The sequence below is a fragment of the Carica papaya genome, chromosome 1 (genome assembly GCF_054855325.1).
Source record: "Carica papaya isolate Zhongbai chromosome 1, ASM5485532v1, whole genome shotgun sequence".
Lineage (NCBI taxonomy): Eukaryota > Viridiplantae > Streptophyta > Magnoliopsida > Brassicales > Caricaceae > Carica > Carica papaya.
This window is the reverse complement of record NC_142309.1, coordinates 21,992,550-22,128,171: the sequence shown is the minus strand read 5'-3', so window position 1 is coordinate 22,128,171 and position 135,622 is coordinate 21,992,550. Positions and strand designations below refer to the sequence as shown.

At 35.3% G+C, this 135,622-nt stretch overlaps 14 protein-coding genes, 1 long non-coding RNA gene and 1 pseudogene across 21 annotated transcripts in view; 8 read left to right on the top strand and 8 right to left on the bottom strand.

Annotated features, from left to right (window-relative positions):
• Positions 1-11,168: 11,168 nt before the first annotated feature.
• LOC110818754 (putative receptor protein kinase ZmPK1) lies at positions 11,169-14,526 on the bottom strand. The gene is made up of 2 exons (XM_022047727.2): positions 14,322-14,526; positions 11,169-14,192 (listed from the first exon to the last, which is right to left on the bottom strand). Exon 2 carries the CDS (start codon positions 13,788-13,790, stop codon positions 11,361-11,363), a length of 2,430 nt encoding a protein of 809 aa, XP_021903419.1. The 5' UTR covers positions 13,791-14,192; positions 14,322-14,526; the 3' UTR covers positions 11,169-11,360.
• Positions 14,527-15,962: 1,436 nt separating this feature from the next.
• LOC110818856 (transcription factor MYB44 pseudogene) lies at positions 15,963-17,499 on the bottom strand (annotated as a pseudogene).
• Positions 17,500-24,804: 7,305 nt separating this feature from the next.
• On the top strand, positions 24,805-26,162 carry LOC110818786 (putative carbohydrate esterase At4g34215). The gene is made up of 2 exons (XM_022047778.2): positions 24,805-25,742; positions 25,810-26,162. The coding sequence occupies exons 1-2, from the start codon at positions 25,089-25,091 to the stop codon at positions 26,131-26,133; spliced, it is 978 nt and encodes a 325-aa protein (XP_021903470.1). The 5' UTR covers positions 24,805-25,088; the 3' UTR covers positions 26,134-26,162.
• Positions 26,163-31,680: 5,518 nt separating this feature from the next.
• Positions 31,681-34,837, top strand: LOC110818796 (D-3-phosphoglycerate dehydrogenase 3, chloroplastic-like). Its single transcript, XM_022047790.2, has 5 exons — positions 31,681-32,306; positions 32,812-33,188; positions 33,281-33,391; positions 33,475-33,570; positions 33,961-34,837. Exons 1-5 carry the CDS (start codon positions 31,778-31,780, stop codon positions 34,630-34,632), a joined length of 1,785 nt encoding a protein of 594 aa, XP_021903482.2. The 5' UTR covers positions 31,681-31,777; the 3' UTR covers positions 34,633-34,837.
• A 9-nt stretch (positions 34,838-34,846) lies between these two features.
• On the top strand, positions 34,847-35,459 carry LOC148270446 (uncharacterized). Its single transcript, XR_015820281.1, has 2 exons — positions 34,847-34,986; positions 35,065-35,459. It is a non-coding gene; the product is annotated as an uncharacterized LOC148270446 (long non-coding RNA).
• A 321-nt stretch (positions 35,460-35,780) lies between these two features.
• Positions 35,781-37,836, bottom strand: ASPGB1 (N-terminal nucleophile aminohydrolases (Ntn hydrolases) superfamily protein). The gene is made up of 4 exons (XM_022047928.2): positions 37,475-37,836; positions 36,923-37,156; positions 36,558-36,644; positions 35,781-36,464 (listed from the first exon to the last, which is right to left on the bottom strand). The coding sequence occupies exons 1-4, from the start codon at positions 37,634-37,636 to the stop codon at positions 35,958-35,960; spliced, it is 990 nt and encodes a 329-aa protein (XP_021903620.1). The 5' UTR covers positions 37,637-37,836; the 3' UTR covers positions 35,781-35,957.
• A 10,653-nt stretch (positions 37,837-48,489) lies between these two features.
• On the bottom strand, positions 48,490-50,220 carry LOC110818871 (cyclin-D3-3-like). The gene is made up of 4 exons (XM_022047889.2): positions 49,542-50,220; positions 49,243-49,444; positions 48,972-49,102; positions 48,490-48,886 (listed from the first exon to the last, which is right to left on the bottom strand). The coding sequence occupies exons 1-4, from the start codon at positions 50,073-50,075 to the stop codon at positions 48,605-48,607; spliced, it is 1,149 nt and encodes a 382-aa protein (XP_021903581.1). The 5' UTR covers positions 50,076-50,220; the 3' UTR covers positions 48,490-48,604.
• A 6,762-nt stretch (positions 50,221-56,982) lies between these two features.
• LOC110818890 (DCL-like protein) lies at positions 56,983-71,824 on the bottom strand. Of its 6 annotated transcripts, none has more exons than XM_022047916.2 (3): positions 71,435-71,822; positions 67,841-67,955; positions 56,983-57,135 (listed from the first exon to the last, which is right to left on the bottom strand). In XM_022047916.2, the coding sequence occupies exons 1-3, from the start codon at positions 71,749-71,751 to the stop codon at positions 57,115-57,117; spliced, it is 453 nt and encodes a 150-aa protein (XP_021903608.2). In that variant the 5' UTR covers positions 71,752-71,822; the 3' UTR covers positions 56,983-57,114. The 6 variants fall into 6 exon arrangements, with proteins under 6 accessions (XP_021903608.2, XP_021903605.2, XP_088077626.1 ...); XM_022047913.2 differs by lacking the exon at positions 56,983-57,135 and adding an exon at positions 59,179-59,470 and having other exon boundaries at positions 71,435-71,821; XM_088221500.1 differs by lacking the exon at positions 56,983-57,135 and adding an exon at positions 59,355-59,488.
• Positions 71,825-72,469: 645 nt separating this feature from the next.
• On the top strand, positions 72,470-74,463 carry LOC110818768 (F-box protein At1g47056-like). The gene has a single exon (XM_022047749.2). The coding sequence runs from the start codon at positions 72,676-72,678 to the stop codon at positions 74,269-74,271; it is 1,596 nt and encodes a 531-aa protein (XP_021903441.1). The 5' UTR covers positions 72,470-72,675; the 3' UTR covers positions 74,272-74,463.
• Positions 74,464-78,416: 3,953 nt separating this feature from the next.
• LOC110818776 (Mannose-P-dolichol utilization defect 1 protein) lies at positions 78,417-86,666 on the bottom strand. The gene is made up of 8 exons (XM_022047764.1): positions 86,417-86,666; positions 85,675-85,828; positions 80,668-80,740; positions 80,499-80,565; positions 80,283-80,342; positions 79,634-79,694; positions 79,464-79,505; positions 78,417-78,774 (listed from the first exon to the last, which is right to left on the bottom strand). Exons 1-8 carry the CDS (start codon positions 86,561-86,563, stop codon positions 78,671-78,673), a joined length of 708 nt encoding a protein of 235 aa, XP_021903456.1. The 5' UTR covers positions 86,564-86,666; the 3' UTR covers positions 78,417-78,670.
• Positions 86,667-88,305: 1,639 nt separating this feature from the next.
• Positions 88,306-90,106, bottom strand: LOC110818830 (elicitor-responsive protein 3-like). The gene is made up of 7 exons (XM_022047824.2): positions 90,019-90,106; positions 89,796-89,900; positions 89,543-89,669; positions 89,262-89,333; positions 89,103-89,148; positions 88,727-88,982; positions 88,306-88,582 (listed from the first exon to the last, which is right to left on the bottom strand). Exons 1-7 carry the CDS (start codon positions 90,059-90,061, stop codon positions 88,521-88,523), a joined length of 711 nt encoding a protein of 236 aa, XP_021903516.2. The 5' UTR covers positions 90,062-90,106; the 3' UTR covers positions 88,306-88,520.
• A 3,954-nt stretch (positions 90,107-94,060) lies between these two features.
• LOC110818695 (uncharacterized) lies at positions 94,061-96,503 on the top strand. Of its 2 annotated transcripts, none has more exons than XM_022047645.2 (7): positions 94,061-94,445; positions 94,539-94,707; positions 94,773-94,826; positions 94,910-95,041; positions 95,122-95,230; positions 95,361-95,459; positions 95,559-96,503. In XM_022047645.2, the coding sequence occupies exons 1-7, from the start codon at positions 94,415-94,417 to the stop codon at positions 96,213-96,215; spliced, it is 1,251 nt and encodes a 416-aa protein (XP_021903337.2). In that variant the 5' UTR covers positions 94,061-94,414; the 3' UTR covers positions 96,216-96,503. The 2 variants fall into 2 exon arrangements, with proteins under 2 accessions (XP_021903337.2, XP_021903338.2); XM_022047646.2 differs by having other exon boundaries at positions 94,061-94,449.
• Positions 96,504-97,929: 1,426 nt separating this feature from the next.
• LOC110818694 (cysteine proteinase mucunain) lies at positions 97,930-101,631 on the bottom strand. Its single transcript, XM_022047643.2, has 5 exons — positions 101,019-101,631; positions 99,539-99,774; positions 99,318-99,458; positions 98,571-99,023; positions 97,930-98,429 (listed from the first exon to the last, which is right to left on the bottom strand). Exons 1-5 carry the CDS (start codon positions 101,494-101,496, stop codon positions 98,334-98,336), a joined length of 1,404 nt encoding a protein of 467 aa, XP_021903335.2. The 5' UTR covers positions 101,497-101,631; the 3' UTR covers positions 97,930-98,333.
• A 22,922-nt stretch (positions 101,632-124,553) lies between these two features.
• Positions 124,554-127,090, top strand: WRKY7 (WRKY DNA-binding protein 7). Its single transcript, XM_022047906.2, has 3 exons — positions 124,554-125,875; positions 126,001-126,126; positions 126,549-127,090. Exons 1-3 carry the CDS (start codon positions 125,034-125,036, stop codon positions 126,709-126,711), a joined length of 1,131 nt encoding a protein of 376 aa, XP_021903598.1. The 5' UTR covers positions 124,554-125,033; the 3' UTR covers positions 126,712-127,090.
• A 1,798-nt stretch (positions 127,091-128,888) lies between these two features.
• Positions 128,889-130,429, top strand: LOC110818846 (uncharacterized protein At4g06744-like). Its single transcript, XM_022047841.2, has one exon. It carries the CDS (start codon positions 129,018-129,020, stop codon positions 130,350-130,352), a length of 1,335 nt encoding a protein of 444 aa, XP_021903533.2. The 5' UTR covers positions 128,889-129,017; the 3' UTR covers positions 130,353-130,429.
• Positions 130,430-132,816: 2,387 nt separating this feature from the next.
• The window catches only part of LOC110818777 (Leucine-rich repeat protein kinase family protein), a 2,890-nt gene continuing 84 nt past the window's right edge, over positions 132,817-135,622 (top strand). Inside the window, exons 1-2 of the mRNA XM_022047765.2 lie at positions 132,817-134,513; positions 135,059-135,622. The exon at positions 135,059-135,622 is cut by the window's right edge and continues 84 nt beyond it. Coding sequence (XP_021903457.2) covers positions 133,070-134,513; positions 135,059-135,622 — 2,008 coding nt within the window. The 5' untranslated portion in view covers positions 132,817-133,069. The remainder of the gene's footprint in view (positions 134,514-135,058) is intronic.

Genomic DNA, 135,622 nt, shown 5'->3' with positions numbered 1-135,622 from the left:
TTTTGAATTTTTTAAGCTTCAACTTTTATATGGATTCAAGAAAAAGAAAGGTGTTCTATTATTTCCTTTTTAAGAAATTAAAATAATATTTTTTTTGCAATTATTTTATTATTCTTTTTTTGGATTTATTGATTTGTCTCTATTCTACCTTTCTTTTTCTTGTCAAAAAAAGTATATTAAAAATACTTTTCTGATCAATTTACAATTCGACCTACCATGTTGTGTGAGCAACTTCCTCTTGCTTGTCATCAAGCAAAATAGGTGTAAAAGCTTAGCAGCCAACGGATGAAAAGAGGACATTGATAATTGTTGGTTGACACAGCCCGAGCAAGTCTTTGTTGCTACAGGACTTTCTCAAAATTTTGGTGGTAGACAAATTGGTCTTGATAACCTATAAAGGCTAGATTTTATGCAACTATGTCAAAACTGCTATCTTATTTTTGGGAGATTTATAGAGATGTCTATAGATATATTATCTTGTGAGAACTTCTTCATTTGGCTATAACAAGGCCAGAAGTTGCTTTCTCTATTTGAGAAATTGGCATATGTATGCAAGCACCAAGAAAGTCTGACATGAAGACAGCCAAAGAATTCTTAAATATGTTAATTCTAAAAAGATAAATATCTGTAGGATTTTGGATTCCCTCTCATAAGAAAAAATTCAAATACTTTTACGCCCACTTATTTTTTTGGCCTAATAGGGTTATTAGGATTTTTTTTGGGTATACCACTTTAACTCTAATGAATAGTATAAAAATAAGTTTTTAGCTACCAAAATAAAAAAGTAAATAAAAAAGAAATTTTTTGTTAAAAAATTACATCCAACGTGTTTTGCTTCTTTTCACGATCAGACATCAAGCTTTTTTCGAATCAAGTTCAAATTTAGTGGATATTTAGAAAACTCATTGTTCTTCATTCTGTACGGTGGAGATCGATTTTTGAATATTGAATTTTCGGTACTTTCAGTTCGAAGTTACCGTTCACGTTTTTCTTCCTTACACCGACTAGTTTGACTTTCTCCAACGATCGGACGACCATTTGTAGTCTGATGAGGCTAAAATTTGGTGAGCATGTTCGAGATAAGTTGTTCTTTAATTTGAACGGTGGATCAGATTTGAACAATCAGAACACATCCGTTTTGCATGAACAGTAGTTACTTTGGTGATATTTTTTTATTCCCTTATTTATTTCTTATTGTTTGGTTGATTTGTTGTTGAATATTTATTTGAAGATTATAATGGTTGCTTATTGTTGTTATAAATACTAATTTTTATGTGATTTTTATCCTTCATATTGAAGGAGTTTTTCGCGTTAAAAATTTTGGTATCTTTGTGTGATTGTTTTTTAACATCTTGAAGCAAATTTTATCATATTTATTTTGACTGAATTTTTACTTAGTTTTCACTTCTCATATATTCATTCAAGTGCTTCCCTATAAGTGGTATCAGAGTCTGGTTTACTAATTCATTGGTTGATTGTGGATTTTCGTTTTCTTATTTGAATGATGGAGGTGAATGTAAGTAAAATGGTTTGTTTGGATAACACAAATTATTACAAGTAGAAAGGAAAAATGAGGGATCTTCTTGTTGTGAAAAGATTGCATTTATCTGTGTTTGCTTCTCAAAAGCCTGAGTCTAAATCTGATGAAGATTGAGAATTTGAGAATTTACAAGTATGTGGTTTCATTCAACAGTGAGTAGAAGACAATGTGTTGAATCACATTGCTAATGAAACAAATGCCAAAACTTTGTGAAAAAAGCTTGAAACGTTATATGCTTCAAAGATGGGAAATAATAACTTATTCTTGCTTAAATAAGCTATACGCTTACAATATAGAGAAGGTAGTTCTATACTTGATCATGTGAATGAATTTTAAAGTATCTTTGATCAACTGTTTGGCATGGGTGTCAAATTTGATGAAGATGTTATTGGACTTTAATTGTTGAGTACACTTCCTGACTCATGGAAAAACTTTCGTGTATCTTTAACTAATTTTGCTCCTAATGATGTTGTAACCATGCAGTATACAAAGACTGTCGTTTTGAATGAAGAGATGAGAAGAACTCAGGGGACATCTAGTTCACAGTCAAAAATCTTGGTTACTGAAAACAGGGGGAGAAGTAAAATCAAAATCAAGGTACAAGAACCTTGAATGTCATTATTGTGGTAAAACAGAGCATATCAAGAAATATTGTTACAAGTGGATGAAAGAAAATAAAGCAGACAAAGGAAAGCAAGAAAATAAGGGATATGACAACAATACTGATCGTGTTGCCACTTCAGATGATGATTTGGCTATAGTTTATCAAGAGAATATGATCAATGTAGCCTATGATGATACTGTTTAAGTTCTTGACAGTGGTGCATGCTTTCATATTACATCAAAGAAGGAATTCTTCACATCTTATACTTCAGGTGATTTTGGGATTTTGAAGATGGGTAATGATAGAGTGTCGAATGTGATAGGCACTGGGACTATTTGTTTAGAGACTCAAAATGGAACAAAATTAGAGCTCAAGAATGTTAGACATGCTTTAGACATTAGGTTGCATTTGATTTCCACTAATAAGCCTGATGATGATGGTCAGTACAGCACTTTTAATGATGAGCAATGTAAACTCAGTAAGGATTCCTTAGTTGTAGGTAGAGGAAAGAAGGCTTCGAACTTATATTGGTTGCAAGCTTCAATCTCTACAGATCTTGTTAATGCAGTTGAAGGTGACAGCTCCTCAGAATTATGGCACAAGAGACTGAGTCATATTAGTGAGAATGGACTTGATTGTCTAGTTTAAAATAATTTACTTTCAGGATTAAAAGGTGTAAGGTTAGACAAGTGTACTCATTGTTTGGCTGGGAAACAAAAGAGGGCTCATTTCAAATATCATTCTTCGTCCAGGAAAGATGATTTGCTTGAGCTAGTGCATTCAGATGTTTGTGGTCCTTTGAAGGATAAGTCATTTGGTAGTGCACTTTACTTTGTAACCTTTATTGATGATCATTCAATGAGACTTTGGGTTTGTACCTTAAAGTCAAAAGATTAGGTGTTTGGTATATTTAAAGAATTTTAAGTTTCTGCTGAGAGAGAAACTGGAAAGAAGTTGAAATGTATTCGCACTGATAATGGTGGTGAGTATTGTGGGCCTTTTAATGTATATTACAGAGAACAGGGTATCAGACATCAGAAGACACCTCCTAAACTCCTCAGTTGAATGGTCTGGTAGAAAGGATGAATAGAACATTGATGGAGAGAGTCAGATGCATGCTTTCAGAGGTTAAATTGTCTAGCTCTCCTGAAGCTTTGTATACTGTCATAAATGTGATCAATTTAACTTACTGTTGCATTGGGAAATGATATTCCTAATAGGTTTTGGTATGGTAGAGATGTTTCCTATGAACACCTACGAGTGTTTGTTTGCAAATATTTTATGCATTTTCCCAAAGATGAGAGGTCTAAGTTAGATCCCAAGACTATGCAGTATATTTTTATTGGTTATGAGCAAGATGAGTTTGATTACAGTTGCTATGACACAATTCAAAAGAAAGTTGTCAGAAGTCGTGATATAATTTTTTTAGAAGATCAGACTATTGAAGATATTAACAAGGTGGAGAAATCTAAGTCTCAGATTGGTGGTTTGATTGACTTAAACCCATCTCCTACAACTCATATGCCTAATGTAGTTGAGGTTTAGAATCATGATGTGCAAAATGACAATCACAATACAGATGAGATTGGTGCTCCTGAATATGAAGCAGTTGATGTTCAACAAGAGGCACATGTTGAAGAACTTGAAGTTTCACTTAGAAGGTCTACTAGAGATCGAACACATTCTATTAGGTATTCAGCTAATGAGTACATACTCTTGACAGATGAAGAAGAATCTGAATGTTATGAAGAGGCAATTGAGAGTGAGCAAAAGATAAAATGGATTGCAGCTATGGAAGATGAAATGCAGTCTTTAACTAATAATCACACCTTTGAATTAATGAAGCTTCTTAAAGATAGAAAAGTCTTGAAAAATAGGTGGGTCTATAGAGTGAAGCAAGAAGAGAATTCCAAGTCTCTACGATACAAAGCCAGATTAGTTGTCAAGGGCTTCGGTCAGAAAAAGGAAGTTGATTTTGAAGAGATTTTCTCACCAGTAGTCAAGATGTCATCAATTCGTATCATTTTAGGGTTAGCTACTAATCTTAATTTAGAGGTTGAGCAAATGGATGTTAAAATAATCTTCCTTCATAGTGACTTAGAGGAGAAAATCTATATGAAACAAACTGAAAGTTTTGTGGTGAAAGGAAAAGAAAATTATGTCTGCAAATTGAGAAAGAGTTTATATGAGTTGAAACAAGCACCTAGACAATAGTATAAGAAGTTTGAGTCAGTTATGGTTTAACAAGGCTACAAGAAGACTACTTCTGATCATTATGTTTTTATATAGAGATTTTTTTATAGTGATTTTATCATCCTATTGCTATATGTTGATGATATGCTCACAGTGGATTTTAATTCTTCTAGAATTGATAGCTTGAAGAAAGAGTTTAACAATTTTTTTACAATGAAAGATTTAGGGCTAGCAAAACACATTCTTGATATGAGAATCACTCGCGATAGAAAATATAAGAAGTTGTGGCTATCTCAAAAAAAGTACATTGAGAAGGTACTGCAATGATTTAATATAGCCAGAGCTAAGCGTATAAGTACATCTCTTGCTATGTCTTTCAGATTGAGTGTCAAACAATCTCCTTTTAGTGAGTAAAAGAAAGAAAACATGCAGAAAATTCTTTATGCATCTGCAGTAGGTAGCTTGATGTACGCTATGGTTTGTACTAGACCAGATATAACTCATGCAGTTGGTACTGTTAGTAGATTTCTATTTAATTTAGGAAAAGAGCAGTGGAATGCCGTGAAGTGGATTTTGAGATATCTTCGTGGTACTGCTAGTTTGAAGTTGTGTTTTGGGATTGAGAAGCTTATTCTCAGTGGTTTTACAGATTCTGATTTGGTAGGAGATACAAATTCAAGAATGTCTACTTCTTAGTATCTGAATACTTTTGCAGGGGGAGCTGTGACATAACAATCTAGGTTGCAGAAATGCATTGCATTGTCTACTACAGAAGCTGAGTTTATTCCGGCAATTGAAGCATGTAAAGGATTGCTCTGGATGAAGAAGTTTGTGAATGAACTGGGCTTTACACAAAAGAGATATGTCTTATTTTGTGGCATTTAGAGTGTAATTCATCTTGGTAAGAATCCTACTTTTTATGGTAGATCCAAACATATTGATGTGAGGTATCATTACATTCGTGATGTTTTAGATTTTAAGCAGCTTGAACTTGAGAATATACACACTGATGATAGTGGTTCTAATATGTACACAAAGGCTTTACCAATAGTGAAATTTGAAGCATATCGAGGGGTTGCTGGTTTGGCGAACTCCTCCACATAATCGGGAGGGGGAGAATTGTTGGGTTTTGGGCTCCATCCTATGTGAAAAAACCTAAATACTTTTGACCCCACTTATTTTTTGGCCCATTAGGGTTATTAGAGTTTTTTTTTTGGTATATCACTTTAACCCTAAGAAATAGTATAAAAATAAGTTTTTAGCTACCACAATAAAAAAGTGAATAAAAAAGAAAGTTTTTGCTGGAAAATTACATCTAACGTGTTTTGCTTCTTTCCACGATCAGACAATGATCTTTGTTCAGATCAAGCTCAAATTTGGTGAGTATTTAGAAGACTTATTGTTCTTCATTTAGAATGGTGGAGATCAATTTTCGACGGTTAAATTTTTTGTACTTTCAGTTCGAAATTATTGTTCACGTTTTTCTTCCCTACACCGACAAGTTTGACTTTCTCTGACGATCAGACGGTCATTTGTGAAATTTAGTGAGCATGTTCGGGATAAGTTCTGCTGTTCATTCGAGATAAGGGGCGCGACGAGTATTTCACTAGCAAACTCATACCTCCTCCCATGACTAACCTGAATGCTCGTACATGGAAGATCGAAAACAACATGGTCATGTTGTGGCTCATAACTTCAATGACTACAAAAATCGAAGAGAATTTCCTTCTCTATGAGACCATGCATGAGATTTGGGAAGTGACTCAAGAATTCTACTCCAGTAAGGAGAACACCTCTGCCATCTTTGAGATAGAATCGACTCGTCACGATCTTCGACAATGTGAGTTAAGTGTAACCCAATATTATAATGCTTTGACCCGCAACTGGCAGCAATTGGATATCTTCAAAGAGTATCGATGGAGCTGTCCCAAATATACGAAAATTTTTAAATTAATTATTGAACAGAAGTAAGTCTTTAAATTTCTACTAGGATTGAACAAAAATCTTGATGAGGTTCGGGGACGCGTGCTGAGTATCAAGCCACTACCGAGTCTTTGTGAGGCCTTCTGTGAGATTCGACAAGAAGAAAGCCGAAGGAAGGTCATGCTGGGAGACACCAAACTCACCCACCAGGCTGAAAATTCCTCTACGCTCACAACCCGAGCACTGAATGCTCGTACGAAGAAGACAAGACTCTGGTGTGACCACCGTAGGAAGCTCGGGCACACATGCCAAAAGTGTTGGAAGCTTCACGGCAAGCCGAGTGATTGGAAGCCCTCCAAGCCAGAAAACTTAAACAAGCACTAGGGAAATCACGTGACTACTAAAGAAATTTCACCTGCTGTTGTGGAGAGCAGTCCCTTTAGTTCTGAATAGTTGGAAGCTCTCCAGCACATGCTATCCCAGAAAATTTACCCGGTCAGTGTTTCAGTGGCACACAAAGATAATATTTTTGGTTTGTCTGCTTACTCAGAAGAAAGGCAGGTTTGGGTTGTAGACTCAAGAGCATCTGATCATATGACTGGAGATGCCTCAATATTTCAAAAATACAACAAGTGTAAAGAAGATTATTCAATCAGAATTGCTGATGGGTCCCTCTCAAAAGTGGCAAGAATGGTCTATAAATTTGTCTCCTAATTTGACTCTTTGCTCAGTCCTTCATATTCCAAATCTGAATTGTAATTTGTTATCAGTAAGCAAGCTATGTGAAGATTTAAATTATGCTGCTAAGTTTGTCTCTAATATGTGTGAATTTTAGGACTTGGATTCGGAAAGGATGATTGGCAATGTTAGGATGAGCTCAGGACAATATATGTTTCACATCAATGCTTCTAGAAGACAAACTCACAATGCGGTTTGTGCAAACTCTATTTCTATTTCTGCAAATAATGACCATGATATTACGTTGTGACACTATAAAGTAGAATATCCAAATTTCGTGTATCTGAAAAAGTTGTTCCCTTTACTATTCAAAGAAAAAGATCCCATTTTATTTCAGTGTGAAGTATGTCAATTTTCTAAGCATGTTCGAAGTTCATTTCCTAGTCTGTCATACAAACCCTCAAAGCCATTTGCATTAATTCATAGCGATGTATGAAGACCTTTCAAGATCACCAACATCACCGGAATTAGGTGGTTTGTATCCTTTATTGATGATCATACAAGAACTACCTAGGTGTTTCTTAAGAAAGAAAAATCTGAAGTTAGATATCTCTTTAAAAAATTTCATACAATGATCTAAACACAATTTCATGTGACCATCCAAGTATTGAAATCTGACAATGCTTGTGAATACTTTAAAGCTACCATTGAGAAATATTTTACTGAACATGGTATTATTCACCAAAACTTTTGTGTACATATCCCACAACAAAACGGCATAGCCAAGAGGAAAAATAGACACATTCTTGAGGTAGTTAAATCAATCATATTCACCACGCATGTACCAAAATTTATCTGGGGAGAGGTTGTTCTGACTACTACTTACTTGATAAATCGGATGCCCTCTCGTGTCCTAAAGTTCTAATCACCTTACACCATTCTTTCACAAACTTTTTCTGAATCTCATATTTTAAACACATTACTACTCAAAGTCTTTGGTTGTTCAACATATGTTCATACTCACACTCATCTCCGTAGAAAACTTGACCTAAGGGACCTTAAATGCATCTTTGTTGGGTACTCTGCTAATCAGAAAGAATACAAGTGTCTAGTTCCTAAAATTCGTCGATTTTATAACACAATGGATGTCACATTTTTTGAAAACCAACTATTTTACCCCACAATTAATATTCAGGGGGAGACATTTACTCAGGAATATCAGTTGTGGGATGTAAGCATACCTCATCTATATCCACAGAGTCACCTTCCATCAAATAAACCCTCTCTGGAGCCTAAACCTATAACCTGACATAAAGAACCTGAACCAAAGCCAGTTACAAAGAACACAATACCTGTAATGAGTGAGTTACTTGTCTATATTAGAAGAAACAAAAAGAAGGCACCTGAATCATCCAAGCCTTGCCATGAATCCACCCTTGATCCTTGTGCCCAGAAATTAACAGGTAATGAGACTTCTATTCCAACTACATATACTGACATTGACATGCCTATTGATTTGAGAAAAGAGACTCGGACATGCACCAAATATCCTATACAGGACTATATTTCATCAAATAAGTTGTCTTTGGAACATCATGTTTTTGTGTGCAGATTAGACAGTAGCTCACCGGAGCCTAAAACAATCCATGAAGCTCTAAAAATACTCGAATGGAGGATGGTTGTTCAAGAGAAAATCAAGGCACTTGAAAAGAACAAAACATGATAATTAATTGATCTACCTCTAGGGAAACACCAAGTGGGGTGCAAGTGGGTTTTCAGAACTAAATACAATCCAGATGGAAGTGTGAATCAGTGTAATTCCCGACTAGTAGCCAAAGGCTACACTCGGTTTCTCTCACTCGTCTCTAATCTTGATTGACCACTCTGTCAGCTATATGTGAAGAATGCATTTTTTTAATGGTGATTTAGAGGAAAAAGTGCATATAGACATACCACCAGGATTTGAACTAATAGACAGTCCTCAGAAAATATACAAGCTGAAAAAGTCACTCTATGGTCTAAAGCAATCTCTAAGGGTATAGTTTGATAGATTCAAAAGGGCAATAAAACGGGAAGGATATGAGCAGTGTCAGTCTGATCATATGCTATTTGTCAAGCATTGTACCTCACGTAAGAAAGTTATCTTGATTGTATATGTAGATGATATCATCCTTACAGGAGATCATATTGAGGAGATTCAGAAGCTCAGAAAATTCTTAGCCAAAGAGTTTGAAATTAAAGATCTCGGAGTACTAAAGTACTTTCTCGAAATAGAGGTGGCTAGATCCAAGAATAGAATTTCGGTATTTCAATGAAAGTATGTTCTAGATCTTCTGAAGGAGACTAGGATGCTAGGAAGTAAGTCTGCTGACACTCCTATGGATCCAACAATCAAACTTGAATCCGAAATCAGTGATAAAACAGTTGATAAATAAATGTATCAAAGACTAGTTGGGAAGCTCATCTACCTAGCACATATAAAACCCGATATCAGTTTGGCAGTAAGTACAGTGAGTCAATTCATGAATCAGCCAATTGAGAAATACATGAAAGCTGTATATTGAATTCTAAGATACCTAAAGATGACTCCAGGACAAAGATTGTTCTTTCAAAAAACGGTGAAAAGAGATGTTAAAATCTACACTGATACAGATTGAGCAGGCTCAATAAACGACAGACGGTCTACATTAGAGTATTGTACTTATGTCTGGGGAAACCTGGTCACCTAACACAATAAAAAACAATTAGTTGTATCTCGTAGCAGTGCAGAATATGAGTTTAGGGCACTTGCTCATGGTATATATGAATGTATGTGGCTAAGAAGGATGACTGTCGAACTAAAGCTTCCTAACAACATTCCTATGAAAGTTTGATGTGATAATCAATCAATCATCAGTATGGCCAAGAATCCTGTACGCCATGATAGAACCAAGCATGTAGAGATTGATCGTCACTTTATCAAAGAGAAGTTAGAAGATGGTACTATACCACTCATGCACATTTCAACCAGTCAATAGATTGCAGACATCCTAACAAAGGCTCTACCAAAAAGGATATTTGATGATATAACATTCAATTTAGGTTTACTCAATATATACGTAAACTGAATTAAGGGGGAGTGTAAAAAATAAAAGAATCAATTCAGTTTTTATTTTTGTTATTATTAGACTAGTGTTTAGCCTAGTGGAGGCAATCACAAAGCTGGTGAGGTATTCCTCATTCCCATAAAGTTGTTAGAATTTTGTTAGGTTTTTGTTAGAATTTAGTTGTATTTTTCCTATAAATTAACATCTTATGGTGATGGAAATGATAAGCAGAAGTAGAATTTTCATTCTCTAAAACTTCAGTAATTTTCGCCAATAGCTGCACTGCTTGATGAATTCAAAAATTAGATTTTTGTTAATCTACACTAGAGCAGGAAAGATTAACCAAACTGTGTACCTCTTGTTCTTGCTGGCTGGCTTGCTTCCTCTGTCTCATAGCTAGACATCTGATCTGTCTAGTGTCTTGGCCATAGTTGAATTTTATCAGAGCAACAATTAGGCAGTATAGATGTATAAGAATACAGAACATCAACATTTTTACACCTGAAAGAAATACTGACACTGTATTTGGAACAAATGAATTCCACCCAAAAAAATGTAGAATATCTCTGCAATTTTTTTGTTTGTATGCTTCAAATGTAAATTGCAACGAATCCCACTTATTGTAAAATTCTTTTGTCCAAACCATATAGCCCAACGACAATCATATTAAGATGAACAATTAGAAATATATTATCATGGCCAAAGCCTGATGCACCTTCTAAAGTCTTCTATATTCTAAGCTTATCTTGCATATTCAATAAATGTAGCAGCAGAAAAATCCCAGCTCTAGCCTAGACATCTATTTTCACCCATGCTTCCTCTGTTACAATCATAGATAAGGACTAAATGGTAAATTGCTCATACCTTGGAGTTGCTTGAGCAAAGTTTTCTGCCTCTTGTGACCTTAATATGATCATTTGATACTGCACGTCTAATCATCATTTATTTGTTTTGCTCTGGCACTGAGGAGTTGAAATGGCAGAATTAATCTAGCTAACAGGGTATTCAGATTTTATTTCACACCTTCATAGTCATACGTGACACAGAAGGAAGATGGTATGGGTAGAGACTGGAGGGTGAAGTTGGTGCTCAACATGGTTAATGTAAACATTATCGAAATGTCTATTTGGAGCCTAGGCAAAGATGATAAAAAGGACAGCTTTTGATCTATATATAGTCGTATGAAAATTTACACGTGACTCCAAGTGTCATGAAGCATATATTGAGCTAGCTAATACAATTTTACGAACATATAAAGAAAAAGCAGAAGCTACTCTCCGCAGCAAACATGACAAGCAGTCCTGGCATCACCATGGTTAAAATCAAGCACAAGGTACTATGGCTTCTTTACAGCTCCAAGTGGATCGTGTAAAAATTTGCCCTCATTCTGCAGAAGCATCTGTACAACTTGACTCATGGTAGGTCTTGAATCCTTATCTTCTTCCACACATTTCAATGCTACTCTCACCAGACATTCCATCCTATCAACATTATAATCATCAGCCAGCAAAGGGTCTACTGTTTCTTCCATCCAGGATTCTCTTGTAGCAGCTCCATTCACCTTCTCCCTCACCCAAGGTACCAATCTTCCATGTTCTGTCACCCCTCCACCATCAAGAGAGTGGAAGCCAATTGGGCTCTTACCAGTTACCATCTCCAATACCACAATCCCATAGCTATATACATCCACTTTGGAATTGATTGGTAGATTGTACACCCATTCAGGGGCCATGTAACCTCTGGTTCCTCTTATCCTCGAGAAGCTTGAGCCATTCATGCTAGTGCCACCTCTGTTCAGCAGCTTAGACAAACCAAAATCCGCTACCTTTGGTTGGTAATCAGAGTCCAACAGGATGTTTTGAGGCTTTATATCACAATGCAGAACCCACTCCAGGCATTCTTCGTGTAAATAAGCCAATCCTTTTGCCGTTCCCACGGCTATACTGAACCTCTTCTCCCAGTTCAATGAATTGGAAGCAAGTCTATCTGCTACAGATCCATGCTCCATGAACTCATAAACCAAAAGCCTGTGCTTTCCTTCCGCACAGTACCCCCACATTTCTATAAGGTTCATGTGATTAAGCCTACCAATAGTGCCCACTTCTGCGAGGAATTCCCCTTCTCCTTGATTGGCATCATTGAGCCGCTTGATTGCCACTATTTGATTATCAGGCAATACTCCCTTGTATACAACCCCACCTCCTCCTCTACCAATTTCTTCACTAAAACCCCTCGTTGCCTTTTTTAGTTGATCATAGGTGTACCTTCTAAACCCTGTTGCAGCATAAGCATAACCTTGTTTCACTGCTTCAGATTCAGAGGCTCTCTCCGTTCTAAACAAGAAACACCGTACCAGAAGTACACAGGTAATCTCAAAGACTGCCACTGAAGAAGCAAACCATAGCAAAAACCTCAGGGACCAATTTACACGAGCCGGCAAATACGTTCTATCTAGCACAACCAATTCTCCCGAACATTTTAGCCGTGTGTCTATGTTGATCTCTTTGACAGAATTCAGTTCAGATTTTGGCATTTTTACATACAAGTCCCCTGAGAAACTGGGTGAAATGTATCCATTAAATAAACGTGTCTTGGGGTAGCATTGATGACCACTGGACATGCCAAACTTAAATGCAAAACCTCTGCAAGAAGACATATTCAAGCATGTCTTTTTACATTCTTCCAAAGTGGCTTTAGAAAAACCACCTTTGTCAAAGCCAAAAGATTCAACATGTGGAAGTCGCTTGAAATCAAATGTGTCTAATTCGCTGTTAACGTTGAAATCCGGCTCACATCCGCGAGTCCAGTCAGCAACATTCCTGAACCTGTAACCAGGCAAGCAAGAGCATCTCCTTCCTTTAACATGGTCATAACTGCACATACTGTGACCTCCACAAATGCCATGAATTTTACATGGTTGAGAAATGGCCTGCCACGAAATAACCCAAGTCTTATTAGTACCTACCAGGCTGTAAATTCGAAGATTACCATCAGGATCAAGCATCAGTCGTCTTAGAATTTTCACTCCAAAATCTGCCGAAAAGCACTTGAAATCATCAGATGATGCGAAGCAGCCAAGAGCGTTGAGTACTGCAACTCTGCTGTTGTTGTATGTAGACCTGCCAGCTTCCCAAGGCATTAACCATGGGTCAGGCCAGTAGACACTGGTCGTTGCAGGAATGTTATAGAGAAGACGGAGGACATTATCGTTGTCAAAATAAAGCCTGTAATAACCAGAAGAATAGTTGGTCGAGCTTCTTGACGAGATGAGGAATCTATCCTTGGTTAAAACCTGTTCAGGAAGAAGGGTGTTTGTTGGAGAATCAAAGCTTTGCCATAGGTCCTTTTTCTCTGAGCCTGAAGTAACCAAAACAAGATTTCCATTATTGCGCAGGAGTAGATCAACTCCAGAATGTGAGGCAGTACCCGTGGTCCATTGGGTTCTTCGAACTCCATCCGTCAAGATTAGCTCACCTGTTTTAAGTAGCGAAAGCTTAGAGCCTATTCCATTGACGGGTTCATCGCGATTTGCCATCCACACCACCGTGCGATCCTTGGATTCATTAATCCACACGGCAAAGCAGAAAGCGTTAATTCCGACGGAGAAAAAACCAGCGGAGAAAACACCATTTGGGGAAATCAACACATCGTCTGGTTTCTCGACAGACAGAAACGAGCCTTTTCGCAGAGAAGACAGCTCCGCGGATGAACATAAAGAAAGGACCAACAGGAAGGAGAGAACCCAAGAGAGCAGCCACAGATCCATCGGAGAAAACGATGTTACATGGGACGACTCCTCCAGTTCAATAATAGAAGACAGCAATTGCTTGTTTCAAGAACTACACAAGTACATATGCATGTATCTCATTCATACACGACAAAAGCAAGTAGCTGACTTTCCAGCCACTGTTCATCGAAGTAAAGAAAAATCAAGGCTCTCCCAGAATCTGAGTCGCGTAAACTACTGGTCAAAATTGGCAACAGAGCGGGATAGAGCGAAGTTGCTTCCACCTTCTGGCATAACAGTACCCGACTATACACCCGCGGCTAACTCGGGGTTCCGCTATTTATCCTTTTTTAAAATTTGACAATCCCGTTAGAGATTCAGAATCTACCTTCAGATCTCCATCAATCTGCTGGTTCCCGGTTTTTTTTCCTAGTGGATGAACTTGACAGCAGGAAAGAAAGATTTTCAACGAGAAAATATGCATAAAGCAATTTCCAACATAGCTTGTCAAGCAATAAGAAGACAAAACTCAATCACGTTTTTGATATGTGCATTAGACTTGAATATTACCAGATGGGATCCCAGTTGCAGAGACACTGATTCTTCTGGTTTTGTTCTTGAAGAAAATCGAGCATGGAAAGAGGCCAAAAGGTATGGCGCCAGACATTTTCCATGAGAAAATCACGTGTTGAGGGTTTTAATGGGAAAAACCACCCGGTGCATAATTTGACCCGTAACCCGTATTCGCATCCGTAACCGCCAAGCTCACTAGTCTTATCTCGATTACCCACTTTCATAATACCAGTGGCGATAGCCGACAAGAACATTCAATCCTTACTGACGTAGCCGTGCAAGTATTAAATTAATTTTAATTATGAGATAACAAACCTCGAAACTAAACTTGAATTTTCATTAAAAAAATTAATACTTAATTTAATTTAATTTAAACGGATTAGATTTAAGTAAAATATTATCCTTTTTTATGAACAACTAAATCGAACATAAATACTTTTTAGAATCAAATTATAAACACAATCGCATTCAATTCTTCTTTTAGCGTTAGCGCGGACGATATCTACAATAAGTTTCATACATGTTCACACCTGTATATGTATAGAAATATTTGGTGAGAATAATAATTTTCATATATTGTTCGTACTAGTCTCTTAATACTGCCAATTGACTTGCCAGGTCAATGTCCTTTTATTTTATGAGATAAAATAAATTGGACCGCGTATAGTATAGTTATTAAACTATATATATATATATATATACATTCTTCTATTTATGAGTTAATCTTAAATCAGTTTTTTTATATTAAGATTCAAGTTAAATAAAACATCATAATTAGTTATTTTCGGTAAGTTATACAGTAAAAAGTAAGTAAAGATGAGAAAACTGAAAATAATAGACTTTGTTATAGAAATAAAAAATAAAAATAAAAAACTCAATTAAAATAATGAACAAAGTTAATCTTTTAATAGAAAATTAATGACTTATTAATCAAAAGATTTAATGGTTTGTGCACATCACATCAGGTAAGCCCAGTGAGAGAATGGATTTAGAGCCCTTTAGGTATAAGATCCACGGCCCAAAAATAGTCGTAGTTTTCTCACAGTCTATTCTCAGCACAGTAACTGTTGACTAAGCTTTAATCATTTCAATGTTTAGATTCAAAACAAAACAACATTTAACCAAACATTTCGTTTCCTCACAATCAATTTCAACACAAACTAAAACATTCTCTCAACAACAAATGTCTTCTTCCAGTCTTATTATAATGTTTTGTTCAACTCAGAAGCGACACCATCTTGCACAGACCTCAGTATACCAATATCCATTTTAATTAAAACCCCATTCTGTCAAAAACCAAAAATGATTGATGCAAAGTGATAAATCGACGATCCGACCCGATTGTTAATTGGGTTACTTGTGCAGAAGAAATTTCTCACATGCCTTTAAATATATAGATTGCTGGACAGCTAGTGTGCATATGATCAAATCAAAACTCTTTTCATCTTTTGTGCAAGAAGAAAACTCAACTACCAAACAAAATCATCATCAGCATTTCTTGTTCCATTCCTACCTCCCTAACCGAAACCATTACTTCATTTTTCCCTCATAAAACGGTTGCCTTTCTCCATCCTGTTGAATTTGATTTCAGTTTTCCTTTATTTAAAATATCAGAGAACGAATAGAGCAAAAAAGGGGTTTACCAAAGTTTGAATTCATCTTTTTCTTGTTTGCGACCTTTTTTTTAAATATATTAATGGAAACTGTTCCTCAGATTTTCTTTTCCGGGCTACCTCGAAAACCCTTGTGAATTACACCTTCTTTCCCATTCTATTCCTCTGTACACTACCAAAATTATTATTTGTATGGAAGATAAACGAAGCACAAAAAAAAAAAAAAAAAAAAAACCAAAGAGAAAGAACATAAGTTTCTTTCTATCATTATGGCGTAGCAGCTCTTGTGTTTTACTCTCTTCTTCTATCTGACTTTCATCATGGGTCATCGTCATCAAACTGATTCCGATCATCTTCTCTAATTACTACTCTGATAAATCACTACTCAATCTTGCTAATTCCAATTCGCTTCACCACTGCATTCCTAATAGCCTCTGTCTGCAAGCAAAGCCCGTTCTGCTCGATCCCAGCCATGTAGTTCCTCACTTCTTTTCTGATCATTTCTTGCATCACCGCCAAAAACTCAGCACTAAAAAACTGCTTCTCGTATCCAAACTCACCCTGACTCGTTGTCTGCACCTGTACAGGAGGTGGGGGTTGTGGAGGCCCAACTGATGGCGTCACCTGGTGTGGAAGGACACGGGTCGGGTTCACGGCCCGGTTCGATCCGGACACTTGGTTGGAGACCTCACAGGTGTCGGATCCGGGCAGCGAGAGGCTGAGTGATGTGGGTGGATCTGTGACCGTTGACGACGCCGTTTCGATATGCTGAGTTGGAGGTAGAAGCGAACCGGTTCTAGCTAACGGTCTATAAACCGGGGACATGGAAACACCGGGTAAGCTGGAGTCACTCAAATCGGAGCCTGATGGACTACTCGGGTTCAAGTATAGACCAGATGCATTGGTGCCCGTACCCAGACTAGCAGATCTTTTCAAGGGCTGCTGCTGGACATGAGCGTCGTCATACAAGCCGTCGGACATGGAAGAACATTTTCTTTTGAGGGTGGAATTCCAATGATTCTTGATGGCGTTATCTGTGCGGCCATTGAGGAGACGAGCGATGGTCGCCCACTTGTTCCCGAATCGGGCGTGGGCTCTGATGATCGTCTCGTCCTCTTCCGACGTGAATGGCCGGTGCTCAACCTCAGGAGAAAGCTGGTTGCACCACCGTAACCGGCACGACTTCCCCGATCGACCAGGGATTGACTTACTGATCAGTGACCAGTTTCTCGGGCCGTAGTTCTGAACCAGCCTCTGCAAAGCTTCATCTTCCTCAGGGCTCCATGGACCCTTGATTCGATCGACAACATCTTTCCTCGTTGAAGCCATGGATTGATCGTGAGATTTCTTTGAAGAACCCTAAGCTGTCTACCTCTAATTTATACAAAAAAAAAAAAAAGAAACGTCTGTTTGTTCAACGAAATCTAAACTAGAAAAGGGAAAGTTTAAGAGAGGAGGTTTTTTCTGGTTTTATTTGCTTATTTTGAGTTGGGGGTTTGTTCAGAGATAAAAGGTTAGGGGTGAAGGCTGCAGCCTCTCACCTTTAGCAGAGAGTGAAGAGAAGTGAAAGGTGTATATATATGGAAGGGGATAAGGATGACCGGCTGAGCCGGTATCAGAAACCGGTCATAGCCGTTGAGATTGTGGGATCCTTCCAGGCAAGGCAGTTACTAGCATACAGCTGTCAAAGTGACACGCGTCACTTCGTAGCCTCTCCAGCTTCCACGTATAAATAATCACTACCCTCCATAATAAAAAGCCCGGATTACGTGCGGTTGCCACATTACCCACCCGTCAAGTTCACAACCCCCATGAGTCACGCCACATCAAACCCCTCCATCTCCCTCCGGTAGTGGGGCCCACAATGCCGATAAACCTCCTCCAGGGAGTCCATCTAGCCTCATAAAAAAATCTAGGTTAAAAAAATAAAAAACCACGCTAAGCAATAATAATTAATTATTTAATAGAATCATTATTGCTTAAAAATAAACCGACTGTTTTGGAAGTTAAAATTCAAAAACGTTTCCGTGTTGAAGGAAGAGAGAGCAGTTATTTTATCGGTAATTTAAAAATATCAAATTCAGTTTAACTAAAATTTAATTATACTTTTTTAATAGATTTTAATTTTTTAGAGAGAGAGAGAAATGAAGTGTACGGTTGGAGAAGGAGATGAGGACTTTGACCGAGCCAGGCTGGAGAGCATATAAGGATATTTTTTAAAAAAATTTTTGAATGATGAGAGAAAAGGACGCACGGAATTGATGAGCTGGCACATAAAACGACAAAAGTTAAGTAGCAGAATCGGGGGACGAACGGTACTACAATTTCTGTCAGTCCAGGCTGTCAACCCCAATCCCTAACGGCCTAACGCCAAGCGCCACGTGCCGGTAACGCTCCCCGAAACCAATTCACCCTCATGAAAGAAACGACACTATCATTACTGTTTTGTTTGCATTTGATTATTTTTAATAAATGACTGCATGATATAATTTTTTCATATATTTTTTGTGAAATATGAAAATAAAAATATATCTTTTTTGAAACTTAAAATTAAGTTTCATCGGATTTTGTATTGCTCCGGAATAATTATATTTCAATAATTTTGAATTGAAAATGTGATATATAATTTTATAATAGCAAAAAGACTTTAATTATATCAAATTTCTTTTACAGCCTTTTTCTAATATTATTTGGGGAAAAATATATTTACCAATCATCCTTACATATACGGTTGATTAATTAAATTTAAACAGCGTGATAATTTATTTGAAATATATATACATAATAGAGTTTCAAGTAAAGTGGGCATGAAGCCAAAGCTCCCCACGTCACATCAAATGATTTATCCAAATTCTATAGCTATGTACATTGACTCGTGTAGATGTTATGATAATTATAGAATTTTTAAGTATTCAACAGTGTCTCTCAATAATTTAAAGTATTAATCAAAGTTTTGACCCTAATAATTTTATTTTGATTATAATTAAAACTAAAAATTTTAAATTTTAGTTGTTATCTAACCCACGATTAATATACAGCGTGTTATATTAAAAAATTATTTTAAACAATTACCACCCAACAAATCCAAAATCGAAAGATTGATAAATTGAAATATTTAATTTAACTAAATATCTGGGAGCGGATTTTGGCGTACGCATAGAACCCAGTTATTTAACAGCCAACGACAATGATTACCTTAATATGGGGGACCCTATATATATATATATATATGATATTCGAAGGAAAATTTCAACTACCGAAAGCCCAAAAGATCTCATTTATTTTCTTTCTTTTTTCTTTTTATGCCTTCAATTTTCATGCATTTATTAAAATATCACCCCAAAATTCATTCCTCAAATATTTCCTAACTCCCCCACTCTATTCTCCATTATTTATGATTTATCCGCTGTGGTAATTTTGGATATTTAATTTCTCAACATGATCTGAAGAATTTACCCTATTATTTATTTACTTTCGGTAAAACGACGTCATATCATATGACTCTTGTCGCCCCACAACGCGGAAAAAGGGAAACATCTCTTTTCAAAACTGAAAGTCTTTCCTCGGGACAGCTGTGCAAACGGAAAGCTATTAAGAAAACCCACTCTCATTCTCTACGCGCCCTCTCTCCGGTTTCCAAACTCTGTCCTTCACCCGTACAACGACGATTATTCGGAGCTCCTGCACGTGACTGTCTCGAGGTGGTTCATGATCCACCCTCCCAGACACCTCTTCGCTCTGCCAAACCAGACCAGAAACTGCAAATCTGAAACCCATGTCTTCTTATATATTATTTTTAGTGTTTTGTAATTCTTAACCTTAATGTATATCGGTATTATTCGATGGAATCGCACAGGCAAAACGGTGCGTTTCTGTCTGCAAATGGGCATTGTTTAAGCTTTTTTTTTTTTTTTTTTTTTTTTTTTTTTTCTCTCTTTAATCAACAATTCTGCAGGTTTTCTTTTGTAAATTAGATTGTTGCATTTGTCCATACATGAAACGGGGAAAAAGAAGGGAGCGAAAGAGTGGTCTCAAACTTGGGCACGCCTTCTGGGTGGCTTGCCTTTTTGCAACAAAAAATCTCCTTTTATATTATTACGTATCTGTATGTATTATAATAAAATATATATTTTTTATTTTATATTATATATTTGTTGAATAAATAGCAATTTAATTAATGAATAATTGATCCAATTAAGTAATTTTTTGCATTATTTCATTATTATGTCTCTTATAATATTTTATATGAGATTATAAATAAATATTATAAGAAGCGATTATTATTATTATTATTTTGAAGTACAAGCCAAAATACGATTTAATTATTAAAAGAATCAGTAAAAAAATAACAAGTTTGTAATTAACAAATACCATCAACTTGGATCAGTCACATGGTGCAGAAAGAGGGAGGATGTTGTTTCCTAAGACTCCCTTTTTGGTTAATTTGCACTAATATAATATTTAATTTTAAAAATTAAAAATTATATGAATATGTATTAATTAATTTATCCTAACTTGGTGCATATATACGTGTACAAGACCTATTTTTGTTAATGCAAATTGGGCATCAGCTGGCAGCACGAAATCTGCTTTATTAATTATGAAATTAATTAGCTAGATTGAATGAACAATATAAATAAAACCCCAAAAAAAAAATGTTTGTTTTTATTTTAATACAAACAAACTTTATCGGATTCAAGAGTCACACGACTCCCCACAATATTTTAAATACATATTTATACATATTTTTTGGCAATCTTACGAGCGAAGTTTTATGGGTATTATTTAGTTTTCCTATAAATAAAAAAAAAAAAGCAAAGTAATTTAATTATTTAATTCCTAATTACGGCTTGAAATTGATTAGGTAGATAATCATGTTTTTTTCTTAGAAGAAATTATAAGGGCTTCCTGAATATTAGGAGTAATTACAAATAAATATATTAGTTTTAAATAATTAAATGATTAACCATTATGCTTTGAACAAACACTACAATTTAATTTAATAAATTAAATACGCACGTTAAAAGTATTGTCAGCGCACAAATAAAAATTCACATTTTCTATCAATTGTTTAGATCGTTTTTGACCCTAATAAAAAATTGGAGTCGTCAATATTTGCGGTAAATTTGATGTTAACAAATCTGTAAAACAATAACGTAAAAGACGTAAAAAGACTACAGTAAAAATCACGTGATTAGCGAGTGTTAATAAGAAGATAAACGAATCATAACTAAATCAAATAAATAATAAACGTGGGTTTTTGACCAAAGCTAGCTGATTATTAAACATGTTTTGACTATTTTAACCTCACACCGGTGCCGTATCTCCCGAATTATTGGTCCCGAAAAATTGCCCCTCGAATAGGACCCCGCGGGTGCCACGTGGGACATCAATGGTGACAAACGCACTGAAGACAGCTTATGGGTTAATCATCTACTCTGTTCCGCCACGTATGATCTGTTACGAGTGGGTCCCAGAGGATGGAGTAAGGTTTTGTCCGTTAGCGAGTGACGTGGAAACGTGACTCTTTATTTATATATTTTAAAATGGGAGGGAGGGACTTTAACGGACCTAACCGCAGCGGATGCAAGAAATCTGTTGCTACGTCGAACCAAAAATAAATAAATAAATAAAAAGTTGAAATGTAGTTGCCAGCTATAACCCACTTGCCGCGAGTTCCAAAGAGAGAATCATAACATCGGGATTCGGGAGTTAGAGAGAGAGAGAGAGGGATGTGGGACCCATACTAGCGATGATTTTCCGCTGCATGCATCCATCCATCCATCCCTCCCTCCCTCTCCCTCCCTCGTACGACGTGATCCACTGACGTTTTGTTAAGGCCCCGTGTCGTAATACCGTACGGTGAGTTTGAACTGCATTTCCTTTTTTTTTGTTTTTTTAATATTTCGTTGCATAGCTCGCAGACTCAACTGGTTTCTTGCCCGGTTGTGGGGCGACCCGAGGCTGCCGACATGAACCCGATTTGGTTAACTTTTAATGGATGGCAAATTGAGAACGGGGTACGATTTATGTCATCCATCATGGGGGGAGCTAAAAAGAGCACTGCTAATTTCACCCACCCAAAAGAAAAAGTCGGTCCATTTACCATTAAAATTCTATTATTATTATTATTATTGTCTAGATAAATTACTTACGGAGTAAGTATTGTTAATTTAAATTATTTTTATTATTAAATTTAAGAATCGGTAATTAGTCAACATAAAGATTTTATAATTTTCCGCAAAATATAATTAGCGGCTAATCATTAAATCAAGTCATGAATAATTACAGAAAAATCCTAGTCCCTTCATTGAGGGAAATCGGGGTCTATCATTTTAATCTGGATGTGGGCCAACCCGCAAATTCAGGTTCCAGTAATCCATCATCTTTAATTTGTCAGATACAGATAATCAACTACTGGCCATCCAAATGATGACTATATCACTTTCAATTTTATTTATTTATCATATTTTAAAAACCACCAAAATATATTTCGCTTTTTTCAATTATTTTCTTCTTATTATTATTTTATATAATTGAATTTCAAGATTTGAGGAAAGAAAAATGAAAAAACAAAAATTCAAAAAGTTGAATGATTGAGAATAATTTGGTAGCGACAAGAGGGTAGTTAGTGAATATCATGTAAAAGATGATACAAGAAAAGAAACAAACTACTACAACGTCTAATATTAAATGTAAGTTTTCTTTTTTTTTTTTATTTATTATTTTTCAACCCCAAAATAATATATATATATATATACGTGTTGGCCGATTTATCATCTTAGCATTTCATGAAACATTACATCACACTCTTTCTCTATATATATATATATATATAACACTGTACATATAATCTTTTAAACTAAAACAGGTGACACCCTTATAGATAATTGTTTGATGGATTCAATATTTCAACATACATAAATTCTTATAGTCAATATATATCTTATGGGTTTTTCTCAAACATAAATATTCCCTTCAAAAGTGTATAAATATAATTTCAATTCTTCCTTCGCCAAATAAAATTCCCATCTTACTTTAAACGGCATAAAATGAAGAAAAGAAAGAATATTCCAACACGATAACATTGATTTCCTCCTCCAAAAATTGTTGAACATGTTGACACAATTGACTAACTATTTTCTTTTCCTCTCCCATAACACTAAACTTTTCTTATCCCCTACCGACTCTTCTCTAACTATAAATCAAATATGACTTGTGTCTTCCACCATTTTCACTCAATTTGTCAATTTCAATTTCAATTCCAATCAAATCACTACATTCTAGTTATAAAAACAAACCATTTAAAAAACAGAATATTAAAATTTAATTAGTATGTCAGTCACTTCATAATATAACCTAAATAAACTAAGAAATATAGAATAAAAATTTGATCAGCATATGTTAACTAAAACAAAAACAATCGATATTAAAAATATATATAAAAAAAAAGGAAAAGAAAAAGAAAAGCAATACAGAAACTAATATTTATATATTTCTACTTAATTAGAATTAGTTATTTGGTGACACATAATAAAATACGTCAATAGCCAAAATAATTAGAGTGGTTAAAAATGAAACAACTTGCGGATACAAACAATCAAACTTCACTAAAAAAATAAAATTTTAAAGATTAAGCCAAATGGGTTGTTATATATATATATATATATAAATAATCAATACTAAAAAAATAATATATATACCGCGATAAGAATATATATTCTTATATATCAATAAATAAATAAATAAATAAGGAGAGTATCGTAGGCAAAGTTAATCTCCCTGTTGCTCGTTTAATAGAAAAAAAATATAAAATAAAATTAAAAAAAAAAAAGAAAAATAGAAACATATTTTAAGAATTGATTAGGCAAGAAAGTCAAAGTTGGCCCAGATTGGGATAGAAAAAGCGGTCCTAATTTTGTTTCGTTTATTATTAAAAATAACAGCAAGAAACAAATATAATTACAATAAAATTAATAATAATCAAAGTGGAATACAACTAGCAGTGCCTTCGTGTTACATTTAGTAATATATCGCCATCATCATCATATACTTGTGCGTTTTTTAATTATAAATGATAAAAATTAAATTAATCATTCATCTTCTAATTTTCATTTACAAATTATGTTTTAATTTTTGTTTTGATTTTCCTGAAGTCGTAATTTGTTACGTATAGGCTTCTGAAAGCCCAACCAAAAAGAATAAGTAATCGCTTAGGTCAATGGGTTAGGAGGGGGAGGAGGTATTTGATAAGTTGACTCTTCTAACTTGCAGGGAGCTTTTGTTGAAAAATATAAAGTTCTACAATTTTAGCCAACCACCGAATTTTGATTTTTGTTTAACGCAGAAACAATATATATATATATATTTGCTAATTTTCAATACTGGTTTTAGGTAAACCTAAAATGTCAAATAATATACCTCCAATTCTAAACTTTTATTTTTCGAAATGGTGAAAAGATATGTGAGATTTTAACCGGTTGTGTCTATGATAACTCAAAAAGATTTCTCTCTGTACATATATTTTCCTTCAAATTATAAACTAATATTATTTTGAAGATCCCAATTTAGGATTGTTAATGGGCTTATGGTTCCGTACTAAATCAAGAACTGGCTCAAGATTACATTTTGGGCTTTGTTGGGCTATTAACCCTAATATTTTTAAGGAGATATTCATTTTTTTAAAATGATAAAATGGATCTGGGCTTTATGAAAATATACACGGACGGGCTGGGCCAGCAAAACTGGGACTGGACCGATATGTTCAACCTCGATTGGACTTGACCGGTTCCATAAGGTCCAATTTATGTTTCGAAAATTTGTTGCAACTTCTATTTTAATCCGGTTGGTCTGATCCGGTTATGTACAGTTGCCGACCTCTACTCTTCCACATTCCTTTTTCTGTAAAGATTATAAATCTAAAAAGTTCTAGGAGGCGGGTTTTGTTGAATTTTATACATCCAATTGAAGAAATATTCTGATGCCAGGTATGTTTCCGCCATTGAAAATAACTAGAGTTAGTTACCATCTGAAAATGGCAAAATACCCATTACAAGTTCCATGGTTGACCCACCTAGCAAGCAACATACTCAACCTTGGTTCCAACCATGAGCTCAGAAAGCCATAGATTACCTTCCACCCTCCTCCATTGATGCCACCCTTCGCCGCAAAGTTGCAGATCTCCACCTCCTCCACAGTCATGATTCTCTCCTTTCTCCTCCTCCTCTTTTTTCAACCTTCTCCGATCACTTCCCAAGATCTGGTCCCGAAGAATACAATCAACGTTTTCCTCCTCGCCGGGCAGAGCAACATGGCAGGCCGCGGAGGAGTGACAGGAGACAACACCGTCACCAACAACGCCACATGGGACGGCGTCGTTCCTCCTCAGTGCCAACCGAACCCATCTATACTCCGGCTGAGCTCGGACCTGGTCTGGGTTCAAGCCCACGAGCCGCTCCACGCGGACATTGATGTGAGAAAGACGAACGGGATCGGACCCGGAATGTCCTTCGCCAATGCGGTTTTGACCAGGGATCCCGGTTTCGGATTGGTGGGTCTGGTGCCTTGCGCGATCGGTGGGACTAATATTAGCGAGTGGGAGAAAGGTGGGTTCCTTTACGAGCAGCTGGTGCGGAGGGCTCAGGCGGCTCAACGGAGCGGCGGAGTGTACAGGGCAGTGCTCTGGTATCAAGGTGAATCCGATACGGAGATTAATGAGGATGCCGAGTTGTATGGGAGCAGATTGATTAGGTTCTTCACCGATCTAAGATCTGATCTCCAGGATCCTATTCTTCCCATAATCCAGGTAGATTTGTTCTTAAAATTATTAAGTAAATTTAAATTAGTTGATTGATCCTTTTTCATTTTGGTAGGTGGCGTTGGCATCAGGAGGAGGGCCTTACGTAGACATAGTGAGAAGAGCTCAGTTGGGAGCAAAGTTGGTAAACATGCAATGCGTGGATGCGAAAGGGCTGCCGCTCGAGCCAGACGGTCTGCACCTCACAACTCCAGCGCAGGTTCGAATAGGGGAGACTATGGCTGCTGCTTTTCGTCAAACCCAGTCTTCCCTCCCCACCACCACCACCACTCCTATTCACACTATCAGTTCTTCTCCTACTTTTAATTTCAAATTTTCCTCTAATTATTATTATTTCTTAATTATATCTCTATCGAACGTGTTTCATGGTTTCATATAACATATTTTATCATTGTAGAATTATTTATAGCCTCTTTGTTTTTCTTAATTTTATAAAATATTATTTCCCTTAATTGAATTCATCAACACATGGGACCAAGTCCAACCAAGAATTAAGCGATCTACTATTTCGAGAAATGATAATTCCACTCCAGCTAGATCTAGATTCTTCATGTTTTGATAAAAATTAATTAATTAATTTAAAAAAAAAAAAGAAGATTGGAAGGGAAAAAAGTGAAAGAAAATAGAAGTTTCCAGCCTTAATTTCAAGGAAAAATTAATTAACAATGTTTTTTCTTTTTGTTCGTATGATATTTTTTATTCAAGTATTTAAAGAAATATTAGTCCATAAGAAGTAAACAATAAATATAACAATATTGTTTTAATGTGAGATATTTACTCAAATTTTATTGTTATATAAATATAAAAAGAATATTTAGGTACATATATTAACGGACTATCTTTTACTTATTATTTACTCAATTAACCAAGCTTGAGGTTGAGTTCTTATAGTTATTATATATATTTCCTCTTACTTTTAATTTTTATTTTATTTTTATAATTCTATTGAATTACGTAATCTTAGTTTTTTTTTTTATACAATTAAAGCTACATAACAATTTATTCGAATATTTTTTCTTTTAAAAGTTATAACAACTATATTGAATATTAGTTAAGACTTATTTTTAGTTGGACTTTTTTAACTACATAATATGTCTCATACCATGTGAAATGTTTAGAAAAGTTGCTCTAATTTTTTTCATGTTCAAACTAGTTTTTTTACTTTTAAAAAGTATTCACATGAGTATTCGTTGTTAAAATAATTATTATCTTTAAATGTGTGTACATGTTGAAGCTAACTAGGTAGGATCTTTTAATTTTTTGTCACATGGCATCCATGTTGATGTCTAGCCTAACTCATATTGCACATCTCAAGGCCGCAATTGAGAGAAAAAAATAACCTTCTAACTAGCAACACCGTGCATGCCACTTTTATCATGCATGTTCTAATTTATCTAATTTGCCAAAAAGAAGAGAAAAAAATATTAGAAATTTATCATGCAGCCTAACTCATATTTATTTTGACGAATGACAGTCATGGACCACATGGATGATGATCTCACTACCCATGTGGCACCTTGGGCAATAATCATCTTGAGTCATGTGACTCATCTTTCGTTCGATATTCATTAAGAAAGTTTAAAATATGAGAAGTTACATAAATTATCTAACATGCTTAGGAATAAAGAAGGTCTTTATTTTTTTTCCAAGGATCACCAACATCAAAGACCAGAAGTGTGGGTAATGAGGGCATATGTGGGTTTGACCATAAACTTCTCTTTATTAGTAAAATGTCAAGTAGGTCTATCAAAGATAAAGTCATTCTTAATGACCTTAACATGAGAGATTTCAAGGTAAATAGTAGAAGGAAGGAGATTCCCAAACTTGCTCCATTTCCATGACTTGTCCATGTTAACATACAACTCAATTATGCAATCAAAATCTTCAAGTCATATGTTATATTGGTTGATGAATTGAATTATTTCATTATTTTTAACAAATTAAATATTAGACTTGAAAAACTAAATGTGTTTTACCAAGTTTTTCCAGGTAGGAGAATTATCCGAGGATGACTTTCAACGTCAATGACACTTTTTTTATAAAAGTATTTTATTTTAATTATTTAAGCTCACAAGCTATCTCTCTATCTGAGTAATCCCCTCCCCAGCTTCATAAAGAGAGCCTTATTCAAAAAGGGCATATCGTGAGTACCAAAACCACTTTTATTTTTAGGTTTACAAATCTTATCTTAGTTAATAGTACGGGTTTTGTGATTCTTGTACATACACCACAAATGAAATCCTTTATGACCCGATTTAGTTATTTTCATATCAAAAAAGAAAAAATGATCATCTGCATAAAGTATGACAGAATAATATATCACAAAATTGAAAAGCTTGGTCATATTTTCACAATAAAGAGAAGGTATTTTCGACAATCAAATATCCTTCTTACCCTATTAATAATATCTTAAATAATATTGATGGAGTTTTTTTAATGTGAAGTAATGGAAACCTTAAATATTTATCTAAATCATTGATAAAAGGAATCATGTTAATTTTATTCAACTGTCCGCAAACCCTTCTGTCCACATTTTTTGAAAATAAAATTTGAGATTTTGTGAGGTTAATGTTTTGTCTAAAGCTAGCAAAAAGTAAGTCAAGACAAGTCTTAGTGGTTTATATTTGATCGTAGGATGCCTCAACAAAAAGAATGAGGTCATCGACAAAAAAGAAATGGGACAACATCAGACTTTGTCTCCTATCTTCAAGAGTCTATGTAACGGCCCCAGAAATTTAAATGAAGATGTATGTATTAAAAATTTTAAATGCGGAAGCGAAATAAAAATTCTGATTAATATCCCTTACACAATAACTATAAATGTGTTCAACGTATGAAAGAATAAGCTAATTAAAAGAAATACTCGAAATAAAAACTATGCGTCTAATTCACCGTCTTCCCGCGGAACGGGCTCGGGAACCACGTCTTCTTGATCTGAAATGGTTAAGTAAGGAATGAGCTACACTATCCTAGTAAAAACATCACACTATCTCACTGCCACATAAGTAAATGTTGGTAGAAAAAAAAACGACAAATTGAGCATAATTTGTAACAAACTCATTTATTAATGATAAAAACTTTTATTGTCCACTTATCTCGGTGAGATTCGTGAAAATAACATATGGAAACAATAACATTATAACCATCATAAAATCATATACACTTTGTAACATAACACATGTTATACTTTTGTACTATAATAATCAGACAACAAATTTTCTCTTTTACCAGCCTACTAGTATCCATGGAGATCCATATAGGGTCCTCGCTACACGTGAACCATTAACATTAATAACCTGATTCTAAGGCCGTCCCCATACCTCGTTCGGTATGGGTGCCAAATCATAAAGTCTCCATACCCTGTCCGGTATGAGAGACCACGTTCCCGGTAGGGTTCTCTACGGATCCGGTCTGTCCACCATCTCCTAGGATATTTAGTCAGGCTGTCCACGTTATCTATTTATCAATTTACATACATTTTTTATTTTTTTATTGGTTTTCTATTTCTCACATAATCATGAATATTTAAAGCAGTAACGAGCATCCAACAAAACAGACATATCATCGGATTCACAAAATCAAGCCATAATGAAGTAAACAGTGATTCATGCATTCAAAATCATAAAATAAATAGATAAGATACCATAATGCATTTAAAACTGTAAAATAACTAAAACAACAACTGACTGAAAATATATCAGACTCGTGCTCCATTAGCAACCTTAATTAATTATACATATCTATTAATTCATGAAATGTCGTTTTATCATTTATTAAGCTTTAATACAATGATAGAAAATAGAGTGAGAGATCTTTACTTGTTTCGGGGTCTGAAATCAGCTCTACAATGCGCCTACGGGCTGTCCCTAAATTCCCTAAATTTTCTCCGGAAAACTGAAACGCACTACCAATACTTGTACGTGTCCCAAAAAACCCCAAATCAGACCCAGGGCCCCTTTTTGGCCAATATCAAAATTCCGACACGGCGGCTCCGCCGTGCTCCGGCGATGGCGCCGCCGCCTACGGCGGCGATTTGCCTCGGGTTGGCCGTTTTCGGTCAAACTTGCATTGGTTCCTGCGATAAAACAACCCTAGGGCCCTCGGTGGGCAAAAAAATCACGAAAAATCGAGACTTACCGACGGCGGAGCTTTCGGGTGCGGCGGCTTCTCCGACACGAGTCGCGATTTGATGTTTTGCTCCGGTCAACCTGTAGAGAAAAGGAGGGTGATCACAGTGGTGTAAAAATTGCATCGAACGGGAACCGAAAATGGCCTCATCGGAGCAAAAATCGAGGTAAGCCGCAGCGGTGCTGCTGGACTTTGGCGGTGTTTTTCGACCGATTAGCCGGCGGTTTGGCTTCGATTTGGCCATAGGCAGATTCAGCATCGAAAAACGAGCCAATGGGAGAAAATTTACCTTGTTTGGCGGTTGAAAAACCCTTCGGTGCGGCGGCGGGTGGCAGCAGCCGGCTCCTCTGGTGACTGGTTCTTCTTCTCCGGCGAGGGTACTGGCGGCTAGGGTTTGGGGTCGGGTATGGGTGAGATTATTTATAACCTTCTCCTTTTAATCTCAGCCATCAATCACGATTTAATCTGAGCCGTTTGATCGTGATTAAAATAGAAATAAATCTGAACCGTCCATCGCAATGCGATCTGGGCTGTCCGTGCGTGATTTAATCTAGACCGTCCGCACGCGTGAGATCTAGACCGTTCGATCGCATGCACGCGGATCACCCACGTGGCTTCGTCCTGTGTCAGCTTCATTGCCACGCGGCGTGTTCTGGTTGGCTGGAGTTGCTGACTGGGCTGCTGACGTGGCACAACTTTCCTAAATTGCGTTTTGACCTCCGGTTTCTGATTTTCCTTTCAAAAACGCCCACAGAATCCAAATTTTCACCCATTTTTCTCAAAATCAATTTCAATTAAATCCCAAAAATAATTTAACCCTATTTTATCATTATTATTATTATTATTTTATTAAATTAAATTAAATTAAATTAAAATTTTATAAATTAAATATTAAAAAATTAAACTAAAATTCTAATATAAATTAAAATAAAAATAATAAAATTTGGGTGTTACAGTTTATATTATTTCTTTTATTCCTTATCATGAGTGAGGTGGCCTAGCTTTTCCCAACAAAAAAAACTGGAGATAAAGATATAAGAAGTCACTTTGTCGAAGGTCCTTATATGCGAGAGACTTGTTCGTGACATTTTTCTTTACAATAAGATAAAAGAATAAGAGGGCACCTTATCGAAGGCCTTTGGATGCGGCAAACTTATTCACAACATTATCAATTTAGAAAACAAGCCTCTCTGAGAATTCATTCCATAAAATCTCAGTTCAATCTATCGTAAGTTTTTGAAGGTTAATTATATCGTTGTTGCTCAAGAAGGAATACACACATACGAAAGAGAAGAAGGGCAAGAAAAGGTACATGGACACCAAAGCTAACACAAGCTCTGAAATGAAAAAATATGTACCCAATTAACTATATTGTGATTGGTGTATTCAAAAAATTTTAAATGCACCAAACGAATTTGAAATATTTAAGTTTTACTTTCTAAATATATTATAAAATTAATGATATAGGCCCAATTATTCTAAATAATTTTTTAAGAATAATAAATAATATTTAATCTATAAATAGCGCTCTAATTTTAATAAGAATTAATGTAAAATAATTAAATTGTTTAACGAAATAAAATATTCGTTCCGGAATCTGCTAAAAGCACCGATCTAAGAATATTCATTCCAAATCCCCGCAGCCAATGGAGCGGCAGATTATTTTAATTTTTTTTTTAATTTTTACTCTTTTTTTTTTTTAACCTTAAAGTCTAATAATTTTTTATTATTAAAATTAATGAAGTCAATTATTATTGGTTGTTATGAATATAACAGCCATTAAAATGGAAGATAAATGTCTTCACTGTGCAAATTAGTCACAGTTAGCCAGATGCACTCTTGCCACTTCCTGATTCTAACCCAAAGAGGAGGAGACAGAGAGAGGACAGCCAGTGATGGTGGCTATGTCTTCTTGGAGCCTCATATTGGCTCCTCCTAGAACGAAAACTCCACTCTGTACTCTCTCATGGCGCTTCTCTACTCTTCTGCCTCCTCAGCGCCGCAAATCGACCAAACCCTTCATCGTTTTCGCCACAATGATGGACGCCAAGCCCACCGTCCTCGTCGCCGAGAAGCTTGGAGAAGCTGGACTCGACCTGCTGAAGAGCTTCGCTAATGTTGATTGTTCATACAACCTGAGCCCCGAGGAACTCTGCACCAAGATCTCTCTCTGCGACGCGTTGATTGTGAGGAGCGGCACCAAGGTGACCCGTGAGGTCTTTGAGTCCTCCGGGGGCCGGCTTAAGGTTGTCGGCCGGGCTGGTGTCGGGATTGACAATGTTGACTTGTCGGCTGCTACTGAACATGGTTGTCTGGTCGTGAATGCCCCAACAGCTAACACGATCGCGGCTGCTGAACATGGAATTGCCTTGCTGACAGCTATGGCGAGAAACATTGCTCAGGCTGATGCTTCTGTTAAAGCTGGTTTGTTTTGGTTCTCTCCACTTTTTTCCTTGTTTCAACTTTGTGCAATCAGTCTTCATTGTGTTAATTTGGTTCTTTGAGTTGTGTTTAATTGTCAATCACACAATTAAGTAAAACCCTCTTCAAATTTGGTTCTTTGAGTTGTGTAAATTTAGTTCTTTGAGTTTATATGTTATTGAATTTCCGGACATAATGTTCATTTCAAATTGCAAGAGTAGCAGCATAAGCAAAACCCTCTTCAAACATTTCACAGAATGAGAGAGACTGTTAGAACTGTAAAAATTTGGTAAATTGAGAGTTCAGTCAGTTATTATTCTATACTGATATTGCTATATTATAATCTGGGTAGCTCCCTGATCTCATGAAATTCTGTTGTTAAGAACTGTAGCGTTTTAGTAAATTGAGTTCAGTAAGTTATTTTTCTATATTGATAGTGATATATCATAATCTAGGTAGCCCCTTGATCTCCTGAAATTCTGTTGTTCTATATGATGTGGTATGCCAGGGAAGTGGCAAAGGAATAAATATGTTGGAGTCTCACTTGTGGGAAAAACCCTGGCTGTAATGGGGTTTGGCAAGGTTGGTTCTGAAGTTGCTCGGCGTGCCAAGGGACTTGGTATGCATGTCATTGCGCACGATCCATATGCTGTTGCGGATCGTGCCCGTGCCATTGGTGTGGACCTGGTAACCTTTGAGGAAGCCATATCAACTGCTGATTTTATCTCCCTACACATGCCCCTTACCCCTGCCACATTGAAAATGTTTAATGACGAGGCTTTTTCGAAGATGAGGAAGGGTGTTCGGGTTGTTAATGTTGCTCGTGGTGGTGTGATTGATGAAGAAGCTCTCCTAAGAGCTTTGAATTCTGGAATTGTTGCTCAGGTTTTATTCTTAATAATTAACTCCTCATAAGAATTACCTTCTTTGTGTCCCAGGAGGGAAAATTTTTAACGAATACTGTTCTATCTGTTCAGGCAGCCCTTGATGTCTTCACAGAAGAGCCTCCGGCAAAAGCCAACCCACTGGTGCTGCATGAAAATGTAACTGTGACTCCTCATCTCGGTGCCAGCACTACCGAGGCACAGGTATGACAGACTTTCTTCATCCTGCTGCTTCATTTTTACTTCTTATCAACCTTAAGCTGTTTAATCTGGTATGTTGTGATCAGGAAGGTGTTGCCATTGAAATAGCAGAAGCTGTTATTGGGGCTTTGAAAGGAGAACTTGCGGCTACTGCTGTAAATGCACCAATGGTTCCTGCTGAGGTATCATCTCGCATTTTATTACTAGTTTCTTTTAATGTGGTGAAAGGTTTGATTAACATATTTTATTTCCTAAAGGTCATTGATGTTTTCTCTTAAGCAGCTTCATCATTTAACTGACATCTTAGATTTGTCATTTTCTTGTGAAACATGAGAGATGATTTAATATTAACTACAAGAGCAGAACAATCCTGCCTTGATTGATAGATACTTGTGCCATTTTTGCATTGCAAGTCATATAATGATTAAAGACTTCCAAGAACAGAATGAACGAATGTTCCTGTTGGATCTACAATGCGTGTGGGCAGAACCCAACATCGATAATTTCTTTTTGTTCATTTATATTTCCGTCACTCAACAGAAGGATTTAACTTCATGCCTTAATGATATCAGGTTTTATCAGAACTTGCCCCATACGTATCTCTGGCCGAGAAACTTGGCAGACTTGCTGTGCAACTGATTGCTGGTGGAAGTGGCGTACAATCAGTAAAGGTGACTTATGCTTCTGCACGAGGTCCTGACGATCTTGACACACGACTTCTCCGAGCTATGGTCACCAAGGGTATAATTGAGCCGATTTCCAGTGTTTTCGTGAACTTGGTAAATGCTGACTTTATAGCTAAACAGAGGGGACTGAGAATAACAGAAGAGCGGTATGTGTTGGATGGTTCACCGGAGAATCCGCTCGAATTTATCCAGGTTCAAATTGCCAATGTAGAATCTAAATTTGCCAGTGCCATTTCAGACTCAGGAAATATCACAGTGGAGGGAAAAGTGAAAGAGGGAAAACCCCATCTTACGCGGGTAGGATCATTCGAGGTTGATGTGAGCCTGGAAGGCAGTCTCATACTTTGCAGGCAGGTTGATCAACCTGGTATGATCGGAAAAGTGGGAACCATTTTGGGAGATGAGAATGTAAATGTCAACTTCATGAGTGTGGGAAGGATTGCTCCAAGAAAGCAGGCTGTAATGACCATTGGTGTAGATGAAGAACCCAGCAGGGAAGCACTGAGGAAAATTGGAGAGATACCCGCCATTGAAGAGTTCGTTTTCCTCAAGTTGTAACACAAGCATGCCATATTCCCAATTTTTGGAATACCATTATGACAGATTTAACTTATGGTGCTTTTACTGTAAGTTTATATAATAACTAGGTTGTTTTAATACTGTAAGTTTATTTATTTGGGTAAATGTTCAATATGCAACGTATGATGACTGAGAAACATCATTAGATTACCCCAATCAATATGAAACATAAAGAATTTCAGAATTTGCGTGTGAGCAAGCATGAGTAGCCACCGCATAGCGAACGTGTCAGCAGTTGAAGCTCCGAGACAGAGAACCTGAAATATATAAATATTACAGAATAGGGTAGGGGTTAAAATTACAGGGAAGTCCAGAAACATGTACAAATCAAAGGTACGGAAAAATGTAGTGTTTTATTTTTTTAAGGTGGATTAATTTGTTGGTATTTTGTTACTGTGTTTGCTATAGCAGGGAACCGAAGAGGAAAATGACCAAGGAGCCATAGAAACGAAGTTGGAGACTGTAGATTACAGGTCACCGGCAGGAACAGAGGACAAAGAAGCAGAGAAAGAGAAAGTTGCGGTTGTTCATCTGATGCGTGATGACGGTAGATCAGGCGGTGGAGGAGGTTTTTTGCGGGGGGCAGCCGATGCTGTGGCGAAATCCCTTAAAGCCACAAAGGAGGCCGTGTGGAACAGGGACAAAGATTGCAAGAAATGAAACCCGTAGATGCATAAAAACCAGTCCATGAAAATGGAAGCAATGAAGATAAAAATGACTGGATTGGGGTAGAATATGTAAAAGTTCATCAAAATTTTACTTCAAAAATACATCTATAATGAAGAATACACCTTTCCCCAGCTGCATTTTTCCTGTTATTTTTTGTGGAGCCGTACTGAACCAGTTTGGTCAGATGTGGACCAACTCTCAGTAGAAGAGAAAAGGTCGGCAGCCGGCAGCCACAGGTAGCTAGCCAACAACAAAGGGAAGCTGTTTCTGAATCATCGGCCAAAATTTCTTCTGACTCCTCCTGACATAAACGCACTCACATGCTTAGTCTCCCTCAGCTGATTCATTGCCAACACTCGCAAGTACGCATTTTGAACGCATATCATTGTGTTAATTGGTACAAATTTCATTTATAAAAAATCTCAACTTCAAAAAAATTCATTCATAAAATTCTCAACTTTAAAAAGATTCATTTATTGATAACCGTTCTCGACAAGAGGCTGCAACCAATTTTGAGCGCACAGTACAGAGAAACCTTCAAAGTTACCAACCCTACTGCAAATAACGATCTGCTTAACCTTACTACAAATTAATTATAAAAGAAATCTATCTGAAACTTTTACTGACTACATCTACTACTCCCAAATGGCGACCTCCATGAACCCATCTTCGGTGGCGCAGCCCCGAAACATGCCGGTGCAGTTAAACCCACAAGCCACTTCTCCCTTCGACGACACCGCGATTAGCCCGGCTTTCCCTTCGTCCAGTCTCTCCTTTATCACGTAGTCCACGGCTTCCTGCAGTCCCAGCCCTTTGTATTCCATCACCGCCGCCACTTCACGTGCCAGAGTCGAGCGTATGATAGCCTCGCCTTCTCCCGTGCACGACACCCCGCAACCTCCGCACGCGTAAGTCCCGGCACCGATCAGCGGCGAGTCACCGATGCGACCGGTCATCTTGTTCATCAGTCCACCTGTCGAAGTGCCAGCTGCACACCTGCCCTCCCGGTCAACCACCACGCACCCAACCGTTTCTGGGGCGTAAACGCTGATTGGTAGACCGTTCATTTGTAATGGGCTATCTGTGGCTGCAGCCCCGGCTCCGCATGTTCCCAATCCGACTGTGGGAATGCGATAATCAAACTGGTCAAAAAGAAATCGAAGGTGGTGTGTTAGTCGAGGTGAGCACCGAAAGCTTAAAGAAATCAGATGGACGGTGATGATTCAACGACGTACCAGGATGGAGTTGGCCTCCTTTGCCAACTTAAGCATCCCCACGTTATCTTCTGTGATGAAGTATTCATTATCAACCAGCTCAACACCCTGAAACCAAAGAGTTCAAAAATTTAACTGAAAAGTTGAGGTAAATACTGGTGGTAAATAGTAATTTCCAGTTTCCTTATTTGATTATAATAACGGTGCCATCGTGTCCATGGAACCAAGTCTTGTTTACACGTGTGGCCATTTTTGACCATTTGTCATTACTGAAATTTAAAGCCGTGAGGATTTTCAGGAACCGTTCGTTTCTTATTTTCCATGGTGGAAGGCGAAAAACTGTCGTGACTGTAAACTTATCGAATGAAGAAGAAGAAGAAGTAAACCTGCCGTCTGGCGAACTCCTCGGCGCCGGAGAACGCGAGGTAGGAGTGGGGAGACTTTTCCATCACGAGCCGGGCGAGAGAAATAGGGTTCTTCACGGTGGTGATACCCGAAACGGCGCCGCATCTCCTCCCTGGTCCGTCCATAATGCTTGCCTCCATCTCTACTGTTCCTTTCTCCGTCAGAGCGGATCCACGGCCAGAGTTGAAAATAGGATCGGTTTCCAGTTCACTTACCTGTGTATAAACCATCAATCCGTATAAAAAAAAACAGCACTAATCCCATTAACAAAGACGAAAATGACGATGGAAATAACATTAAGAAAGAAAAGATAGACGATGAACATAATTTTCCAAAAATCAAAAACCAGAAAAAGCCAAGGATGCACCGCTGATCATCAATAAATGTGGCAGCATTTTGTGTCTTTTCAAAAACTTAAACGGACGAAACTTCCATCAAAAACATTTGGGCAAAACGTGAAGTAAGAATTACAAAACGGAGAAATTCAACACGGAAAAACAGAGGTCAATGAAGGGTAAAACAGAGAGACGTACAACGAGTTCGACAACGTCAATAGCAGGGAGGTTAGATTGAAGAGCGGAGATGCCAAGATTTAGGCAGCGAGTGAGGAGTTGTTTAGCCTCCTCTTGTCGCTCCTTTGGGAGATTTGGGTCCACACCAGCACCGCCATGCACTGCTATAGCCCAGCCTCCCATGGTCTCTCCGCCTCTTTCACTCGGGACTTTGTGGGCACTCTCTTTTTCTCTCTGGCTCGCTTCCACGGCGAACACCGATACCCTATGAGCCTCTATATATAGCGGATCTCCGGGACCCCAGAGGAACACAGAGTATCTATGAGTTGGAATAATTAATTAAATTCAACTTCTCTGTAAATTTTTTTCCCCTTCCTCTGTTTCCCTTTTTTTAACTTTCTCTTGTTCGTGTCTAATCTCACAAGTCCACTTGTTGCGGGCTGGAAATTCTGTAGGTCTTGGATGCCAAATGACACCTCAATATACCCCTTAAAAGGCGTCGTTTCGTGTTTCAAGTTTTGAATCTTTGACATCAAGTGAAATTACTACTTTACCCTTCCTTAGCAAATTTTTATTCTCCTAGGGTATTTTCGTAAATACATAAATGAGCCGGACACCCACTGATGGATGACCTAGTTTGGTTGGTCTCTAGATTGAGCAAATGAATATTATAATTTATTATCACAACGTGGAATCTAACTGAAGATGACAAAAGTATTGTTCGTCGAGCTTCTCAATGTATTAATTTAATTACTTGGGAACGTGGGGCTAAATTTTTTTCTTACTACTATATTAATAGAGTAATTAATTAATTAATTGTTATTCTAAATTTTAATTATATTTATGATATTTATAATGTCTTTAAATTCGAAATAATATGAGTAACAGGGCAAATATTTTCTGATACGCTATGTATAATAAAGATTGATTTTGTTTTAAGGAATTTCCTTAAATAGTTGGACCATGTACATTATGTCTTGCATCATTCAACGTTGGAACTTAATATGACAGAAAACGCCTTGATGTTTGACCAATTTCGAAAGAATCTTGAAAGACCGTGAGTGATTTGGTTTTGGATTCTTCTATTTTTAATTAAATTAATTAATGCGTCATTAAATTACAATTTATTTCGATTTCCCAAAACAAATTTATTTAATTCCGAGCTAGTTGGCTTCGATTTTTGTACATTAAAATATATAAATCTTTATTTATTTATTTATTTATTTTTCTATAAATTTATTTATAATGTTTGATTATTTAACAAATCCACATATTTTATTGTCAAACTGTTTTCTTCATTCCGAAATTAATTCCCACTCGTGTCTATCATATATTGAAAGAGTCATCATTAAGCTAATACTCTGTGAAGAGGAAAAGAAAAGATAAAATAAAAAAAGAGGAACCAAATCTTCCACCACTATTTCAACCACCCACCTTAATTCAACTTCCACATTTACCATATTCATGATTCACGATTGAATCTTTTGAGCAATAATGCAATTTTAATTTATTATTAAAAATAGGAAAACTTTTATAATTGGGTCCTACTAGTTGTTACCCATACGAAAAAAAAAAAAAAAGGTTGAAGGTAATAGAAATAATAACTTCTGTACTGTTCTAAATTAGTATTATACCAACCTTAATGTCTCCAATCCCATTCGAACTTGTACCACAAACATATATATATGTGCGCGCGCGCTCGTGTGTGTATACACACACATATATATATATATATATATAGAGAGAGAGAGAGAGAGAGAGAGAGAGAGGAAAAAGTAAAACAACCCACGAAACAAAACATAAAAACCGCCATGATTTAGTACGTGGTTTCATGTTTTTATGTTTGGTAATTAATTGTTCATATTTTTTTATTAATTAATTTTGGAAAATGGAGATTTATTCCCTACTCTGGCTTTATTTATAGTCGGCAACGGGGCGAGGGTAGGCGGCGGTCCAAGGGGAAAGGAAATTTAGGAAATAGAGAAGAGGGTCCCACGTACCTGGTTTCTTGGAAGGACAATGAGTAGTGGACAACTTTACATGCATGAACATTACGACGATAATGATCTGATGATGATGATGATGATGTGGATTAGAGTTAAGATCATCATCATCATCATCATCATGTATGATGAAAATTGAGAGATAAGATCGCTGATTGGTTTAGTTTGCTAAAGATCGATGACTAAGCTTCAGACATACAACTGGATTTGCATAAACCTAATTCGACGATCCATCACGTGGTCAACGACGATTACAACAAGAGTGTATACAACCCATAAAACACTGCTGTATCATCAAAATGTTACTATTCTTATTATTATGTTGGTGATGTCATCATAACCATTACTTTTTTTTTTTTTTTTTTTTTAATGAAAAAATTTATATTAATATCTTCTTATAAAAACTCCTGATAGTTTTTATATAATTAAGCTTGATTTTGAATCTTATTTTCCTACTTATGTTGTTTTATTTCGTATATATTTATTAATTATGTGATATTATTACATTTTATAAATTTATAACCAAAGTTTTTATTAACATAAGAAATTAAATTATTTTTTTAATAAATAAATTAAATAAGAATATTATAATAATAAAACTTTGACAGAAAAAAAAAAAAAAAAAATTGACACGATGGTTAGTGTAAGTTCGTTCCCATACAAGCTCTTCCATAAGTCCCATGTTGGATTGGTTAACATTTTTTAATTTCTTTTTTCTTTTCGTATGTATATATAAAACACAAATTTTTAATTATTATTTTTTTTTTTTTGTAATAGTTTAATCAATTGTTATAGTGAAATGTGCAGTTTTAATTAATTTATTAAGCCTAGCTAAATCTATACTTTTTATTTTTATTTTTTTTAATTAAAAAAAAAAAAAATCATTCTTAGTTACTAGTTAATTAACAAATAACAAAGCAATCAAAATAATTGGGGAAAAGACTCAAAATATAAAATAGTTAGTTGTAGTAGTCTAACGGATATTTGATGGCAAACAAAGTTATAGTCGTTTATAATAATTACATTTCGATCTCCCTACAAATCCAGACAATTTCATTTTTTCTTTCAAAGCCGCCAGTATTTTCTTCTATTTTATAAGTTTTAAAAATATACCAACAGTAATAATTTTAATTAATCATTATGATATATTATTTTTATTAAATTAATCATTACAATTCTATAAATATATTACTAAATTAAGTAACTAATTTCATTCCATCAAACATCATAAAAAGAAAAAACCATAAAATTGTAGGTAAAAGTTAAATGCATGTACCAAAACATAAACCAAAGTGTATGATTATTTGGTGGCCCTAAATTAAAGATTCGCACTTTAATTTAATCAAAGATTTGGCCAGCATTTTTTTTTTTTTCTAAAAGTTGGAGCCTACATTATGACTAATTAAAAAGAAATAATTAAATATGAGGATCGCGTGTTTTAAAATATAAATTACCCATTATGTATTTTATTATTAAGAGTCCTTTGCGTGCTTATTAATTAAGAATGTATGTTCCTATTGATAAATATATGACACTTAATTAATAAGATTATACGAATTTTTATTTAATAAATTAAAAAAAAAAGAATTAAGTTATTAATTTTTGAACACAAAGTTAGTGATATCTAAACTCTTTGAAATTATTTTATATTCTATAGCACCAGTGTGTTACAAAAGGCAAGCAAAATTTATAGAAGAAATACGAAGCTCAGAGATCTAAACTATTATCAACTTGAGTTAAAAGTTTATTTTTATGAAAATTTAAATTAATAATAACTTTAATTACAATTAATAATAGTAATAATGAATTATAACATTATTCTATTGTAGATGTTTCGTACTAATTTAATTGTAAAAAAATCAAAATCAAAATCAAAATTTTCTTAAAGAACTTGCAAAGTAATATTTTTTAGTACAAATTATAAATTTTAATAATTAAATGAAATATATAAATATATATATATATATATATACATACATAATTCATTTTATTGCGCATGAGTAAAGTGATAAGGATAAAATATCATTTATTTTAATGGCATATTAAATTAAAACCCAACACATAAAATCAACTACTACTAAATATGAATCACTACAAATCTATATATCGAATTATTATGAGATCAAATATCATTTAGTATTTCAAATAAGAGTTTTGCCATCATATTATGAAACAAATATGTAAAATGCACCGATTAAAATGCACTAGATAAATTTTAAGCAAATTTATATTTAACGTAATATATAATATAATATAGTATTTTTATTTGTTATTATGCTTAAATAAATAATTGAAAATATTAAAAAATATATATATATATAGCGGAGGCGTCGTTTCAAGCGGCCAAGTGACTTTTTGAAAAGGGATATGGGGAAGCCAAACAGGCAGCCAGAAGGGATCGACCAATCACCTCTTTAGAATCTTGAAGATTCTCCATGTCGTACTTGTATTACAAAACAATAAAAAAAAGACACGCACACTTGTCTGCTCCGAAAGATTCGGATCACGTGTTGTTTGACAGACGGTATCTGTAACATCTTCTCAAAATGTCAAACTGGTCATTTCATGCTTTAAATCTGGACCACTCCTCTCGCATTTTGGACCCAAGAACCATGTCGTTTTACCCTATTCTGTCATTGTAATTATTGATTCCCAGTCTATGCTCTCCACACTCCTTGCCTAATTTTCTCACCAATCTTTTCTTCCATTTCTACCCTTGCATGAAGATATTTACTGTTTTCCCTGAGACGACTTTTTCCAAGTAAGAGTCAGAATCGGAATGGAAGGTCGAAATAAATGAGTTAAAAAATTGATTGACTGATCCAAGCCCTCTTCTTTACAGTCTTCAGAGCCCAATAAGGCTGCCCTTGGGGTGGCTCAGTGGGCCGTGTCCATTTGAACAAACAACACCACAGAAACCTGACTTATAATTTAAAACAATTAATTTATTTTTTTAAAAAAATTATTATTGTAACAATTTGTTCTTACTTTTGTTGATCTTGATCTAATATGTGGGTAAAATCTTAACTAAATAAATTAAAATTAAGAACAGAAAATTAAAAACCACGAATCTTAAATGTTGATAAGAAAAGATTACAGGTATTAAATGTGAAATAAAAATTAAAAAAAAAAACTAAACTAAACTGTAAATTCGTGTCAATAATCCTTCTTGCCAGAAATTTGGAAAGTGGCCAAACATATCCATTGGGCTAGATTCTGAATAAGCCCACGTTGATTCCTCTCAATACCTAGTCATGGACCCAGAAAGTATACCATTCTCTAAATCCTATATGTACATGAGGGTGTGTGAGTGTGTGTGTGTGTGTGTGTATGTGCGTGCCCAATGGCACAGCGCATGTATATATATGTGCAATGGCTGACAAGTGAAATCCAAGATTGAATTGAAAGTGGTCTGAGAATGGGATAGGATCCGGACAATCTAGAGTTTGGCAAGAACAGACCCAGATATTTAATTTTGGTTTGGCTCCCCAGACGAAACAGCTTTGTAGCCGAATATTAAATGAATGCTTTTAGAAAAAACTTACCACAAAATTTTTACGCGTAATTTCTCGGCAATTACTGCGAAAAAAGAAAAAAAAAAAAAAAAAAAAAAAAGAGATCAGGAATTTGGACCACGTCGGCTGTAAGCATGTCCACAATTGGACCACGTGTACGGAGGCTTCTGGAAAGATGGGCTTGGAACAGTTATGGAAAATAATGGACCTTGTCTCACCTTATACTTATTCCCTCCATATATATATATATATATATATATATATGGGTGAATTTTTCATTTATATATTTGATTATATTTTAAAAGAGTGGCTGTGTTTATTTAATAAAAAAAGAAAAAGAAGAAATGAGGGTAGAGATAGTATTCTTGGCATTTATCTGAGAAAGTGACGGAAAGCAAGAGCCCAGCCCACTAGCCCATTGGATACCTTATCAACTCTTCTGCAACACCAAACCAGAAAAATCCCTTACCAAGTTCATTTTGTACTTCGTACGGTAATTTTCCTTTTGTCGCTGAAGTTAAAAATAATTACCACGCTGTAACTCGTATAGAAATACATATAAAGACTTTTGGGGTTTTTTTTTTATTTTAATTTTAATTTTTTTATAAAAAAAAACATTATACCAAAAATATATGTATGTATATATATATATATATATATATATATATATGAATATGAATATAGTCCATAATTTACGCGGGTAATGTGCAATTTCTACTGGCAAGTATAGAAACGAATGAAAGAATCTCTGGGCCTCACTCCCCTACCAAGATGCTTCCAATTCTATCCTCCTTCCCTAATCAATTATTTCCAATTTATACATTTTTCTTTTTGTCTCAGTCATTGAATTCTTCTCCATTCTTATTTCCTTATCCCACACGATCACTTCTCTCTCTGGTCTCTAGCTATATATATTTATTTATTTATATACATATATGTATATAAGTAGGTGCATTGGATACGTTTGAGAAAATTTGGTCAGTTTCATGGTTATAGAGAAAAAAAAAAAAAAAAGGACAAATACGTTACGTTACGTTGTGTTTGGTCAGATTTATTTTGGAAATGTAAGAAATGAACGTTGGCTCATATTGATTATTTATATTTATGAGGAATAATATTATTATAAAATTATAACATGTGGATAAATATATACTCGCCCACGACCCTGATCTGATCGTACCCAGTTTGGATTTTATTGATTGAATAATAATGAATTAATAGTAGTTGAGATCCCGGAATTTGCCATAATAAATTATGTGCATGTTAAATTTAACGGGTGCAAAATCAAGTTGTGTCGTGCTAGAGAGACGGACATGGTTAAAATATATATATATATATATATATATATACATTGTTGTTATTAAATTATGATTGAGTATATATATATATATATATGTATGTATATTTTATTTGGAAAAAAAAAATTAAAAAGACAAAATTAATTTAACGTTAAAAATGATATGCTGATAACGGTATCCTATTTTAGATCTGAGCCGACCATATGGTTTTTGCGCGGGAAAAAAAAAAAAAAAAAAAAAAAAAAAAAGGGTTATTAATCTCACGTGCTAACTTTTGGATCAGCTGCTTCTGTTTGTTTGGTATTAAAAGTGAAACTGGATAAAATTTAGTGATGATCTATTTTTATTTAATTTAATTAAAAATATAATTCTTAACAGTATTATAATAACTAAATTAAGTTAAGTTCTAATAAATAATTTATGTTTTTAAATAAAAATAAAATTCAATAAATGATTACTAAAAACCCAATTTAAATTTTGATTAATCAATAAAATAAAAAATGAGATTGCTGGTAGAGATGATGATAATAAAATTGGATAGAGTCGGCCCTGGCCAGCCTTAAAATAATATTACATGCCGCACCACTTGATAAAGTTTTGATATGATTATATATATACTGTTTTTCATATGATTAATCATATATTAATTAATACGTATTTCATCATCGTTTTCCTTTTTCGTTAATTTAAAAGAAAAAAGTTTTGAAATTCTGTACAGTCTCCGCTGCATAACTACGGGGGGAGGGGAGGGGAAAGGAGCACCTTCAAACAAAATTCAAAAGATTTCGTCCCCCATTTTCAACATTCTCCTCACCTTTTATGTGTGTTTCTTATGGGATGTTAATCTTCTTTTCTTTTCGTTTTTTGGGTTTCCTCATCATCATCCTCTAAACCATAATGCTACTCACTCCTCGCAACAATCACATGTAACATCAAAAATTTTAACCTCAAAAGTTTGGAATGCTGTTACACATTAATCATTATGTATAAATATATAATATGTTTCATTTTTCCTCAATGGGACTACAAGAGCTTCTTTTTGGTATCTTTTTCTTTAAATATAAAATAAAGATAAAGAAAATCATATATTACGAACTATTAACCTTACTCAAATAATATCACATAAATTCAAATAAATATATTTACTGAATATGATGGTGTTGATCTAGTATATCTTAATAAGCATATATATTATATTATCTAAAAAACGTGAAAGATATAAATCTCTCGATCATGATGAAAGAGATTCATAATCTATGAATTAATCATCTTGCGTGTTGATAAAATCCGTTAACTTGCTGAATGTGTTAGTAAAGAAAGAGAAAATCTACCTTAATGGCCAGTTTCTTAATCTGTTTATCTCAAACCAACTTAAGACTCTCAAATAATTTAATACTTTCGATCGTTATTACCAATATAATACATAAAATACACTACATATTCACCACGACTATCATGAATGAAGCCCAGCACATGTGGCCATAAATCGCCACACATAAAATTATCAATATTGAGCTTAACTCGTCCCTTTAAATGAGCAAATAATCATGCCTCATACATCTTGTCGTCCCTTATAACTCTAGGCTCTTGCTTGTTGAAGATTAGAAAATGCATATTCACCGTCACGTAGAAACTCATTTTTTCTTCTCTAAAACAACTAGATAATACTAGTGAATATTTATCTTCGACTCATAATGTCATGAGCACAAGTTTTTTACAAAAGTTCAAGCGAATTCATTAGTTAAATCATTAAATTAATCATAACTTGAAACTGATTCGCTAAGACGTCAGCTCTTTAATTTAATTATACGAAACTTGTTTTTAATTGAAAAAATGAGAGATTTAGTTTTAAATATATCTTAAAAATACATAAATAAAATATCATTGTTAAATTATTAAAACGGAAATAAAACATGTTGGAGATATATTTATTTAACAATTACAAATAATTTTAAGCATGATGCTTTAGTTGTTGCATTTGATGAAGTAAAAAAAATTAAGAGTTTATTTAAAAAATATTAAAAATAATTTTAAAAATGTATAAAGTAGACATCATATTGTAAATTCTTTTTAAGTTTTTAAATTTTTTAAATATAGAACTTAAATCGATCAACTATCTTAAATATATTTATTTCAATGATCTTAAAAAACTCTTTTGAGATTAAATATAATTTATGACACATATTTATTTGTCTAAGAATGGAGACAGGCGGGGGAGAATAAAGCCAAGACGTGATTCTCTTTGTTAGCTTGAAGTTGTAGAGAGCACATGCAACCATTCTTTTCTTCCTACGTGCCAATAAGTTCAACAAAAATATCCACTCCTCCTTAATTTGTTTTTGCCTAATACTTACATTATTAAAAATATTTTATAATCATGGTAATTAATAAAAACAAAGAGAAAATTACGGCTTTACATGTTATTATCTGACTAAACAACTATTTATCTTTTTTTTTGTGTGTGTGTGTGTGTGTGTGGGTATTAAAACTATTAAGTATTTTTTAATTTGAAATTTTGTGTATTTTGAAACCAAGTCTTTACTGGGTTGGATCAAAATATGATAATTCATTCACAACCTTCGCATATATGGAATTGTATTTTTCTTTTTGAACATTCACAAGGCTATGCAGTGCACATGGACTAATTGATTAATTTCTCTCAAAATCAAAAGAGGCAGCTCTCATTGACTTTTTTCCCCCTTCAACCTTGCATATTTGGATCTTTCACATCCACCCTTCAATGTTGTCGTTCTCAACCTCCATTTCTTGGTCACTTGTTTCTCCTTTTCTTTTTTTGTTTTTGTTTGTGTGTATATAATATAATAAAATTTTTAATATTTACAAAAAAAAAAAAAAAATTGATTAAATTAACTTTGTGAATTATTATTAACATCCCGATTAAAGGTGTAAAGTGATGGGTTTTTTTACACAAACCAAAAATGTAGACTTAATTAAGAGTATGACATTTAAGAGCACGTGGTGGATGTAAGGCGAGCACATTTGTTTTTTCCACATAAACTTAATTACCCATTTTGATCAACCCAACAAATTAAGAAACTTTATTTACTCATTCCACCTCATGATTTTTTATAAAAAAAAAAAAAAAAAAATAGTAATTAAAAGTATTTTTGTGTTAAGCTTTTTATTTATTGGGCTTGCTTGCTGTCTTTTTCTTAATCTCGTCAAAGACAAAACTATTTATATTTTACCTAATAAATCTAGAAAGAAAAAGGAAAACAGAACCCCTCATCTCGACGTTCAATTAAAACTTTTACATTATATAACACATTGTTTAATTAAATTTGATATCGGGGTTGAAAATTAAATCAATAGGACCACTTGTATAATGTTGGTGATCGAAAAAAATGTACACAGAATATAAATATTGGACGGTGTTACAGCTGGTTTGAAAGCATATTTTTTAAATTCAAAACTTCCTCTCTCTCTCTCTCTCTCTCTCTCTATATATATATATATATATATGCGTGTGTGTGTGTGTGTGTGTGTACAAATAAAAAGCTCTTGCTACGAGGTCAAACTCCTAAATCTCAGCTAGCAAAAATAAGCCCACAAGAATTGCCAATGGCCGACACTATGTTTCTCCCTTCACATCCAAGCAAAAACCCTTTTTCTCCCTGTCACTATTTCTACCTCTCTGTCTCTCCTCTCTTCGTGATTTTTCAAGAAAACGAGGAGAAATAGTTCCCCCCCACAACCAAATTTTTTCCCAATAATTTCAACTTACTCTTTCCATTAAAGAATTTTAGCTTGGACAATCCAACTGAATAATCTTTAGTGTACATTAAATTGACTTGCATCCCCATGGAAATGTAGCTTTATATGGTGTTATTGAGTTCATTAAAGATCAAGATGCAGAGAAAGTAAATTTGCAGACAAGAACAGAAAGAAGAATTTTTTTTTTAAAGAAAAAAATTTATAGTGAGCTTTGATGAAATTAACATTTATTATGTTTATGGAACAAAAGAACCCGACCCAAGTACAGATAGAGAGGTACGTCGTGGTTGGATGGATAAAGGTTTGAACTTTAATGCAAGACCTCTTAATTGTATGTTTCAAAAGTTGTTTGCTTTCCTCTGGATAAAATCCCAATTGCCAACAATCTCTGCTATTATCCCAAATCTCCATACACGCCCCATTTTAGCTCGGAGAAGGAATGTGTCCTTGATAAGTTGTTCTTGTGAGAGTAGTCTCTGTCAGTCCTAAAAAATTGCAGAGATGGTTGGCAATTTACTTGTAACATGGAAAGACACAGGTGCTTGGTGGGTATAAAAATTATTGAAGACTTGAGGAAATTAAAGAAAAGGGAATGGGGAACTAGTGAGGAATGCTGAGAAAATTATCAGCAGTTGCATCGTTTATGCGGCTCTTCTGAAGCTCGTCTTGAGTTTTGGTTTTCTTGGAAACAGGTTCTGGGGAAGAAGACACAGATGATGCAGCGAAAGCCCATGAATCGTTTGAGCTATCAGAGCTAAATGACATATCCATTACGCCGTTTGGACTGCCTGGGATTGAACCAAACTTGCGTTTATTGGATTGGGCGCCGCCGACTCTTGATGCTAATTCGATTATCAGCTTGCAGCAATCATCTACTTTGTCCTGTTTGCGCATCAAGGTTTTTAAGGAATCCAGCGAAGTTTGAAGGTTCGGTAAGACAATAAGGAAGAAAAAAAAGAGTAGCTACCTTCTTAATTCCCAGGATGCCGAGTAGCTGGTCTTGGTATTCCAATCCAAGAGATGGCGCTACGCCATTGATGACGTGCAGCATAGTAGCAGTAGCCATGACAGAAGGAAGATACATCATGAATCTAGAATCTGCAAATGGGATAAAACGTATAAGGATTTGTAAACTGTGTAGATCAGAAACCAGAATACCAAAACTTGATGTAAATTTCTTGATCAAGGGAGCATTTTTTTTTTTTTTTGTAAAATAATATTTTTGGAGGATTGCTTACCCGAAATGACAGAGAGAATGATTCGCTCGCATCGGCTGAGGAATTCCCAGCAGAGATGATCCTTTAATCCAAGTCTCCTTGTCATGTAATCGAGAAATGAGAGTGGGATTACAGGGTTCATCTTCCATTGAAGCGTGGACAGCACTAGAATCTCCATTCTCTGGATTTGTTTAGCTTCGAACACATAAGCACAATCCCCAACCTGAAACAAATAAAGAAAGAAAACTTTTCACATTTGGTAAAAACCCCAATAGACAAAATCATTATTTTCACTCGCAAGCTTTAACAAAGGAACGTACTTGAAGGTCTAGTAAGAGTGGGACTTGGGTCTCCTCCACTTTGGCAGCAAGAGAGAGACAAGCCACAGAAGCTAGCTGAATCATCCATGGCTTCTCTCTCTGATAATGGAAACTGAACAAAAACCTATCGAGGTAGTTAACGGCAAGAACCGCCGTGACAGCGGAGAAAGAGTAGTGAGAAATGACCTTCAGCATCCACTCCACCGCCTTCCTCCGCGCAACGGACAAAGAAGGGTCGGTTTCAATCACTTTGCAGAGATGATTTTCCTCTTGTTTTGACAGTAGAGACGAAAGCTCCTCATCGTCCCAAGAGAGATCTTGTTTCAGCAAGACAGGAAGAGGGTTTAGCTTGTTGGTAGAAACCAGACTACTCCAGCGGGTATCTTCTTGTTCCTGATATTTCTCCTCACAAGAATAGTCCTCTGTAAGCTCTTCCTCCCAATTTTCCTCCGAACAGTAGAGAGCATCAAACAAGACGGTGGAGTCTAGAACCAGGTGCTGTTCCTCCTGGCTTTGATACTGATGATCAGCCATCTTCTTCTTGGAAGAAGAGATAGAGACCTTGGTTCATTACAGAGGGAAGGAGCGCATGACTGGGTCTGGTTGTGGAGGAGAGGGTTTTAGAGGGGAGAAGACGAGAGAGAGAGAGAAGAAGATGGCGGTTTTATTTATGTGACTGGGTAAGTGGGGGAAGTGGGGATTTTTAATTGGGTGATCTGGTGTATATCGTCCCAGACCTGAATCATGGGCCATGCAGCACAATTACTCGACACGTGACACCTTGTACCTGCTCGGATTTGTGGGGGGCCAATGGCTGCTTGGGCCCCACTTCATCACAGATCAGATTCAAATTTAACAACCGTTATGATGCCTAATTCTTGTTTACTTTAATTGATCTTAATGCGGACAGGAGGAAAAAGTTTAGGAGACACCAAAGCTTAAAAATATTTTAATATGTGTTTTTTATTTTTTTTGAACTTAAAATAGAAAGGGTATTTTAAATCTGATGGTAATTTAAATTATGTTAAAATGTTTTATTATTATATATTTTTAAATTAAAAAAAAAAAAAAAAAAAGGAGAGAAGAATGAGAAATGGTAGGGTGGGGGCAGATGGGATTTAATTATTTAAAGAAAAAGAAAAAGAAAATAGTAAATAAGAGTATAGAATTTTTGTTTGGGTGTAAGAATTTTTTAAAAAAGAGATTTTTGGGATTTTGTAAAAACAGCTTTGACATTTAGTTTTCAAGGAAAGAGAGAGAATTGGCGCGGGCGGGAGGACACAGACCCCAACATCTGATTCAGATTTTGATGGACACAAAGCGAAGGACCAATTTTAAAGAATTCTGCTTTCCATCCGCCACCCCCACCCTCCCCTTTTTTTTAAAAAATTTTTTATTTTAAAAAATAAATATTCTTGTTGGGTTTGTAAATATATGTTAAAATTCCATTATTTTACGTTTTAATTTTTTTTTTTTTACTTTTTTATTAATATTTTCAATTAATTAATGAATTTTAACTATTAGTAAAACGTTATTCATTAATCTTTAATTAAATCAAATAGATTGAATTGAATTAGACCAAAAATCGACTAAAAATGAAATTTTAATTCTAAATCAAACCAAAATAGTTGAAATTTTTTAAATTTTGATAAAACGAATCATCTATCTGGATCCAAATTGGAATTAAACTAAAATAAGTTAATTTTTTTTTAATCCCTTAATGTATAGATTGGGATTGTGCTAAATACTATTTTACCCCCCTCCAAATTTACTTGCACTAAATAATAATTTATCTACATCTTATAAAACAATTTCATCTCTCTCTCTCTCCTCAAAATTTATGTGCATTTGTGTGGAAAATACACTTTCGGGTGCGTATATTTTATGAATTTATGACGCGGTTAATAATTGTTTTTATTGGACTTCAATAAACTTCTCACTGTTTATAAGGAAAGCATTAATGGCTGTCCTTTAAACAGGGCAGTCTGTCTCCAGTGCATAAAAAAATTCCATCTGATTAACATCAAAATCCAATGTATTGATTTTATTTCTTATATATAAATAAATCACGTATATTTTTTGGGATAATTTACCAGAAAAATAATATTTGAATTTAAATATAGTTACTTCAATATTTTTTTTTAAATTGAGTTATTATAATTTTAGTAAAAGAAAATTCCTATAAGACTAAATTTCTTTAATTGAAAACGCAAAACAATTTTGGTAATTACCTAACATAATGTTTCTACATTGGAAAATATAATTATTTTATTTTATTACAAAAATAGTACTTTTGTTAACACATTAATTTCATTTGATAATTATTTGACTGTGAAATAGTGTATAATGATTTAACGTGGTTATAAAGTTATTAGATTTTTTTTAATAATCAAATAAAATATAAGGGGTATTTTTAATAATTATGGCTAAGTTAATAAGATATTTTTGTAAATTGTCTATATTTTTAATACCCATAAACAAACAAAATTTAATTTCTACTGACTTAAATGATAAAATTTCAAATAATTTGTTAACAAATTTAATTTATTTTGTCCCGTCGTAATCCAAAAACTACAAATTATACCGACTGTAAGCGAACGCGTTTGAATAAAAATTATGTTACTTTCGATCAATAATTTTACAATTATAGGAAAATAAATTATAATAATTTTACATGTTTATTGAGCGAGTGAAGAAAAGTGTCATGCACATAATTGAGTGCATGATGAAAATAATGTATCTTATTAGTTGAAATAGTGTTATATATACATATATATATATATATATGCATACTTATTTATTCATGATTTTCTTCTTCCCCACCATCAGGGGTAAGTACATTGGCTCGGACAGGGTAGACCACGTTGCTATTCTTGGGCAGTCCATGTTGCTATTCTTGGATCTCATGGAAAATAATGTTCGCTGGAACAATTTCATATATGTTTTACCACATTTTCAAGGGTTAAACACATATTTTTTACAGTGTGGTAAAATCTTTATACTTAAAAATCTTAATTCAAATAATTATTTATTCGGTACATTTCAGATATTAGGAACGACCATTCTAATATTTATTGGGAGATTCCATCAATAAATACAAAAAAAGTCTATTGCTAATTGATATTTTTTTCTATTACATACGATGTATAAAATTAATTTTAGAAATTGAGATTTGTGATTATTTACCGTAACATCTGTTTAGAGTTTTCAAAGAAATGAGGATTGCTATAGAAACAGTTTGGTGAGATTCAAATCATGCACGCGTATGTATGAATGTCTATGTATACGTGTGTGTATGGTGCGGTGTTCGAATAAAACGTGGGTATGCAGGCGCTAATAAGAAGAAAATCATGGCAACCGAACCAAATTGTCAGCCAGCTGTTGGTTCAGTGTATAAATATATTGATATTAATCCATGGCAGCATTCAAAAGGTTCCATTATGACAACATAATTAACGTATTAATAAGAGAATAATATAATTAATTTCTTACCAAGAAAACAATATAATAAATATTGGAGTCAAGTTTACATTAATGTAAAAAAAATATATATATATATTATATTAACTATCTAACTAAAGCCGTGATTGCTACTATTTATTTATCTTTTGAACTTGCTATATAGATAGTGTGTATATAAAAGCAGAAAGCAACAAAAGGCAGTGGAGCTGGTAGTGGTTTTTACAGCGGAGATTAAACTGTCTTAAGTCACGCTTATACCTTTGAATAAATTTTAGTAATAATTAATTAATATATGATAATAATAATAATTAAATGATAATAATATAAAATAAAGATAATAATTTTTTTTATATTTAAATATTTATATATTAATAATATATTTTTATTTAAACGACAAAATAATATGATTATATTTTCAGTTAAATTACTAATTTATCATTATCTAATTATGTAATAATAAATGTTATATAAAAAATATATAATAAAAAAATAAATTATTTAACAATATAATTATATTTATATTTAAATAAATAATTATTACAAATTATATTTTTATATTTAATAAAATAAATAATAAATTATGAAGATAAAAATAAAATTAAGTATATCATATGAAAGTATAAAAGGATAACTTATCATTCACGTAACACTGATTCAGTGGTTTTAAAATTAATCTTAAATTTGTCAGTTAGATACTGATTATTACAATTGAAAGTTAAAACAAACATGATTTTTTCACATCCGTAAAATACCATACATTAAAATCTTATAATTTATTACGATTCAAATAGAATTTTAGTTTCAAAGAGAGACATTAAGACAATCACATTCTTTTCATATTCTCCTTAATTTCATTCTTCTATCTTGTCAACTACCCAAAATTTAAAAAGAAGAACACGCTTTTTTTCATCTCCTCTACTTTGGTTTAATGATGGTAGTTTTTAACAGTTTGGTCTTGTTGGTTTTGACTTTTGCTGTTATGTATAATTTATTTTTAGAAGAAAAAAAAAAAAAAAAAAACTATAACAAAAGCAAAGTGAAAAAGGCAGTAGACAATTTCTTAAAAACTAATGATTTCAGGTAAGATCAAAATATGTGCAAATAATCAAATTAGTTAATGTTTTCACCACTACTTCGACCCACAATGGTTAACGGGTGAAAAAAATTGCTATAAACAAAATGGGATGTGGGTGTAAAGTATTTCGGAGATGAGTGTAAGATTTTTATTTTTTTTATTTTTTTTTAAATAAATAATATTTTAGGTCAAATTTTAATTAAAAATTATTTACCCGTTCTAAATTTATGTTTTGCCCAAGAATATAACATATGCTTGCAACAATTCAGTAGTGGATAAGTTGCTTTCTTTCTTTCCTTTTCTTTTTTTTTTTTTTTTTTTTTTTTTTTAAAAAAAAATTATTATTATTGTGAATTTTGGTTTAATTTTCTAGTAATTCATTCGGTCATTCTGTGTCGAGACACGACCTCCGAGAAATGAAAAAGGCTGAATGTATAGGTGTAACGAGAGGGACATTCAAAAAGAAAAGGGTGAACTTGTGAGTTTTAGGAGGTGAGACAGAAATCAATGGAGGAAGAGAAAGATATATGTTGGTGGTTGTGTTGGTTTCCAGCCCACCCTACACCACCAACCTACTACACAAACTCCCCCATTTTTACTCACACTAAATTAGATTATAAAATTTAAAACAAATAATTATAAAATGATAATTTCCTGAGGCTTTAGCTGCTTGGGCAAAAATCATGATCGGCCATGCTTATATTGAGGGTGTTACACTTTTGGGTACGGGTCAGACTTAATTAGTTTCCATCTAGTCCACTTTTAGATTTGGAAACCATTTTTTTTAATATATATATATATATATATATATTTTCAGTATTTGTTTAATGAATTCTTAAAATCTTATAAGTCTAAAATCATATTGAAAATAGGCCGAACCAACCTAATTCTATCATCTTTCATTTTAATCCGGTCTGCAATTTACAAAACTTAAATTTCAGTCCAACTTCATCCTATTTACTTAACAAGCCAGGCCCTGAGGAATTGATTGAGGCTTCAATTCTCAATTTAAACAGTGACTTACCCACTAATTTAAAAAATAGTACATTGATATTTTTGTTATTTTCTACGTATAATTTTCAAGTCAATAATTAGTAAGTTGCATATTCCTCAACAAATCAACGGCCGGTCAACCAATGAACTATACGCCCTAAAAAATTAGATGGTCAATATAATTTCACTCAAATTGAGTATTGGTCAACAGGTATATAATATAAAAATATACCAAGGTTCCTATGACTTTCCACTGTTTATTTTATCATCAAACCCTTTTTGTTAAATGCATACGAAATTTAAAACGTGATATTCCCACATTTCAAACGACAACGAATGCCCTGGTTCACAGCGACCCTTCAGCTTTTCTTTTTTATCCTCTTTAAACAGGACCATCTCAATTATTTCTTATAATGAATGGCAAAGTCTTCAAAGACAAAACAGAACAATACAATCTCAACCCAACCCAATGAAAGAAAGAAAACAGTGTTTCAGAGGATCATGATGGTGGTCAAAGTCAAATCACCACCCATGCCTTTTCTTTCTTTTTTTTTCTTCAGAAACAGAAAGGGTGTGTGTTTAGAAATCCGCTTCAAATCCAAGTTACGGAAAGCAAAAACCTGCTTTATTGGAACTCATCGACCTCTATACTGCGCGGACCTACCTGCCGAGCTGCAACGTTTTAGCTTATTAGGACCTTGATGCTTCAAAATTGAAGATGTTTTTGGTTCTACCCTTTTACGAATTATAATCTAATTTTATTACCCAATGTTAAGGTTAGTTCAGTTTTTCATCCAATTAATTGATAGTCAATGCAATAACAAGTAATAATAAAAAATGACCGAAAAGATTGTGAGTTATTAATATATCAATTTGCAAGACATATTCACATTTCAGTAATGTTAAAATAAACTCAAGTTCCATTTATTACCTGTTTATCGTGATTCCTAATAAATTTTTTGAAAAAAATTACAGTCAAGATGGATTTTCTTTTTAAACTAAGAGACCAGATCAACTTTACTATTATTGTGAATTATAGAAACCTAACCATTTCAAAATATATATTTTTTAGTATAACTGTAATAATTTGTTGAAATGAAAACTCAATTAGATTTCACTAATATATTTGTGAATTAAATTTTATGTTTGCTAATCAAGTATTATAGGTTTATTGTCGGTCACAGTACACAAAAAAAAAATAGTGAACTATATATTCTTAATAAAATTGTAACTGTAACCTTCAAGTGGAAGGGTAAAATCTTAACCAAAACAGTCATATGGATATCCTATCATCTAATTGAACAATGGAAAAATTACATTAACCACCCTCAACCTATTTCTTGATTTGTTTTTGAATTTCATAAAAATTATGGAAGATCGTTAAAAATGAATAACACAAACAGTGAAATCATTTTTTTAAAATAAGTATTGGTTTATAATAAATAATATTTAAAAATAAATTTAATGGAAAGAGAAAAGCCATCCCCCACTTTCTATATTATATTAATGAGTATAACTTTTTGAAAATAGTAACTATATGTTTTACGACATATTTTGTATATATTGCATCGCATTAAAAATTATAATATATTTTATTTTATTAAAATAGTTCAATATAAATTAGTACGAGTAATTAAACTGAAAATATCTAATTCTAAATTTGTAAATATTTACGACATAGAATCTAAAATAACTAAGAAATAAAACATGTTTGTAGTTTTAAATATATATATAATAAAAAGAACTATTATTAGTAGAGAATGTTAATAAAAAAGGATCAATAATGATTTTCTTCAACAATTATAGGGATATTTTATTAATGTTATTATAATTAAATGAGTTAGCAAATAGTTTATTAACTGTAAGTTCCTTGCAAGATGAGAGAATAGATACAGATAAATAAATATAGGATTTGGAATTTATACTGATAAAATTTTGTACGAACAGGGAACCGAGCATAGTATTTGCACCGTGGGAGACTTGGGGGCCATGATAGATTTCTTCATCCAGCTGGACGGAGGACCAGACAGCTTTAGGGTGACCCTACCTGCAAGTAGTCTGACTCTGAACCTAATCATCACGTTTGCTCCCGGTAATTATAGCATAGCCCAAACCTAGGTTGTGTTATTTTTTTACAGTATTCATTTACAGACACCTTTGCCGTATATTTTAACAGGTAATATAATGTCTCAATCTATCACTTATTTGTTCCTATCAAGATGCAGTAATACGCCCCACTTCTATCCATAGCAAGTAAATAAGTCGTATAACCACCCTCAAGAAAATGCTGATTTAACCCGTTTTTTCTACCAAAGGAAAAGGTTAATATGATGATTAAGAGTTGACCTTTCATTGCTTAACCTGGCATCTCTCGTCATCATTTACACAAATGTACTATACTGTTTTCATAACCCTGGATTAGATTTCACCATCAAGGGTAACAACTATGGTTAATCATAATGCACTAAGAAAATCATTAGATTATTAAAAGGTTACTAAGAAATTATGATGCCCCTAAAGCAACCATAGCAGCACCGAACCTTTAAGAAAAAACAAAACATAGTTGCACCAGCGAGCATAACATACTATTTTCTCAACATGAATCAGTTTTCCCCACCAAGTAGTAGGATAACGGCTTTACTTAACCATAGGACATAGTTTATCTCCAAGTCCTGTTCTATTCGCTAATTCAGGTTCAAATCCAAATAATGAGAGTTCAAGGGTCACAGAGTTTTACTAGTCTCAATGAGTTGCAATTGTAATGGTATGAAATCTTTGATTATCTCAAGATTTTGCCACTAAAATATTAATTAAAAGCTCTGAAAGACAAGGTACGAAATGGGTAGAAACTAAAAAGTCAGTATAACTCAGTGACTCTATTAGAAAACTGGATTCATCCAAAAAATATAACAGACATCAAACCCGTGAAGAAGGATCTTTCCTGATGCAACGGTGCGTGCTTTTGACCACTCAAATACCAACGTATACAAAAACAAGAACAAGACAGTTGTCTTTAAAAAAAACCTACCTTTATCTAGACATTTCAGGGTAGGCCATGATGGTTTCCTACTATTTTGACCAAATAAGACTCTCCCTATTGGACAAAATATCCTACTGCGCTTGACTCCTTTGACTCTCACAAACTCCAGTTCAAACCACGACCTTAAATTTCATCCCGGAAGAGTAATTTTTCAACAAGGCTACTCAAGCCTACCGATCAGAAACCAAGTGTTGTTGCAATATCAAGAAGTTCTTCTCTTTTCGTACCTACTCACGCACGCAATTGGTTAGCAGCATTTACCATTTGAAGGTAAATGGCACCACCACCATGGTGGGGTGCATGTGGGTTATTTTTTGGCGTCCCTTCTACGTAAATGGAGATTGATAAGATAAATCTGATGCGATTAATACCAATTAACATGTCAAGCAATCCAATTTTTGGCGCGCATAAAAAATATGCCACACCTACTCATGCTTCATTTGTTGAAAAAAAAGAAACTTCCGCCAACTTTGCTAAATATGACAACGTTTCCTCTATATCCACAATTATATGCATTTATAGGTGTAAAGCTAATGAGCTATTTAATTAAGTTTTATCCATGAAAAATGGGGTCACAAGAACAACAACGTAGAGGTGATTTCTTCATTAAAACTTTTCAGACTGCACTATAATATTCAATCTAAACCCAAGGCTGGTTGACTGATATTATGACCTTTGAATTTAAGATATAAGAAGTAGAAGTTGGTATCATCCACTTTCTCCTTTCGGGAAATAAATAATTTCCTGTTTCATTTACAATTGTTCGAGTTTCCTAATGGTAGAGAAGTGTGAGATCTTGCGAACCAAGATCTGACAGAGCATTCTAGACCTAGAATAATGTCATCAACAAATTGCTGTAATTAATCGAAGGCGGGTCCCATGCTTCCAAGAAATATCTTATTCCTTTCCATGTATAACGTGTTAAGCTAACTAAAACAGATGCAGGTCAACAAAGTGAAACTTCACCTCAATCATTGTCTTCGTCCTTGTTTATAGACAAACTTGAAGTGCCCGTCAATGGTTAACGACTCAATTAGACAATTGATAGATCTAGGCTACAACATATGTAGGTCAACAACACAGAGGCAACTTACTCTCTTCAAGAAATTATAAAAAATGATATCACAACATTTCTTAATGGCATCAAAATCATTATTTAAACAAAAATATCAGCATTGCAATGTAACATTAATCACGACCACGGTTATAGTGTTCTCGAATAAATCTTTCGGCATGAGATGGGTACTTATCTCGAATATATGCTCGAAGACACTTCTGGTAGGAAAAGTCTATCCATCCACCATCAGTTCTAACAACAAAGAGGCACCTTGATTGTCTAAATTGAGGATGTCGGTCAACCTTTTAGGGCAGAAAACACTTTTAGTTCTTAGAAAGCAGCTCAACTATGAATATCTTATGCACACTACATTGAAAACAGATATAGTTTTAATAATCAGAAAATGTCGGTGCCAATATATTGAAATTTTGCATCAGATATGCTATCTTCTGTATCTTCAAGCATGACAACTGAATATGAAGATTAAGATACAGCTTCAACAATAAGATAGACATTAATTTCATCAGGAGCACAAAACACAACTACCAATAAAGATGAGAAAATAGAATTAAGGATAAGAAGAAAAGCAAAAAGAAACAGGCCAACCATGTGTGGGCCAAACATCCACTGCATCTTCCAAACAATTGAAGCAAAAACAAAAGAAACCCAAAGGACTGATGTATTGGTGAAAGAATTCATGAAAGAAACCAGTCAACCCAAACATATAAATAAATTGAAAATCAGGCCAATAAGATTTGCATATGAAGCTTCATTCATATATGAGTTGCAGAGGTAGGTCTCATTCCCATATTTTTGACAAATATATGAGACATTGATATAACAGCCGTCAAAAGTGCTGACATGGGATCAAGATAAAGTCCTTAGAGCTGCAATCATACATGCAGGGTTAAATCAGCCATCCAAATTACCTTACCTAAGGTCAAACTTATTGCGAAGTGCCAGTAGGCTCCATATGGACATGGATGTTAGTAAGATTCAGGCTTTGAAACATAAAACAAGGATTTACGAAGGATAGTGAAGAGATCTAATTTCCATGCTGCAAATCGGGCTGGTCCTAGCACTGCTTGGCATAGCGCAGTCTGATTGAAGCCTTAACTGCCGAAGGCCCCTTAAAAAGAAAAAACTAAAACTACATACGCCCATGCAATCGATACAATCAGAAGATCAGCAAGGATCCCGGTCAAAAATCCCAAATATCTCTGATTCTGGTATTGTGGAAGCAAGCCGAACTCCTGCAAGATCCGGTCAAACCATTCAGCATCAACTTTCTGTTTTTTTTTTATTATTTAATTCCAGCATTGATCTTATCCTTTTGTGAGATTTTCTTGGTTGTTACTGGCGTCGTGCTCCCTGGATAGCAGGGAGAAGTTGTTGTTTCATTTCTATTTAAACTTCATCAGATTATGGAGGGAATAGGAAGGAAGAAATAAAAGAAAAGTGTGTTTTTTTTATCCCAAAAATAGAAACTTATGGGCAATCCTTCTTGTGTTGTTCTGGGCTCCTATCATTTTGGTATTAGGACCATGTCTCACAAGGAAATGATTGAGAATTTGGAAGCAAGCGTCGGTGGACTGTAGGACAGCTTTAGCCGAATAGAGCTTGGAGTCGCCAATAAACTCCACCAATTGGAGGATACCCTTAAACGGTTAACAGAGACTTTGTTAATCAACCGAGAAGGCTCTAGCTGCAATGTCCCAAACCGAAATGGTGGAACACGACCAAACGGCGACGAAGGAGCTGAGCAAAATGATAGTGGCCAACAACCCTTCTTCTCCAAGCTCGCCAAGCTGAAATTTCCTATCTTCTCCGAAGATGACCCGACCGAGTGGCTCAACCGCATCGTGCAATTCTTTGAGTATCAAGGAATTCCCGAAGAGCAGAAGGTCCAACTAGCTTCTTTCCACTTGGAGGGCGAAGCCAACCAGTGGTGGCAGTGGCTTCACCGGACTTATCAAGAAGAAGGAAGAAGGGTGACATAGACAAAATTTGAAGAAGAAGTCTGAGCTCGTTTTGGGCCACCTGAATGTGAAGACTTCGACGAAGCCCTATCCAGAGTGAGGCAGATTGGGCCCTTACGGGATTACCAAAGAGAATTTGAGAGATTGGGCAACAAGGTGAGAGGCTGGACTCAAAAGGCCCTGGTAGGTACATTTATTGGCGGGCTGAAACCTGAGATCATTGAGGGAATCTGGGTGTTCAGGCTCAAATTCCTGAAGGAGGCCATCAACTTGGCCCGTATGAAGGAAGAGCAAGTGGGTCGGCAGAGAAGGTTCAATCAGGTCGGACGTAACCCGATCAGCCCGCCCCCAACTCTAGCTGCAAATTCAACCCCCAAGCACCTCTCGTGGGAAGAGATGCAGCGCCGCCGAATGCAGGGCCTCTGCTTCAACTGCAACGAGAAATTCACCGCAGACCACTGCTGCTGCAGAGCTCAAGTCCTGCTCTTGGAAAGGATCAAAAAATAAGAAGAAGAAGAACCAAGTGAAGAAGAGCCCGAAATTTCTCTTCATGCTTTCACTGGTTGGTCTGCCACAAAGACAATGCGTGTTGCAACAACTATCCACAATCAGCGCATCGTCATCCTCATCGACAGCGGCTCAACTCACAACTTCATTAGTGAGCGAGTCGCAAATTTACCGAAACTACCAATATGCCCGACCCAAGCCTTCTCAGTCAAGGTTGCAAACGGTAGCTCGATGAGGTGTCACAGACAATTTGATAATGTGCCGGTTAACATCTGAGATATACTCTTCCATTTGACCCTTTTTGCGTTGCCGTTAACTGGTCTCGATTTTGTTCTTGGAATTCAGCGGCTGGAAGCATTAGGGACGGTTATGTGTGATTGGGGTCGGATGACCATGGAATTCTAGTGGGGTGGTCGATCACGACAGTTGCGGGGCCTTGACGCTCCACCACTCCAGATTGTTTCAGCAGAAGAAATCATCAAGGGCACGTTTCGGCAATCCTCCCTGTTCGTAGTACATCTGCAGGCAGAGGGTTTTCCCTCTCCCACGCAGGGCCTCTTGGATCAGTACCAGGATCTCTTCAAGGACCCGCAGTCCATTCCTCCCTGCCGAGACGTTGATCACCACATCAATTTGAAAGAAGGGGTTGAACCTGTAAATGTTAGGCCATACCGGTATGCTTATTTCCAGAAAAGTGAAATTGAGAAACAAGTGAATACAATGCTTGATTCATTGCTGATCCGGCCAAGCACCAGTCCGTTCTCTTCACCGGTGCTATTAGTACGCAAGAAAGATGGGACTTAGAGGTTTTGTACCGACTACAGGGCCCTCAATTTAGTCACCATCAAAGATAGGTTTCCCATTCCTACGGTTGATAACATGTTGGATGAACTCCATGGAGCTGCTTTCTTTACTAAACTCGACCTCACTGCAGGTTATCACCAGATCAGGGTACACCCAATAGATATTCACAAGACGGCCTTCCGCACCCATAACGGTCATTATGAATATCTCGTCATGCCATTTGGGCTCTGCAATGCCCCTTCCACCTTCCAAGCCATCATGAACAACATCTTCCGCCAGCACTTTCGTAAGTTTGTTCCACTTTTTTTTAATGACATTTTAATCTACAGTCCCAACTGGGAACTGCATCTTAAGCAGGTTAAGCAGGTTTTTGACACCTCCGGCAACATCAATTTTTCATTAAACTAAAAAAATGTCTTTGGACAAAAAGAACTTGAGTACTTGGGGCACATAGTCACCTAACAGGGGGTCAAAGTGGATCAAACCAAAATTAAGGCCATCTTAGATTGGCCTCGACCAAACAACGTCACGGAATTAAGGGGATTTTTGGGTTTGAATGGCTATTACCGGAAGTTTGTTCGGCAGTATGGAATCCTTGCTCGACCTCCGACTAATCTCCTAAAAAAGGGGCAGTTTGGGTGGTTCGAAGAAGCAAAATCAGCTTTCCAAAACCTCAAAGTTGCCATGACCACCACTCCTACCTTGGAACTCTCGAACTTTGAAGAGCCATTTATCATAGAAACTGATGTTTCTGGTTGCGGCATCAGGGTCGTCCTCACCCAGCACAGGCAACCTATAGCTTACATGAGTCGGGCATTAGGGGTTGCCAAGCAGTCATGGTCAACGCCAAAGAGATGCTTGCCATTGTTATTGCCATAAAATTATGGAGTCCGTATTTGATGGGCAGAAAATTCTATGTGCACACGGATCAGAAAAGTTTGAAGCATCTGCTGAACCAACGAATCACAACCCCGGAACAACAAAAATGACTCTCTAAGTTATTTGGCTACGAATATGAGATCGTATATAGGCCCGGAAAAGACAACTTTGCCGCTGATGCTCTATCTTGTAAGGAAGATAGCCCCACATTACATGCTATCTTTATGCCCAAAAATAAATTACGGGACACCATCCGGGGAGCTGCGGATCATCCCTACATGCAAACAGCCCGCAAGTTAGCCGCTGACTTAGCAGGTGGTTCCTTTAACTCAAGAACGGGTTGATTTATTTTAAGAATCGAATTGTTGTCCCTCCTAAATTAGAAATCAAACAACAATTACTGCAGGAATTCCACTCATCTTTGGCTGGTGACCACTCAGGTTTTCAACGAACTTATAAAAGATTGGCCCAACAATTTTATTGGCCTTCCATGCACCGAGATATTAAAGAATATGTAGCGGCATGTGACACCTGCCAATGTGTCAAGACCGAGACACTTGCACCAGCTGGCCTCCTCCAACTATTGCCAATCCCGTGCCATATATGGGATGATATTTCCATGGATTTCATTGAAAGACTGCCTCTCTCAAACAAAAAGAATATTATCTTAGTTGTGGTTGATCGTCTCAGTAAGAGTGCGCACTTCATTGTTTTGGCTCATCCCTACACCGCTAAGACCGTGGCAGAAAAATTTGTGGGCAATGTAGTTAAACTACATGGTATGCCTCGCTCCATAATTAGTGACAGAGATCTGGTCTTTATTAGCCGCTTTTGGTAAGAGTTTTTTAAGTTGTCAGGCACCCAGCTCCGGATGAGCTCCTCTTACCACCCGCAAACAGATTGACAGTCAGAGGTCGTGAACTGCAGTTTGGAACAATATCTACGGTGCTTAGGCCACCAACAACCACGCAAGTGGAGTCCCTTCCTTCCTTGGGCCGAATTTTAGTACAACACAACCTATCACTCCTCTATCAAGATGACGCCCTTTCAGACCCTATATGGGAGGCCACCGCCACCCATTCCTCGTTACCAAGACGGCTCAACCCTTATCAATGAAGTTGACCAACAACTTTGTAATCGAGATGCCCTCCTTAAACAACTTCGAACCAATTTACAAGTAGCCAACAGACACATGCAAGCGACCACCAATGCCCATCGACAAGAAGTCGAATTTCAGGAGGGCGATTGGGTCTTTCTCAGGCTCCGACCATATCAGTAGCAAACGGTTTTCAGGAGAGCCTTACATAAACTCGCTTGTCGATACTACGGACCTTATCAGATCCTCCGTCGAATTGGACTAGTTGCTTACAAGCTTCTGCTGCTGCAAGGGTCGCGTATCCATCCCGTTTTTTATATCTCCATGTTAAGAAAACAGATTGGTGAAGCGGTTACCCCGACCGAACATCTGCTTGAAATATCTAAAGATGGGGACCTAATGCTCCAACCCCAAACCATTTTGGAAACCCGATGGATCAAGAAGGGAGCAAAAATTGTTGAAGAGAGCCTGGTCCAATGGAAGAATTTGCCGCCAGAAGAAGCTACATGGGAAAATAGCAGAGAACTAACAGATAAATTTGGCTCCTTGAATCTTGAGGACAAGATTCTTGCAAAAGAGGGACGCAATGATACAACAAGGATCCCGGTCAAGAATCCCAAATATCTCTGATTCCGGTATTGTGGAAGCAAGCCGAACTCCCACAAGATTCGGTCAAACTATTCAACATCAATTTCCCCGTTTTTTTTTAATTATTTAATTCCAACATTGATCTTATCCTTTTGTGAGATTTTCTTGGTTGTTACTGGTGTCATGCTCCCTGGATAGCAGGGAGAAGTTATTGTTTCATTTCTATTTAAACCTCATCAGATTATGAAGGGAATAGGAAGGAAGAAATAAAAGAAAAGTGTGGTTTTTTCTATCCCAAAAATAGAAACTTACGTGCAATCCTTCTTGTGTTGTTCTGGGCTCCTATAAGCAATTTGCCAGACAGTTGTCAGGCTCATGACATTTTAATGAATGAACTGTCCCCCTCTCATAAAGAAGAGAGAGTACAGGGGTTACTCAAGGGTCCCTCACAATTATTCACCTCCAGGTGGATTCTTAAGATGTTTGAAGTCTTTTTAGTATGGTAGTTAGAATAGATAGATTAAATTGTAGAATCTAGACTGAAGGAGAGTGTGGAATGAGTCCCATCAATGCTTCGGAGTAAGACTCTTTCTAGCTAGAGTAGCCTCTCCCATATAACCCCCAAAAGACTTATGGGAGAGGCTATTCATTGAGATGCAGACATGGTTTGCTTGATATTGATAACCAGAAAAATAAGCAATGCACAATAATCCTAGGAATTGTTAGAAAGATTCTTGAGTGAAACCAACAAAGAGGAGTAGAGTTAAAGTAGAAACCACGTATTTGGCTCATAACACTAATCTTTTGCCTTCACAACAGAAGTGCTGTAAATAAAAGAACTCATCAAACCACAAAAACAACAAATATAAGACTTAGCTGGGAGATATGTTATCCTCTCCTTTTCTTTTATAATTTTTCTTTCTCTTAATAAAGTTATTCCTTTAATTAAGAAAATGAATAAAGCACACCACAGTTACAGATTGCCCATTGCTACAAGTACAAAGATGAAACTGCATCTAACATGCGGGAAAAAAATTCATCTTTAGGACTTGAGGACCTCAGCAACAAGAAGATGCTCCTGGAGTTATATCTGCCCCGCCATCCCCAGCCTAACCAAATTTAGGAAGGCTAGGGGAGGAACTTTCAATCTTGAATAACTTTTTTGAATTAATGTTAAGATTGCAGAGGATGTGAATCTTCTTGCTGCTCTGGATTTTCGCTCAGTGAATCAAAATTTTTAGGATGCGGCTGTGTGGCTTCCGTCCAAGAATGGCAAGTTCTCTATGAATCACGTTACTTAGACAGCTTAACTAGGACAGCTTAACTAGGAACCCCCCATACAGCTTCTTTTTCTTGCATGGGAAGTTGCCTGGCCATGCTGTTTCGCAATGACAATTTCAGGAAAGGGGACTGCATCATCAATAACCAATGCCTGTGGTGTATCCAGGAAAAAGAATCCCCTAACCATCTCTTTTTTGGTGTTCTAAGGCAAGAAGGCAGTTATTAGTCCCTTGGGTATCAAGAGGGCAATAAGAGGATCCATTCAAGATAAGTTGTTTGTGTGGGAGGGTTTGCACAGCCAAAAGACAGAAGGTTATTGCATTTATTTCTCATAACATTTATGGACAACTAGGAAATAAAACTAGGAGAGCTTTTGAGGGCGTTTCTCTTGAGCTTTGTTTCCCCCTTGTAGTGTTGTATGCTGTTGGCACCTCCTTGGTACCCTCTAACGCATCTATTTTTCTTTTTCTCTAAAAAGGAGAACATAAGAATCAATAGGATATTTTTTTGCCTGTAAAACCATCTCAGCAATTTATACTTTTAAAATTATTTATATTTAGTAAAAAATATTAGCTGAACAATACAAAAATAGATTATATAACTTGATCTTCATTCCCTGCATTTCAGGGCTTTTCACTTAATCACTGGTCTGCAACCCTTTTAGTTTGCAGCCATGCAATTAGGCAGAAAGTAGTATCCCTCCAATGCGTGCATTGATTGCCATAGATAGACAACTACAAGTCTCCTTGTTCCAGTCTTAGCAAATATAGACTAAACCACTACTTTGCTGTTTTATATTGTCAGACTTCTTCATACGTACATGGGATACTAAGCTTTAGCACATAAACACAAATTCAAATGGGACAAGGCAAACATAGATTGATGCACCAATTGCAGACAAGAAACTGGTGAGTGATAACTGGAATGCGGTTCAGAAATTGAAATTCATGACCTTGCTCCTACACTGGATTCAATAAGCCGGTCTGTTCATTAGTTATCCCAAAAGCTCAAGCTTATATTAATAGAAAACACTTGACTTTCTTATTCCATATTCCACAAAAATGAATTAATACCGTCAACTCAGCAGTGCATGCTTCTCAACTAAAAAATTTCATATGCATTTGCATAAGTTATCGCAACATTGCATGATCCTAATCCGGGCATGGTGAAACAATACAGAGCAAATGGCTCAATTGCTCCTTAACAACACAAAATTAGATTTGGAGATTAATACACTGGGAATACCATTTCGGACAAATAAATTTGCACCACGTGGACCAATTAATGTTGAGGGTAAGAAGAATAAGGACAGAATCTCACACAGAGAGGCAGGTTGGTAATTTTTTGCCATAAGATATCCTTGTAATGGGAATGGTGCAAAGTCTTCATATGAAAGAAAGCAAGAAATTTGATACTTATTTCTTTAGCTTCATATCATCTATCTATATGCTCAATTCTATTATGCAGTATATATATTCACCTAGAATTTCTTTCAGCAGCTTGATATGAAGGTAAAAGATATTGCAGACTAAACATACCATAATTGAGTCCAACCCACATCCAATTTTATCTTCAGAGTGAGGATGATAAGCAAGAAGCTTCTCCACTACAGCTTTCTGGTCTTCAGTTGTCAAACATTCCCCATCCATATACCTGGCAGCAACAAGAACAGTCAAAACAGGATAGAAGAATCAATGATAATGATAGTGATAAGGAGAAATAATTACTCCTAAATGAAGTATGAACAAAACAGGCACAATTAGATTTTTCAACTGCTTGGTTATTATCAATCATTCATTGGCTATATGGTGGATACCCTTTCTCTGAAAAGGTGGATCCTTGTTGTTGGTTATATTCCTGCCTATTTTTATTTGAAGATTGTGTTATGTGTGTCCTTGTTAGAAGGTCGTATTATCATTAGGTATTGAAATTATGAATTTCTGTTAAATTTACAGTTATTACCCGCTAAGTTTATGATCACTAAGCATAATGTTCCTTTTATGAATTAAATGCTTCTTCCCAAGTACTTCCAAGTAGTTACTACATCACAAAGTCAGAGTTGTATTTAATTGATTTGGGATTTGTGCATCCATTTCCAAGTACAGAACTTGACTAGAAGGTCCTCTGTTAGATTTTATTCAACTCCGTCAGTTTCTTAAGAGAAATTCCAAGCTTAATATTACCAGCTCCAACTCCAAATACCCAAACCATTGTGCTACATCAACCTTGCCACCCAACAAGTCCTCTTTTCTAATTCCTGGTTTAGCAGAAGATATCAAATAACTATATTGAAGCATGTTGATCTCCTCAATTCTCAAAATTCAAGTAAAATTAAGAAGAAAGCAGAAATGCCCACAAAGTTATAGTTGCCTGTAATGTTTTTTTTTTTGAAATAAAAAATGTAAAACTATTAACAAAGCACCAATGGGGTGCAACCCATAAGCAAAAGAAGTACATGTGTGTTAGGCAATCAATCATGTACCCAAAATCTTCCACCCTTTACATAACATGCCCCAACAATAGAGCCCCAGACAAATGAAACTATGTATCTCTAATTCTACCCATATCACTTTCTACTCCATCAAAAGCTCTTCTATTTCTTTCTTTCCAAATAATCCAAAAAATAGTTAGCGGAATTAGACTAAAGAATTGACCCTTCCTCCCCATCCCCTTCCACGCCCAAATCTCCCCTCTAACCTGTATATCATAGACCAAATATGTTGAATATCCGGGCAATGCAGTAATAGATGATTCCATGACTTGGTTTGTCTTTTACACATATAGCAACAGTTAACCATCACATGACCTCTTTTCATCAGGCAATCAATTGTTAAAATGCACTGCTACTGGCTTCCCATGCAAAGAAAGCAATCTTAGGTGGAGCACAACTCTTCCATATTTGTTTACCCAGAAAATGGGGTGAATTGTCAGCATCTAACCCCAACAGAATTTCATAATATGATTTGACCGAGAACACACCACTCTTTTAGGGTTTCCAAATCAGCTTGTCATCCTCTCTAAGTACACATATATTTGATAGAAATAACAGAAGATTCTCATATTCCTCAATTTCCCAATCGTTAGGATTCCTAGTAACTGCCGCCTCCCACCCACTTCCTCTACCCACATCACCCAAAGCCTCCTCAACTGTCATATTCTTATTCTGTGCTAAAGAATAAAACCGAGCAAAACTCTCCTCAAGACCCTCCCCATCTGCCACACATCTTCCCAAAAATTGGTTTTATTGCCCCTGCCCAGCTTCCATTTCTCCCCTCCCACACAAATACTCCTCTAAAGCCCACTCCCTTGTTTTCACCGGCCACATTCCAGCCCCTCCACCCTCCCATCTGCCCCATCTCACTTCCACAATTCCCTTCCACAGCCCACCTTCCTCATTCATGTAACGCCACAACCATTTCCCATGTAAAGCTTTATTCATCTCAACCAAAGGTCTAATTCCCAAACCCCCAGCCCGATTCGGTTTCTTCACCTCTTTCCAATTCACGAGATGGTATCTTCTCCTCTCATCATCATCACCCCATAGAAAATGGCATTGTATCCTCTCTATCTTCCTTGCCACCTTCACTGGTAATGGCAGAGCTGTAAAATAATATATGGGGATATTGGATAAAGTACATTTTACAAGAGTAAGTTGACCCTCCTTAGAAAGAAAATTCCTCTTCCAATTGGCAAATCTTTTATCATACAACTCAATCACCGGATCCCACAAAGTGCTATCCTTAACTCTAGCACCCAGAGGGACTCACAAATATTTTAAAGGGAAAGTCGCTTTCCAGCATCCCATCAACCCAGCAAAATAGTCCATCTCACACTCCTTCCCCACTCCTACCATTCTCGATTTTTCAAGATTAATGTATAGTTGCTTGTAATGTTATCTGCTAGCAAGATAACATGAGGATTGATGGGATTAGATGGTTGATGATTGTCAAGGAACATGAGACAAAAAGGTGCCACCAAGCACTCTACTTCTTTTTCCATTGATGCCCACCAAAATTTTCCCATCACAAAAATTTCTCAACAGGATTGCATGAAGAAATTTTGTTTAAAAAACTCCAAGGGTCTACAAGGGTGGGGGTGGGGAAGGGAGGAAATAAGGGATTAGATCCCTAAAAAGATATTAGTTAAGGTAGAATATATTGACTTGAAGTGACTCCCCTTTAATCATTAGTCCAAGGCAAGTTGACGTGACTTAATCATGAAATATTTGCTACATGGAACACACTTACCCTCATTCCCTCCCCTTCCCTCCCAAGTGATTCACCCTAAATGACATACTTAATCCATAGTTAACAAAATAACAAATACCACTTTTAGGACATAATAAAACTGTTCACAAAACTGAGTAACTTACCAGGTAATAAACCAGATATTTATCAAGTTTAAATTGAAAATCACTTTTCACCAAAAAATTGATACTCGCTTGAAAATATAGAAATGTAAATCCTCAAGAAAAGAAATGTTTTAAAACTATCCACAACTTCATGCATTCACAACTCCCCTTTTAGATTGAGAAGTGAACCTATACTGATTAAATCTATAAAAACGATGGCGAATCTAAAGTAGCTCAGCAATAGTAATTGAACATTCAAAATGAAATATTAACTTCGGATACAAATTAGTAAACTAAAAGAGAAGAAAATAAGATTACGGGTTTGTAAACCGAAGAAAATTGCTTCTTCGGTTGAATAAACCAAAAAAATTGAGAAAGTAGAGAAAATGCAAAGATTGTTCTAATCTTTTATATAGTTTAGATGCGCAAAAAAAAAAAAATGATTAGATTACAAAAATATCTTCAAGAAAGAATTAATCATAAGATTGTGGCAATTTTCTTGTTCGCTTAATCTTATTTGTTTTTCCCATCCAAAATAATAGTGAGATTTAGCATTCATTACATTTCAGGTATAGCCGTATAATCTTCCCTTAGCATAGATTAGCCTTGGAGAAACCAACTAACAAATTCGGGTAAAAATATTCGAATATTCTATGCACAGTTCCTCCTCTTCTCTAGCTTCACTAAGCAAAGAAAGAGACTACACGGTATAGACGATTGGAAAAACAAAGAAGAAGGTAGTCAAAACACGAATTGAGCGTGTCCATGAGCAGAGACTGACCTATCAGAGTGAAGAATATCTTTGATGAGAGAAATAATAGGCTCAATATCGCGAAGAATCTCTTCTTCCTCGTGTCTCCACTTCCGGTAATCAGGAGCTTTCCACCTTTCATCCTTGAATGGGTTCCTTGCTGTCAATACTGTCGTGGTCTTCTCCGCAGGGAATACATCCTCCTCAGACTTAGCCGACGACTCCGCGGCAGCTGAACACCAAGACTTACGCAAGGGCTCAATGAGCCAGACGGCGAGCCGTTGTTGTCTATGTTGGAGACGGATGCGAAAGAGCGGAATGGCTCTGGACAGCAGAGGAGCAGCCATTTTTGTTTCGTATGGATATCAGTGGGAGCGAGGGCTCGTGTTAGCCATTAAGTTTCAGGGTGTTGAGTGTGGGCAAAGATTTAGTGGATAAATCCAGATTTCTTTTCAAATGGGCTAATGATTGGGCCCATCCTTCCATTTTAGTTTTTTTTTTTTTTTTTAAATGATATCACATTATTAAACTATTAACTTTTTTAAATCATGAGAAAATTACAGTTTCAAATAATTTTTTTAGATTTAAGAAGTACCCCTAACCAAATTTTAAATATATTATAACTTTAAATATACATTTAATAAATGATTAGCATTTTTAAATATTTAACATATTTTTAATTTGTCCGAATCGAATTATCCAAATTGATTTAGATTAAACTCAGATTGACCTCACTTATAAGCACCACAAGTCCATCCCAAATTCCAACGGTGTCAGAGGGAACAATAATCAGAAGAGGCCATCCTCATGGGTGGTTCATGTTCATGTGATATATTCAATCTGGTCTACTTTGATTCCTGACCTTCAACGTGTCATCTTCTGATTGGATGGGTAAAAACTTTGTGCAGGGCATGGACGCAAATACGCAATCAAAGACGTTGAAGTGATATAGAGATCCACGTAGGGCTCATGACAGGCACGTGACAATGCTCTCTCAACATATTTTTCTCCCAAGTGGAAGAAGACTGGTTATTATTTATTATTATATATTATTTAAAAAAGGAAACAAAAGTCGAGAAAAAAGCCAAAATGAAATCCCATTTCAAGTCCGAGTCTGAGAAGTCCCGAGGCTTAACGGAGTTTATGGAACACGTATTTTCTTTTGCATAGCTTCGGCGGAAGCTGCTGTACGGTGCTTGTTACGCATAATAAGGCTACCCAGAGGTCGGCCGATCGGTTAGCCGTTCGTTTTTCCTTTTCAAGCTCCGTGAATGGGCCAGTCAGCTTCGACGGCCGCAATCCCGAGCCGCGACACTCATCGATCCAAGAGTAAATCAACGGCTATAATCTCCCCGATGGACGCAGAGGGATCCGAAAGTTCCGGCGAAATAACCGACGGACCACCTGATTACATGCGAGATCTACCGGACGACTGCTTGGCTTGCATTTTTCAGTCGCTTAGCTCCGGTGACCGGAAGCGCTGCTCTCTGGTATGTCGAAGGTGGCTTAGGATCGAGGGACAGAGCCGTCACCGTCTCTCACTTAACGCCCAACCAGATCTGCTTCCGATGATCCCTTCTCTCTTTTCTAGATTCGACGCTGTCACCAAGCTGGCCTTGAAATGTGATCGTAGATCGGTTAGTATCGGCGACGACGCCCTTATTATCATTTCACTCCGCTGCCGGAACCTGACTCGGCTTAAGCTGCGAGCCTGCCGCGAGTTGACCGACGCAGGAATGGCAGCTTTCGCTAAGAACTGCAGGGGCTTGAAGAAGCTTTCGTGCGGATCGTGCGCATTTGGGGCTAAAGGCATGAACGCCGTGCTTGACAATTGCTCGGCACTTGAAGAGCTGTCGGTGAAGCGGCTTCGTGGCATTGCCGATGGAGCCGCGGCAGAGCCGATTGGTCCAGGTGCAGCTGCATCTTCTCTCAAGACGATTTGCTTAAAGGAGCTCTACAATGGACAGTGTTTTGGCCCGCTTATCATTGGCGCAAAAAATCTCAGGACCTTGAAGCTTTTTAGGTGCTCCGGAGATTGGGATAAGCTTTTCCAAGCCGTAGCGGAGCGCGTTACAGGTATGGTCGAGATCCATCTCGAGAGGGTACCGGTAAGTGATTTTGGTCTTGCTGCCATTTCTAACTGTTTGGATCTGGAGATTCTACACCTAGTCAAGACCCTCGAGTGCACCAATGCCGGGCTCGCGTCAGTGGCGGAGCGCTGCAAGCTGTTGAGGAAGCTTCATATTGATGGATGGAAGACAAACCGGATAGGCGACGAAGGATTGGTTGCAGTCGCAAAACACTGCCCAAATTTGCAAGAATTGGTTCTTATTGGCGTGAACCCGACAAAGTCAAGCTTGGAAATGTTGGCTTCAAATTGCCAAAATCTAGAACGGTTGGCATTGTGCGGAAGTGATACAGTTGGTGACCCCGAGATTTCTTGCATTGCTGCAAAATGTATAGCGTTGAAGAAGCTCTGCATCAAGAATTGCCCAGTCTCGGATCACGGAATGGAAGCTCTTGCTACTGGGTGCCCGAATTTGGTGAAAGTAAAGGTAAAAAAATGTAGAGGAGTTACTTGCGAAGGTGCAGAATGGTTAAGATCCAGCAGGGTTTCCCTTGCGGTGAATTTAGACACTGTGGAGCCTGAACATCAAGATGCAAGTACCAGTGATGGTGGGGTACAAGAGAATGGGATTGAATTCCCTCCTGTGCCCAGCCAAATTGCTGCTCCTAGTATTGCCTCCAGCAGTTCGGGTCGATCAGCCTCTTTCAAGGCAAGATTAGGGCTTTTTAGCGGGAGAAGTTTAGTGGCCTGCACCTTGAGAAGGTGGTCAAGTGGTAAAAGCAGTTCCGGAAGTAATTAGATACGGAACTGAGAATGTTGCCCCACAAAAGGAGGAAGGGCGCTCTTGGTCAAAATCGCTAAATTGTTTTGTGATGTAGTATCTGATTCTCTCGTTTGTGTATTTAATTTGATGTTCTGTGTGTTGTTTACTTTTTTTTTTTAACTGAATCATCCCTGTCTAAAGTGATAATATCTCTCTGCTTTTTGATAATTCCCACTCTTTAAGTGTTGTTTCTTTATTTTCAAATATTGCCTTTTGACAGAGTGAAAAACACTAATATCTAGTTTAAATTCGTGCATTATCAGTTCTGATGATTTTAACCCTGAACTGTGTGAGATGACATTGTAGTAGAAGGCATTGTAATGCCATACCAGTGAAGTACTCTGTTAGCGTGTAAGATATGTTTGAAAATGTGTAATCTGAATTTTGTCCTGAATATATATTCTTTGAAGGTTAGTTTGTTTAAGTATTAAAAGGAAGGTCTTCTGTAGAAAAATTAACGAAGGAATGATTAGTCAATGATGCAGGATATCTTGTATCTTATTGTTGAAGTATTTACCTGTATCAATTGGCTTGTTATAGAGATAAATTTAGTTTACTCATGTTCAGTGGTTATATAACTTATCTGTGTAGATTAGATTATGCTGATGATTGTTTTTAGCTTAAAACTTCCTGCTGTCTTACTATTTATTCAAAGAAAGGGAAGTCTGATCGATATGTGATCTAGGAAAACAAAGTTATTTAATCATCATTTAAATGGGAGGAACTGCAGAAAAACTGCTATCCAATGCATTTGAGAAAATAAAATTTGTTTGTAACATGAGTCAGATATTGGAGTTCGGGGTGTATTCTCAGCTGCTATTAGATCTTTCACAGGGTTAGCCTGGATTTTTGTTGGCTAAAATGACAAGCAATTTCCGTACCTACTTAGGCACCTTTTCACTTTCACATTTTCATCTTCAGTATACTGTTTGTTTGAAAGTCGCGGAACGAGTCTGATGTTGTTTCTTGGGGTTTCATATGCACAGTCATAAAAGTTCTGGTTTCTAAACAAAAAATTGAACTTGATTGTCTATCTCTCCGTGCAATTTTTTGCTCAAGACTATAATATTACTGGTCAGTCTTCTAGTATGTGTCTGCAAGAGGCTGTATTCAGCATCCCACTCTAATAATAAGTGAAGCAGGGTCAGATAAGTTGTGGGACAATCTGATCCTTTTTTATCAGCTGTGGGTGCTCTTGGTAGCACTTTAATTTTGTGCCTTTTAACGTGTATGCATTCTGCTTCTGCTTCTGCAAGGGTATGGTGAATCTTTTTTTTCTTTTTCTCCGGAAATAGAGATGATGGATCTACTAATTTCATAATTAAATTTGAGTTGACCAACTTGAAGGGCTGTACTCAGTGGTAACTCTTGGGGCTGCTCTCAGAAGAATTTCAAGTGGATTTACAGGGGTGGTAATTCCTATCAGGTGGTTGGTCGGAGCCATCAAGCTTAACTGAAAGCTCAGTATGTTAATCTGTATCTCTTAGTTATACTTTATTAGGCTTTTTTACTTTAAGTATGATACTTTAGTTGTTGTTTACATGGCATGTTCTAATGATTTTCTGTATTCCATGATCTGAATTATGTATACAGCAAGTTGCAGCATTATACTGATGCTTTTCTCTGTAATTGTTGTTGCATTTATGTGATTGATTTTGTTGGCCAAGGCAATGGCTGATTCGGTATATATTTTTGTTTAACTTCAGATACGTAACTTGCTGAGCTAGATTTGAAACTTCAGATTAGGAAAAGATTTAAATTATCATGATCTGTTTAATGGTTATCCTTTTGGAATAATATTTTGACCCTTTTTGTGTGCTGCGATTGCAGTGTTCTTATAGTCACCTAATTCCTGGCTACAATAAACCATTAGGCAAATAAAGCTGTTACATATTAATAGAAATTATCATTTATCACTTGGTTTCTAAGAAAGCTCTTATTTTTGATATTCCCCTCTATGTATTCCTGGATTCAGTTTTCTGTGATTGATAGGATGTCATTTTCGGCACCCTACAAAGATTATATGGAATTTGTGGCCTAGACTAGTTTGCTTGCTGTTGGAGTTCTGCGGTGCAAAGAAGTGTTGGCGCTGCCTCATGTCAACCATCGAGTAATCTCCTGTTCTTTTTTTATTATAAGCAATTCTTGAGAGATATTTTGATGGGAAACATAAAAAGTAGGATGCCTCTTTCAATTTTCAATGTTCAAGTGTCTGCTGTGTGTGTTTTAAATCTCTTTAGGAATTTGAGTGCAAAACATGCAGTAGTCTTCTTAAAACTGGAGTGCAATTTAGTATCAGGGTGCAAAATAGTATTTCTTCCTTTATCTTTGTTGACTAAGGCTGACAAGAATCCGATGCTATTTTGTCAAAAACAGTTGGAGCTTAAAATACAGCTGAAGAGGGAGAGATTATTAGGTGCTCTTCGACCATCCCGTTACTAGCATAATGCTTGGAGATCATTAGTTGGTAATTCTTCAGGAGTATATATATTATTTATCCTTTCTTTCTTTCCAACCGGTACGACAAGAGGCTATCTAATTCGATCGCAATATTAATTTGGATTAAGAGATATAATAGCTCTAGAGAATAAAGAAAAAGCAAGAGTCGGTGGAGACCATTAACGAAAGTGCTGCTATCCACAATGTGCTTGCAGAAGAATATTAATCTAACGTATCATTTGTAGGATGTCCTATTTTTATTTTTTTAGAAAAATCTGAATTGTGTACTGAAGGAAGTATAACTTGGATTCCTTAATATCTTTGTCCAATTAAGGTCTTTCCCTCATAGCAAGGTCTTCCACTGCGGAAAGTCTACTCTTTCTAGAAATGCGAAATGGGTGACCCAAAGCAACTTATTGCGTGCTGATGTTATTGATGGAGACCTCTTAATGGATGTATAGTAGACTTGTTATGAGCATCTATTTTTTTTTTTTGGTCTATTTCTTATCGAGCAGATATTTTGATAATAGTTTTCCTGTTATTATATTAATTTTTTTTGAGTCTTATTCCAAAAGAATTGGATTCTGAACTGAACTTATAATTTAATTAAGAGGGTTTCAAGAGCATAGATTCAAAGAAGCAAAGAATATTCTCGTGAAGAAGCCTAAAATTTGTCTCAATTTGGTTCAAAAGACGGCTAAGAAATCTTGTGGCGGTGCTTCCTTCAAAGTTGTAATGTTATGATTTATTGTTTTTAGTGGTCTAAAAAGTTTAACCCAATTTGGATGGTATTCAGGCAATTTTAGGCCTCTAGTTTAGGCACTACACACACATCTCCCTCCACGGATTGGTACGTTGCTCACCTTGGTATCCTCAGATAAAATTAGTGGCGGTAGTGCTATGAAAATAATCTCTCTCATAATAAGTCAAAAGTGTTTTTATTTTTTTGAAACCACGGAAGTCAAACTGTTGTTATCCTATAACTGACCATATTTTATGTTTTCACTATTTTATAAATATTTCTCTCTCATTGGAGTAGTATTGGGTCCGACTCGGATTCAACCGAAGAGAAACATGTAAATATTTCGGATTTAGGACAACTATAATAGAAAGAATCCGTCGGAAAAAAGAAAAGGAAATTATTCTGGCTCAGTTCTATCTAGCCCAGTCTTGCATGTACATTAAAAATATTTTAATTTAAAATTAACGTATAATAATATTAAAAATAAGATAAAAGGTATTAAATAAATTTGTATCTTCCATAAACCATAAAATTTTTAGATGAACACCGAAACAAAATGAAAATGTACAAATCCAATCAACTGTTTAAAGCCGACACGGTAGGAATGAGGAAGTATAAAGAAAAACCAGTTGTTTCTATTACATTTCAGTTACACTCAACGCAGAACTAAATTACGAACACTGTTACACTCGACCCACCATTCTCCTATTGATTTAACAAGCCATTCCAAAGATTGAACCCCAGCAGGAAAATAAATAAATAAGATTAGTGCAAGCACATCTTTTTGTTCCCTTTTCCTATACCATTAATCATTATTTTAGGCATAATGTTGAAGATATGTAGTACCAACCTGTTGGTTGACCAACCCAAAAAAGATACATCTATAGTCAACAGGCAAAATTATAGAACTCATAACAAGCACACCATAAGAAAAAGTACATAAAAAATAAATCTAATCCATTCTTCATTAAATTCTACCTAATCCAAGAGTGTTTGAGATATATTGTGTATCACCTTTCATTTTATGCGTGAATGTTAACAAACCAAAGTACTTGCAAAATCCTCCAAATTTGAATCAGCATAACTAGAAGCTTTGAGTAAGTATCAGTAAGAAAAGATTAAAAGATGGACTGGCTTGGCCAACTGGGTGAACCTTGAAAACAATCTGAATAAACAATACACTGGTCATACCCTTCACTCCACTTTCTTCTCTTTCTGGACACTAGATTTCTGGTATGCGATAATCTGACTCAGGATGGTCCCATTTGTCAGGACGCCAAGTGCAGAGCCCATTGTAACTTAGACAAGGTTAAGAAAAATGCTAAACAGAACTTGGATATGCGTATATGATAAATAGACAACGGTTAATGGAGAGAATATTAGCATAAAAATGGACATTAGTTCTATGTTGAAAAGGCTGATACAATATTAGGTTGATATGGTGCTTAAGATCATATCCACATGGATTTCATGGAAACACCTATAAACAGCCAAATAGATCATCATTTTTTTTTCTAGGTGTAAAAAAGCTAGGTTGGGTTTTCAAAGGAAAAAGTAGTAAATTGCAACTAACAAGAAGGGCGAATAAAACATGGGGAAATAGTTTCTCTTTATTCAATGAGAATACAAGAGACTAAGTGAGAAAATAAGAAGCCAAAACATGTTATTGAAAAAATCAAGTGAAGGTTTTAAAAGTATCTAAATGTATCTTCAAAATGAAAACAACGGGAATTTTTGGCTCTATTTACAAGAAAATATTTTGTAATTTAATTTTCTAAATTCATATATGTTCTTGCATAAAAAATTTTATATGGCAGGATGTTTTTGTACTGTATTCAAGTATGGATAAAAATAACTTTTTGTTCTTTCAAACTCATACTAACATATTTCAACTATTACTTTCCAGACCAATTTCTTTGTTTTCTAAATATTTTCAACTACTAGATATGTTTACATATAGACATATATGAAATATAGACAAGGATACCAGTTAATGGAGCATTTTCCTGGATGCTGGTAAAAACTCTCACTGCAAAATAGGGAAAATTAGAGGGGTAAAGATCTCTATTCTTTGACGAAGTGACAACTAAACTCCCAATGGCCCCATGCTCACCCCTAACAGCAACTAAAATTAGTCTGAATTCTTTGTGAACTCACCCATGGAACCACCAAAATTCATGAAGCATGTTAAGAAGCTGAGTTCCCCAGTACTCTTGTTCTGCTCAGAAGAATTCATCAATAACAGGCAATAAAGAAAAATTTGTCTCGAGAAACATGAAAACGACAAAATATGAGCGGAAGGGATTCATATTTCATGATTTTATTATTCAGTGAGAAAAATCATAGAAATGTTTACTTCTCCTCATGGTAAACAGAGATATTGATGCAACCTTAAGCATACATACAAACATGCACAAACATACATGTATGCACTAATCTGTAGTTAAGAATGTGAAAAGTTGTTAAAGCACCTACCTTTATCTGAATGTATTCAGTTGTATAGTTTTGTAAACCTCAATTACAGTCACAAATACAATCACTTTATGAAATACTGGATTCTTATGTGGTTCTTAGAGCACCATCTACTTAATCATCACATAATGCTTAAAGATGCAAATACATATTGCTATAAACAAAAGATATGGAAGCAAATTGATAGTTGGCATTCACAGAAAGAAAGTAGTAATAAACAATTTTCACTTTGTGTTAGTTGCAATATCACAGAGTTAATTTAAAGCCAATATAACTGTTCAGTGATAGTCTCTGCACTCTTTGGACTCAGAACTAAAACATTCGAATCTCATACCTTAAAGTTCTTCCATATCTGTGGTACCCTGGCAAAGAAAAATATTGCATGCTGGGATGCCTGCAACATATGATTTCCATATTAGGCAAGTGCAAAGCTACTGAAACTAACGATTGCAAAGAAGAAAATGGAATTTTCAACAGAAACATATGAGAGAAGACACAAGACTATATATTATTAGCTTTGGGCAGATTCATTGGTACAGTAAGTACTCACGTATAGAGCTTCAAAGAGGAGGGGATCAATCCTGCCAGCTAATACACTTGGTGCCAGTGCGCAATATCTAACATACCATCATATTAAGGAAAGATGTAGAGTGTTGTTACTTCACCAGGATGCAAAAGAAGATCGAAGCTAAAAGTAACTTGGAAAGGAAGCAGGATACAGTAAAGCCCTGATCCATGTTGTGGTATGCACCGGTTGTGAAAAATAATAGATTATAGCAACTAAAATTATTGCTGCAACAAGCAAGCAGAAAGAAGAAGGAATTAGATATATAAACAGATGTAATGTCAGCAATTTCAGAATGTACTATAAACTCCACCATCCTAGAAGATTGAATGATCCCCAATTTTGAGTGAACATGATTTCATAAAAGGTCTCCGCACGCAAAGTTTAGTTTCATACTGGATTTTGTTGACCAGTTTTCAGAAAAGACTTAACAACCCAAATGCAAATAAGTTCATTAACAAAGAACTATTACATTTAAACCATGACTGTAACATTTCTCTGTTGCCATCAAAACAGACTCCTTATCCTGTTGAAGAATGATTTAAAATTTGACCTTGTCTTTGTTTAGATTTGTTTGACCGAGTATAGTGGTAAGATAGAGTTTATTTACACTATTCAAGCTAGAAGCAGATAATAAATAGTTCGAGATATATGTTGGATAAGTTCTGATGTAAGCCTATATGAAAGGCACCTCTACGTAGTCTTTATAAATTCAATTTTTAATCAGTAAGTTATATAACAACTAAGCATCAAAACTTCATTTTTCTCTTCTTCTTCCTTTGTTTTGTCTCTTTCACGTTGTTTTTCCTCAACAAATTTGGTATCAGAGCTTTATTGGTCTTTGGGTTAGTAAGTGTACTAGAGTTATATGAGAATGGCAGCAGCTGGGTTCTCTTCTTCTCAACCACTCCTACCCATTTTCAATGGTGAGAAATATGAGTGGTGGAGTATCAAAATTAAGACGTTGCTCAGATCGCAAGAGCTATGGGATCTGGTGAAATATGGATTTATTGAAATATTTGAACCCAATGAAAAAGAAGGGGTGAGACTGAAAGAAACCAGAAAGAGAGATGCCAAGGCATTGTTTATCTTACAACAAGCAGTCCATGAGACTATATCCTCACGGATTGCAGCAGCAACCACATCAAAAGAAGCATGGTCAATTTTGCAGATGGAATTTCAAGGCGATTCAAAGGTCATTGTGGTAAGATTGCAGTCATTAAGACGTAACTTTGAAACCTTGATGATGAAAAATAGTGAATTGATTGCTGACTTCTTGTCACGAACAATGGCAATAGTTGGTCAAATGCGATCCTAAGGCGAGCAGATTTCGAACAAAAAGATTGTTGCAAAAGTTTTGAAAAGCTTGACGCCAAAATTTGACCATGTGGTAACAGCTATGAAAGAAGCTAAGGATTTATCAGTTCTTTCTGTTGATGAACTGATGGGATCTCTTCAAGCTCATGAGGTAAGAATCAATCGATCAGTAGAAAAAACGAAGAGAAGGAATTCCATGTGAAAGAGACAGCCAACAAATAAGGAGAAAATGATAGTGCATCAAGTAAAGGTCGAGGAAGAGGAGGATCTCGCGGTGGTCGAGGTCACAGCCATGGCAGAGGCAGAGGAAGGAATGACGGGCAAAGGCAGTTCAATGAGCAAGGTAACATGAAAAATGACATTTAGTGTTATCATTGCAAAAGATATGGACGTATCAAAGCAGATTGTTGGTACAGAGATCAGAAGATGAACTTCGCAGCAGAAAATGAAGAAGAGAACAAGCTTTTTATGGCCTGTATTGATACTGATCATAAATCAAGTAATTTCTGGTTTGTAGACAGTGGCTGTTCGAACCATATGACAGGCACCAAATCTCTATTTCAGGAGCTAAATGAGACAAAAAGATAAAAGTGTAGCTTGGCAACAAAAGAGAGATGCAAGTTGAAGAAAAGGCACGGCGGGAGTTGACACTAGCTATGGACAGGTAAAAATGCTGTGAAATGTTCAATTTGTTCCTGATTTAGGATACAATCTGTTGAGCGTTAGACAACTAATGGCTGGTGGATATTCAGTTTTGTTTGATGACGATGCATGTGTCATTACAAATAATAAATCAGGCAAAAAGACTCACGTCGACATGACTCCGAACAAGATGTTTCCATTGGATGTTTCTGACATAAAGAATTTCGCTCTCGCTGCAAGCACAAAGGATGACTCGAAGTTGGGGCATTTGAGGTATGGGCATCTAAAAATCAAAGGCCTGAAATTACTAAATGACAAAAGTTGGACTACCAAAAATTGGCTCTATTGATTTATGTGAAGGGTGTGTCTACGGCAAGCAAATCAAGAAGTCATTTCCTGTAGGAAAATCCTGGAGAGCTACCAAATGTCTAGAATTGGTACATGCTGATTTGTGTGGGCCAATGCAAACTAAGTCCTTAGGTGGAAGTCGTTACTTCTTGCTATTTACTGATCACTGTAGCCGCATGAGTTGGATATATTTTCTGGAAAACAAGTCAGAAACTTTTGAGAAGTTCTAGAAATTTAAAGCTATAATGGAAAATCAAAGTGATTGTCGTATCAAGGCTCTTCGCACATATAGGGGAGGAGAATTTGTGTCCAAGAAATTTAATCAGTTTTGCAAAGAAAATGGCATCCGTAGGGAGTTAACAACTCCTTATACTCTAGAGCAAAATGGTGTCGCTAAGCGGAAGAATCGAACTGTTGTAGAAATGGCTAGAAGTATGTTGCAAGCAATGCGACTTTCAAACCAATTTTGGGCAGAAGCTGTAGCAACATTCGTCTATGTATTGAATCCCTCACCAACAAGGGCTGTCTTGAATCAAACTCCATATGAAGCTTAGTATAGAAGGAGACCAAATGTAAGTTTTTTACCAGTGTTTGGATGTGTTACTTATGCTTTAATAAATTCTCAAGCTCGTCAGAAGCTTGATGAAAAATCAGAAAAATGCATTTTTATTGGTTATTATACTCAATCCAAGGCATATAGATTGTATAACCCCCTTAGTGACAAGATTTTGATTAGAAGGGATGTAATATTTGATGAAAATGTGAGCTAGGATTGGAGTTAAGAGCATATACAACAGGAGATTCCTATGCCCATTGAAGTTCCTTCAGATTAAAGACAAGAGTCAACTCCTACAAATCCACAAGCTAGCAATGCAACAGCATCAACAACTCTTGAAGAGTCTTCTGCAGTACCAATTCCATTAAGAAGATCAACAAGTGTTAGAAAGCCAAATCTTAAATATGCTGATGACTTTTTTACTTCTTGTCAGTTTGCTCTTGTCGTTTAAGCAACTGAAAAAGAAGAATGGTAGAAAGCAACGGTGGAAGAAATAACAACAATAGAAAAAAATAGACCATGGGAGATGGTCGACTTACCGGAAGGCAAAAAAGCAATTGGCTTAAAGTGGGTGTTCAAGACAAAATTTGCCGCAGATGGAATCATACAAAAGCACAAAACTCGTCTTGTGGCAAAAGGTTATGCACAACAATATGGTGTAGATTTAGAAGAAACTCTCTCTCCGGTAGCACGGTTTGCAACAGTGAGGCTTGTTTTAGCATTAGCTGCACAATTGCAATGACCTGTTTATCAATTTGATGTCAAGTCAGCATTCTTAAATGGAGATTTGCAAGAGGAGGTCTATGTAGTACAACCAGAAGGTTTCATAAAGGAGGGCAGTGAGACAAAGGTGTACAAACTGAAAAATGCATTGTATGGATTGAAGCAAGCCCCTCGAGCATGGTATGGCAAGATTGATGGATATTTTCAGAAGAAGGGATACATGAGAAGTGAAAATGAACTCACTTTATATGTGAAAAAGGAAGGAAAAAATGATTTCATCATTTCTGTCTTTACGTGATGACATCATTTATACTAGTTCTTCTACTTTACTTGTTGATGAGTTTAAATCTCAGATATGGGTTTATAACATTATTTCCTGGGTCTTGAAGTCTATCAAGCTGAAGATGGTATTTTTATTTCACAAAGGAAATATGCCAAGGATCTTCTCAACAAATTTGGCATGCTTAATTGCAAGCCTGCAGCTACACCTATGAATATCAATGAAAAGTTGCAGCAAGAAGATGGGGAAGAGAGGGCAGAAGTTAGGAGATTTAGAAGCTTGGTTGGAGGTTTAATTTATCTAACTCACACTAGACCCGATATTGTATTTCCTACTAGTGTTATTTCCATATTTATGCAACAACTTTCAAAGGTTCATTATGGAGCAGCAAAAAGGGTCTTGCGATATATTGCAGGAACCTTAGAATATAGCATGTGGTATTCTAAAGTTTCTAATTTCAGATTGTGTGGGCATACGAATAGTGATTGGGCAAGTTCGTTGGATGATAGACGGAGTATTTCAGCTAATCTTTTCACTCTAGGATCAGGGGTGATCGCTTGGAGTTCAAGAAAACAAGCTACAATTGCATTGTCAACTTCAGAAGCTGAGTATATTGCAGCAACTTCAGCAGCTTGTCAAGCTATTTGGCTGAGAAGAGTATTAGCAGATCTTCAACAAAAGCATAAGGGAGTAACAGAGATATGTTGTGACAACAAGGCAACTATCTCCATGACAAAGAATCCAACATTCCATAGCAGAACAAAGCATATTGATATTCGCTATCATTTTATTCATGATTTAGTAGAAAAGGAGGAGATATCATTGAAGTACTGCAGTACCGAAGAACAACTAGCTGATATGCTGACAAAATCTTTACTCAAAGAAAAATTCTGCTACTTTAGAAGATTGTTTGGCATCCGCAGCTTTGAATCAAGGGGCAGTGTTGAAGAATGATTCAAAATTTGACCTTAACTTTGTTTAGATTTGTTTGACTGAGTATAGTGGTAAGATAGAGTTTGTTTCCACTATTTAAACTAGAAGCAGATAATAAATAGTCCGAGATATATGTTGGATAAGTTCTGATGTAAGCCTCTATAAAAGGCACCTCTACGTAGTTTTTATTAATTCAATTTTTAATCAGTAAGTTATATAACAACTAAGTATCAAAACTTCATTTTTCTCTTCTTCTTCCTTTGTTTTGTCTCTTTCACGTTACTTTTCCTCAATATATCCCAATTCAAGGACCTCCCCTGTATTTTTACTTTGATAATATTATGATAAGTCTTCAAACTTACCTTGGATCAAAAGAAACGCCATTTCCCCATAAGCTGAAAAGGGTAGTCCTTTGTGAAGACAATAGGCCAGAGCAATAGTATAACCAACCACTTCAAGCTCAAAGGCAACTAAACTTAGCCCTCTTACACTTCTATGCTTCAAAATTTTTAATATCTGCAATTATATATTAAAAATACTCAGCATAACAGAGTGAAAGTCCTATAAAACAGATTCCATCAAAACCCTCGACCAAACTTTTCTAATCCTAAACAAAGTGAAGTCATGAAGAAAAATTAATCAGGCGTAGCAAGAGAATAATTCAACTTGTGCAAACGAAAACAGAGATGTCCCTAAGTCTCCGCCAGAAATTTTAAATCGGCTCCTCGTTTGGTAGTGCCTGGAACATTTTTCAAATAGCTACCAAGCAAGAAGCACTTTTCTGAAGTCAAAATCCCAGAAAATTATGCAGGAAAATGCTAATCACGCTCCATTGCATGATCTAGTTGCAATGTCATCTCCAAACGAATTCAAGGCAAGAAAATTTGGCCTATAATCAGCTAAGAACATTGTACTCACGAGGAATCGTAGTCCTTTTCCATTTCAATATAATCAAACAAAAATTACACCGAAATCTCCAGATTACCAAGCGAGATCTAACATGTTTTTGCTCGTAACAGTAGGCAGATCACCAAGAACTTGATTAAAAATGAAAAAAAAAAAAACAGACGGCAGATTAAGGGTTTGGTTTCCCGTAAACAGTACCTGAGGGAGCTTAACAGTTGTGGAGGCGGCGACGATGCAGTAGCCAAGGAGCTTTGAGATGAGCGGGAGCAAACATTCTTTGTCCGGAAATGCACCGTCTCGCAGAGGTCCGATTGCGCAACTCAAATCAATCCCTAAAGACTCCATTGTTATCTGTCTCTCTGGAATTCCACAATCCAATGTGCTGTGCTAAATATCAAAGCGCTGCTGAAAGCAATATTTATTACACTTGACTTTTCAAGGAAAATTAATTATTAGGAGAAATATAAATATACACACTTTTTCTATACCTTGCTTGGTGCAGGCAATTATCTTAAGAAGATTGCGTTAGAAATTTCAAGTTCTAATTTTTGATGTTTTAGATTAAGTAAATTATTTATTTATTTATTAATAATCATTGGCTAATTGAAATATATATATATATATATATTTAATTTACATTTCCTTTTGAGTTTTTTGAATTCTGTAACTATACAATCGTGCCCTTTGATATGAGTTTTCAAATGAATGGATATAACTTCTTTAATTGATGCAATAACTTTAAAAGCAATAACAAAATTAAATTTTAATTATTTGTTTAAAAATATTTCTTTAATTCTCTTATAAAAAAAATTATATATTTATCAATTATGTGTTATATATGGATAATAATTATAATATAATAAAAATACATAAGAATACGATATAACAGTAATTAAAAAATTCATAATTTTTTATAAAAAAAATGAACATATTAATATTGATATTTTTAAAAAACTTAATTGAGTTGAAATTATGATAATACTAAAACAACTACAACATTAAGGTTCAATAATATGATTTATAAGATTATGAGCCTTAATCCTTGTTTTTTTGTCATTCTATGGTAAAAAGAGTTCAAAACATATTTTTTTAATAAAAATTATAATTAAATGGTCCGTATGAATAATAATGATAATATAATCTGTTAAAAAAAAAAAGAAAAACACAAACTTATACCATCATAAGAAGAAGATGTGAAAGTAATCATAATTCAGCCAATATATAAATGAAATAATAAAATATTTACCAACGTATATGTAATGGTATTACTAAATTAACTTTTGTGTTTCTAATTACAATCAAGAGGTTATGTAAACTAAATAATTGATAAGATCTTAGTCAGGAGAAATATTTTCAGCACTTCAAAAAATTCTATCCACTTGTTCAAAATTATAATAATTTTTTTTTATTCAATCTTCGATATTGAAATAATTAATTCAATATAATTTAGGAAAGATTTTGAGGATGCGATGAACCTTAATTATAAATTATAAGATAATTAGTTTTTTAGACAACAAATTTTAATTTTTTAAGAGCTTTTAAATTAACAATAAACAAAAAATTTGATCGTTTAAAATTTTTATAGTTTATATTGGCACTTGAATTCAGGGCACAAAAAATTTGATGGTTTAAAATTCTTGTAAATAAAATTCATGTAGTATATATTGGCACTTGAATTATCATTACTATTATTTTGTTGAAGGACCCAATTAACTATGATTGATAAGTAAAATAAGAAGAGAAATTAAAAGAAGAAATTTTTAAAAGGAAAAAATGTGTAAAAAAATTTTTTTTTAAAAAAAAAGAAAAAAGTTATAATCAACAACCGGTGAAGGTGAAATTATTAACTGCACAGATGTATATATGATTTAATAATTACAAGACTAATCCAAAGATGTACATTTTAATCACTTAAATCAATTTAATGGAAAACGTGAAGCTTCAATAAATTATTTTTTATTGGCACTCTCAGTGCCACCATGTCAAACATCATTTACTCTGTGTGTGTGTGTGTGTGCTTAATTCTACTTACAATAAATATAATATAACTAGTAACATAGGCTTATGGAAAAATAATTTACCAACTTATTATTAATTAGCAGTTTATAAAAAAACATCCAATAATGACAACTTTAAATCTGAAAGTATATATAAATACAATTATAGAGCCAAAGAAATTAATAAAATCTTAACCAGATATGAAAGATAAAACTCCCAAATTAAAACTTTTGTTCAGCATGAAGAATAAGTGCTGTATTGCAATGAATCAATTCATTCTTCATCCGTGCAACGAATGAGTAGTTCAGTAAGGTGGCGGTGGCCAGACCCCAGCTGGTGGCGCCGCGTATGTTCCACTCGGACCACCTGCGCACACAAATAATCATTTCAGATCCTTTACATGAACTCGTAATAATCAGTAATAGAGAATTTATGGAAGCTATGAAATTTCATTTATAGTGTCTCCGTTGGAGAAGTAGGGAGAAAAGACTAGAATATATACGTATATACCTGGAGGATAGTAGTAAGGTGAGGGTTGAGAAACAGGCGGGTATGGTTGCGGAGGATAGACGGCTGGAGGAAGTGGAGAAAACTGTGGTTGAGGATATCCGGCCGGCGGATATGGGGAAGGTGGATACGTTGTTGGATTGGGAGGAGCGTAGGGCGCTGTAGCTGTAGGATAAGGAGCTGGTGGCACTTGTGGATATGAACCATAAGGCTGAGCAGTTGTCTTGGGCGCTGACGGAGCTAATTTTGTGTTGCCTTGCTGTAATTTTTCATTAATACTGAATAATTATAAAGTATTACAAAAATAAATATTAAGTAAGAGAATAAGAATTATAAATTGTTAAGAGCAAATTAAGAAAAAAAACGATTAAGGAATTACATTAGCATATGCATAGTGTATAATAACACGAACTTCTCCTGAATGCCTGCAATTAATTGGAAACAATATGCATGAGCAATAACGTCTAATACAATAACATATTTGAATATATAATTAATCTTAAATTTTCATAAAAATTAAGCCATTATGTAACTTAACCTGCCACTTTTACTCTGAAGAGGCCAAGAAGAATCATCATAACCTTGAGACAGTACTTTATGTAGCGGAACCCTAAAATAAAAAATGTGAATCAAATTAATATTCTCCATATCTCAAAAAAAATTAAATTTTAACTAAAATAATGGCTCAGTTCAGAATTAAAAGTTAACCAAAGAGAGAATTAGGATTCAAACATTAAATATTTGATTTTAATATTGTAAAAATTAACTATTATCAAAAAAGTTAAATTTAATAAGACGTGGTTTTTTTTAATTTTTTACCTTCCGGTGCCAATATGTTCATCCGCAGTGAGAGTGTGGCTATTCCAAACTACAATATTGAGTTCCCGGAGGCCTTCAATGAGAGTGAAAATGAACTTCTCTTGAAAAGTAGGGTTCTTGCCACCGTCTGAAAGTTCAAAAGAATTTAAGTTGGCAATGATTATCGTAGAATTAATATTCATTGGATGTTTGAAGCCAAACCCAACTGATCTTATATACATATACATATATAGATTGATAATATAAAATGTACCAGTGCAGGTTTTGGTTCGATATTTGGCCCTTCCATATTCAACGGAGACATATGGATCTTGTCTTGATATCCACTCTTTATCCTCCAAATTGTAACACGCCACAACTGCAAATACGAAATTATATAAGCGTGAGACGAGTATAAGCTATCTCGCATATATATATATACACATCAATGAAGAATAGGAAGCAGTGATTATCATGTACATATATCAGGATCTTACCAGTGACTTCAACAGGCATGCCCTGAATTCCAGTGATCGACATGGAAGCTTTTTAACTGTGTTAAGAAAAGGTTCAATGTATGCTATACAGGCAATTGAAGTACACTACCATATGCATATATATATATATATATATATATTGACGAAATGAAAAGAGGGTATGAATATAAATTGGCAAATGGCAAGAGTTGACTCAGACTTTTCAATTAATCGTCCTTGTTGGCGCGCCTCAATTACAAGAAGCTCGATGGCGTTGATCATGTACGCTAGTTTATACATATATATATATACACATATATGATGGTGAAATGAAGAAGCTGAGGGTATAAGTGGCAAGTGGCAAGAGTTGACCAGAAGGTTTAAGTCGTTCTTGTTGATGCGCCTCAATTACAATAAGCTCGATCGAGTTAATCATGAAGCCAGTCCATCTTCTCCACTTGCCAGAACACGTACTTTTAATAATACATGTAAATGCATATGGACCTTTTTTTTCATAACAAGAAGGCTGGGAGAATATTTCATACCTAAATATCTACACTTCAATTGGTATATATATGTATGTGTCAATAGTTATTTGTCATTAGAGAAACTTACAAATTAATTCTCAATATTCTACAGATACATATATGGGGAAGCTTGATAAAAATATTAAAAAATATTGATTAATGAGTAAAAGTACATGCATTGGGAAATATATATATGTGTTATTTCATAAGTAATTAAAATTTACATAGCTATATAAGTATTTACAATGTATAAAGATCTTGAATGAGGTTAACTAATTAGGTGAAGGTGATTCGTGAGGTTGACCAAAAACTTTGGATATATTTGTTTGGGAGGCTTCGTCTTCTCTTCACACAGTCGTTGACCACGAAGCTACAATCATGCACGCAAAAACAAACGAACGGGCAAAAAAAGTAAACTTTGACAAATGAAGCAGGCTATGCCAATTCCAAGTTAGCAAAATCAAGTAGCTAATTTTACTTATTAAAAAAATAAATAAATTATAATTATTTTGCTAAAAATTATTTAAATTAGTATCGAACATCATTCATATTTTTAATCTGCAGTGATAAATTTTTATTACCATTAAAAAAATAATTAAAATATTAAACATTAAATTGCTCGCTTGAAATTGTAGTGTTATTCCTAATCTTATTTTATAAAATTAAAATTTAACTAAATCAAACTCAATATATTATTTATTCTGCACTGAGTCAAGATACCAATCCCCTACTCAATTTCATTATTGACTTCAACACGTAAAATGGTTTGATTTAAGTCCTTGCTTATTATAACTTATCCTTCAACTTATTACGTGAATGCTGCTTTTTAAATTTGAATCCAACTAGGTCAGCTTTAGGCACTAATTTTTTTATTATAGTAAAAAGTTATTCAAATTTTTAACTTTGCTGAGGTTTAGCCTAATTAAAAAAATATAATTATCATAAAATATTTTTTTTGTTTAAAAATATAATAAGCTTATAAAGATATAATTCAATTTAAATATCATAATCTCATTAGTACACTGATGAACTAAACTTTTGATTTTATTCAATTAAATATTATACATTATTCACTATTACTTATTCTACCTACAAAGTAATAAATACTATATTTTCAATAATATTTAATTTAATCATTTAATTAAAATACAAACATGTTGATCATAAAATCATTATATTCTTAAAATTTTAGATACTACTTAATAGTTAATTTTGTACCCCATTTGGACTTTGTGTTTATTTATAGAATAAATCGAGACAAATTTTGTAATGATATAAAAGAGATTAATAAAAAAATTATAAATATTAGGTAAACTTAGAATTTTTATCAGATAGTGATAACATAAATTTAAAATATATTTATTAACGATGATGAAGTGTTATTCTTCCTTTAACAATGTAGATTTGATTTTAATTTTCACTAAAATTAATTAGAAAAACTTTAATAAAATTAATTAACTGAAAAATACGTTTATCAGTAATAAGTGGTTAAAAGATGTATTAGGTCAACAATTCATTGTTGAAGGATTTTTTTGGGCCGGGTCACCACTTTAGGGTTTATTTCGATTGGAAAACCAAAAGCCATCTACTTGAGGTTTTGAAATTTGAAAAAATAATAATAATAGTAATAATCTTTAAAGATTTTTATTTTAAATAGTATCTTAGAATTAAAATTGTAATTGTATTAGTTTAGTAGGAGTAAATTTATTTTATATATATTTTTTTAGCCTTTTTGTGTAAATTTATATGTATTTTATTTATAAAACTATATAAAAAGAATAAATATTAGTAAAAATTGAAAATATTAAAATTTTTAATATTATTTTATATTTTGATAGTTTATTAAAAAATATAACTCTAACATAATTTTATAAATATAAACACAAAAGAAATTTATCAATTTAAAAAATAAAAACAAAAGAAAAAATATATTTTTTATTTATTAAACAAAATATTAACGTAAAAAAAAAAACTTTTTTTTAAAAAAAATCAAGATCCATATTGGATATTCTATAATACCAACTCAATATCTTTTAGAGCAGGACCAGAAAAAATATTCCAAAAACATAAATACACGAAGAGTATAAAAATATAATATTTGATTTATTCAAATCTATATATATAAAAAAAGGAATTAGATTCATTAAATCAAATACTAGAATGACCGAAATAGTTTAAGATGGAGGTGGTTACATAAACTATAACTTAAGAAGCAGGATTATACATACATAAAACATATGATTATATACCATATATAACATAATATATAATGTATGCAAGGGCTACTGAAAGCCAATGAAAGGTGATTGTTAGAATTTTCAATCCTTTTAAAGAGATAAGGAAAGAGAAGAGCATGGCATGGATGGGATGCCGTTTTGCCCCTCCTACTTGTTACTTTCAGTCTTTCCATATGTGTCCCTTGTGTAGGGCGCCACCATCCCTATCTTGGGGTATTCAACCCTGGACCAATATATCTTCCGCTATCCCCATCTTTTCTTTCCCATTTCTTCCCAAACCATTCAACTCAACCCATACATTCTACCACAATCTATAGCCATTAAAAATGCTTATAATTGTTTTTTAACTAACACCCATCTCTCTTATACTCTTCTATATGTATTCACTGTGTCTTCTAATAATATTATTATCGGTCTTTAGGTGGGTTAATTATGGCTTGATCTCTGCAAGTAAATATGCGGGATCTTATCAAGTTTCCGATTCAACGGAAGATGGTAACCTTTTAATTTTCATTGATGATCATTTAATTTACATAAAGTAGTTTTGCAGGAGAGATCAATGCAGCAACTTTACCCTGCCACGACCATGAAGATGTTAATTTACTGGGGCTAACGAAATTAATGGAAATTATGTTTTTAGCTAGAAACGAAATAAGTTTACAGAAATAATATTGGGACAGCTAAAGTTAAAGGTTAATTAGTAACTTAGTTGGGTGGATAGTGATGTACCCAGACAATGCAGAGGACCACTGCAACTACAGCTAGAGACAAAATCATACGGGGTGGTGACATCCAGAGGAACTGAAAGCTATTTGATATATACCGTTTGGTTGGGGGAGAGAAACACATCTTTGTGATTTTATGGGGATTTATACAGCTGTAAAGACTATATCTATCTACGTCTTTTATACGGATATATTGGTCTACTCTCCTTTCATTCTGTTCCCTTTGATAGTATTGCCACTATAATCATCCAGAGAAACATATTGTCTTCTGCTTCTGTCGTCTTTCTTAATCATACCATTTATTTTTCCTTCTACTTTCTTTCATTTAATCATCCCATAATGTCTTTCAAAAAAAAAAAAAAAATTCCCAGTTTATTTAATTTTACATCTTAATTATAATTCAGAACATATTTTTTTCGCTTTAATTTTATGATAAATCGCTCAATACTAAAAACCAGGTCACGTTTGATTGAGAATAATGACCCGACCAGATACGGGTTGGGTTATTTGTAGCTCGATATAACTTTATAGTATTATAAGTTCTCTCTCTCTCTCTGCTATGATGAAACTTATCAAACAGCAATGTTTGGACCAACTGTAAGATGCTGTTTCAAATTTGTCCACTTCACACTCGGAGGAAACACAAAAACCAGAAGAAGGTTCGGAATTTAAAACTACTCAAAACATTACCTTTGTTTGTCTGATAACTGCATGATGTACTTCAAAACCTCCCTGCCCACGCGCATCCCTACACTTGTATCGTACTCTCCCACACCTCATCCCCCTTTTTCACCTGATCTCTAATCAAAAATTACAGTCTCGTCGTCAAAGCAATAAAGTTCACAAAAATTACAACTCTTATCTGTTTTTGCTAAAATATCTTGTAATTACTCTAAAACAAACAAGGTGGCAAGTATGATTGGATTTAATGGAGGCGCGTGTACTGCACAATGCACTTGGTTGGTACTGTTCTCTTCCTGGCTTCTCTTGTTATAAGTTGTCACTTATAGCAGCTGGTTGCTAAACTCTGTTTTCTTTTTCGCGTGGACAAGGTGAGTTAGTTTGCTTCACAATGGAAGGTGGACTCCCCATGCTCAACTGTCTCTTGCAGCACACACTAAGAAGTCTCTGCTCACATTCTGATTCTTCTTCTTCTTCTTCATCCAAATGGGTCTACGCCGTTTTCTGGAGAATCCTCCCAAGAAATTTCCCTCCTCCAAAGTAAGAAAGTGCTTTAAAATGATGTTAACGTTTGATCATTTTGTGCTTATTGCTCTCTGTTGCAGGTGGGAGTTCGGAGGAAGTACGCTTGATCGATCAAAGGGGAACAAACGGAACTGGTATGGTAATTCTGAATGATTTTGACAAGAACCCATGTTCTATTTTGTTTGTTTGATTGAAATTTTTGTGTTTGATCACTCAGGATTCTTGTTTGGGAAGACGGGTTCTGTGATTTCCATGAATGTGAACGTGCGGGAAGTGGGTATATAAAGGGGAGGTTTGGTGCTGATATCTTCTTTAAAATGTCTCACGAAGTCTACAATTATGGAGAAGGGTGAGAACGATTATTGATTGATTCATCTTGAGAGATATTTCAGAACGACTAATTTTCTTTCCATGTAAATTTTGCTGCAGATTGATGGGAAAAGTTGCCGCAGACAACACTCATAAATGGGTGTTTAGAGAAAACTCAAATGAAAATGATCCTAGCTTCATCTCTTCATGGAATGTGTCTGTTGAGCCTGTAAGCAAATTAGAACATCAACTATTGATTAGAAAAAGGAAGATAATGTAGGAGTTCAGTCTGGTATTCTTTTTTTCTCTTTTTCCTTTCAATCTTTCTCATGGTTTCTTTCTTTCCAAACACCCTGCAGCAACCGAAGGCTTGGGAAATTCAGTTCAGGTCAGGCATTCAGACAATCGCCATAATTTATGTCCGAGAAGGCATAATTCAACTGGGTTCTTTCGGAAAGGTCTCCGTTTCTCTCTTTACGTATATATATAATGTGTGTGTGTGTGTGTATAGTCGAGTGTGTCTCTGTCTCCATTGACTCCATAGATGGTTTCTTCAGATTATGGAAGATCTCAATCTGGTGATCAGCATCCAGAGAAAATTCAGCTATCTCCAGAGCATCCCCGGAGTATTCGCAATTCAAAGGTCATATCTACCGATCAAACATCCATACATCCTCAAACCCAATACCCAGATTATCGAAAGCGTAGAAACAGATAACAAGAACAAATCCCAGTCAACAGGAGCCAAACGATCATTTGCCGAAAACCCAGATGAGTCTGCTATCAAATCCGTCAACTTCGGATGGAACAGCCCACAAAATGGAATTACACCAGGACCACCTTTTTGGTCAATCCCTCCGCTTTTGCCCACCATGTCTTGCAGTCTTGGAGCTCTGCTATCAAAGCTCCCTTCTGTTATACCCTCTTGTACCGACATTGAAGCTCCTGACACAGCTCTGATCAACAACATGATGATCAGTACAAGCTGCCAGAGATATAAGAATACAGCAGGGGATGGAGCAATTAGTGAAGCTGAAATGGCTAACAGGAGGACGGTGGTGGTGGAGTCGTCGTCGTCTTCCTCGTGTCAATTAAATGCTACTCGAGAAGAGAAAGCACATTGTACGGGCAATAATTTAGAGAAAGGGGATGGGGTGATGATAGCCAGGGAGTTAGGATTTGGACCTTTCGGGGTGAAGGAGACAGAGCATTAAAGTTTGATTATTGGGACAAAATCATGTATTTATCCCATTAAAGAGATGGGTTTAGAGTATTTTAATTTGGGTGTTTTGATTGAACAGGGTTAGGTGGTGGGTTGGTGATGAACATATGATGATAGGCTAAGACTGCTCAAGAAACCGCCATTAAACTGATTATGCATCATCTTTCTTGCTATGGTTTAGGTAATCATAGGACATTATCATAATGAAGTGTAATTTATTTGTGTATGAGTGTATACATATATAATTATATGTGAAAACAAAGTGTTGGGTTTCATTTAAGATGTTGGCGATGATTATATGATGGTAACAACACTTAACACAAACCTATGTTGTCCCAACAATTATTTAGAAATTATGATTCGCGACAAAGGCATTAGTATTTAGATTTTTATTTATGCAATATATTTACATAACATATTATTTCAAAATTTTATAAATATATATATATATATATTCTTACCATGTTAAGGAGAACATCGAGACAAAGGGCAGCGGGGGTTATGGGGCAATATATCCCTATCTCTTGGGGTACTGTACATAGAATGGTCCCAAATATAATTGAGTTAGAGAGGGATATCAAGTAGTTGGATGGGACATTTGGCATTCGCCCTCCAGACACAATGGATGAAAATGGTCCCCAAACCTCAAAAGAACTTTTTGATATTATTAATCCAAACATATAATTGAGTTTTGATTTGTGTTACAACTTTCACCTGACAACTGAAACGGCTCATTCTTTTCTCACTCTTTCTCCTCCACGCAACACACCCAGTCGAATGCCAGTTAACAAATAAGCTCTTTCTGAAGCTGTGCCAAATTTCACAACATGAAGTCCGAACTCATTCTGACCTATTCACTTCTTTTCACCAACTTGAATCTGACCCAATTTGAATATATAGTTTAACAAGAAGAGATTGTACCGAATAGAATTCAAACGGATGAAATAAAACAGGCTCAGATGTAAAATATCATCCCTAACTATAGCATTGCAAATTGTCTAGCCTGTATAAATTTTTTATGCTAAAACCCTAATTCTGCAACATTTCTCTATCTTCGTTGTTATATCCTGCAAAGAATCCTCCTGCAAATATTTTTGAATCAAAGCAAATAAACAAGTAATCTCTACCAAAAGCCAAAAAGTAAAAATGACCCGTAAAAAAACATAAGTAGCCAACACCTGCTGCAGTTATTACTGTTGTCTATTCCAGGCCTCCAATGATTCCAACCCAATACAATTAACCCCCCCTGCCAATCTCATTTGGAGCCCCGCCCCTAGCATAGTTGAAGTGAGCTCTTCCGAGCTAATGAGGAAGAAGATGAGTGGTCAGGTGGTTTGGAAAAGGAGATGATGTTAATGTACAGCCAGAAAAGGTCAAAAATGATGCTACATCAGCAAATATTTTGAAGCAAAAGCACCCTTCTAGGTGCCATATCATCCGTCACTTCAACAGCCGCTAGTGAGGAGGAATGATTTAAAGAAATTTTGGAAGTTTTAGCGTTGTTTATGTGAATTCATGATTTATCTTATATCCATCTCCATTATTACGGTAAGACATCGACTTTTTAGTCCTTTAGCTTTGACTAAGCTAAAGTAAAATCCCTTCATGCCACAGTTAGGACTAAAAGGATCCCACTTGGCCCAACAACATGCCAATGCCTACCCCAAAAAACCATCACAAAACAAGTAGGATCACAATGCAAAACATCACAAAACAACAATATGCTTGCACGTAAATACAAGTGAGGACATCAAGTAGGGTCCTCAAATAGAAAGCCTTACAGGGCAAGAAAAACCAACCCCAAACCAGCTTCTTTCACTTCAGAGTAGCTAACCCAATTCACTAGTATATGCTAAATGATCGCAAGATTCACAGAATTTAGATCATAATTGACATTGATAATCTTATCAGCTGTGTCTGTTGTTCAAATGCAATGGAGATTAATAACAACCTATGTACATATTGAGATTCTGAATAATCATATAGTAAATCATCAGTTCGTCTCTGCTCCTTACTTGTGCTTAACAGCAATCTAAGGAGAGTATGCAGCCACCTACCCATCATGCCTGCTCCTTTCCCCCATCCACTGCTTGTAAGCATAGGTTTCTGCTCATGCAGCGCTTCGCTTGCCTTCATTTAAATTTTCCCAGTAAGGCTTAGCAGGAGTGCGCCTGATGGCCTTTACTCCCAAAGGATTGTTCTTGCTCTGCAGGAACAATTCACATCATCAAACAGTGAAAAAGAGGACTTATTTGTGAAGGGTAGATGTCCATCAAGAATCATAAGCAAAACCGCAACTTAAGTAAATTGCTTGGGATATAATATGTTGAAGGTTATTTGTTCTTACCATTAAGCAGGTTCCATCCTTGACGTTGCAGATTGGATAATCGTGTGGACAGCAGCTGTAATGATCTTCACAACAGGTGGCACCCTCAAGTGGGCAGCATCCCCATGCAAAGCAATATTTACCATACTCATATATGCAGCAGCAGGTGGTTCTCTCAGGACAGCTATAATAATTATCGCAAACAGTAGGGGGCTGTACTGGGGATGGGGGAGATGGACCTGGATTAGGAGGATTTGGCCCGTTCTTTATAGGGTAAGAGGGCTCAATTGCAATTCCACATTTACCAGAAGAACTGCCAGCCAGATTCCGTTCCATTCTAATATACCCGTCCTCCCCCCAGTTTTTGCCCCACGAGTTTCTAACAATCCAGTAGTCATGACCATTTTCTGTGCCATATCCCACAGCAGCAACACCATGGTCCAGGGATGTCCCACATTTGCCAGTAAATACACCCTAAGAAATTCAAGTAACAGAGGTGAACACACAGCCAAAGGAGGAATTGGTTACGGAATCTTGCAAATGCTCAACCAATAATATTAACTTTTTGAGTTCTGAACAAATATTGGCCCCTTGATCGAAACATCTGGAAAGTTTTTCTTTTATCACATGAAACTACCTTCTTTAGAATCTCCAAGAATGATGTACAAGTGCTTGAATTGTGACATAAAAAAACAGGAGGCTGTATATACACTTAAGCCGCAGATATAATCATTGAGCATAAATATGAATGAAATAAACAAAACTTACAGATTGATAGAGCTGGAAAGCCCTGCCACCTGCTTCAATGGCAACGCTCACTGGTTGCTTTGCAACAGCTTTCTTCAATGCAGCCTCATCATTTTCTGGAACATCTTCATAACCATCTATTGAAACAACTTTTGCATTTTTCTGCAGAAGAAAGAAATATTAATGAGAAAACTTGTACCTCGTTAATCAGATTTCATCTTGTTTGTCGGTAAGCCACCAACCCGGTATTGGTCACATTTCTGATCAGCAGCGCGGTATGGATAGTCTTCTTCAGAGTCAATGCCGCCATTGTTGATGATGAACTCAAAGGCATAATCCATGAGACCTCCATTGCAGCCTTCGTTGTAGGATGTATCACAGTCCACCAATTCCTGCTCAGATAGGGAGATAAGGTCGCCGGTAACTATCTGGTTTATCCCTTCCACAGCGGCAATTGTTGAAAATGCCCAGCAGCTCCCTTCATTTCAAAATGAACGATTACCAAATTATCTTATGAAAACAGAGAACACCAACATGAAATTCCACAATTCCAATTTCCAACGGAAAAAAGCAACAAGAATGTTTACCAAAACACCTACTTCTATCTTGTCTTAACCAATAAACTTAACAAACTAAGCAAATGCAACTCCGTCCCTCAATATTTCATACTTCCACCAAAAATGGCATCTAGATTACGACTAAAATATAATTCTCCAGCTAATTGTTATTAGTAAGTGAAAAATAATTCAGTTTAGTTACTAAAATGACATGTTTGGTTCAAACTCATTTTACTCCTACTCTATTACCATCTCAGTTGCTTCAAATAGAAAATGTACTCATAATAGTCATCTTTTAAATACTCATCCATACTATTGAATTCCTGTTTCAAAATTTTGATATTTTAACAAACATAGCCTAAGTACTACAGTACTTAGCAGCTCCTTAAAATTAAAGGGTCTAATTACTTGATATTTTCTTCAAATTAAGTTGGGAAACGGGGACATCTTGGCTACTTCCCAGTTAGGCTGAGTGCAAGGGAGTTTCGTCCTGCAGTTGAGTGGGCCCTGTACAGCGGCCCACGGGCACTATGTCAGGCCATGGGGAGGCCCCTCCACAATCTTATTATCCGAGGATTTTTTTTCAATTTTGATTAATTGAACCCAAAAATCAAGTAATTTCGGAAAATTAATTAAAAACTTATATGGTATTAGTTTATTTCCTAGTGAAATAGAAATAAAAGAAAATTACTGAACGTAGAAAAAGATTAAAAAATTATACAAACTAAACCCAAAAAATAGTAATTACGCACAAATCTTTATACGTCTAAATTATCTTTTAAATAAAATTTTTATATAAGTAACAAGTCTTGAATACCTTTTCTCTCTTGTAGATTAGATTTAATATCACAGGCCAGGGACAATCCAGAAATTATAGTCTAAGCAATAACCAAAATTCTTCAAGAGTCCCGTAAATTTGGATGAACAAAAGATTTGACCAAAAAAGAAAAGAAACGACGAGACGGCGCAAAAATTATATGATTACATTATAAAACACTATTTAAGTTTGGATATAAACTAGATTACTCGGCGTAATCAAGCTTTTGATATACGAAATCGATCATTTCGAAAAGCAACTAATCAACGTATCATCTCAAAATTGGATGGTCAAAGCAATAATTACAGCGAAATATTTAAAAATTAAACCGATAATAAAAGAACTTACCACAGCTGCCCTGGTCTTTGACCCCGACGACTGCACCTTCCTTCCTCCAATCAATGAAATCCGGTAGCGCGTCACCGACACGGGCCGCGAAACGGTCGCTCTTCCTGGAGACCTTTCTGGTAACCCTGGTAGCACCGGGTTTGACTCCAAGGTACATGGACCGGTATTCCTCGTTGGTTAGATCTGCGAATCGGTTCAACCCGAGCCGATAAGTCAGGTTCTGAGAGTTGTGTTCGTCGATGAACCTGAGATTATCTTTAAAGATCCCAAACCTCTTCTCTTTCTCTCCCAAGGCGTTGTATGCTTTTCCATGCTTCACCAGCCACGCCTCGTACATCGCCATGACTTCGTCGTCCGTCCTCCAGCTCGATTTGTCGGCGTGTCTTTGGTCGTAGGACACGATCGACATGTCTACGGCCGATGACGCGGTGAATATCATCAGTAAGAACAACGATAAGCTTGATCTGTGTAACCCCATGTCTGATTCTTCCCCTGAGGAAGCCCCTCTTCCTGTTATTTTCTAGTTCTCTTGTATGTGTTTGGTTGAAGAGAAAATAGAGATGTGAGTGAGGAAAGTGGAGGTGCTGTTCAGCAGGGTTATAAAGAAAAATGGGGGACGAATTATCGGGGGTCGTAGTGGTTGTTGGCAAATGATAGTGATTGACTCGAGGTGAAAATTGGAAAATAAAGTATACTAATGTAGAAAAAATATTTCAGAGGAGGGTTAAATTTGGAACTTCAAAATTTTAATGTACCGCATGGGAAAATCCGGAAAATACTTAGCTCAGACTTAACCAAGAGAGCCCAAAAAATATCAGACTCAACGTGCCACGTGGAGATATACAATTCGCTGTAAAGAAGAGTACGCAACTCGTTGAAATAGGAGCAGCAGTTGTGGCTCAATGTGCGTGATCACTACGCGCTGATTTCTGTTACACGTTATTTCGATTTTTTTAATTTCGTCCATTCTGGCGAATTTATTTCTTCTTTTTTTTTCCGGATTTGCGAATCTTTTTTAAAATAAAAAAATAAAAAAAGTAAACATTTCAGAACATGATAATAAATCTAGCGATTGTCATTAAAGTTTTTTTGACGAAAATTAAGTTATTAAATAAAATTCTCATCTATCAAATTAAATATGCATATATATTAAATTATACATAAATTATTTATCTACCAATTCCTCGAAATTTATCCATAAAAAGCAGGAACGATGAATTTTAAATCTACGAACCAAATTTCGCCACGTTGCATCGGTGTACACGACACATTGAATTAGATAAGAAAAAGGCCATTGGTCTTTGGTCCTTTATGCAGGAGTGGGACCCACTTAGAAAGTTATGAAGTAAAGGGGTGACTTTCGTGTTTGGAGTTGGATAGTTGCAATAATTTTTCGCCCGCTCTTTCGCTTTCACAGTCCTGGTTTTAACCAGTACGCCTAATTACCAGTTTACGTGCTCATATTTTCTTTCTTAAATTAAAAAATTTTTAAATTATATTTTAGCTATTTTAATTTTTTTTTTATTTTTATCACTTATTAATATTTAAAATATATCAATTCAATACTTAAATTACTTAGGAAATTAATAATTAATTACCATTAAAAATTATAGTTTAAATATTTTTGCTTTTTAAATAATTAAACTTCATAATTATCTATTTTTATAATTTTGACATTAATATTGTTTTTTTATTAATAAATTTAAATTTTAATATTATTACAGTTTCTTTTCAAAAAGTAATATGATATTAAAATCAATAGAAAATTTTTAAATAAATTTATTAATTGATTAAAATATAATATAGAGAATAGTTTAAATTATTATGATTAGATATCATAGCATAATATATGATTTTTTTCCTTTTTTGGAAAATATACAATGTATGAGTTTAAAAATTCAAAGAAAAAGGTTTCAATAGTAGCCCCAAAGCTTATGTTATTCATCTTTGTAAATCATATTCTACATTATCATCATCAATAAAACTATAAATTAAACTGAATAAAATATAAAACTAGAAAATTAAAATAAGACATGGGATTAAATAATTTTATTTTATCATATTCTACATTCGCACACCGGAGGATATGCTCCGAGTTTGTGTTTTAGACTTCGAAGACCACTAGGATGATTACCTACCACTGATAGAGCTCGTCCACAATAACAACTATCAGGAAAGCATCAACATGGCTCTGTATGAGATATTGTATGGCCGACCATGCAGATCGTCGATCTGTTGGAAAGAGATGGGTAATTAGAAATTATTCGATCTAGATATTGTAGAGAATACTACAGGAAAGATAGTTAAAATCAGAAAGAACATCTAAATAGTTAAGAGCAGACAAAAAAGTTATGCAGACTCTCGAATGAAGGATTTAAAATTTGGAAAAGGTAATCGAAGTCACTCATTTCAAAGGGATCAATAGGTTTGGCAATAGGAAAAAAATTAAATTTTTAATTCATTTGACTATTTGAAATCTTAAACTGGATTGTTACGCAGGAAGATACCACTTGGGAACTGGAATCAAGCTTCAGGGCCCAGTACCCCCCAATTGTTCCATTGAGTGAGAGAGTGAGAATGAGGGACCAAATTTATTCATAAAAGAGGCAGAGTTGTAATACTCGGGCCTGTAAATTGGCTTGGATAAATTTTAGCAATTTAAAAATGTATAAAATATATATAATTTTTATAAATTAATTTAAATTTAATTTTTGTTATATTTGAAAAAAAAAAGAACGAGACTCAAAATAATTTTGAAAAAAAATGTAAAAATTTGGGTTTTATGGGTATTTTTGAAAGAAAAATTAGAAATAGAGGGGTCAAAGTGTAAGCAGAAAAAGTTCAATCACATAGGACTGCTCAGTCAGCAACTTCGACGAACCAGAGCCCGCCGTGTGGCAAGACACACTGACGTCGGTGCCACGCAGGAGACTATGCTGGCGATCCGCGTGCCCTGTGATCGGACGGCTCAGGATCTTGTGAGCGTGGACGGTCCGAATCTATTTTTTCCTTAGGTGCGATTAAATGGTCAAGATCGAACACGATGAACAATCCATATTTGTTTCCTCCTTATTCACGATCGGACGGACGAGATCGATCGCGACAGACAGCCTAAATTAATACGGGATGGAAATAAATATTTCGCATCACACAGAACTCGAACCCTAACCGCCACCCCTCCCCCCTTCCTCCCCCGCCTCGCTAGAGAAAAAGGACCAGACGCTAGAGAAGGAGGTCAACTGCTTACTGCCACTGCACCGGAGCCACATTCGACTGCCAAAAAAGGTAAAAAAATTTCTACCCGCTTGGAATTCGATTTCGAGTACCTCTGTGGCCATATCAGAGTAAAACGACTGGCAGGTGTACTGAAAATCGCGGACAAAGCCCGGCGGGGCCACTACGGCCCAAAACCCACAAGCTCATACGATGAGCCCCTTCCCGGTTTCTGTTTTGTGTGATTTTTCTACCGTTCTGTTCACCGTTCTATTTTCTATAGGTTGACAGAAGGAGGAATCCCAGCCGCGAATGAGAGCTAGTGGAGCCACCACACCCAGAAACCCTACCACCGGTAGATTTCAGTTTCCTAATTTTTTCGGCCAACCAAATCTCTCTAATGTGTTTTTCGTAGAGATACGTGTAAAATTGGACGAAACTGGCCAAAAACAGTCAAACCAAGTCAAATCGCCGCCACGAGTGGCAGTGCCGTCGCCAGAGCACGGCGACCGGTCGGAATCCTGAAATTAGTTGAAAAGGATTTTTAACACCGATTTTTAGTTTTTATCGTATTTTTTAGGTACATGAAGCTTATTTAATATCTGTAGTATAATTCAGAAAATTTAAGAACCGTCAGGAGGCACGGTAGAAAGTACAGTATTTCAGACACTGATTCGGGTAAGAATCCATAATCTTATTCCTTATTATGGAATTAAATCTTAATAATCAATTATATGGTATTTTACTAAATTTAAAAAAAATTTGGAAATAATTATAGGTCATCAATGGAGGCAGAATCGGTTAGTTATTTATTTGACATGCTTAACTGATTATTTACTTGTACAACCTTAAATACATAATAAGATATTAAAATAGTTGAATGATTCAATTATGTTTTCTTAATGCATATATCGCTTGTTTTGCGTGATTTACGGTTAATTTGTGAAATGTGAAATTAATATACAAATGAAAAATTGTTTGATTATGTGAATTAATAAATAGTTATCTTTCTGGATATCCTAAGAGATTGTGAACAGACTGGATACATATGAAACCTTACTGTGAACATTACCTAATACCGGACAAGGTATGGACGGATGGTATTTTTGGCGCTTATACTAGACAGGGTATGGAGACGACCTAGTTTACTCTCATATCAGATAGGGTATCGATTGATGACATTTTTAGCGCTCATGGGGATGGCCGGTTAATTGACAAGTTTAGATATTGGGTTCACGCATAGCTCTCTATGGACCCCCAAAAGTACCAGTAAGCAAATAAAAAAAAAGTTATTGTTATTGCTCACTTGTATAATAGATCATAATGTTATTTGAGTTATTGTCTTTATAGGTCGATTTTAAAAATTTTATAACGGTAAGTATGCAATAAATAGTTTTTCATATGATAAATGAACTTACTTAAATTAAGCGCTCCATTAGTCATTTTATATTTTGTTTTACTAATCTTCAGTTTTCGTATCGGTGAGTAGTGTGATAATCTTATTAGGATAATATAATTCACCCTTATTAACCATTTCAGATCAAGAATATTAAGATCCAAATTCTAATCAGCAGGAGGGCAGTGAGTAAGTGTTTTCCGGATCTTATCAATTGCTAGTGGAGGTTAACCTCCCTATAACATTTATTTACTATTTTCATATATTTATTTTGTTTTTTTTATGAACCGTTATGAAAGAGATATTTTCGTATCTTTATTAAGTATTTTATTAAATGTGTAAAGAATGTAAACCCTAACGTTATTATATGTTTCCGTATCTTTAGTTCAAATTTATTTTATTAAGGATTTTGGATTTTTACACTATTGATTTATAGTTTATTTAAAACAAACAAGTATTTAAAAGGACTATAATTTGTGTTGTAAATTTTAAGAATTGTGTTAGAATAGTTGTTTATTAATAATATTTTTGGTCAAAATTTATTAACTACGAAAACTGTTATTATTTTTAAAAATATGCATTTGGTGAAAATAATTTTAGAATTTTAAATATAAAATTTAATAAAAAAACATATCTTATAAAAAAGACAAGTTGTATAGTTTTTGTTTAAAACTGTTAATATATTTAAATTTTAATTTTAATTTTTTGTTAAAAAAATACTTTACATTTAATATATTAATTAAAAAAATATTTTTCAAATGAATAATAATAATTAACAACACGACAAGTTCCGGGAGCAGAGTTATTAATTATTATTGAAGTAAAGATCCCATGCCGTAACAAGTAACACCTCTGCCCCACAACCGCCCACTTGTCTGCGTCCACGTTCACTATTAATCTAAAATCTATATAATATCTTTTTTTTTATACTAAAGAAAATATAAAATATTATAACAATAATAATAAGTTTGTTGCTTTCTTGATAGAATGTCATTTTTTATTTTTTAAAAATAAATAGTTAATAATTGAAGCCGCCCATATTCATAATTTGATATTCTTAGTGGGGACTGGACAAAATTTCGTGAATAAATATTAATTTACAATATCTTAATTTATAAAACTTAATTTAAAACGAACAAAATATATATGTATATGCAGTCTATAAATATATGAGAATTAAGGCATCACATTTGTAATGAATCATGAAATTTCGTGTTTTCCACCACTTTTTTCATTGTCACATAAAACAATAGCTTTTTTTAATTTCCTCACAAAAATTTATCTATTAATTTTCATTCATAGCAGAACAATAAATAAATTGTTTATACGGAAAATTAATTTTTTTTTTACAACCAATGTTTAATCATGTATGAAGCACAGTAGGAAGAGTAAATTTAAGTTCGTTCTAACTGAATACGTCATGACCCATACATCTTTTTTTGTCAACTCAAAGCTGACCTAACTAAAACTTGCATTTTAACGAAAATATTATACTTAATAATATAATATTCGAGTTCAAAATTTAACTCATAATCAATTTTTGTGTTTATAAAAATAATAAAAAATATTAATTTTATTAAATTATTTTTAAAAAATAAGTTATCGACATAATTGAAAGCAATTTTAGGAAAGATAAATAAAAATTTGAGTTCGGAGAATATTTTTAAAAGAAAAATTAGAAACAGATGGGTTAAAATGCAAAAAAAAAAAATTTGGTCACGTGGGACGACTCAGTTAGTAGCCACGACGAACTAGAGCACGCAACATAACAAAACAAACTCACCGACGCCACGCGGGCAAACCGCATGCTTAGTGATTCGACAACCCAGATTCAATCCCGCGCGCGTAAATAACTCAGATGCGTTCTCTCATTAGGTATGATCGGACGGATGAGATCAATTGTCATAAATGGTGCAGATTCGTCCACGCAATCGGCCTAAACAGGCCACTATCGGACGACTCTCCTCGGTCCATGTCGACGCAAAAGGACGACCCAGATCGACGCAGGATAAGTATAAAAATATCGCGTCCAAGGGGAACTCTAATCCTAGCCGCACCTGCCCTCGCCGGAGAAGAAGGACCAACCACCGGAGAAGGAGACCGACCACCGGCCGCCGTCACATCGGAGCCACAGCCGACTGCAAAAAAAAAAAGTAAAATTCTCTCTTACCCACATGGAATTTAATTTTGAGTCTTTCCATGGCCATAACAGAATAAAAGGGATGACAGATGAGCTAGAAACCGCCGGCACAGCGTGGCGGAGCCACTGCAACCGAAACCCTAAAATCCCTTCAATGAGCTCCTTCATGCTTTCCGTTTCACGTAATTTTCTGACCATTGTACTCATCGTCCGTTTCTGTATAGATTTAGTCGATGAAGAAACCTCAGTCGCGAAGAAGAACCGGCAAAGCCACCGTAGTCGGAGACCACCTGCCAATAAGTTCTATTTTTTGTGTTTTTCGGCCAACGAAGGCTCCATAACATATTTTTTCACAGGGATACGTGTAAAACTGGTCAAAATTGGCCAAAATCGGCCAGATTGAGGCGAACCGCTACCGTGGGCGATGGAGCCAACGCTGGAGTACGATGGCGCCGCCATACCGGAACCCTAAAATTGATCGAAAAGGATTTTCGACACCAATTTGGAATTTTTGGGGTATTTTTAGTTGCGTGATGAGTATTTTAAATTTTTTCAAAATTCAAGAAGATCGAGACCCGTTAGAAGGCATAATAGATAACAAAAATAGAAAATATCTATTTTAGTTCTATCATCAGCTATGGGTTCGAATCTAAGAGAAATTCTAGAGAATGTTTGTTACCCTGAAATTTTCTTGTCTTTCTTAACCGATAAGGAGAAAAAAAAAATTGGGTCAAAAGAATGCCTTTCTAGATATTCCTCAATGCCCCGGCTATTCACGGAACGTGAGAAGCGGATGAAAAATCATCTGCTTCCGGAAGAAATCGAAGAATTTCTTGGGAATCCTACAAGATACGTTTCGAAATACCAATTCGGGTAAGGATCCCTAATCTTATCCCTTATTACAATAAATTTAAGGCTTAATATATCGATAATCTTGTGTTTTGTAAAAATTAGAAAAATCCTAACAATAATTACATGTCACTATTGGAGTTAGAAAACTAGTTAGTGTACGATGTCATAAGCCTGTCTATGTGGCTATTTATTTTTCTATACTGCCTAAATTGCTTACTATTTCGCCGTACGATTTAAATTATTATATTTAATTGCTTTCTCGTTATTGATTATCTGATTGACTGATTTGAAATAAAGGCCCTAATTACGTTTTTAATTGTTAAGGTATAAAAATATAATGTTTGCTTAAATGCCGTTTGATTTATCTGTAAATATAAAATGAGATGTTAGTGGGTAATTGGTGATTGCTTATTGATGATGATCTATATATAAAAGGCTTACTAGGTACCCTGAAAAATGGTAAATGGACCCGGTACATAAGAAAAATCCTACCGTGGACAATACATCAACCAGACGGGTTGAGAGGTCCCATACCAGAAGGGTTGGGAGATATAGTTCACCTTCATACCAGATAGGGTATCAAGGTGATGGTGTGTTTGACACCCATTACCGGACGGGGTATGATGACAGTCAGGTAAATTAACATGTAAAGGTTCGGGACTTGAATGTAAATAAATTCATATATTAAATGTGAAAGCGATTAATGGAGTTAGAGTTTACATTCTTTATATAATAATTTAGAACGTCCAATAAGGTTACGAGAATGTCCATTCTAAAAGACAAACGAAAATTAAAAAAATAAAATAAAAAATGAAAAACTAAGCATCCGATGATAACCTTCACTAATACCTGAAAGGAGTCCGAGTATTGAACTACTCACAACTCTCTTACTGATCGGAATCTAGATCTTGCTCCTCTTGACCGAAAATAGTTAATAAAATGGTGAGCTACACTAGCCTAATAAGAATATCACACTAATCACATATACAAAAAATTAAAAATTGGTAAAAAATTAGAAAAATAACTAATGGAACCCTTGCTCTATTTAAATGAAGACGTTCATTTAATACTTACCATAACAAGTTTTTTAAAGACAACCTATGAATACTCATATTCATAAACTTTTTATTTTTACATATAAGAGAATAAGAGATGATAACTTTCATTTCTTACTTATTTACTGGTACCCCTAGGGGTCTATAGGGGTGACCCCCCTACCTATGAACATGATATCCAATTTAAATAATTAATCGGTCGTCCCCACACCTCGTCCAGTAAAGAGTGCCAAAAATTTCATCGCCTCGATACCCTGTCCAGTATGAGGGTGAACCATATCTCCCAAACTTTTATGGTAAGGAAGTTCCCAGCCCCGTCGGATTGAGGTAACATTCATGGTACGGTTCCTTATGTATCGAGTTCGTCCGCCTTTACTCAAGTACCCAGTAAGTCTTTCACATATAGATTTTCATCAACAAATAACCAACAAGCATATACCAATATTTCATTGTATATTCACATATTAATTAAATGATATTTAAGCAAACAATATGATTTCATACCTCAACAATTAAGCATGGTAATTGGGGCTTTTATTTCAAATTAATGAATCAGATAAAGATCATAACCAGACAATCAATAAATGAGAAAAATAATTTAAAAGTAATAATTTTAATCATACAGTGGATCAATCAAGTAAATAGAACAGTACAGAAAAATAAATAAGAAATCAAAATAGTTGTGAACTAACCAGTTTTGCCTCAACTAATAACTTGTAATTATTTTTAGGATTTTTAATTTTTTATAAAAATACGAAATTATATATTGTTAAGCCTCAATTTATCGTAACGGAGAATAGGGTGAGGGATCCTTATCCGAATCGGTGACTCGAGACATCGAGCTGTCTATTATGTCTCCTAATAGGTACCAGATTCACTAAATTTTTTATGTGGAATCCAAAACACTCATCACACACACAAAAATACCCTAAAAATATAAAATTAGTGTCCAAAACTAATTCCGGTCAATTCTGGGATTCTAGCACAGCGGCAGCGTTGTTTTCCTTCGCAGACTCCGCCGCCAACGGTGGTGGTTCGCCTTGAACTGGCCAGTTTTGGTCAGTTTTGGCTGGTTTTAACCGTACCCCAGCAGAAAATATGTTAGGGGCCTCGATTGGACGAAAAAACACAAAAAAACAAACCTACCGGCGGGGGGGGACCTCCGGGTGCAGCAGCTTTGCTAGTCCTCTTTTGCAGGTGAGGTTCTTTCTTCAGCTACCTTGCACACAAAAAGACGATAAAGACATTGATCAAAAAATTATGTGAAACAGAAATCGAGAAGGGGCTCATCGAAAGGATGTTGCGATTTTGGTCGCAGCGGCTTCGTCGGGCTATACCCGTGGTTTCTGGCTCACTTGTCGTCCCTTTTACTCTGATTTGTTCACAGAGGTGCTCAGAATCGAATTCCAAGCGGATAGAGAGAATTTTTATCTTTTTTAACAAATGGTGGTGGCTCTAGTGCGACAGCAGTCAGTGATCAGCTTCCTTCTCCAGCGTCTGGTTCTTCTTCTTCGGCTGGGGTTGGCGCCTAGTATTCGAGATCCCATGTAATGTGAAGTGTTTATACTCATTCCGCATTAATTTGGATCATCCATTGCAATCAATCTTGTCTGTCCAATTGCACCTAAGAAGGAAACGAATTTGGACTATTCATCACAATTGATCTCGATCGTCCCATTGCGCCTAAGGGAGAAATGATTCTAGGACATCCACGCACGCGGGATCGATCCTGGGTCGTCCGATCGCGGGGCGCGCGGATGGCCAGCGTGGACTCTCGTGTGGCACCGACATCAGCATGCCTTGCCACGTGGCATGCCCCGATTCATCGAAGCTGTTGAATGGGCAGTCCTACGTGGTCAAACTTTTTTTTTTACATTTTGACTCTATTTCTATTTTTTTTTTAAAAAATACACAATTAACTTAAATTTTTACATATTTTTTTCCAAATTATTTTTAATCTCGTTCCTAATTCATTTTTTCTTAAAATTTTAATTAAATAAAAATAAACTAAATTAAATAATTTTTTTAATAAATAATTTAAAAACATCTACTACCATTTTTCAAACCTGGGTATTACAACTCTCTGCCTTAGAAAAATTTGGTTCCTCAAATTGGTCACTCTCCCACTTAGTCGAACAGTTGGGTAGTACTGGGCCCTGAAGCTTGATTCCAGTTTCCAAGTGGCCTTTTCCTGCGTAAGGTTCTACCATTAGACCTTCACGAATAGAATTTATCAGTTGTGGAGTATTCTACTCTTTTGGTTTATAATGTCAACCGGTACCTCCTCATAGAATAGATCTTCTTAAAGTAAAAGGGGTTCGTGGGATAGGATGTGTTAGTGGTACGGGTTATACTTGCATAACATAGATATGTGAAACACATTATGAATCCTATATAGCTCTAGAGGCAGTGCCAGTCTGTAGTTGGTCGTACCAATCCAGTATAAGATCTCAAATGGTCCGATGAACCGGAAATTTAATTTTTTCCTCTTGACAAATCTTCTGAACACCTTGAAATGAGTGACCTTAAGAAATACTCGGTCACCTTTTTCAAATTCTAAATCCCCCTATAGGTGTTCATATAACTTTCATGTTTGCTTTGAGCTATCTGGATGTTTTTTTTTTATCTTCACTATCTTGTCTGTAGTCTCCTCTACAAGATCTGAACCGAACAACCTATCACCCACCTCTTCCCAACAGATCGACAATCTGCATGAATGGCTATACAATACCTTGTATAGAGCCATGTTGATACTTGTCTAGTAACTGTTATTGTAGGCAAAATCTATCAAAAGTAGGTGATTATCCCAATGGCCCTTGAAGTCTAGAACACAAGCTCGGAGCATATCCTCAAGTGTGCGAATTGTCCTCTCTGATTGTTCATCGGTTTGATGGTAGAATAGGGTGCTAAAGGACAGTTTCATTCCCATGATTTGCTAAAAATTAGACCAAAACTGAGAAGTAAACTTGGGATCTCTGTCGGATACCACTAACATGGAACTCCATGTAACCTAATTATATATCGGATATACATTCTTGCTACTTTATCCAAGGGGTCTATCATAGCCAAAAAGTGAGAAGATTTGATGAACCGGTCGATAATTACAAAAATGACATCATATCTTGAGCGTGTCTTAGGCAATCCTGTCACAAAATCTATTGCGATATGTTCCCATTTCCACTCCTGCATCGGTAATGGTTGAAGTATTCCACCTAAGCGTTGATGCTCTGCCTTTACTTATTGACATACTATACACTTGAAAATAAAGTCGGCTACCTCTATTTTTATCTATCTCTACCAAAATCGGGGTCACATATTTTGATACATTTTAGTACTTTCAAGATGTATGACGAACTTGGAGTTGTGAGCCTCTGTTATGATATTCCTCTTTAATTCACTGTCATTTGGAACACACACCCTGTCTTGAAACTTGAGCAATCCATCAGTAAATACTCAAAATTATTGGTGTACTTCCTGTTCTGCATCTTTCTTGAGGGTGGCTACGGTGAAATCAATTAATTAAACTTTTGTTATTCTCTTGATCAAATCAGGTTGGACAGCCAGGTGGGCTAAATATGTAAATCTCTATTGTGTGGCCCCTATTACCCTATAGTAATAAACCATTAGATAAGCTAACATACCTGCACTTTTTCAACTCAGCGCATCAGCTACTATGTTGTTCTTACCTGGGTGATACAAAATATTACAGTCATAATCCTTGAGGAGCTCTATTCAATACTTCTGATGCATGTTCAAATCATTCTGAGTGAATATGTACTTCAAGCTCTCACAATCAGTAAAAATCTTAGAAGTCTCCCTATACAGGTAATGGTGTTTGGTCTTCAAAGTGTGGATAATGGCGACAAGTTCTAAGTTATGGGTGGGATAATTTTTCTCATGACTCTTCAACTACCTGGACCGATATACGATGACGTTGTCATACGGTATTAAAACACAACTCAACTACAATTAGGAGGTATCACTATAAACTGTATATCCACTTATCTCACTTAGTAAAGCCAATACATGTGCAGTAGTCAACCGCTTCTTGAGTTCTGTAAAACTCTTTTTGTAGTAATCGTTTCATTCAAATTTAACATTCTTCTTTATGAGGTGGGTCAAATGAGCAGTTAGGCTAGAAAATTCTTCCACAAACTTGTAGTAATAATCTGTCATTCCTAAAAAATTACGAATCTTCTTGACTGAAGTCAATTTCTCCCATCTGACTACTGCCTTAACTTTTTTGGAGTTCACTGATACCCCATCCCTTGATATGATGTGTCCTGAAAAAATAGTCTGCTTGAGGCAGAACCCACATTTACTCAATTTTGCATACAGTTTCTTCTCCACGAGAACTTACAAAACCTAAATCAGGTGGTGAACGTGTTTCTCTTTACTCTTTGAATAGAATAGGATATCATCGATAAACACAATAACGAACTGATTTAGGAATTGTCTTAAAACCCTGTTCATCAAGTGGATAAAAATGGCTGGGGCATTTGTAAGTCCAAAGGGCATAATCAAGAACTCATAATGTTCGTATATGCTTTTGAAAGCTATTTTGGAAATGTCTTCTGCCCTGATCTTTACCTAGTGGTAACCCGAACGCAAATCTATTTTGAAGAAGACCTGGGCACCCTACAACTAGTTAAAAATGTCATCAATTCTGGGAAGGGGGTATTTGTTCTTGATCGTGACTCTGTCTAATATCCTGTAGTCGATAAAAATAATTGTAACGTCTTGTCTTCTTCCTTTACAAATGTAACTCTAGCACCCCAATGAGATACACTATGTCAGATGATCCCACTGTCCTGTAATTCATTGATCTATTTTCTCAGTTCTTCCATCTTGATACGGCTTATACAGTAAAGGGCATCGAGATAAGCTGGGTGCCAGACTGAAGATCTATGGTTAACTCAACTTCTCTATCAACCCGTAGTACGGGTAGTTCGTAAAGAAACACATAAGAGAAATCTCGAACTACCGAGATCTCTTGAATGCAAAATTCTTTCTTACGTTTGCCTAATGTAAAGAAGATAACAAAGTTAAAGCAATATGTAATAAGGAAATTACCATAAGGAAATAACATTTAAAATTTTTATTAACTTGTAAATAGCTCTCTGTTATGAGGGTTGAATACAAGTTTCTTGTGAAAGTAGTATACAGTAGCGTAATACGCTACTAACCAGTTCATCCCCAGGATTACATCAAAGTCCCCCGTGTCAATCTATATCAGGTCCATACTCAATTTCATATCTATTATGTCTATGATACAAACTTTAAATATAACCTCCCCTAATAATGTCTTACTTCCAGGAGTAGACACAGACAACACAAAATCAAACCTTTCCGGTGAAACATTTTAAGTTTGGTATAAAAGTGTGCGAGACAAATGAATGTGAAGCACCAATATCAATAAAATATGTGCAAGGTAATTACAGATAGCGTACGTACCCTGTATCACGTCCGGGTTGGCTTTAGCATCCTATTGAGTGAGGTTGTAAGCTCTATCTGGATAGGAGATCTGACCTGATTCTGATTTCGCAGGCACTCTCTCGCATAGTGTTGGATACTCCCATATATGCAGCAGGTATTATTGAGATGATAGTAGGGTCGGTCCTCATGATCCTTACCATAATATTGGAAAATCTTACCGTGTCCTATTACCGGAGCTTAAGGAGGAGCCTGAGTCACTCGCCTAGGCCTCTTGTTTTTCTGAGCCGGTGCAGTGGGTGCTAGTCTATGGTGTGAAATTAGGGGTCTAGGATTTTCCGCTGCTGGATGAAATATGTGAAGGTTCTTCTCTACTAGTTGTGCATTGGCCAGAATAACTGACTAGGTACTGAGCTCAAATACGTATAGCTGCTGTCTGATCTCAGGACAGAGGCTCCACTCAAACTTCCTTGCCTTTTTACCTTCATCCATCATGTTCTCATGGTTATACTGGCCAAACTCTAGGAACCTTCAAGTATACTCCAACACAGTCATATTACCTTAGACTAGGTGTGCAAACTCTAGTTCCTTAAAATATCAGAGGTGTTTTAGGAGGTACTCTGCATTGAAGGTCATCAAGAACTATTCTCAAGTGACTTGAACAGGCATGGTGCCCTGCTTGAGCTACCATGTAGAGGCCTAGAACTTAAAAGGATAAATAAATTCATAAATTAAATGCAAAACGATTAATAGATTTAGGATTTATATTTCTTATATAATAATTTTAAATACCCAATAGAGTTACGAGAATATTTTTTCTAAAAGACAAAATGAAATTAAAGAAATAAAGCAAAAAACGAATAACTAAACATCACAAAACAACCTTCACTAGTACTTGAAGGGAGTCCGGATAGTGAACTACTCATAATCTACTTTTGCTAATCGAGATCTGAATCTTGATTATCTTTATTTGAAATAGTTAATAAAAGAGTAAACTGTACTAATCTAGTAAGAATATCACACTAATCACATATACTGAAAACTCAAGATTGGTAAAAAAATCATAAAAATAATAAATGGAGCCCTTACTTTATTTAAATACATTTAAAACTTGAAGACATTTATTTAATACTTACCATAACGAGTTTTTCAAAGACAATCTATGAAATTGCATACCCTTATCACTTTTCACTTTTACACATAAAAGAATGAGAAACAATAATTTTCATTTTTTACCTACTTACTGGTACCCTTAGAGGTCCATAGGGGTGTCTCCCATACTCGTGAATCCAATATCTAATTTTACAATTAATCGGCCGTCCTCATACCCCGTTCGGTAATGGGTACCAAATATTTTATCGCCTCAATACCCCGTTCGGTATGAGAGTGAACTATATCTCTCAAGCTTTTTTGGTAAGAAACTTTCTAGTTCCGTCCGACTGAGGTAATGTTCACCGTAGGGTTCTCTTTGTACCATACCTGTCGGCCATTTCTCTGGATAACTAGTAAGTCTTTCACATACATATTTTCATCAAAAAATAACTAACAAACTCATACCAATATCTCATATCACATTCACAAATCAATTAAACTACATTCATGCTTACGGTATATAAACAAAATAACCAGATAAATTGATAAGACTATTGAACTATAAATTAAGAACATGTGTTATACGAAAATCAAACAAGTAGGACAATATAAAAAAATAACAGGAATAAAGACAATTATGAACTAACCGGTTTTGACTCCACTAGTAACTTGTAAGTGTTTTTAGGATTTTCTAATTTTTTATGAAAACACAAAATTATACATCATTAAATCTCAATTTACGACAATGGAGAATAGGAAGAGGGATCCTTACCCAGATCGGTATTTCGAGACGTCGAGCTGTCTACTATATCTCCTAATGAGTACCGGGTTCCCTGAATTTTTTCTATGGAATCCAAAACACTAGTCATTTATCTAAAAGTACCTAAAAAAATCTAAAATCGGTGTCCAAAACTCATTCCGACAAATTTTAGGGTTTTGTCATGCGGCTCCGCCGTGCTCCACACTAGCTTCACCATGCTTCAACGCCGGCTTTGCCAACCATGGCGGCGATATGCCTTATACTGGCCAGTTTTGTCGATTTTAGTCGTATCCTTGTAGAAAAATACGTTACGGGCCTTGGTTGGCCGAAAAATCACAAAAAAATGAATCTATCGGCCGGGGGGGGGGAGGACCTGTGAGTGCGGCAGCTCTGCCTGTCCTCCTTCGTGGCTGAGATTCTTTATTTGAGTACCCTACACAAAAATAGACGGTGAACACAATAATCGAAAAATTACGTGAAACGGGAATCAAGAAGGGGCTCATCAGAGGGATTTTGGAGTTTTTGCCTTGGCGGCTCCATCAGACTTTGCCCGCAGTTTATGGCTCACCTAACGTCCCTCATTCTCTGGTTTGACCACTAGAGTGCTTGGAATCGAATTTCGAGTGGTAGAGAGAATTTTACCTTTTTTGGCAGCCAACAATGGCTCAGGTACAGCGGCGGTCGGCTGTCGGCCTCTTTCTCCAGCGTCTGGTTCTTCTTTTTCGGCGGGGGCTGACAGTTAAGGTTCGAATTTCCGTGTGATGTAAAATCTTTATACTCATCCTACATTGATCTGGGCAGTCCATTACAATTGGTCTTATCCATCCCATCGTGTCTAAGAAGAAAACGAATCTGAACCGTTCATCACGATTGATCTCGATTGTCTGATTGCACCTAAAGAAAAAACGAATCTAGGTCGTCTACGCGCGCGAGATCGATCTTGGACTGTCCGATCACGGGGCACACGAATCGCAAGCGTGGCCTCCCGTGTGGCACCAATATCAGCGTGCCTTACCACACAGCGCGTTTTGATTCTTCGAGACTGCTGAGTGGGGGTCCTACATGGTCGAACTTTTTTTTTAGTACTTTGACCCCCTATTTCTAATTTTTCTTTCAAAAATACTCACATAACTCAAATTTTCATATTTTTTTAAAATTATTTTCAGTCTCGTCCCTAATTCATTTTTTTTGAAAATTTTAATTAAATAAAAATAAATTAAATTAAATAATTTTTTAATAAATAATTTAAAAACATCTCAGGCCATTTTTCGGGCTCGAGTATTACATAACAAATTTAGATATTAGGTTCACGAGTAGGGAGATATCCCTATGGACTCCCAATAGTCCCAGTAAGCAGGTAAAAAAAAGAGAGAATAACCGATTTTACTCACTTGTACATAAAATAATAAATGTTATATAAGTATTTGTCTTATAGGTTAGTTTTGAAAAATTCGTAACGACAAGTATGGAAATAATATTTTGATATTAAATAAATTTACTAATATTAAAGGTTCCATTAATTGTTTTGTGATTTTTACCAACCTTTATTTTCCATATCAGTGATTAGCGTAATATTCTTACTGAGTTAGTTTAGTTCACCATTTGATTAAATATTTCAGATCAGTAAGAAAGTTGTTAGTAGTTTACCTTCTGGACCTCTTCAAGAGCCAGTGCAGGTTAATTCCTATGATATTTATTTATATATTTTAAATCACTTATTTGCTTCTTTTTACGAGCCACTGTAGTATGAACATTTCCGTAATCCTATTGGACATTCTAATTTACTTTCTAAAAAATGTAAACTCTAATATTATTGTTTGCTTCCGCATATTAAAAATACAAATTTATTTCCTTTAAGTTATGGGTCTTTACAAATAAAGTTTGACTAAATAGATTTATGTGTAAATTCTAACAACAATCCAATATGCAATATATTTTTACCCTATTTTTGAAATCTTATTTGTTAGTTTTTTCATTTATTTTTTTCACTTATCTATTTTATACCTTTCCCCAATGGCTCTCAATTTTCTGAATAACTCATACAATCCTTTCTCAACCAGCATCATATTCGAAAACCACCCTCAAATTTTCACATGTCTTGCAAGGTCGTCTCTATCCTTCAGCATCTTTGTTTTCCTAGTCTCGCATTTGCCATATTTAACATTTTATCCATTAGTTAGTTGGTCTTATTTTTGTTAATTAGCATATGCATTGTTTGTTACCAAGTCTGTTCACATCATATAAGATTTTATTATCTTTAATAAACCAGAATGGAGCGGGTTTCAACGTAAATTTGCATGGTATGAATAAAAATATTTTTTATGAATATGTTTGGAATCTAATAGTTATCGAGACGATATATTATGCACTTAAGATGAATTTGATTTTGATAAAATCCGCACATAACTCATTTTGTTACTATTTTTATACAATATTAAAGTTATTTGATAATTTTTATATGGAGAATGGATTCTTTAAAGTAATTATGGATTGTTTAATTTTGTGCTTTGAGAATGATATCTTTATTTTGTTTTATATCCTTGTTAATTATATTTATGTTTAACTAAAAGATGTATAATTATAAAATAACTGTGAAACTTTATTTTAATCTTTGACAAGATTTTGTTTAAAAATAAATTTTGAAGTCAAACTATGTGAATAACCAAAGAAAATTTATTTAATTTAAAAAAGAATCAACTTTTTATAAATAAACGTGTAACTTTGTTTTATAAGCTTACAAATAACTAAATATACATATATTTAATCTCACACGCACATATATATATACACACACACACACACACACACATCGATTTAATGGCCAAATCGTTGGCATTTCGAATAAAAAATACGAAAAATATGAAAACTGTAGAAGTTGAATTTTCATAAATGTTGACTTCACCCATGTGAAAGGTTTCATTGTCAGGATCTATAAGCTTTTTACTTGCAATCCAATTGGAAATTATGAAAATAATTGCATATATTTGAAAATTTGTAATTAAAATTAGATAATGTTGTATTTAAACTAAATATATATTTTTAATGAATTAAGATTTTTTTCTTGTAGATAATAAGTTTAAAAAAAATTATTGAAATTAATAAGATAAAATATATTAATACAAAAATAAATAACTCTGAACAACTTGCAAAGTTGAAAACTAAACTATATTCTTTTTATATGGAGAAAATTATAGGAACATTTATTTTTATTTTTATTAAGAAAAGGGACCATTTATACTTAATACGGTTCAATTTATGTGAAAAAAACATCTCAACTTAATCGCAACAATTATTTAGTTTAATGTTTATATTTGTTAATTTTAAATATATAATATATATTATTAATATTTTTTAATTTACTAAAGATTTTTTTTTGGATCTTGCGTATTTTATTTTTTTATTAGTATATGAGTATAGTAATGTTAATCTAAAATTTATATAGTAAAAAAATATAAATTTTAAAAATTCGTTCGAAATCTAAAGTAAATTGAGACTTCTACAATATATCTGAATTTATTTAAGAATAAATTTTAAGTTAAAGTTTAAAAAAATATACATAAATATATATATACAAAATTGGAGGTTGTATATGTTTGACTGTAAATTAAATGAAAAAATTCAATTTAGCATAGAAGTATTCCCCATTTTTATTTAAAAATTAAAGAGATTCAAAAAATGGTAGATGCGCTTGATTCTAATTTTCCACCTGGCCTCAAATTGAATATACTTGATGACGTCATTTTGAACGGGGCACCCACGTGAATTTTAACGTCACATATTTATAAAAGTTTATTTGTTCGCAATTTTAACGACAACCGTACATGGAATTGAAACGTTTGTGCGGTTGTTCACGGAATTCTAACGGAATCACGAATTTCCTTATTAAACTAATATTAAAAATTAATTAATTAATTTTATTTATTCAATTAATTAATCATTAATTAACTTAATATTTAATAAATTATTTATTAGTTTTATCATTTTAATAAATTGTTAAAGGTAGGTCATTTGTTTTATTAAATTACTTATTAATAAAACTTATGAAAAATCGTCATTTACTACTTTAATACTGCATCTGGTTCAAATATATTAATTGTTAATTAATTTATAAATTTTAATTATTTAATTAATTGAAATTTACAACATTAACAATGTATTTAATTGTATAATCATTAACATACCATTTTCTACCATTGGGCTTTTCATTGTTTTAGGGCTTTAAGCTTTAAAGAGAGTATATTTTTAAAAAACTATTGTAATTGTCTCCACTTCATCGTTGTTTCAAGTTCAAAAAAGCGGCTTTTAGCTTATAGTTCAAGTTAAAAAAAAAAAAAAAAAGCCCCTTTCAGTTGACAGCTGAATAGCTTATAAAAAAGCCCACTGAGCTTTTGGACTTATAATGGAAAAAATGAATGAATGAACTTAAATTAGACGTGTAAATGGATTGTTTGATTCACTTGATAAAGATGTAACGACTATTATAATTACATTTTAATTAAATCATAAAATTTGGGAATTTAAAAAGTAAAATTTCACCATTAAAAGATTTTAAATTTGAATTGTATTCTATGAATATAATATATATATATATGTACACAGTATGATATATGATAAAAGTGGAGTATTATAATATTTTTTATTAATTGATTATATCATATAGCTTCAAAGTTAAATATTCAATTGCTTCAATTCGAATTATTCTAAAAAATATCAGTACTTCACCACTTACCCACAAGTCTCATTAGAACAGGAGACCCATTTCATGTGTGTGTGTGTGTGTATGTGTGTGTGCGTGTGTGTATATATATATGTATTTATTTATTTATTTTATATATATTTATTTTATTTTTATTCTTTTGTCGGAAGAAACAAAAATCGGCAAAATGTTTGGTAGAATCTTGTATCACGGGCTTGTGTTCAAAAGCATATTTTTTGTTTATTGATAGTCCAAGAGTCCACGCTACTTTTGCAACCCGTGTTGTGTATGAATCACACTTCTGCTCTTCTAAATTTTGTTACTTTGATTTTTCTTTTTTCTTCAATTGAGCGGGTAAAATATTTGTAGACTAATTTATATAACTGTAGTAATATTATATTTCGTTCAGATTTATTGTATATATTTTAATCATTTGATATATATATATATATATAATAATTTATATATTCTACGCATATATATAAATTTGATACTTTGTTAATTACTAGCAAATTAATGCATCGTTATTTGATTGTTACATATAAATTAGGAAAATTTATTAGTTGTAATAGATTAATTTTTGTTTTATATTAATATAAAGAGTTTAAATTTGATATGAACATAATAATGAAAACTATCGGAACATTTTGGATGACTACTCGAGGGTCATGCTAAATTATATTGTTTGGGTCATTCATAAACTAACAATCATAGGATATGTACACATATATTACCAGTTACAATCAAATAATTGAAAGATAAATATTCAATAAGAAATATCAAAATAAAATATTTGGTATGCATGAATTTTAGGAGTTAAACTTAACAGAATTATTAACACTATAAATTCATAATTAGATACATAATAAGATCACGTATTTACATAAAAAAATTATATAAACATAAAATATTTAATAAATAAAGTTATATTATCCATCGAAAGTTTACAAAAAAATATTTTATTTGATATATTATAAAAAGTGAAATCGATTTTAACTTCATGTATAATATATAAGGAAAAATTAAAGTGTGTGTCTAAATATCACATTGAAATATTTTTATGTAATTTTTATTGTGAGTTTTGAAATAATGAAATCAAACAATGGCTTACTTTAATATAGACATTATATTTTAACTGTGTTATCATATACTGTATAATAAAAATTACAAAATAGTTAAAAAAATATATTATGTTGTGAATAAGATAATATATATATATATAACATCATTTTATAAGTAAATAAAAAATTCAAGTTTTATTTATTAAATTTACTATAAGATTAAACTATTGATAGGCAAAATTTTCTGAAGGCGTGTGAAAAGTTGATTAATATTAGCGTGTGAATCTCTTCATTTATGCACCCCCGATTTACTATGGAATTGGATTTTTCTTTTTATTATTATTTGACTTCAAACATTAATAATACACGGGGTGGCCCGACAACATGGAGGAGTATTTTAGGAACTCTCTACTCCAAAATTGAAACAAAATGGACATACGACGTCGTATTCAGTAAAAAAAAAAAAAAAACATAAAATGATATCTTCGCTGATTAAAGAAAATCATAAAATACACCCTGTGCTCACTTATTTCCTTAATCAATAGTAGTATTTAGCTGGGTTATATGCTATTAAGAAAAAAGTATAATTATTTTGTGTTTTCTCAATTTAGAAATATTAAACAGTGTCTCATATATATGTATAATTAATAAAATGCTGCTTTGGGTAAGCATTTATATAGATTGGTTTTTTTTTTTTTTTTTGTGTTGGAGGTCTGTTTGGGGATGATGAAATTCAGAGATTTATTAAATAAAATTATAAGGGTAAAAATCCCTTTCCCACGATCCTTCCTTATTTCATGGATTTGATCTCAAAATGTGGAAAGCCTATGAATTGTTTTTCAAGCAATCCTTTCAAATTTTAATATTCTTTTCCTTTTGTTGGAAGAAACCATGAAATTCGTTAAATGCTGACTACAGTCCTATTCATGGACTTGTGTTCGTTCACAAACGGAATTTTCTGCAAGTCAAGGCGCCCCCATGTTGTGTATGCCTCACACTTTTTTTTATTTTTTAATAATTAAATATTTGATTAATACTTCTACAAAATTATAATTAAAAAAAAATTAAATCCCGTTTCAATATTAATTAATAACAGCTTGTACTGTTATTTTGTCAAAAACTGTTTAGTATTTATCCTAATTTCGCCTTGACCTAACTAATGATGGCGAAAGGTCATAAATATAAAATATATTCAACGATTGGTGTTTCCGTGTTTTCTTATTTTCCGAATTTTGTGTATCCATGCATTATTATCATCGTGTGTAATATAATGTCTTAAAATTTTCATGTTATTTTTCCATAATTTAAGGTTTAAATTTCTTGCTCCTGCCTTTTATAAATATATATATATTTTTTCTGATTAGCTAAATATAGATAGATAAATAAAATGGTATTGACGGGATGATCATTTGATTTTAACGAAAACAAGTTGACCTAACAAAAAATATTTATTTATTTAATTTATTGGCAAATAGTAGTGAGAGGCTTTTTTTCAACGTCCACTTGTACGCAACCCGCCATAAGTCCATGCATAGTCCGACCCCATGCTTGGCGAATTCAACTTTGATGACGCAATATCTCATTATGGGATCTGATCGACGGTGGAGAATGTATCTTGATTTCATCAAATAATTATAGTGGGCCCATTTTGAAAGAAAAAGAATTATAAGAAAAAATTGGGAGTTCTCTCTCGAAGAAGAAAGAATCCCATGTGACTTGTGGGATGAGGCTTTGACGTAGCTTCCGGTGTCCGGTAAAGAAGAAACCCCGTGGGACCCACGGCCTTACCCTCTCTCACTAATGACTTTTGCATTAAAAGCTGTTAAAGGTCAACTCTACCTCACCATCTCCAACTAAACGCCGCTCTCTATGTGCGTTACAGAGTCACCAATCCAACGGCTCACAGCGACCTTTTGACTTTCTCTCTCATAATTTCTTTACACGGTTCCCAACCGGTTTATGCCGTTGCCGGGTCCCGCATTTAAATAGGCGGTCAATGTCCAGACAAAAGTTCGCCACGTGGAGTGATTTAACTGGTTCATAGGGTTGACGGCAATATATGAAAAAACGACACGATGCCTTGCATAGAGAGGGTATCAGTTTGACTCCATTCCCTTAATTCTACCCCTTTTATCATCATCGTCTTCCACCTTGTCTCTCTGCTTTTCTTTTTCGTTTTTTTTTTAATCTTTTTTCCTTCTTTTTTTTTTTTTTAATTCTTGCGGTGCTTTCTTACGGGAGTATTTGTTTTTATAACAAATCAACAATCTAATTGTATTTACGGGTTTGTCTGGTTTGTGGATGGTTCTGGAGAAGGATGGCTGTGGAGTTGATGATGGGTTACGGTGGTGATAGTTTCGCAGCGGCGTCGCCGGCGAGGATGGATGAGAATGCTCTGCGGGAGGCGGCATCGGCTGGAATTCAGGGTGTTGAGGAGGTGATAAGATTGCTTTCTCAAAGTCAACCGAGAGATAAGCAACAGCTGTATCAGGAATCCTCGCCGTCGTCCTCGTTAAGCCCACCGCCAGCGGTGGAAATCAAGGCTGTTGCAGATGTAGCTGTGAACAACTTCAAGAAGATGATATCTCTGCTGGGTCGATCTAGAACTGGCCATGCTCGGTTCAGAAGAGCTCCTGCCGTCCAGATTCACCCCCAGCAACAACCAGAACAGCAGCAGCAATCCCAGCCAAAGTTTCAAACGCAGAGCAATCACCAAGACCCAGGTCCATCTGTTTCTGTTCCGTCGGCCACGTATCATCAAACGACAGAGCAAGGTTCTGCTTTCAGAGTCTATTGTCCAACTCCCCTTCATCGTCTACCTCCTCTGCCCCACAATCACCACCACAACAAGTCCAATCCTCATCTGGGGGTGACCAAGAGCGGATTCGTGGAGAGAAATGATGCTCATGGCACAATCAATTTCTCACCATCTCCATCAATTTCTGCCGCGACTTCTTTCATGTCGTCCTTAACTGGGGAAACGGATAGCATACAGCGATCTTTATCTTCTGGTTTTCAGTTCACAAACCCATCTCATGTTGCGTCCTCTGGCAAGCCTCCTTTGTCATGTTCTTCTCTCAAGAGGAAGTGCAGTTCCATGGACGATGCTGCTCTCAAGTGCGGTTCATCTTCTAGTCGATGTCATTGCTCCAAGAAAAGGCAAGTCGGATTCCTGTTTAAATCACTATTTAATCTTCATTCGATTCTATGTTTTAAGGATATGCATGATTTTGTAACTGTGACTGACTCTGCTTTGAATCCATCAATGGTGCTTAATGGAGCAGAAAATCAAGGGTAAAGAGAGTAATCAGAGTTCCTGCAATTAGCAACAAGATGGCTGATATTCCACCCGATGATTATTCTTGGAGAAAATATGGCCAGAAACCAATCAAAGGCTCTCCTCATCCAAGGTTTGTTCTTCGAGTTCTGAGTTTTGACTCACCAGTCAATCAGTTCCTCTGTTTTTCTTCTTCCCAATTTTTTTTTTAACCTTTCGTACCTTTGAATATTTGTTTGATTTCCTCCAGATTTCCCTTGTTTCTATCGTTCACATGTGACTCGGTCATTTACTCATTTATCAACTCTATTATATTCCCATTTGACCAACAACTGTGAAAAACGCCAACTCGCTTTAATTATTTATGTCGTTTAATACGGCTGTGTTTGTCGTTTACGATTGTGGGGTTCTACTTCCCAATACCTTCCACGGCCATTGACATTTTTAAAATCTTATTAATCAAACTAACACACAAACCGAGTTGACTCAGCCATTTCAAATTGCACCTCTGAGTTGTCTGACTTCTGTTTTTTTTTTTTTTTTTCATATTTTCAGGGGATATTACAAATGCAGTAGCGTCAGAGGGTGTCCTGCTCGGAAACACGTGGAGCGCGCTCTAGACGATCCCATGATGTTGATTGTAACATACGAAGGCGATCACAACCATACCCAACCAGCCGCCGAGATGCCGGCGGCGATTGTCCTGGAGTCATCGTAAGTCAAGTGATCGGACGGTCATCTGAGAGGTGATTTCTCAGTTTAATCACGCCCTTCCAAGACAAGGATTGGGAGAAGACCAAACGATCAATCAATCAGTGGTTGAGAGGCGTGATTAGTCAACGCTAGGAGCTTGGTTGGGTAATGGTAGCTGTTGAAAACAATATAGGATTCCTTTTGATTTTTTTTTTAAATTTTTTTTTCTTTTTTTTTTTTATAAGAAATATAGAAATGGTGGATTCGGTGGGTGTTGTTGAATCATGATTCATGCAAGCAGCAAGTAGTGGGTTCTTTTTTTTTTTTTTTATTTTGTCAATTATAAATGATAATCATATATTTTGCCCTTTAAATATAAATATAATTTTAGTACATTATACAAAGTTTGAGTAACTTTGATACATCCCGATTTAGTTGTTTTCTAATATACAAATCAATTATTATTCTAAAAAAATTATTCTAACTCAATTATAAAATAAATTCAAATGGTGCAACTAAAATTTATAAATTTGTCTAGAGATATAATAAAATAATGTTATATTGGATGGTAAAGTATTATGCGGTGCGCAGAAGTCAAAGGTGGGGGGGATTCCTTTGCCTTTGCCTTTGCCTTTGCCTTTGCCTTTGCCTTGTCCTGTCGCTTTTCTTTTAGAAATAAAAAATCTTGGTTGGATTAGCACTAGCACATTTTCATTGCTTTTGAGCTACATAGCGTGGCGTTGCATTTAAATAATCTCAATCTCAATTGGTCAATCACTTTGGAATTATTTTCCATTATATCTATCTTTTCAGTAAAATATGCTTTGAATTTCTTTTTTGAAATAATGTGCTTTGAATTTGGAACTATAAAACTTTCGTTTAAATAAAGTTTATTTTATAAGTAAACCAACATTTAAATGCAACATTGATAGTAACATCTTCTATTTTACACTAAAAAAAAAATTATTTATTATTTTTTAAAATAAGGGTAGGATGTATAATTGCATAAATATTATATTGGTCATTCACTTTTTTCTTAAATAAGCTCTCTGTATCGATGTCAGTGTGCTTGAATCGATTGGAACTTTTTTTTTTCTCTTGAAAACATATACAAATTTATTATAATTTTACATGTTTATCAAATAACTCAATCAATTCAGTTTGCATGTTTAATTATTTGTTATTTTGTAATTGGTAAATCCATTAACATCGAAATTGGGTATTGAAAATTGAAATGTCGAATTAATGTCAAGTGAGAAGATGACAGAATCTCTAACTTAGTCCTAGTGTCTGTTGTTAATGTTTGACTTTCTCACTGATTTGGTGTCGGATACCAAATCATCTTGTTTACTAAGCTCGATTTTGTTCTGATCTCGTTGACTAAGTTCATCACATATATAAATATCATTCAATAAAATTTAAGTTTCATATATACGTTGTTAAAATATTTTTCATGTTGTTTATAGTACTTCTACTGGATTTGCTGCATTGTTCATCACATATACACATGTACAGGTGCAGAAATGGGCCAAGGTAGGTCCAAAAGTCAAAAATTTCAAAAGTGGATCCTCGGCCCAGCTCTATATTGGCTGTTATCGGGCTTGAATCAGATGGGCTCCGTCGGCCCTGAAATTCCTGTCGTGACAGACATTTAAAATTTTAACAGTACAATCTTTAATGTTATTCAAATTTATATAAAAAAAAAAAGAAAAGAAAAAATGGAGAGAGAAAGAGAAGGGTTACAGCCAGTACTCCACCAGCCGCCGCAACAACAAATGACATGGAAAGTGGAATTCACTGCCCAATTTTGCAGCCATAATAACATGCCTCCACCAACCCACTGACCCACTCATGTCTTCAGGCCCATCTTCTTTTCTTTTAATTCAGTTATAAGCCACTAATCACCATGTTTAGCTAACTATTTTTAATTTAGATGACCAACCATCCATTTTTCTAATATAATTAATGGTGTTTACTATATAATATTTAATTTAATAAGATAAAAAATTTAAAATTATTAGTGTCTTGATAGATCTTCAATAACAAGTTAATAAAATTTAAACGAATTTATTATATTTGGAAAAAAAAATTTACAATAATTAAATTCCTAATATTGAAACAGATATAACATTTTAGTATAAATGATTGATAATTTTAAATGTACTAATCTCACTAACCACCAGTAATTTTAGATTATAAACACTAATTTCTATCTTGGTTGGCAATGATCAGAAATACTGCTTTTAGTGGAGCTAAAGCAGAATACAGCAAATAAAAGTAGGTACAGTACCAGATGTTTCTAAGTTTTTTCCTCGCCACCTTTTCTCTTCCATGAAAACAAGAAATCAGATCTTAAGAAGAAAAAAAAAAAAAAAAAAGAAACCAGAGAAAAACATGAACTCCCCAATCTCTTCAACAATTCTACTTTCACCACTCGCCCTCTTCCTCGCTTGTCTCCTTCTCAACTCTTTCGCACATGGCGCCCACAGAGACACACTTGGCCGCAATGAACTCGTCAACAGAACCTGCAACAATGGGCGCCAAAGTATCCTCCCTGTCCAAGCCACTACAGAAGAACTCCTTACATTTGCTGACCCAAGACTCGCCGTGGTGTACCCAGTAATCCAGAAATTCAAATCAATCATCACCTCGGATCCTCTCGGCATTACCACATCATGGATCGGTTCAGACATCTGCAAATACAGAGGCTTCTACTGCGAAAGCCCCCCGGATAACCAGTCTGCAATGGCCGTTGCTTCCGTCGACTTCAATGGCTTCCAGCTTTCCGCTCCAACTCTCGACGGCTTCCTCGACCAACTTCCTGACATCGCTCTCTTCCACGCCAATTCCAACAATTTCAGCGGGACTCTGTCGGCGAACATCGCTAACCTTCCATACCTCTACGAAATCGACATCAGCAACAACCAGTTTTCCGGCCCGTTTCCGGCCGCCGTTCTCGGCATGAACGGCCTAACTTTCTTGGACATTAGATTCAATTCCTTCGCTGGTTCGGTTCCCGCTGAAATCTTCACGCAAAACCTCGAAATCCTCTTCATCAACAACAACAACTTCATGCAGATTCTGGCCGACAACATCGCAAACACCCATATTGTCTTCCTCACTTTAGCCAACAACAACTTCAGGGGTCCAATTCCAAGTGCCATTCTCAAAGCAATGTCGAGCTTAACTGAGGTTTTGCTATTAAACGACCAGTTAACTGGGTGTTTGCCTTACGAAATCGGGTTTCTCGGAGAAGCCAGAGTGTTGGACGTCGGCAAGAACCGGTTAACCGGCGAGTTACCGTTCTCGGTGAGCTGTTTAGAGAAGGCGGAGCAGCTTAACTTTGCTGGGAACCTTCTTTACGGAATGGTGCCGGAGGTGGTTTGTGGTTTACCGAGGTTGGTGAATTTGTCGCTGTCGGAAAATTATTTTATTCAGGTGGGTCCTGCGTGCAGAGCTCTGATAGCGAGAGGAGTAGTTGATGTTAGAAACAACTGTATTCCTGATCTTCCGTTTCAGAGATCTACAGCAGAATGTGCCAATTTCTTTGCTAAACCAAGGCCATGTTCGTCAATGTGGACTTACATTATTCCTTGTAAGAATTCTCTATTCCAATATCCATGGGATTCTTACATTGGGAAGAAGAAGATGGCTTCGTCTCCTTGATCTGCTGAAAAGGTTATATAATTTTTAATGTATACAATGGGAAAATTTGAGTGTTAATTGTGTCGTCTTGATCTTAACGAGTCCACACAGAAATGCACGATTCGAATCTAATTCATAATTTAAGAAGAAAATTAAGAAGTATCCAACTAAAATAATGTAAAAAGTGGATGAACCCTTGCTAGAAAAGTAGAAAAAAAGGAGCAATAATTAGATGAAAGAAAAGATTGGTCACGCTTGGGAGGTGTTTGGAAGCTGGCCATCCCACTTATGTTTCATTTTCAACTTCTTCTAGTGCATAAGAAATTTAAAGCCAATCATAAAATTCCATAAAAATGAAGATGATAAAAAGCCATGAACAAGTGGAGCTGGGTGGCTTTTCACTCAACGGACAAGGCCGCCCAATGGCCTTCACTTACAATAACTCGTTTAAAATTTATTTATGATAAATTTGAAATCAAAATTTTTAATTTTTGGAAAACGATTTTTATTTTTATAAAAAATAATTTTCACTGAAAATACTTTTTATTTAACAATTATTTTAATACTGCTTTTAAAATCAACAACACAAGCTATGGTCCTTCTAAACATCTACCTTATTTGATAATTACGTAAAAATTCATTTGTAATCCATCTACTACTCTTTCACTTTTTCTTTACTTGGGCCTCTCCAATGAAGATAAGAAAATTTATCATAAAATTCATTTGTAATTTAAAACTTTCTAACTGTAAAATTTAGATTCATATGAAATTCTTAATAAAATTAAATGTAGATTTATAAGTTCAAATCTACGACATCATGATTTTGGCTATGTATCATTTTATTTTTTATAAAATGGAAATAAGAACTTAAAAAAGAAACAGAGAGGATGTAGGATTAGAATACTGGCCCAGAAGAAAGTAATTTGAACGGTCTTCTTCTAAGCCCACGTTTAACAATTCATTTTCAATGCAAAGCAAGCCCAGCGGAATAGTCAAAATTATTTGGAATAAGTTTTTGGCATATTAATAACAAACTTAATTTTTAGCCTATATTAGGTGCAAATAAAATAAACAAATTTTATTATAACAAAAAATTAATCATACATATTACAACTATTTTAATTGAAGGAAACTAACCGCTGCTGAACGTCTTATAAAAATAATTTTATTAATATATTAATTTATCGTTGGGTTGAGAAATGTTAAGAGTGAGACACCTTTTTCGTGTTATCCAAAGCTTGTATTGGTAATTCTTGGCCCCGAAGAAACCAGAAATATTTGTACAAATTAATAATAGTAATTTGACATATGTTATTTTTTAATGGTAATTCACTTTCCATATTAATAATTAAACTACTGAATCATTATAAAATATTAACAGTTAAAAAGACTTGTTTGTCGCGCAACATAATTGGGTTTGGATAAATATTATAATAATTAAAATTCTAATCTTTATAATTTTTAAAATAAATCGTATTATTTTTATAGTTTACCTAGTGATTAATTTTATAATATTTAATTTATTAATATAATAATTAGTGTATTAACAATAATATTGTAACAATTAGATTAAATTTTATTATAATAAATTATTATAATTTCAATAAAACAAATATTTTTTTGACAAAATTGAAATAAACATAATAGATTAACACTTAACTTGCTTACTCTCTCGTAGTTATATATAAAAAAATATGATTATATTTATTGAAATATTATTTTGTGGCTATATTATAGTTTTAAAAGTAATCGACTATTCAATAAATATAAAATTTAACTTATTATATTAATTAATAAAAATTCTCTAACAATTAAATTAATTAATTAATTAGAATAAAAGTTAGTAGTATCCAACATAAATTTGGATGATATTTTCTTAAAGCTCCTTTACATTTCTTCCCAGCTGGTGTATATGATGCTTGTGAAAACTACCTTTGTTCAACAACGAGCAAATGGCCTTAAAACCAGCGCCACTTTAATCTGAGTTTGGTTACTTCTCTTTCCCTCCACGAAGGGGATAGAGAGGTTGGAGGGTTACAAATTCTTTGGGGGAATCATCATAAATTAATTATATAACGATTTTAACATTATGAGAAAAATGAAAGGTAAAGGTGGGACTTAGTAGTAGTCTCGTAGGTCGGTACAGCAGACCACCAAAAACAGAGGATACCCTCTCTCCCCCCCCCCCCCCCCGAGCAAGAATCAGTCTCTCTAAGCGGCCCTTCCCTATTCTGAAGTGGGCTCATCGAAGCCCTATTAGTTCTGTATATTCAGGAAGAGGGCTATCAAATGGTCGACTGCGAAACCCATCAGGGTTCAAAAATCGGAATGTCTGGACGCCAACTACCTATTAAAGTCATTGAAGGGTAAATATTTCTTCAAATCTCTATGGATAAATTTACTTTTTATGCATTTTACAGAATAAACCCATTTTTTATTTTTCTTCAATAAAGGAAAAAAAATAAATAAATTCAAATCTATTTCTTTTTCTTTCCCTTCACGTGATTCTGAGCTCGCAGGCAGAGCCGACAGCTACTCTTCAGCTCCTACATGCTTTGTCACGTTTTGCTTGCTTCCATCACCTTCCCTTTCTCTCACTTTCACCTTCTTTTCTCTCGTTTCTCCCCTGAAAGAATCATATGCCTTTCAGTGTGGACTACGGAAGAAAATAATTGGGTAATGGCGGAGTGAGTGACGAGTGAGAGAGAAAGTGCGCGGTTGTTTTGCATTGAGGAACGATGCTTGATAAAAGAAGAAAGTCCCATAATGGGTTTTTGTTTTTCTTATTGATTAATGCTTGTTTTCTCCTTTCACTTTCCTCCATTGTTGCTTCCTCGAAGCATCACTCCGCTCCTGCTGTGAGCTCCTTGGTACCACCCGATGCTTCCGGTCTCTTGGCTTTCAAATCCAAATCTGATTTGTGGAACAAGCTTCGCTTCTCGCAGAACACCACCCTCCATTTCTGTCAATGGCAAGGAGTTACTTGTTTCCAGTACCGAGTTGTGCGTCTCGTTATCGAAGATCTGTATCTCGGAGGTGTTTTCGCTCCGAACTCACTGAGTCGCCTCGACCAACTCCGCGTATTGAGTCTGCAGAACAACTCCCTCACTGGACCAATCCCCGATTTGTCACGATTAGTCAATCTGAAGTCTCTGTTTCTTAATCATAACTCATTTTCAGGCTCCTTTCCTTCATCAATCTTGTTTCTTCATCGACTAAGAACCCTAGATGTCTCCTACAACAATCTCAGTGGCCTAATACCCGCCGGGTTAGCTTCACTAGATCGCCTTTACTACCTCCGCCTTGACTCAAACAGGTTTAACGGCACCATTCCTCCTCTGAGCCAGTCCTCTCTGCAAATTTTCAACGTATCAGCCAACAACCTCACCGGCGCCATTCCCATTACCCCAACGCTCTTACGTTTCAGCCAATCTTCTTTCTCGTGGAACCCTGGTCTGTGCGGCGAGATCGTGCACAGAGAGTGCCACCCACGGCCACATTTCTTTGGCCCCACCACGGCGACGGCGAAGGCATCGCCGCCGCCAACAGTGGGGCTAGGGCAGAGCGCGGAATTTCGGGGAGTTGAGTTAACTCGGCCGAGCGATCAGCACAAGAGGAAAAGAACGGCGGTGATAATTGGGTTCTCGTCTGGTTTGCTTATCCTCATCGGTTCGGTTCTTTGCTTTGTCATTACAGTGAAGAAGAACAGAGGTCAGAATGCACAGAAAGAATCGAAGGCAGTGATGACGTCCGATGCAGCGGCGACGGGGCAGGCAGCGGTGGTGATCCAGAAAGAGCAAGAGAAGGAGTTGGAGGAGAAGGTGAAAAGAGTGCAAGGGATGCAGGTGGCGAAGAGCGGGAACTTGGTATTCTGTGCGGGCGAGGCGCAACTTTATTCGCTGGATCAGCTGATGAGAGCCTCCGCGGAGTTGCTCGGTAGAGGAACGCTAGGGACAACCTACAAGGCGGTGCTCGACAACCGCCTGATCGTGAGCGTTAAGCGACTTGATGCGACCAGGTTGGCGAGTTCAACTAAAGAGATATTCGAGCGGCACATGGAATCGGTGGGTGGACTCAGGCACCCGAATCTTGTCCCACTGAGAGCTTATTTTCAGGCTAAAGAAGAAAGGCTCCTTATCTACGATTATCAGCCCAATGGGAGTTTATTCTCGCTAATTCACGGTGAGTTGTATTTCCCCTGCTTCAATGGCAGCATTACTCACTGAGTCTGTGTTGAGTTGCGTGTAGGTCGACTCGGCACTGTATCTCAGTAGGTGTTAATTACGTTGATAAGAACGAGGTAGATGACAGCGAAGAGGGAGACAAAGTGATTCAGGAAGGACCAATCATAGACTGCCACGTTTATATAAAAATCTAAGAAATATTTATCACCTGTCCAGCCTTTACACGATTTGGCGGTATCCCAGTTCTCTCACCAGCACTGGGAATCTCTCTTGTTGACGACATTGGGAGTTGCCGCTGACGTGATTTCAACTTTTTTAATTAATTAATGTTTCAAAATGCTAATAGTAACCCTTAATTATTTTTTGATTAAATGGTAAATCACCTTCACTATTGACTAAATTGACCTTGTCGCCGACCCAGTCAGCAGATTCTAATTTTGTAGAGGTGTGGCTGTCACGTGGGGAATCTACACTAAGTTTCTTTTTCTATTTTTTTAATAAAAATTATTTTGATTAAAATAAAATTAATTTGCATGAATGCAGGCTCAAAATCCGCACGTGCGAAGCCACTTCACTGGACCTCATGCCTGAAAATAGCCGAAGATGTCGCCCAAGGCATCTCCTACATCCACCAAGCGTGGCGGCTCGTCCACGGCAACCTTAAATCCACCAACGTCCTCCTCGGCCCCGATTTCGAGGCTTGCGTCGCCGACTACTGCTTGGTGGCACTAGCAGCCAACTCGCCGCCGGAAGATATCGACTCGGATGCCGCAGCCTGCAGGGCTCCGGAGACACGCAACGCCGGCCAACAAGCAACGTCGAAATCTGATGTGTACTCTTTTGGGGTTATGTTGCTGGAGCTTCTGACGGGGAAGGCTCCGTCGCAGCACCCTGTGTTGACGCCGGAGGAGATGATGCAGTGGGTGAAGTGCAGCAGGGAGGAGGAAGCCGGAGGAGACGATGAGAGGCTGGGGATGCTGGTTGAGGTGGCGATTGGTTGTAGTTTGAGGTCGCCGGAGCAGAGGCCGACGATGTGGCAGGTGTTGAAGATGTTACAGGAAATTAAGGAGGCTGTGTTAATGGAGGATGGTGAATTGGACCCACATT

Bases quoted from the DNA above. Each gene is read 5' to 3' on its own strand.
- LOC110818754 (XM_022047727.2), bottom strand. From the start codon at position 13,790: ATGGATCTGTGGCTGCTCTCTTGGGTTCTCTCCTTCCTGTTGGTCCTT.
- LOC110818786 (XM_022047778.2), top strand. From the start codon at position 25,089: ATGCCACCCTTCGCCGCAAAGTTGCAGATCTCCACCTCCTCCACAGTC. The intron at 25,743-25,809 runs GTAGATTTGTTC...TCATTTTGGTAG, and splicing joins CTATTCTTCCCATAATCCAG to GTGGCGTTGGCATCAGGAGG.
- LOC110818796 (XM_022047790.2), top strand. From the start codon at position 31,778: ATGGTGGCTATGTCTTCTTGGAGCCTCATATTGGCTCCTCCTAGAACG. The intron at 33,189-33,280 runs GTTTTATTCTTA...CTATCTGTTCAG, and splicing joins ATTCTGGAATTGTTGCTCAG to GCAGCCCTTGATGTCTTCAC. The intron at 33,571-33,960 runs GTATCATCTCGC...TAATGATATCAG, and splicing joins CACCAATGGTTCCTGCTGAG to GTTTTATCAGAACTTGCCCC.
- ASPGB1 (XM_022047928.2), bottom strand. From the start codon at position 37,636: ATGGGAGGCTGGGCTATAGCAGTGCATGGCGGTGCTGGTGTGGACCCA. The intron at 37,157-37,474 runs GTACGTCTCTCT...GTTTATACACAG, and splicing joins TTGACGTTGTCGAACTCGTT to GTAAGTGAACTGGAAACCGA. The intron at 36,465-36,557 runs GTACGTCGTTGA...CTTTTTGACCAG, and splicing joins AGGAGGCCAACTCCATCCTG to TTTGATTATCGCATTCCCAC.
- LOC110818871 (XM_022047889.2), bottom strand. From the start codon at position 50,075: ATGGCTGATCATCAGTATCAAAGCCAGGAGGAACAGCACCTGGTTCTA. The intron at 49,445-49,541 runs GTACGTTCCTTT...TATTTGTTTCAG, and splicing joins CACTCTTACTAGACCTTCAA to GTTGGGGATTGTGCTTATGT. The intron at 48,887-48,971 runs GTAGCTACTCTT...ATGCGCAAACAG, and splicing joins GCATCCTGGGAATTAAGAAG to GACAAAGTAGATGATTGCTG.
- LOC110818890 (XM_022047913.2), bottom strand. From the start codon at position 71,751: ATGGCTGCTCCTCTGCTGTCCAGAGCCATTCCGCTCTTTCGCATCCGT. The intron at 67,956-71,434 runs GTCAGTCTCTGC...TGTTGCTGCCAG, and splicing joins GATATTCTTCACTCTGATAG to GTATATGGATGGGGAATGTT. The intron at 59,471-67,840 runs GTATGTTTAGTC...CTGCCCTAAAAG, and splicing joins GTGGGTTGGACTCAATTATG to GTTGACCGACATCCTCAATT.
- LOC110818768 (XM_022047749.2), top strand. From the start codon at position 72,676: ATGGGCCAGTCAGCTTCGACGGCCGCAATCCCGAGCCGCGACACTCAT.
- LOC110818776 (XM_022047764.1), bottom strand. From the start codon at position 86,563: ATGGAGTCTTTAGGGATTGATTTGAGTTGCGCAATCGGACCTCTGCGA. The intron at 85,829-86,416 runs GTACTGTTTACG...ATATAATTGCAG, and splicing joins CAACTGTTAAGCTCCCTCAG to ATATTAAAAATTTTGAAGCA. The intron at 79,695-80,282 runs GTATGAGATTCG...TCTTCTGAGCAG, and splicing joins AGATATGGAAGAACTTTAAG to AACAAGAGTACTGGGGAACT.
- LOC110818830 (XM_022047824.2), bottom strand. From the start codon at position 90,061: ATGTCGATCACTGGAATTCAGGGCATGCCTGTTGAAGTCACTG. The intron at 89,334-89,542 runs GTAAAAAATTAA...TTTTTATTTTAG, and splicing joins GAACATATTGGCACCGGAAG to GGTTCCGCTACATAAAGTAC. The intron at 88,583-88,726 runs GTATATACGTAT...TTGTGTGCGCAG, and splicing joins ACCTTACTACTATCCTCCAG to GTGGTCCGAGTGGAACATAC.
- LOC110818695 (XM_022047645.2), top strand. From the start codon at position 94,415: ATGGAGGCGCGTGTACTGCACAATGCACTTG. The intron at 95,042-95,121 runs GTGAGAACGATT...ATTTTGCTGCAG, and splicing joins GTCTACAATTATGGAGAAGG to ATTGATGGGAAAAGTTGCCG. The intron at 95,231-95,360 runs GTAAGCAAATTA...AACACCCTGCAG, and splicing joins GGAATGTGTCTGTTGAGCCT to CAACCGAAGGCTTGGGAAAT.
- LOC110818694 (XM_022047643.2), bottom strand. From the start codon at position 101,496: ATGGGGTTACACAGATCAAGCTTATCGTTGTTCTTACTGATGATATTC. The intron at 99,024-99,317 runs GTAAGTTTTGTT...TGAATTTCTTAG, and splicing joins CTTTCCAGCTCTATCAATCT to GGTGTATTTACTGGCAAATG. The intron at 98,430-98,570 runs GTAAGAACAAAT...TTGTTCCTGCAG, and splicing joins AGGATGGAACCTGCTTAATG to AGCAAGAACAATCCTTTGGG.
- WRKY7 (XM_022047906.2), top strand. From the start codon at position 125,034: ATGGCTGTGGAGTTGATGATGGGTTACGGTGGTGATAGTTTCGCAGCG. The intron at 125,876-126,000 runs GCAAGTCGGATT...TTAATGGAGCAG, and splicing joins TGTCATTGCTCCAAGAAAAG to AAAATCAAGGGTAAAGAGAG. The intron at 126,127-126,548 runs GTTTGTTCTTCG...TCATATTTTCAG, and splicing joins AAAGGCTCTCCTCATCCAAG to GGGATATTACAAATGCAGTA.
- LOC110818846 (XM_022047841.2), top strand. From the start codon at position 129,018: ATGAAAACAAGAAATCAGATCTTAAGAAGAAAAAAAAAAAAAAAAAAG.